Here is a 144,179-nt window from a genome sequence, read left to right as displayed (position 1 = left end):
CCATGGCGACGCGGCGGGGCACCATGTTGTGGTTGGCGCCGTAGTCGACGTTGGCGACGCCCGGGTCGTAGTAGTAGCAGACTCTCCTCTTCCGGCCGTCGCCGCACGACGCCGACGGCAACGAGTGCCCTTCCGTGTCCATCTTCTTGATCGTATTCTCCCTCTGATTCCTACGGCCGGTGAACTATGTGATGTGAATATGTGATGATTCCGTGTAGTTCATCTTTGATATAGAAGCTAGATCGATCGTGTCCGAGTTGGCCTCGCATAGCGATCGTGTCTCGGACTCCAATAGGTATCGCCCTAACAGACTTGTGCCGGGCAGCCCCAAACGGACGACACAATATGTTTCCCACACGACTCTTTTTTTTTTGAAATTAACTCATTTTTTTCTGATTAGATTTTTTTTTGACAATTTTTTCTGAGTTTTTTTTAGCAATGAGAATTTTTTCCGATTAGATGTGATGTGAATCTAATCGATGTTATTAGTCACGTCCGAGTCGACCTCTTGGTCTCGGCCCAAAAAGTCAGTAGGCGGACACAGGCCTTAGCTGGGCTCATTACAACATCAGTGCACATAACTCATTGAGAAAATTCCTTATATAACATTGTTTTAAATATTGTTTCCCTATTTGACACTAGAAATTTCTTTCTTCCCTATCTAACACTGTGTCTAAATTTTATTCCCTTTCCGACACTTTCGTCCATTTTAAGCCTTAATGGTGTTAAATGACATCTGAAAAGTCCTATTTGCCCCTTATAAAGTATGTGACCAAAATTTAACCCCACTAGATGAAGCTTATATGGATGACCGATCCCCAATTTACTAGATTATAAAGTAATCAATTATTAGTCTTTGACAATGATAGAGCAGTAGGATAAAAGACGTACGTGATTGAAGCTAAAACGGAAGAACATAAGTACTCCGTACTTTACCTCCTAGGTGACCGAGTAATTAAACAATGATTAGTTGGTTAGTATGTGCATGGGCTGACCATGGCGGCGCCAGGATTTTGAGGCTGGGTATTCATTGGCACAAAAAATTTATTCTAAATGTATTATAAAGACACCAGTACAACAATAGTAATTTTTTAATGCATCAAACCATACTAATTATACATAAACATAAAGACATCAGTACCTTTTGATTGACAGATTGATGATATCCCATCTTCCAATATAACTTTGCGATCGCCTTTTTGAAAGAGATTAATGACATCCTTATCCTTTACTTGATTGAAGAATTCTCTCTCAACAAATGTAACCAAACAATTGTTCAAGTAATCATCACCCATTTTGCTCCTTAGCTTATTCTTCACATAGTTCATTGAAGAGAACACCCTTTCAACACTAGCAGTAGCTACTGGCAGAATTAATACCAACTTAAGAAGCTTGTAAACAATATAGTATTGTTCATGCTTGTTTGTCTCGCAAGCATAACTGAAAGCTCACACAGATTCTTCAAGTTTTGAAACCTTTCATCTCTACGCACATGAGTAACATACATGTTTAGTTGCCATGGAAGTCTTGCCAGTTCATCACTTGTGAAATCATTAGCATAAAACTTTGTAGCAAGCCTAACCAATTTCGCTTGATCATAAGCAGCAAATAGACGAAGTGGACAAAATGCTGCCATGCAAGAAAGTAGATTTGTGTTTACCTCATCAAATCTGCCATTCAACTCACTAATTTGCCTATCAATGACACTCACATACATATCAACTTTGAAGCGATGGTAATTCGTTGCACCATTAAAGAAACCCCTTCTAGGCCGGCCAGCGGGAAAGTAAGGACCCTCCATATCAACAATTTTGATCTTATGCTTTGTACAAAAAGATGTGACCTTTTTGAGAAAATCATCCCATCCAGGATCAGTCCTCAAACCCTCCAAGTGATACTCTGTGATATCAACAAGCTCAATAGCATGAACAATATCTTGGTCTTGCTTTTGCAAAGCTCTACTCAACTCATCTGTGTATCCAAATATTTCTTGCATCAAGTGTGCCATGAAAACAAACTCAAATGATCGAAATGGTGTCAATATGGTTAGAGCCGCTTGCGCCTCCGCACCATGGTACTCTTTTCCAATCTTGATGAGGACTCGTCGTATTGCACCATACATACAGAAGACATGGTTCACGGTTTTGAAGTGAGAGCCCCAACGTGTATCACATGGACTTCCCAAACCCATTTCCTGATTCAGCCACTCCCCGTTTCTACTTCTTCCAATTCCAATGCATCAATGAGTTCCCCAGCCTGAGCTATACGAAGCATTCTCATCTTTTTACAAGACATGCCAAGAGCATTTAACAAGTGTGCAAGTTGTTGAAAGAACCAAGTACAATCACCACTCTCTTTAGCAACAGCAGCAAGAGTTAACTGTAGTTGATGGGCAAAACAATGAACATAGTAGGCAGAAGGAGACTCATCCATAATAAGTTTTTTAGGCCATTAGCATTACCTTTCATGTTGCTAGCTCCATCATATCCTTGCCCACGAACCATTGCAAAGGTCAAACTGTACTTCATAAGCATTTGCTCAATTGCAGCTTTAAGTGTCAAAGAGGTAGTATCTTGAACATGAGCAAGACCAAGAAATCTTACAACAACCCTTCCTTTCTTATCAACATAACGCAAGCAAATTGCCAACTGTTCATTCTGATACACATCACTAGACTCATCTGCAAGTATTGCAAAGTGGCCACCATCAAGTTCTTCAATGACTAATTTTGTAGTCTCTTGTGCACAACATTTTATTAACTCATGTTGTATATCATGGTGAGTCATCTTGCAGTTCTGTGGAGCATTTTTGAGAACATCCCTATCAACCTCTTCAAAATTTCCAGCTAGCCAATTTAAAAGCCCAAGAAAATTTCCTTTATTTAGTGACTTTTCACTTTCATCATGTCCTCTAAATGCCAAGCCTTGGTGCAATAGAAATCTCAAACATTTGAGTGTCCATGTCAAATGCTGCTTATACAAAGCCTTATATTGTGAGGTGTTTGAAGCAAAAGACTCCCTAATTGATGCTTGTGGTGTAGTGAACATATCATACTTCTCTTGAGCTTCAGCATGAGCACTACTAACCTCACCTTCATGTTTCTTCAATCTCGATTTCGTGTTCCAGTTCCTAAATCCATTCTTCACAAATGCGTCTCCACCGGGATATTTTGTCTTATCCTTAAACAGATAGCAAACAAAGCAGAAAGCACTATCTTTTGTCACACTATACTCAATCCATGGAAATTCTTTAAACCAAGCACGACAAAAGCGACGGTCAACTCCACTTTTATTTGTATACTCAAAGTTATGATTCTTTGGTTGACATGGCTTCATCTCAATATATCTTCTTCTTACTCTATCTTGGTCATTGACAGCATACATTGAGATGGGAATCCGCTTCCCGGGATCAGGTTCGAGTGCCTCCAAATCTGCTTCCATTGGTTCATCATCTGCATCACTTGTTTCAGCATCTTTATCAATTGGGGTTGGGGTTGCTTCTCTGCTCTCCGGTTCACATTCCGCATCCGGTGCTTGCACTAACGCCAATTGCAAATTGCTGTCAAGCTGAACATGAGAGGTACAAGTACCCGATGCACCTGCAGTCTGATTCGGTGTAGATGTTTCATCAATCTTCTTTGCTTTTGAAGCTTTTTCCCACAATGCAAGAATCCTATTGCCACCAACAGTCCCATTCTTCTTCTTCATCTACATTACAACAAAATAAGGAAGAAATTAGCATCTACAAATTAACAAAACAAGGAAGAGTCCTACTCCAGCTGCAAAATCGAATCAACTAAAAAACTGAAACTCTGTTTTCTTTAATACTGTACCTGAACGAGGGCACTGACGCAGGCGGGAGAAAGAAACTGCCGCTGGGCGCTGGACCCTGGGCTGGGCGGCGCCGCGGCGGGCGATGGGCGGCTGGGGCGGGGCGGACGGCGGACAGCGAGCGCCGGGGCGGGGCAGCGTCGCAGCGATGCAGTCTGAGGGGCGGCCGGCGGACGGCGAGCACCGGCGGCGCTGAGCGGCTGAGGGCGGAGCGGGGGCGGGGCGGCGGCCGGTGACTCGATGAGCGGGAGCGGGGGTCGCTCGCGCTGGTCGCTGGGCCTGGACGGCTAGGGCTCGAGCAGGGGAACTGGGGATTGGGGAACGACCGAACGAGGCAACGAGCGGTGGGCCGTGCGCGTTGCAGCTATGTATTAATTATTTTTTTGCGCTCAATAATGGGTATTCATACGAATACACATGAATACCCTCAGCGCCGCCAGTGGGCGGACGGCGAGCGCCGGGGCGGGGCAGCGTCGCAGCGATGCAGTCTGAGGGGCGGCCGGCGGACGGCGAGCACCGGCGGCGCTGAGCGGCTGTGGGCGGAGCGGGGGCGGGGCGGCGGCCGGTGACTCGGTGAGCGGGAGCGGGGGTCGCTCGCGCTGGTCGCTGGGCTTGGACGGTTAGGGCTCGAGCAGGGGAAGTGGGATTGGGGAACGACCGAACGAGGCAACGAGCGGTGGGCCGTGTGCATTGCAGCTATGTATTAATTATTTTTTTGCGCTCAATAATGGGTATTCATACGAATACACATGAATACCCTCAGCGCCGCCAGTGGTGCTAACCGAGTAATGTGTTAGTGTTCACCCGCAGAGGCGGAGACAAGGCTATGGCAGATGGGGCTATAGCCCTAGGCCCAGTGACAATAGTCTTGGTAAATGCTTCTTACAAAATACAAAAAATCACTAATGTGCATCACTCAAGCTAGCTTAGCTCTAGGCGTAGCCCCATGCTAGCTCCGCTTCTGTTCACCCGCAGAAAAAAAGTAATGTGTTAGTGGCCTAGGTTATAGTGCGTGAGTGGCAGAATATTAGGGCCAGCTTGTGGCTCGGCTGTGTGTGTGTGGGTGTTATGTATGGCATTTTAATCATTTTGGTTGTGTTAATGAGAGGAAGTGAAAAATGTAGGATATGTGTTTTCACTCGGAGAGAAGGTAAAGCTAGTTTTTTCCTAGGTGAAATGTACTCCCCCATAAAGAAATATAAGAACGTTGCTTAAAATAATAGTAAAAGCCAACAGCTAAATAGCTGGCTTCGCCACTGTCGGCAAGTACGCTTACGTATTTGAATACCGCGCGCCGGACGGGCCGCGTACACATACATCTATGCATATCTAAATACTCATGTGTACCCAGCTAAAGAAGAGGAGCTCAGTATCCACAAAAAAAAGAAGAAAAAGAGGAGCTCGGAAAGGTAATGGGCGCGCGTCATGTACTTTACCTCCTGGACTCGCATCAACAGAAACTCACACATAAAAAAGCTAAGTACTCGATCGATTTTCCATAGAAATTGGCTCACACGCATAGCAAAACGAGTTGGCTCGATACACATATACACGTAAAATTTTGGTCACATATCACATGAGGGGTAAATAGGTCTTTTCACGTATAATTTAACACCATTAAGGCTTAAAATGGACAAAAGTGTTATAAAGGGCATATAATTTAGACTCGGAGTTAAATAAAGAATGAAATGTTTTTCAGTGTTAAATAAGGGAACAAATTTTAAGACAGTGTTAAATAAGGAATTCTCTCTAACTCATTGGAGGTTGGTATGCCTAGTTAGAGCTCTCCAGCCGTTCGCCCCCCCAGGGTGCTAAAAAAGAGTGGTCTGGGGGCAAACCAGCGCTAGTTCGGCCCCTGGGGCGACCTAGCTCCCAGTCACGCCCCCAGTATACGGAAAATTCGAACTTGGTCGTTCCCGTTCACAAAAGACGCCACAAGTTCGGCGATCGCAAGTCACAATTTGGCGTACAAAAAATAGAGCGGCAGAAGTTCGCGCGCGCAACGCATCACTCGGCGGGCTCTGCCCCAGGCGTCGGCGGAGTTGGCGTCCGCGGGCTTGGCGGTGTCGGAGCTGCTTCTGCGCTGGGGGGTGTTGGCACGGCTTCGGTGATGCTGGGCGTCGTGGAGGCGTCATCACGCAGGCTTGGCGGCGGCGGCGGCGTGGGCGTCGGCGTCGACGGCGCTGTCGAGGGAACCTGGTTCAGGATGAGGCCGCACTCCGCCAAGTACCACGCCTTGACTGCCTCGTCGGTGCTTTGGAGCATGCCCGCCCCGCCAAGCAGGAAAGCCAGGTCGGTGTTTCTCTTCTTCGCGGCGACGTTGGTCCGGAGCAGGTCGAGCTTGACAGCGCTGCTCAACATCAACGCCGACCACCGCTCATCGGTCTTCTCTTCACGAAGGACGGCCCGGGCCTGCGCGTTGGCGAGGCAGTGCTCGATGGACTCCTGCACTCGAGCGATAGCCGCGTCCATAGCGCTGTCGAGGGAACCTGGTTCAGGATGAGGCCGCACTCCGTCAAGTACCACACCTTGACCGCCTCGTCGGTGCTCTGGAGCATGTCCGCCCCGCCAAGCAGGAAAGCCAGGTTGGTGTTTCTCTTCTTCGCGGCGACGTTGGTCCGGAGCAGGTCGAGCTTGACGGCGCTGCTCGACATCAACGCCGACCACCGCGCATCGGTCTTCTCTTCACGAAGGACGGCCCGGGCCTGCGCATCTGCGAGGCAGTGCTTGATGGACTCCTGCACTCGAGCGGTAGCCGCGTCGGCGTATTTCCCCTTCTTGGCACCTTTGTTGCCGTCCGGCCGCCCTTCAGATGCGCCAGGAGTCGGCGCGTCCGGCTTGTAGGTCTCCTTGGACTTGTCGAGGGTGCGCCGGACTTCCGCCCACTTCTCGCACTTGTCAATGCGCTTGTAAACGTGGAGGAACTTGAATTCGGCGTCGCTGTTGCTCTGCCGGTATACGGAGAACATGCGCAGCAACTGCGCGGAGGAACAAACAGTTGGCGGGCGTACACGGCGAAGAGAGGCGGGAGACCGGCATGGCATACCTGATCCTCAACGCTGGCACCGCTCTCCGGGCGAGCCGCGACCTCCTCGACGACCCCATGCCATTTGTTGCACGCCCCTGGATACGCCCCCAATGGTTCGCCATTGCCTTGGAGCCGCGCTGCATGTAGACGCCTTTGAAGTAGGGGTCGACGAGCTTGCGCTCGTCGAACTCGGCCTTGATGCGGTCCCAGTACGTCTCAATGCTCTGGTTCGTGCCGGTGGTCGGGTCAAGGCAAACGACTTTCCATGCTTCGGGGAGGCATTCCTCCTCCTTGGACGCCCACTTGATGCGCGGCTCGCCTGACCTGGCCGCCCGCTTCTTCTTCTTGCGCCCCTTCGCCGGAACAGGCGCCGGCTCCTCCTCCTCCTCCTCGTCCTCCTCCTCCTCCTGCTCCTGCTCCTCCTGCTCGTCCTCGCCGTAGACGTAGCCGAGCTCGCCGTCCATGCTGCCGCTGAGATCCACCGTCTCGTCCTGGGTGACGAACCCGGGAGACGCGGCGGCCGTGGCCGAATCTGCCGCGATGATGTCGTCCATGTCGGTCTCGGTCTCGTCGGTGTCGCCGAGGTGCGAGAAGGGCAGCGGGCTACAGCGGAATGGGGGCGTTGGGGAGGAAGCATAGGCGGGCGGCGAGTAGTTGTATGGAGGGTACTGCACGCCGGCGAAGGCGAGAGAGGGCGTGCGCTGGCCGGGTGTCCATGGGGAAGGTGACGTTTCGGTTGAACCCACCGTGCGCGTCCCCGTCGGCGTAGCCCGGCCAGGGCGATCCCCATGGCTGCGGAGAGCCGGCGCCTTGCTGGCCCCAGGGCGCGTACTGGGCGTGGCTTCCGGGTGGATTTATCATCCCCGCGCGAGTCGCCTCGGCCTCGTCTTGGTCCGCCGATGAGGCAGCCGCAGCCGCGCGCGCCGCTTTGTCGCGGGCCTTCTTGGCGATGGCCCTGTTCCGCCGGTCGGCGGTGACAGCCTCCTGTCGCTGAACTTCCGCCATCCACTCGGCGTTTGACATGCCCGGTGACTTGGTCGGCGGCGCCCTCGGCTTCCTCTGCTTCGGCTGGGCGGCGGAGGCGGTCGCGGTTGCCGCCGCGTGGGGGGCGACGTACTTCTTCGATGGCATGGCGGCCGGCTGGGAGGCGAGCAGGAGGGAGATTGGCGGGAGGAAGGAAGAGAATGGGAGGGGAGTGGGGGAAAAGCGGGAAGAAACGTCAGGAAGAGGAGCTCGACTCGTCGACAGGGCGGGCCCACGTGCCCTTTTCGCTTGTGTCGGCGCCCCAGGCGCCCCCCAGGACGCCGGGTTCGGTCTGGGTCCGCCGGCACCAGTTTCGGCCCAAGCCGACGAAAAACGGGGTTCTGGGGGCACGACTGGGCCGTTTTTTCGATGCGGGCGCTGCAAAAATGCCTGGGGAGGGCCTGTTGGGGGCGCGGCTGGAGATGCTCAGTAACATCCCGGATGTAACTTACCTTATTTATATTCCAACTCTTGCCTTTTCCGACACTAAGTTATGTTATTTCATCGTTGTCGGGTTTTTGTCTCCGTGTGTTTTGTCTTTGTCTTGCATCTCATATCATGCCATCATGTGCATTGCATTTGCATACGTGTTCGTCTCATGCATTCGAGCATCGTCCCTGTTGTCCATTTTGCATTCCGGCGCTCCTATATCCTCCGGTGTCCTTTTCTACCTCTTATCGTGTGTGAGTGTTAAACGTTTTCGGATTGGACCGAGACTTGTCATGTGGCCTTGATTTACTACCGGTAGACCGTCTGTCAAGTTTCGTGCCATTTGAACTTTGTTTGATACTCCAACGGTTAACCGAGGGACCGAAAAGGCCTTGTGTGTGTTGCAGCCCAACACCACTCCAAAGTGGCACAAAACCCACCGAAACCCTCTTCATCATCTAGATCATTCGATCACGATCGTGTGGCCGCAAACCGCACCTCATTTGGAGCTTTCTAACTCTCTCTACCTCTATAAATAGCCCCCCCCCATTCCAAATCCCGGGTCTTCTCCCTCGAAAGCCTAGAAAATCTACCCCACCGCCGCCGGACATGTCCAGCACCGGCCGGACACATCGCCGCCGCCAATAGGAGGCCACCACCTGTCCCGCGTCGGGCCTCCCTCCGCTGCCGGCCCGCGAGGCCCAGGGCGGGCCCTCCTCCACCGCCGCCCGGGCCGAGCTGACTCAGTGCGCCCCGCAGCCTGGCTCATCGCCCGCGCCGCCCTACCGCCCGCCGGCGCCGCCCAGTTCGCCGGCAACGACCGCCGCCTGCTCGCCGGTGCCGACCACCGCGGAGCCCCGTTCCGGCTTCCGCGCGCCGACGCCGCGCCTCCTCGTCGCCCGAGCCGGCGCCCCTCCACTCCGGCCGGCGACCTCTCCGGCCAACTCCAACGTCAAGTCCGACTCCGGCAGCCGTCGTCTATAGTTCCGGCGAACCTCGTAGATCGTGCGATCCAGATTTGGGATTTGAACCTCGGTTGACTTTCCCCCCGAAACCCTAATATTTTGCATACTTTGACGCATCATAACTTCATCACCGTTGCTCTGATTCGTGCGTGTAGCATATCAAAATGTTTGTCTCGACGAGTACATCATTTAATCTCATTGCATCATTTTCATTTGAGCTCATCTTAATGCCTGAAATGCTGTTGGAAGAGGGCTATGTGATGATTGTTTCAGATCTGTTTCAGCAAATGCCCTTTTGTCATTTTTGCCATAATTAATGTATGCATGCTATGATCCTGAGCTCTACATGTGTTTTGAAGAATGCCATGCCATCTTTTCAGGGGTGTATGCGATGTATTTTTGTGATCTTTTTGGTGACTAGCACAAGCATGCAAAGTAGCTTACTCAATGATGCTGATTTCAGGGACTTAGAATTTCACTAAGTCCTTGTCCTGTTATTATTTTTATGCCATATGTTCATGTTGTTTCCTAGTGATCCGTGCCTCTTTTGAGCATGATCAGTAAGGATGTTTTACAGATAATGTTGTGCTCTATCCATCCATGTCTTTGTTTGCAATTATGGAACACCCTAGCTTGAGTCAATCGAGCTCTACTTTTGTTATAAAATGTTCCTGGCAGATTGTTAACATGTTTTGCAATTTTGCCAAGCTTGTTGTTATTGATCCGTGCATGCTATGTTGTTGTTCTTGCCATGTCTAGCTTCTATGTCATGTCTTATTGCTGGGTGTATGCTTAGTTTGTCATGCAATGCCTCGTAGTGAGTGCATCTAGCTCGTAAACATGCCTACTCGATAACTGTTTTGCATACTCCAGTTTTTCACTAAGTCTGAATCTGTTTATGTTTTTACTATTTTCACATGCTTGCAATTGTATTTTATGGTCCCTTTTGGCCCATGGTCACTAAGGGACTTTTGTTATATGCTTTGAGTAGCTTCACGTCATGCCTTGATTTGTCATGATATGTTCCTGTAGCATGTAGTTATCGTGGTCTAAACATTGCTTTCTGATGATAAATTCCTGACTTGCTGTTAATTTCACTAAGTCTGTAACCTGTTATCTTTTGCATTTTTGCCATGCTTGCTTGAACCTGCTATTGAGTGAATTAGCCATAGCTCAGTGTTCATCTTCTGTCAAGCATCATGAGTGGATCCTTGCCATGTATTTTGTTGTCATGTTTGAGTGCAGTAGCTTATTTATTGTGATGCATTTAGAAGGCTACTTGCTGTTTATCGCAGACCGGTGCCATATTTGTTTTGCTTACCATTTCCAAACCGTGCATCCGATTCCGGCGATGTTTATATCGATTTCGACCGAAATCACCTCACCTTTCCAGTGGCACTCTTGGATTTCCAAGTTGAGGCCAGGTTCAATCATTCCTTTCCAAATCATGCATATGCATCACATATCGCATCCCGCATATCATACCATGTTTGCATCATGTTGCTTGAGCATTGCACGTGGTTGATTGTGTTCCTTTTGCTTGTTGTTCTTGTTTGGGTAGAGCCGGAAGACGAGTACGTGAACGGGGAGCCCGTTGAGTTCGCTTACGAGGATCTAGTCGACTCTAAGAACTTTGCAGGCAAGATGACCATACCCTCGAAATCAATTCTATCTTTGCTTGCTAGATGCTCGCTCTTTTGCTATGCCTATGCTACGATACCTACCACTTACTTATCATGCCTCCCATATTGCCATGTCAAACCTCTAACCCACCTTGTCCTAGCAAACCGTTGTTTGGCTATGTTACCGCTTTGCTCAGCCCCTCTTATAGTGTTGCTAATTGCAGGTGAAGATTGGAGATCGTTCCTTTTTGAAACTTGTTTATTGTTGGGATATCATAATATTATCTTGTTTATCTTAATGCACCTATATACTTGGTAAAGGGTGGAAGGCTCGGCCTTATGCCTGGTGTTTTGTTCCACTCTTGCCGCCCTAGTTTCCGTCATATCGGTGTTATGTTCCCGGATTTTGCGTTCCTTACACGGTTGGGTTATAATGGAAACCCCTTGACAGTTCGCCTTAAATAAAACTCCTCCAGCAATGCCCAACATTGGTTTTACCATTCGCCACCTAGCCTCTTTTTCCCTTGGGTTCCACGGACTCAAGGGTTATCTTTATTTAAACCCCCGGGCCAGTGCTCCTCTGAGTGTTGGTCCAACCTGTCAGCTGCCGATGGCCACCAGGGGCAACTCTGGGCTGGCCTACCGGAACCTTGGACAATCTGGTGTGCCCTGAGAACGAGATATGTGCAGCTCCTATCGGGATTTGTCGGCACATTCGGGTGGTGTTGCTGGACTTGTTTTACCATTGTCGAGGATGTCTTGTAACCGGGATGCCGAGTCTGGTCGAATTGTCTTGGGAGAAGGAATATCCTTCATTGACCATGAGAGCTTGTGATGGGCTAAGTTGGGACTCCCCTGCAGGGATTTGAACTTTCGAAAGCCGTGCCCGCGGTTATGGGCAGATGGAAATTTGTTAATGTACGGTTGTAGATAACATGAAACTTATCTTAATTAAAATGCACCAACCGCGTGTGTAACCGTGATGGTCTCTTCTTGGCGGAGTCCGGGAAGCGAACACGGTGTTGGAGTAATGTTTGACGTAGGTTGTTCTAGAATCACTTCTTGATCATAGTTGTTCGACCGTGCTTTTGCCTTCTTTTCTTGCTCTCATTTGCGTATGTTAGCCACCATATGTGCTAGTCGATTGCTGCAGCTCCACATCATACCTTTACCTTACTTATGAGCTTAAATAGTCTTGATCGTGAGGGGTGTGAGATTGCTGAGTCCCCGTGACTCACAGATTCCTTTCAAAACCAGATGCAGGGACTGATGATACCGCTCCAGATGATATGACCGAGCTCAAGTGGGAGTTAGATGAAGACTCTCGTCGTTACTACGTGTATTTCCCAGATGATCAGTAGTGGTGCCCAGTTGGGGCGATCGGGGACTTTGTCGTATTTGGGGGTTGATCTTTATTTTGGTTCCGTAGTCGGACCCTGAGTGTATTGGATGAATGTAATGACTTATTTATGTATTTGTGTGACGTGGCGAGTGTAAGCCAACTATGTACCTTTCCCCTTTATTTATTTACATGGGTTGTTGTGAAGATTACCTCACTTGCGACATTGCTTTCAATGCGGTTATGCCTCTAAGTCGTGCTTCGACATGTGGGAGATATAGCCACATCGAGGACGTTACATGCTCTTAGAGAGAGAGGCTATTTTGCTAAAAAGAAGTGTCAGAGAGAGGCGATGACCGATGAAGATGAAATCACAAATTGAGAGTACCTTTGCATCTTGTCTGATTGTGATGTGCTCACTTATCACAATCAGAGAGTTTTCGTTTGATTTCTTTCCATGCACAAAGTCATGGATTGTTTTGTTTGTATTTTTTTCCTTCACAAATACTCCCTCTGTCTTATATTCTTTACAGAGGAAGTACATTTTTTCAAAACATTTTATCTCTTGAATGCGTTCAAATCACGAATCGTCTTTACCGTTACTTTTCTCACGTCAACATCTTTGAAGCTAGATTTCATATTGATAGGTGTTATCAAACTTTATTTCAGACAAACCTATGCTTTCAACTAATAGTAACTCATGCTTCTAGCCTGTACTAAACCGTGCTTCCAAGTAAACTAACTTGTACTTTTATGGGGAATGTGCTTCATGTGGAAGTACAACTATGCTTTATTTTATTTTGAGGAAGTACGGTTGGGCATGAATGTGAGGAGGACAATTGTGCTTCATAAGAAAAAAAGGGAAACCAAAAAAATGAAAATGAAAACATAAAAAATAGAAACAAAAGATAGGGTACTAAAAAACCAAAAAGCTGGAAAAACCAAAAACAAAAACAAAAAAACCTGAACGAAAAAACCGAAAACTAAGAAAATATAGAAAACCGGGAAAAAGAAACGCAGAAGCACAACCACGCTTCATGCGGAAACACAACATCATGTTTCACTTTTTTAGGAAACACAACTGTACTTTATGTGAAATCATATATGTTGTTCACTTTTCGGAAACACAAAAGTGCAATTATACTTCAGCCTGAAGCACACCAATGCTTTTCACATGGGAAGCACAAATGCACCTTTTTTAACACGGTACAGATACAAACATTCATATACACGTGCATATATTCATCCCTATGAATACACACACGCAGCGACGGAGCCAGCGTATAACTATTGGATTCAACTGAACCCAATGGATTTCGTGAACCCAGTAAAATATCTTGCCTGACCCCAAAACACATCACGTGAAACAAAAAGGTCCAAAAGGCAAAAGTCTCATGAATCCATTCCCATGCTCAGGAGTGTGGGCGTCACGTGAACGTTTCGTGAGAAAACGCACTCAGCTGCACGCGGCACGCCTCGTCGAAGACTCTTTTTTTCATCGTTCGTTTGTACTCTTCTCTGATTCCTATCTCGCCTGTTCGTGTTGCTCGGCGCCTCGGCCGCCACCGCACGCCCGCGGCAAGCCGCGGCTGCTGATCGACATCGGCAATAACTAAAGCCCAAAATTTGAGTTAATTAGATTGCATTGCCGCATCTCCTCTTTCTCATGTGTATGTTCAATCTAGCCTAAAAGTCCAGTATGGTAGTGACTTTTTTGCCCTAGTTTTTTTTTTCTCCATGGACTTTGATTGATCTAGGCTATGGAACGGTATTTGTCGAAGAAAACTCAGCCACCATTGACATAATTATATAGGCACATCAAGGTCACGCATTAGACGTAGGCTAAGTGCATCAAATATCACAACAGTTAGTCTCCCGAAGCCTACTATTCATACAAAAATTAACTTAATGAATTGCCTTATAATCCAGCTGATCGGAAGAGAACTCAGAGTACACAAGAAATCAGAGAAGCAAGGTAAGATTAGCTGCATATATTTAACGAGGGGACAATATAGGCCACCTTCTAATTTTGATTACCCGCAGAGGGAGACTGGAGATATTAACTCAATGGAAATTGAATCCGGATTGATTTGATGAATATGGTCGCTGTGGTGACAAAGTGCATAAGGCCTTCTGTTTGTGCTGCTACCTTTTTAGAGATTACAATCATAGACAACTTGGGAGTGATGCATTTGAAATTAACGGTTGAAACAAGAAAAACAGACTAGATACTCACAAGGGTAATGATAATGTTAATACCTTTCATAACAGTAAAAAGATATGATGCTTTGATGATCAAGATCCGTAAATTAAAGTTGCTCTGGATAAGCAAACTGATCTTACAAAAAAGCAAAATTGAATCTGGCTTAATGCTTCCATGGATTCGGTGAGATACTTGTTGCATCAAGGCTTAGCTTTCCAAGTGTATGAGGAAGCAAAGGAGTCATGGAGTGAACCCAATGGTCAAATTTTCTGGTTCCGCCCCTGCACACACGCAAGCCCTACCCCTATGAGCACTTTCGAAAGACTGAGCCGGCATATCATCTTGAAATTTATGAAGTCATTGTAGGCACCTCGTCGTCGACGGAAACGTCTCCTCCCACTAAATGCGTATCGCCGGAAATCCTGAGGTAAATCCAGAAATGAATGCGAGCATCAGGATTTGAACTCTGATGGGCTGGGGATACCACAGTTCCTCTAACCATCCAACCACAGATTGGTTCACAACACAAATGCGCTTCACGTGAAAGCACAAACTCATCCTAGACGTAAACAACAAAAAAGAGAAAAAAGGAAAAGAAAAGAAAATTTTGAAAACATAGAAAAGAACCAGGCAAAATTCATAAAAGCCTAAAAAAAACACGGTGCTCCCGCGAGTGTGCGAGCACGCGACGTGGTCGACGCCTTAGTCGATGTTGGCGATGCCCTGGTCGTAGTAGTAGCAAACTCTCCTCTTTCGGCCGTCGCCGCACGACGCCGACGGCAGCAAGTGCCCTTCTGTGCAGTCCATATCTTGATCGTCCCATGCCGGCTGGAATAATAATCCTTTTGGGATCCTATGGGAGGGTGAAGTATATGATTCTTGTGCGACATCTGCAACGGTTAACGGCCTGAGTTAGTCTCGCATACGGATCGTGCCTCCACGCAGGACTGCACGCCGGTCTCTTCTATCACGAGCGCGCACGGCTATCATACACGGCGAGGACGTGATGCGGTACTGCACGCAGGAGTTGGGAGTCCCATCCCATGCATGTTACGGTCGAGAAAGCATGACGTATAATAATGTATTTATGTTGTCATCGGTCGTTGCCAAGTTCATTTTCACATAGTTGGCACTTTTTAGCACGCAGATGCTCGTACATACACATATAATCATCTATATGAACACATGCATGCACACTCTACATCTATGAGCATCTTTAAGAGACTGAGCCGGCACATTATTTTGATATTGATGAAGTCGTCACAAACATCTTTGTAGCCAACGGAACGTCTCCTCCTAGTAAGTGCATATCGCCGGAAGACCTAAAATAAATCTAAAAAATGCGAGCACGGTGTCAAGTCTAGTACTTAAGCCTTGATAGGGTGAGAATACCACTGACTTCATAACCATCCAACCACAATATGCATTTCGACGTGCATGCAAAACAGACCGCTGCCTGGATGATTGGCACAGGTTCAAACTATAGTAGCACACTACAAGAAATATGTCAACTTGTGACCTTGACTATTGGTCACTGAAATGTCATTGTTTTTCATTTGCGACATTTTTTTTGACCAAAAACAGAAGGTCAAAAGCTGACAGTCGTAAACTGAAATTAACGACCTTCTCTGTGAGAAGGTCGTGGACGTTTACGACCAAAATATGTCTATTATTTTGTTTTGGTCACTAGTAGCCTCCCCAGGCCACGTAGGCATCCGATGTGGCAATCTGATATGGCACAAGAATCAGCCCGATCCAATTCGGTGTTTATATGGGCCGAGCCCATTAATTCAGCCCATTTATATTTTTTTCCTTATGAATTTTTGTCAGCTTCATGGACCAAGGCCAACATTGCAGCCTTTTTATTTTTGAGCCATGGCCTTTTAGTCTACTGATTTTCTATTTTGATTTTCTATTTTCAACTATTATATATTCAAGCTGGTCCCACTAGTCAGATGGGTCCAACCTGTCATGTTCATCTCTCAAATTGGTCCCACATGTCAGAAATGTACAAATTTAACAAATTATTTTCATAAGTGGCCTCACTGGACAAGTTTCCATTCCACAAGTTTTCAAATCACATACATAATCAATATTTCAAATAGAACAAAGAACGCATAAAATTCATCAAATATACCACTAAATAAATCTATTATAATCTTTACAACACAGATATGCTACAATGAGTTGGACTTCACGGCTTCACACTTGGCTTCACACTTCACGGCTTCACACTTCACGACTTCACACTTAAGCTTTTGTAAAAGAGGAACCACCACAATTTAAGTCTACAATACAACAATTGATACTAATCAAGGATAAAAACAAAAACAATTAATAGACTCAAATGTGAAGGCAGCATGGAACTAATGATACGACAACATGCAGAAAACACTACAATGTAATACTGTTGTAAGTTCGTATCAGCACTGCACAATGAAGCACATAACAATTGGTACCAAGCAAGCCCTCACAGAATAAACAAAGTTGAGTTATCCATACAGCCATCTAGCAATAGACCATCGGACTAACACCACACAAAATAAACGAAAAGAGAAAACTCAAATCTCCACGGAGAAATGGACACCAACTCTCCATTATCACAATAGTATCATGTGGTCTACAGGATTCAACTCTACTCTGAACAAGTTGACCATTAAAGTAAGGATAATGTAGCCTCCAGGAAAATTGGAGCTGCAGACTTCAGATCTAATTCAAATTTTGACACACACCATAAAAGTAATTCACCATAGAGAACATATAAATGGGCATGGGGATCTTAGACTCGAGGATGACAGCAAACTAAAATCTCGGCCTAGTAATTAATGCCAGAGCCAAATGGACAAGCAGAAATTGTGGCAAGTAGGCTGAGAGTGCCCCTAGAAAATTCAATTTTTTGCAGCTTTCCAGAATCCAGGAAGAACCCGTCAATTCTGCGCCGGAGTGGGAGATGTGCAGGCAGATCAAATAGTAGATTCGAGCAAGAAGGATGTACTACCTGAAATAGGAAACGAGGAGGCCGATCCGACGAGTCCCACCCAAACTGTGGAAGGAGCAGCGGCAGCAGCTGCAGAAGGACTCGACGGCCCAGACGCCGTCGTGGAACTGGTAGGTGACGACGATGTGGTAGTGGTGGAAGCCGCCGCCGAGGCCGACGGCGCCTGCCGTGTCCTCGTCGTCCTCGAAGGCGATGACGATGGATGGGTCGGCGTCGAAGCAAGTGCGCTGCAGGCCACATCATCATATTTGAGCATTAATATTTCTGTATTACTACACAGCAACTACAGCACTAGGAGTACACAACAACTAGTAGCAGAACTAGAAGAAATAACCAGATTGAGTGTACACCAATATCATCAGGAACATGAGTATAACAAGCATCTTGCTTTACTGGGATACAGTGACACAACAGAATTACTAGGATAGAGTGACGCAGCAGCAATAAGATAACATATTATGTGCACAGGCTGATATTTCCAAAGTGGCACGTTTGATATGCTAAGGACTTGTTGATCTAATCCAGGTTTTGTTTTACAAATTAGTCTTGTTGTAAATTCAGCTAGTGTTCAAGTTATAAACAGTTTCTTTTTACTTGCCATCTTTGTTTCTTCTCCGTGACATTTAGTAGCACACAGGAGTATATCCTGTTGTGCCTATGCATTGCAAGAGTCAAACCAATACTAAATATTATTGCAAACCTAACATACTTGAACAGCTTGGTCAGGGCAAGAACAGACCTGATGAGCTCTGAAGTTGAACGAATGGTGAACGAGCCCAGCCATGGCCACCTTCTTGGTCTTGTCCAAAAACAGAATAATCCATGATTAGATGATTGAAATAGCTCAAGAAACAAGAACACAGAGCGTGCAGTGTATGGTTAAGAGGAGAAGGGGGCATACTGGGCTGACCTCGTTGGCGTGCTTCTTGCCGCGCACCGAGTCCATGGCGCCGGGGGCGGGGTAACGCTGCTGCCCTGCTCGCCGGCATAGCCGCTGCTGCTGGGGCTGGGCTCTGCACTAAGCTGGGAGTAAACAAAACAACGTCAACAAATGCATCCAGGGAGTTGCCAACATCACGTGTTAAATAAAATGAAGGTGAAGTGCTCCACACCACTGACTTATCTGTAGATGCAGATTTGTACCAGCTGACATGATGCATACAACAAATGTGGGTATTCCAGCAATATATTACAACCATGTCAAGCAAGCAAACATTTTACTTCTGAAGATAGGAAACCCAGATCAGCACCTTCATCGTGACCACAAGCTTGACTTGGGTATGCATACTGCAAAAACAAAGGGCATTTGATTAGGCGAAGGAAAATAGCAGTTTAAATCAGCTAATTATATTCTGTAGCACATAATTCAAGATCATGAAAATGCACTATAGACACTGAAAACAGAAAAAAAATACCCACATTGTCATATATAGTTGTGCTAGGGAATTTTAAAAACATAATCAAATGCAAGGAAGAACACCAAGATTGGTTTCTGTACGAAGATAAACTACAGCCACATTGTCATATGATATGTTTCAAATGGATAAACAGGTGCAGGGAAAGAATCAAACTGGAACTCAAAGATTCAGTGGAGGCAAAATGCATATAGAAAAATACAAAACCATACTCAAAAATTAACATATGTACAGCCTAAGGTTAAACTTAGATAGGATGCTTAGTATCACTAGCACATGCAGAGCACCACAGACCATTGCCAAGGAAGTAGCAGATGTAACATTTAAATGCTCACACCAAGCAGCTAACAAACAACAAAATCACATCTGAACTCTGACGCTCTGTCTCTGGCAATTAACTCCAGTTTCCATCCTATCTCAAGCATCATTCAAAAGTATTTTTTAACGAACACAATTGTTATAAATACCTCTTACAATGGATACCACAAACATGTATCCATATTGTTCGATCCCAGGAGAACTGGCTACGATTGACAACATAAAAAAATGAAACATGCAGGACACAGACACACACACACAAACAGACACATAAATTTGTAATCAGAATCAACTATCCTATACCACTGGATAGTCCAGCCCCTGCCCGCTTCTTAAAAATTGGTTATATCAAGTGCTAAGTTGTCTAGAAACTGTGGATTAAGATGAACAAGACAAAAGACTATCTACCCCAGCATTAGCATCAGGTCCAGAAAACAGCACCCCGCCCCAGCAGGCGCAGAAATTGGTGTTTGCATTATATCTCCAACGGCAACGGGGTGCCGCCCAACCATGCAGCATTGTGCAGATGCAAGTGAGGCCAGACGTAAGCGCGCAAGAGCAGACCCGCCCGCCCCTAAATGAGCCGCTGCTCCGAGCCTTGTTGCAGGGCGAAATATTTCTTAGCTCCCATCAGTCCGAACACATTGAAATGCTACTAATGGCAATTGGTTATAAAAGTTAAAGCATCGTCTACATGACTACTAAGGGTTTGAAGTTTAGCTATTGTTGTTACGGTAAGGCGAGTGATGCGCAACACCAGCAGGATTAACTCACACACAACTCACTGACTCACAACACCATACTACCCAATCTCTATCAAGCGCAGCCGTTCGTTTACCTGGTGCAGAATCATGGGCTTGTTGGCGAAATCAATGAGGGGCTTGGGGAATCTAAGCGTGAGAGGCCGGAGGCGCGGGTCCCGAAGCCGCCGACGAGGATGAGCGCCTTCATGGCGAGCGAGTCCCCCTTCTTCCTCCCCTCTGATCCCTGCAGGCCAGGCGCCGTAAACAGAATTAAAATCACACTCAGTGGCACCGATCTGCGGGGAGCCGGATCAACCGGGAACCAACTGCGAGGGGAAGTGATTGGAGGGAATATGAGGGGGGGTCACCTGGATGAGGAGGAGCCGACGGGGTCAGATTCGGAAGCAGCGCCGAGCGACCCTGCTTCGGCCGGTCGGTCGCCTGTTTCTTGCCCCCTCGCCAAGACCGGGATGAGAATATGCCAGTGGTACCCCGGACTGACGGGAGCGGGCGGGCGAGGATGAGGAGGACGAGAGGGAGCGGGAGCGGGAGCACGAGCGCGAGCAGGAGGAGGAGCCCGACGAGGACCGCGAGCCGGAGCGGCGGCAGCGGTGGGAATCGCGGGAGGGGGCGAGCTCTCGCTCTCTCTCGATATGGACTGGATCGGGATCGTTCAGTGGGTGGTAGCGGCGGGGAGAGGCTGGATCGGGGTCGGGAGGGGAGGGGATCAGGATCGGCGCGTCGCAGAAGGAGGCCGGGGACGGGGAGGAGGTGGCGGCGGCGAGGAGAGGAGGATGAGGGAGGAGGAGTGCCATGGGAGGAGATAGGCGGCGGCGGGGGAGAGGGGGAGAAAGATCTGGATGGAGCGAGGAGAAGGGCTGCTAGGGTTTGGGTTGGGGGAGGGAGAACTGAGAGGTGACTGAGAGCCGTTGGATCCGTTGGATGTGGACGGTTCAGATCGGCTACATTGGAGTGATCCGTGAGAACAGCCCTGATTGGTTGAGAAAGTTTATGCTTTAAAATGGTTTTTAAGTACTAAAACTAGGAGGTTTTGTGAAGCAACTATCAAAAATATTTTGAAAAACTGCACAACTAGATTTATCACTCAACTTAGACCACATTTTATGGATGATCACAAATTTGCATGCATTTTTTATCTTTCTAGCTATTTTTAATCATTTTTTGAGTGCCCAAAAGAAGGTTTTTTTTGTGAAGGACCTACCAAATAATTGTTGCAAAATTGGACCAAATCATTTTTCTAAAATACTAGGCCATATTTAATGCACAGTTGACCAAATGGTTGGGTGTAAAAAGTTTTGATCCACCTCTCATGAAAAAGACAAATTTCCGCCGATTCAGTTGGAAGCGGGTCAAATTTGAACTGTAGCTACCTTGTAGTTTGCTCTTTGTTTTTTCCAAAAATCATTTCTAGGTACATAAGTATCTATTTAATCATAGAAACACCAAAAGAATTCCATGATTCAAGCACTAGCTAGGAATGGTCATTCCCGCCGTTTTGACCGCATTTTGAAACGGTAATAAAAAATTCAAAAAAAATCAAAAAATTGGGAAACCTTCGCATTGTGTCATTATATGTGGACAAGTTCCTAGGAAAAATAACAAACTTGTAATACGGCAATTATTTTAAAAAAGTGTTCTCAGAAACGAGTTATCACGTGTGGAGATCAATGGCTTTCAAGCCAAATGATCAATCTTATGGTCACATTCATGGCATAGTTTGTTCAAATGATCTCATATTATGCACAAGGGTGCATATTGGAATGGCAAACAATGTTGCCTAAGGAAGTTTTCATTTTCTTTGGACGAAAAAACCATTTTCCATTTTTTGAGTGCCCAAAAGAAGGTTTTTTTGTGAAGGACCTATCAAATAATTGTTGCAAAATTGGACCAAATATTTTTTTTTAAATACTAGGCCATATTTAATGCACAGTTGACCAAATGGTTGGGTGTAAAAAGTTTTGATCCACCTCTCATGAAAAAGACAAATTTCCACCGATTCAGATGGAAGCGGGTCAAATTTGAACTGTAGCTACCTTGTAGTTTGCTCTTTATTTTTTTCAAAAATCATTTCTAGGTACATAAGTATCTATTTAATCATAGAAACACCAAAAAAATTCCATGATTCAACCACTGGTTAGGAACGGTCATTCCCGCCGTTTTGACCGCATTTTGAAACGGGCATAAAAAATTCAAAAAAATAAAAATATTGGGAAACCTTCGCATTGTGTCATTATATGTGGCCAAGTTCCTAGGAAAAATAACAAACTTGTAATACGGCAATTATTTTAAAAAAATATTCTCAGAAACGAGCTATCACGTGTGGAGATCAATGGCTTTCAAGCCAAATGATCAATCTTATGGCCACATCCATGGCATAGTTTGTTTAAATGATCTCATATTGTGCACAAGGGTGCATATTGGAATGGCAAACAATGTTGTCTAAGGAAGTTTTCATTTTCTTTAGACGAAAAAACCATTTTCCATTTTTGAGTGCCCAAAAGGAGTTTTTTTTATGAAGGACCTACCAAATAATTGTTGCAAAATTTGACCAAATCATTTTTATAAAATACCAGGCCATATTTAATGCACAGTTGACTAAATGGTTGGGTGTAAAAAGTTTTGATCCACCTCTTATGAAAAAGACAAATTTCCGCCGATTCAGTTGGAAGCGGGTCAAATTTGAACTGTAGCTACCTTGTAGTTTGCTATTTATTTTTTTCAAAAATCATTTCTAGGTACATAAGTATCTATTTAATCATAAATATATGGTTTGGTGGTGATACGTCGAGGTTTGGGCGGTGGCCGAGGACCCCAACTCTAGAGCGTGTAAACTCGCATGCTCGCCGCGTGGTCACCGCGTGACAGTGGCGTTGCCATGTGTTCTGGGCGGCCTAGGCATGTCTAGTGGGTTGGGCACTCCCCAGGTAGGTTCTAGGAAGAAAATTACAACATAAGATTCTCACGAGGAGACCGATCGATGCTCAAATATGAATTAGCAGTCAAGTGTTTGATTAGCGGTACGGGAAATGTACATGGCTAATGGGCGTGAGTTTTGGCTGAGGATGATCAGTTACTAAGAAGACCGTCTTCGCAAATTTTCAGCTCAAAAGGAGGAGCCTAGGTGGTACTTGCTTTGCAAACTACCACACTGGACATAACTACGAATGTTGAAGCTCGGCTCAAAATAATAAATGGATTGAGTTGGCATTTGGTGGAGGATGGTTATTTGGGCATAGGAAAGCACTGTAAAAAATGGATACTATTTGGACATGCCAAAGTGATACTTCCTTCACAAACTGTTGTTCTGAACAGAATAGGAAAATGGATATTTTTGAATTATTTTTGAACTAGGCAAGGAAGGTTTTTACATATTTGACAAAGATATGACCCAAAGAATTTATGAGATTTTTTGGGAATTTTAGGAATGACAGAAATATAGATTGCTTCACAACCTAGGGCAAAAACTGCCACATGGACATGACACATAGGCAAAACTGATGAGGTGGCGCCTAGTCATAGCAACCCACCACAATTTACAAGGCTATGACCATTTATATTGGTCGTTAACAACTAGAAATAAGGCAGCGGACTAGCGCTGTTTGCTTTATGACCATTTCATGTAAGGAAACTACGACCTTTCTGACCAAAATGGTCGCAATGGTTTAGGGTTTGGAGCCCCCCAAACAGCTTTTGACCAATTGGTCTGAAATGGTTATAGATCTATGACCATTTCTTCCAGGGTCACTGACAGAATGTCACTAGTTGACATATTTCTTGTAGTGGCACAACTCATTTTTTCGATAAAGTTGAATTTTATTGACTCAAAACGAAGCACCAAGATAATACAAACTAACATAAGCACACACTCGACCTCTGCATATTTAATGCACATGGTCAACATTAACTCACACACATATGAAAACACGCCGACAACTAGCAAAGCCAAATAAGACTGAAACTATGCATAGGCGAGGAAAAAAACACAAAGCGACCAGATATGCAATCGGCAAACTATAACAATGATCATACCTGCATCAACCATCTCATATTGTAGCACAACTCATTTACCTTCTTCATCTAAAGCGCGCCCAAACTCAGCCACCCGGGACCAAATAGTGCAGCTCCGACTCTGATGAAGAACTACGAAGGACAATACCAAGCACGGCTGGTGGACAGAAGATCGCGGAATGGGCCACCTGCAGCCAGTCCTCGTATACCATAGGGCCCCACTGCTGCAACTTCGACTTCAGAACAGCAAAACAAACCGAGGCAATCCCACGGACACGTCAGAGAAGAGCCGACTACGTCAACCATCGCCACGTTCCCGACAACGCCCCCACCATCAACGTTGCCACAGAAGTCTGGACGCCATAACCGCCGCCAACCATTGGTCCTGCTTGTCGATGCCGAGCTCTGAGACGTAGCCCTCAAGAGGGAAAACCACACCAAGGCGCCGCCATCGTCCGAGCATAAGATCAAGGGTTTCCCTTGGAAAGGCCGAGATGGTCGGATCCGTGCCGGAGGGATGCGGTAGCAAAACAGCGATGCCTCCAGGAAGGTCACGACGGCCACAGCTGCCGCCATCGCTGGTCACAGCACAAGACCGAGATAGGATCTTCACCCAAGCTCGCACACCACCTCGCCGCACATCATCCCGCATCGACGCCGGCAAGCCCACCAACCACCGCCACAACACCAGCCTGTCGATGAAGAGGCCGCCGCCGTAGCCAACCGCACCTCGCGAAGACCACCGATGATCAAATCCAAGAGCTAGGTGACAAACCCAAGAGCCACCAGATGTAACGGACCGCCGAGCCCTACCGAGCACCATGTCGACAAGGAATGGAGTTGCACTGCCCGAGCCGCCAACCACCATGACTGTCGGCTGCAGCCAAGCAACAGACGCGCGCCACCGCTGTCGCCAGAGACCAGATCGGCCACACCTGCAACTTGAAGCAGCTCCTCCGCGCCGCCACAGGGCTCTGAACCGCGCCAACTGCGCCACCTAGGCCCTCGGCGCGCCCTGGACATGTAGCACACCTCATCCGCCAGGGGCACCACCCGACCACCCATGCGACGCCAGATCCGGGTGTCACACGCAGGCGTCACGTCCCTAGTGGCCGAACAACCACCTGCGCCCACCTTGCCAGCGCCCACGCCTCGCCGGCCCCGACAGCCGCCGGGACCCTGCCCATGCAGCCTCGCCGCACGGGCACCGCCATACGAGCCCAAGCGCGCCAGATCCACGCCTCCCACCCACCAGTAGCGCTGCCTCGCTGCGCCGCCCCAGACGCCACGGCGCCCGAGCTCCTTCGAAGCGGCCGCGCCATGCCGCGCCACTCCAAGTGGAAGGAGGAGAGGGCAGGGCCTCGCCGCACGGGCTTTGCCTGGTGACTCCTATCAACGGCGGAGAGGGGAGAGGAGGCGACGGCTAGGGTCCTCTCCTGGCCGCCCGAGGGAGCGCCCATGTTGGGCGTGTGGCTTGGAATGTGGGATGTTGTGTAGAAACTTTTAACCACTGAACCACAGACCACACACACAGCCGACCCACTCGTACGGTAGTGGTATAAGTTACAGCAGGTATTGATTGGTGGGAGGAGGCATATGAAACTGTACGTTTTCATATGTCAAAGAAGAGGAGAAAGAAAAAAAAAGTTGACAGAACCTACAGGGATGCTGCTTCGGAAGTGCACACAATTGGAATGAAGCACACCCAATCCGCCTTCCAAGTGCCAGGCCAATGTTTCTGCGCTCTAGCTGTATGGGAAGCGCACATTTTGAATCGAACTCCAGTCGAAGCGCACCCACGCTGCCAACATGGTGAATACTCCAACGGATGAAGGAGAACGTTTGTTTGCCAACAACCGACTCCGACGAAGAATCAATCTCCTCGAGGATAGGTCCGGTGCCATCGTTGCGTTTTGTTCATCCCCAATATCTCACAGAATGACTAAGTACTTCAAGCTGTGCATGCAGTTCTACGATTATGTATACGTCTATCAGCCATACATTCTAGATCTTCATGTACAAAAGGATATAGCTGTCAAAACAAAATGGAATTCAGCAGAGTTTTTGTAGAGGAAACACGTACGGACGTACACAAGTAGGAGGCAAAGAAGATGATACAGCGTTGGGGGCTATTTATCGCCTTCTCTCTACAGAAATGGAGTTTCCATCAATCCGGCCGGTCTCGCCTCATACAACCTGGATGATCAGTTTAGTCATCCCAAAAAACTGATGACAAAATATCTCTTTAGTACTAGGGGTGTGTGTTTATGCTGGCACCAGTTGTTGCCAAGTTCTTAAAACAACTCTCACCGGGTCTACGCCTCTACTTTCACTAGGAACACGCTGAATGCACGACACTTTAACCATCTTCATCTCAATCACACGCTCGCTTTCTTCTGTTGTTTCTAGAAGCAGCACACAATCTTGGTGCGAGGTCTGATTTCTTTTATGAAGTTCATTTCCTTTTTAATAGATTAAGAGCATCTCCAGCCGCGCCCCAACAGACCTTCCCAGGCCACTTTTTCGGTGCCGACGGAAAAAACGGCCCAGTCGCGCCCCCAGGACGCCGAAAATTGCCGGTTCGGCCCTTTTTCCCGTCCGGCGGTCACAGGCCGAACCCGGCGCACTGGGGAGCAGTTGGGGGCTCGGGCGCAAGGGAAAAGCGTGGCTGGTCCACACCGTCAGGGGAAAAGTCAAGGTTTTCTTCCCCGACTTGCCTCCCACCCCCCGCGCCCTCGGCCACCAGTAGCTATATCCCGGCGCCGCCCGCCGCCCTACACCGCTAGATAGCCATTCCCCGCCGGAAAAATAGCAGCGCTTCGCCGCGACAGCCCCTCCAACAGCAGTTGGGCGTTTCCGGCCACGGAGGCGCAGTTTAGCGGCGGGTACACGCCCACCGAGCGCAAGGTGTTCGGCGATTTGCCTGCCTCGGCGATGGACTCGGATGACGAGGAAGCGCTCGCCGCGCTGCTGGAGGAGGAAGCCGAGGCCGACGTCCAGAAAGAAGAGCATCTCATGGTGCTCGCCGCCCTCGCCCAGCTGTTGGCGAGCAATGAAAAGCCGCGGTGAGGTGGCTCGGCGCCTAGGCGGGTGAAACCAAAGAACCGGCATCGTCTCGAAGGCTACTGCATGCTCTACTCCGACTACTTCGCCGATGCTCCACTTCACGGCGAGAAAACATTTCGGCGCCGTTATCGGATGAGCCGAAAGCTCTTCCTCAGGACTGTGAATTCCATCCGGGAGTTCGACAACTACTTCAAGTGCAAGATGGATTGCACCGACGCTCTTGGATTCACCTCCATCCAGAAGTGCACGACAGCGATGAGGATGCTTGCATACGGAGCTCCCGGTGATTCACTCGACGACTATGGGCGCATGGCCGAGTCCACCAGCATAGAGTGTTTCTACAAGTTCTGTCGGACAGTGGTGGCAGTGTTTGGACCACAATACTTGAGAACACCCAATGCGGAAGACACTGCTCGGATCCTAGCACAGAATGCAGCAAGAGGATTTCCTGGGATGCTTGGAAGCATAGACTGCATGCATTGGAAATGAAAGAATTGCCCATTTGCTTGGCAGGGGATGTACAAAGGCGCCAAAGGCGGTTGCAGTGTGGTGCTTGAGGCGGTGGCCACACATGACCTCTGGATTTGGCACTCCTTCTTTGGTATGCCAGGAACTCACAATGACATCAACGTGCTGCAGTGCTCTCCTGTCTTTGCCAAACTTGTTGAAGGTCATTCTCCTCCGGTGAACTTCGAGATCAATGGGCGGCACTACAACAAGGGGTACTATCTAGCTGATGGCATCTATCCGAGATGGTCGACATTTGTGAAGACGATCTCAAACCCTATGCCAGGAGGCAAGAACGCATGGTTTGCGAAGGTTCAGGAGGCTTGCAGGAAGGATGTCGAGCGGGCATTTGGTGTGCTCCAATCTCGATTTGCTGTTGTCCGGTACCCCGCTCAGACCTGATCGAAAGATCAAATGTGGGAGATTATGACTTGCTGTGTCATCTTGCACAATATGATCATCGAGAGAGAGCAAGAAGACCCAGTGTTTGACACTGAACCATACTACAGGCAGGGTCCTCTAGCCGAAGTTGATCACCAGCTACCGGCAACCTGGACTGCCTATCTCAGTATGCGTCAGGAGATCCGAGACCCACAGGTGCATCACCAACTGCAGCAAGATCTGATAGAGCATCTATGGAGGCTAAAGGGCGACGCCGGGCGCGACGTGTGATGAAATATGAGTTTTTATTTGTTGAACTATATAATTTGTATTGAACTATTTGTTATTGTACTATTTTGTTGAAGTATTTGATATTTTTGTGATGAAATATGTGATAAAAAAATTTTATGTGCATAATTGAACGCCGAACAACGGCGAACCACGCCGAATATGGGCCTATTGTCGCCCATATGAGCCCTTTATTCGCCGAAATGGGGCTGAAAAGTGAGACAATTTCGGCGCCTGGGGGCGACGACTAGGCGCGAAACCGCCCCCAGCGCCGATTGCATCACCGGCTCGCCCCCAGGGGCGCTTTTTATGCGTCCTGGGGGGCCGAACGGCTGGAGATGCTCTTAGATTGCTTACTACACATGTGTCATGTGGTTATAAGGTTGGTTGTAATGCTAGTATCATAGCCAGTATCATGCATACCAACTAGATTGTTTACCGTATGTGTCACGTGGTTATAAAGATCATTTCCATTCAATCGTTATAACACCACACTAAGAGAACGTCCAACCTCTGCATAACAAGACGCGCACAATCAACACGTCAAGATAAAATAAAATAAAAATAGTTTTATAGAAAAAGTAAAAAAGGAATAACCTAAGATGGAGGATGTCTTATCCGAAGACTACACTGTCATCCATAGATGAAGAAAACCTCTCGAGCTGCAAGCTCCAGCCAAGTAGACACCGCTGAAAACAGTAATTTTCATCCGGTCTCTGTCAACCCCCTCCCCCTCCCCCCACCCCCTGAATGGTTTTTTACCAATGCCCCTCTACCAATTACCAAGCATATTATGTGGTACTACTAGGCTGGTAGATGTTTGAAGTTACCTGAACTATAGACAGTTGGATGGGCTTCTTCTCAACTAGCAGCTCTTCATGTGTTATCTTGTTTTGCTGGTTGTAGGTGTAGCGTTGTAAGCTATTCTTGCAGCCCCTTTGTATTGTTTGGTCGATGTTGTGTGGTGGTCTTGTTCTTGTACTCCTGACCGGTTGATGAGCCTTCGTTCTAAAAAAAATGTTGGATGGGCTCCAAACATGTAAGCAAGTCGTTACATGCTGCAAGGCGGTGGGGTGCCCTATGTCTCGCGTTCAGCGAGATGATAAGAACTATCGCTGAAGGGCGCGTGTGTTGGGCCGGCCCAGGCGCTCAGGAACAAGTGCCTAATTTTTTTTGCTTATTTTTTCACATTTTTTATTTTTGTTTTTGCTTTCTTTTTACTTTTATTTATAATTCCAAATATTCAAAATAAATATATATTACAAAAATCACTCTACGAACAATGTTCATCAAGTATTTGAAAAATGTTAAATGTGCTTCATTTCAAATGCTATTTTTTGAATACAAGATCAAGTATTTGAACAATGTTCATCAAGTATTTGAACATCTCTACATATGAAAAAGGTATATAAAAGAATAAAATGTGTATGATACAGTTTGATCATGTATCTAAAAACAATTAATCAAGCATTTGAAAAAATATTGTAGAAATGTTTGGAAAATGTTAATAAAGCATTTCTAAAATGTTAAATATGTAGAGAAAAAATGTTGACCATATATTGAAATTATTTAATCATCTATATAAAAATGTTAATCAAGCATTTATAAATAAGTAATTAGAAAATGTTAATCAACCAAATGAAAATGTTAAATGTGTATTGGAAAAATGTAGACCATGTATTTAAAAATGATAGAAAATATTTGTCATGTATATAAACATGTTAATCAAGCATTTATGAACAAGTGTTTGAAAAATGTTAATCAAGAATTTGAAAAATTTATATGTTTGTAGAAAACTGTTGACCATGTATTCAAAAAATGTTAATCTTGTATTTGAAAAATGTAAATCAAGCATTTGAAAATACTAAATATGTATAGAAACTTCATGACCATATATTAAACAAATGTTAATTTTTTATTTAAATAATTTTAATCTAAAATTTAAAAAATATGTATAGAAAAAAGTTTGATCTTGTATTCAAAAAATGCTAATCTAGCATTTGAAAGATGTTGAATGTGTATAGAAAAGATGTTGACCATGTATTACAAATATGTTAAACTTGTATTTGAAAAAATGTTACTCAAGCATTTAAAAATTATAATGTCTATAGAAAACATGTCGACCATGTATTAAAAAATGTGGGTCTTATATTTGAAAAATATTAAGAAAACATTTAGAAATGTTAAATGTGTATAAAAAATGTTGACCATGTATCCAAAATTTCGTTAGAAAAGTGTATTAGATATATACGAAAAATATGTATTAAAATAGGAAAAACGAGATAAAACAAAAAACTGTGGAAAAAAAAGAAAGAAACCAAAAAAACCAAAGAAAAAACAGTGAAACCGAAGAAGCTGAAGAAATAAACAAAAGAATCACCTAAAAATGAAGAACAATGAAAAACCCGAAGAAAACCATAAAAATCCATGAGGAGATGAAGAGAAACCAAGAAAAGTAGAAAAGAAAATAATAAAACTGGAAAACCCACTACATAAAAAGATAAAGAAAAAATAAACACGGAAAGTTGAAGAAAAACGATAAGGAAATAAAAAAACTGAAGAAAATCGGAAAAAGGAAGAAAAAACCATGTGAAAACCAGGAATTAAAGGAAGAAAACCGATGAGAAACAAAAAGGACCATGAAGAAGCAAAGGAAACCGGTAAGAGTCGTGTAAAAAATTGAAACAAAAATGGATGCAAAAAGAAAGAAAATCGAAGAAAACTATAAAGTAAAATAATAGAAAACAAACCAAACGAAAGAGCAACGAGGATGGTCCGTGCGATCCGAGTGAGAGCAAGTGAGGAGAAGAAAATGGGGTGGTCCAATTCGTACGCGAGAGCAAGCTATTGTCTCGCTTAAAGCGAGAAATAGCTCTCGCGCAAGGTGATGTCCAATAAATCTCAAAGAGAAGAAATATTGGGCTCCATGGCCCAAGACTTGTGTGATTGTTACATATTTATGCCTAACAATTCGGTACGATGGTGGGTATTGCAGTTTAAGGGGATTGGTCCAATCCAGGTATCTTCCTGGAATTAACTTGAGAACCATCCTTGACTGAGAAGGTTCCAAATTAGAAAAAAAAATCCTGCGAACCAACTTGTGGTTGGATGGTTAGAGAGACTGTGATATCCTCGGCCCACCAAGGTTCAAGTCCTGATGCTCGCATTTATTTCTGGATTTATTTTAGGATTTTCGGCAATGCACATTCAGTGGGAGGAGACGTTCCTGTCGACGACGAGATGTCTATGATGACTTCGTAAATTTCAAGATGATATGCCGGCTCAGTCTTTCGGATATGCTCATAGGGGTAGGGTGTGCGTGTGTGCGTTCATAGGGATGAGTGTATGCGCGTGTATATGAGCGCTTGCGTCTGTACTGTGTTAAAAAAATCAACTTTAAAAAGAAAAAGAAATCCTTCTTATCTTCAGTAGATTTAAAAACAGTTTTGCTAAAGCACATCTAGATGTGCTCTAAGTATTGCATATCTAAGTTCTATGTTATTGATCGCTAAGATTTGTGCAAGCATTTTTCTTTTTCTTTTTAGCTTGATTGAGTCACTTAGATGTGCAATAACTAGAGCACATCTAGATGTGCCCTAGACAAACTTATTTAAAAAATGGTGATGGATCCCACATACTTGTTACCAATGATTTTCTACCACACCTCATTCCCAGTAGGGAGTTTGTAAAGCAATTTCGCATTGTGTTCTGGTTTCCGATTATTATCTCAACATCAAAACATGTAAACACAACTTAATTAAATAGAAATTGACCTAGCTTGATGCCAAAGCCAAGCTAAAAGTCCAAAATTACACAGCTTGTTACTGTGTCCACTCTGCTTGCATAGGTGGGAGTGGGAACCATCACACCAGACACGCACCCATTTGCCTTGTTTCGTTTTTTCCTTCAAGATGGTTCGATAGTTTGTTCTTACGCTTTAGGCTAGCTCCACCATGGGCATAGTTCATACATTTATACATCCATGTCACCGATGAGTGTCCCTCTTCAGCGCGTTTAGTGCTACTTCCTCCGTTTTAAATTATTTGTCTTGGATTTGTCTAGATACGGATGTATCTAGACTCATTTTAATGTTAGATACCTCCGTATGTAGACAAATTTAAGACAAGTAATTTCGAACGGATGGAGTACTTGGCGAGCTGGTGCTCACGTGCATTCCTGTGGGCTGCAGACCATTAGGCTGGTCATAGTGGGGAGTAACTTAGACTAGTGTCATGCATATGACATTAGCCTAAGTTACTACCTTCATAATGCAAAGTAATATAATAATAATATCTTAGATGACTTCATTTATAATCTTGTAGATTTATCTTGTCTTGAAAAACGCTATGTTACAGTAACATATTATGTTATCACTTCTCATTAATTACCTGCCACATAAGTAAAAATTTATTGGAATGCGCTATGTTACTAGCTAAGTTACTTCCACTATGACTAGCCTTAAGGGTTGTCGCTCGCTTGCTCGTTTCAAGAAAAAAGGAACCATGACGTTGAGCACATTGATCGTTGCCTGCAAAGACCATTGACCAAGAAGAACATTGACAGCTATGACTGTTGACTTTAAAAAAATAGGAACTACAAAAAAAATTCATGAATTTGATAAAAATGTTCATGAAATTCAAAATGGCAATGCTTTTGAAAACATTTAATGAATTTTTTTTGGAAATGTCCAGCAATCCAATTAAAATTTTGCAAATTCAAGAAAAACTCAAATTTCAAAGAAGTTCAAGAATTTGAAAAATAGTCCAAAATTTGCAAAATTTAAGAAACTTGAAAAAGAAGTTCAAAAATATGAATAAGTTCACTATTAAAAAAATAAAAAGGGGGAAAATAGAAAAAAAAAGCGAACAAAAAACAAGTGCAAACGGCAGGAACAAATGAAAAAGGGGCAACAGAAGCTTCCAGACGCTTTTCGGAACTGGAATAGAAGTCCTGCTAGAGTGCGCTTAAATGGGTGGGCCCATAAAAACAGCCATGTATGTGCCACATACCAATAACTCGTTAAGCGGCGCTAAAAGCGCTAAATAGGAATTTGCTTCACCTACCAGCCTATATAGCTTACCCCCGAAGGAAAGGTACTTAATTTCAACAGGAATTGATCGATGGGGAAAGATGGCGTAAAATTGTATATGAAGATCGCTAAATAGAAACCGTGTAGGAAATATCATAGGCAAACCACTGATATGATGGAAAAAGTGATAGGCACAATGTATCATAAAGGAAAATAGGAAAAGCTAAAGAAATACTCTGTCCGATCAGTTTAAGTGTTAAAGCTGTGACACTTATTATGGATCAACTAAGGGTCAAAGTTGCGACACTTACTATGGATCATAGGAAGTAGAACAGTTCAACCTGACGCGAACTCATCATCTCATGTGTAGATAGGCTCGAGCTAAGGTGGATGCAAATCGCTCCTGAAGTGTCACCATGTGAGAACGAATCTGTTTTGAATTACACTCCAGTTGAAGCGCACCCATTTTACGAGCTGATGAAACGTGTGAATGTGGAGGGCTCATGCCGATTGCAGACTAGGTAAGAGCATCAATCTTCTCGGGCACAAACTTCGTGGCATGGTTGCAGTGGATCTGGTGGATCGTCCACAGGGAGGGGGGGAGTGCTATAGCTTGTTCAAACAAAGTAGGCTGGCCCATCCTTGCTAGTGAGCGTAGAAAGGGCTATCAATTCTGGAGAGCCATCCAGGGGATCAAACATGAGATCCACAATGGCCTCTCCTTTACATTTGGGCCCGTGGAGACTGCTAAGTGGGCCAACTTACGGACTGCCCTCCTGCTGGTGCTCACATACTATCCAGACACCATTTCTCGGTGGCTGACTCCTCGGGGATCTTTTCTATTGGCTCGGCTTATCATGCCTTATACTGTCGGGCATACCTTTCCTGAACATTTCCATTATGGAAAGCGCTTTTGCCACTCAAGATTAAAATCTTTGTTTGGCAGCTTCCGAGGGATCGCCTCCCATTTGGGACCGAGGTGATCAAGCGGCACGACCCCGGGGATGGGATGTGTGTCCCCTTTGTGTTGTTTCCGAGACAAGGACGCACATCTTCTTCTCGTGCACAACAGCAAGAGTTCTTTGGAGCTTTGTGCATGAGGCTCTAAGGCCGGACTGTGAGGACCTGGACCTGTCCGAGTTCCTCCAAACCTGTGCCAACCAGACCGGGAGGGGAGGAAGCGCTTGTTCTGGCTTGTGCTTGCGGTGCTAGCTTGGACCCTGTGGATAACACGTAGCAAGAAGATTATTGAGCGGGTCGTTCTTAGCCGGACCTCTGACTCTATCTTTAAATATCTTACATTTTTACAACACTCACACCCGCTATCTAGGCAGCGGGATCGCGACCGGCTTGGCCACACGGTTGACCCTTGTGTTTGCGGCGGCCCGCCGTCTTGCTTCGCCGCAAATCTCCTTAGTTACTGACCGTCTTTTTGGGTTTTTTGGGCGTGTTTATGTTGATGTCCCAACAGACTATTTTTATTTTTGATGGGACACTTATTGTATCGACGTGATGGTTACTTTATTTATAAAATGAGGGGAAAGCATGATTCAGAGATAGACAATAACATACTCACTCTGCGTTGGAATCATAGTTTGCAGAAAACACCAAATCACGAGCTGTTTTCCTTATTTGGAAAGGCTATAGCGCAAATTTCATTACCAGAAAACACAGACTCACTGCACACATGAGAGTTTGATGAGAAAAAGAAAACAAAAAATGAGCGTGTAATCGCAAAAGAGGGGCAGATGCCGAGGTCATCCCTTTTTTGAAAGTAGGTATGGTCACAAAACATGCAACAACCTAGTTAAAGCTACAGAAAATATGGGCGCATAGGATGTCTCAATCGTCAGCTCTGTGCGCCGGGAGCGATCGGGCTCTCCACCAACTGTGGCCAGCGCTGCGGCACACATCCCCGTCCCTGCGCCGCGCAGGTACTCGCCATCTCCGTTGTTAGTTTATCTCCAATATCTCATAGAATTTGCAGCAAATCTTTCAAACCATGCATACATGTGTGTGATCTGTCAGCTACGTATCCACTATTCCACTTTCGATGTCTACCAAGATGATCGAGAAATTAGGTGCGCGACGAGTGTGTATTTATGCTGGCACCTGTTGTTGCCGAGTTCTCAAAACGGCTCAGTTTGCGTTTGGGTTCATGCTAAACAGATGGGCTGCCTCTTCTTTGACAAGGTGCATGCTGCATACATGGTAGGAAGTGGAACAGGATCAAAGCATGCACGGCTGGTTTAGGTCATGTACAGTGGTTTATAAGACAGTTTTATCTTAATCCAGCCACGTAATAATCTAGATATGACAGAACATGATGTGCAATGGTTTCTCTTTTAATCTTATCTTTAGTAACTAGTTATTCTTAAAAATATGGTGAGAGATTTGTTGCTAAGAGATCATCTATTAAATAAGAGAAGGCAAAACCTTTTTTTCAGGTTTCTCTTTCCTTCATCTCAGCATTTATCATATGTGGCACTGCTAAGATAGAACCATTATACATGCCCTTACGGTCTTCATCTGAAGCACACACTCTTTTCTTCAGGACATTTACGTTTTTGCCCCTAATTTACTGCCACTCTCATATTTATTCCTAGTTTTTAGCTATGCTCAAATTTGCCTTTAAAAAGCATTTTAGGTCACCATAGTGCCCTTTTGTCTGGTCAAAGTCATTAGACCATTACTTTCAAAATTCATATGAACTCAAAAAAATGCTAATAAGACATGAAAATGTTAAGAAAAACATCATCTATACGTGCATGTCATTTACATTCATCACCTATATGTGCATTTATTTGCATTCTCCTTAAACATACTTATTTTTTGCAGGGTACCCTAAACATATTATTAATGTTATTAACCCTAAACAGGTTTAAATAGTGCTTTGTGTCATCAATGTAAATGACATGCACATGTAGATTATTATTTTTTTGAACATTTTGATATCTTAATTACTTGCATTTTTCTTAGTTCATATGAATTTTTGAAGTAACGGTCAAACGGCTTTGACCAGACTGAAGGGCATTTTGGTGACCTAAAATGCTCTTTAGGAGAAAATTTGAGCATAGCAAAAAAATAAGGATAAATATGAGATTGGGCGCAAATTAAGGACAAAAATATATATGTCCCCTTTTCTTTTGTTATTTTTTAAGTAGTACTTGGCACGTGGGTTCATAGCATTGTCATTTTTTTATTTCCAATTAATTTCTCAACACCAAAACATGTAAAAAGTAGCTTAACCTAACAGAAATTACCATAATGGACTTTTTTTTAGAACTACCATAATGGACTTTGATGCCAAAGCCAAGCCAAAAGCCCAAAATTATACAACTTATTGTATCAGTGCATGCATTGCATTTCATGGGTAGGAATAGGAACCAAGGGAGCATGTCGCTTCCCTCTTGGTGGCGTTGTTATGGGTCCCACCATGGTGCCAGGGCTCTCGGGTGAAAACCCTAGTCCATCCTCTTAGACTCGACGACGCGCCATCACCCTCTTTAGGGCTTCGTCGTGGAGCCTCAGGCTCACTCGATTACCGATGACCTACGACGTAGGATTTGCCTTTCCTGGCATGGCGCGTCCTAGACTCGCGCGAGGGGTGGTTTAGATGTTCTCCTATATGATAGACCGGTGGTTTCTCCAGGCGGCTCGGGTCAGGTCTTGTCTATTAGTGGTGGATGTTATGTGTTAGGGGTAGTGTCTCCCGGTTTCATGTGCGGGTTGGGTTAGTGATACTTGTGCCACTAGTTTTCTTTCGACCTGCTCGTAGGAGAGTTTTCTTACCACTTTGTATCGGTTCAACCGTTTGTGCCTTTAGCTATAGAAAGAGGGGCAAAAGGCTGTTTTGAGAATGAGAACCAAGGAACAACCCACACCCATTTGGTGTTCGCGAAAAAAAACATTTGCCTCGTTTCCCACGGGCATAATTCATAGACTTGTACACTTGCATCACCTACTCGTGTACTATATAGCTTAACCTCACATGGCAAGGTATTTAATTTCAACAGAAATTGATCGACGTGGAAATGTGGCATTTGAAATGAAACACGCAAGTTTCACTTGGGGAAGGGCTCAAACCAAGGACGGTGCAGAAAGCTCCCCCTATTACATCCATGGAGAAAGGAGCGAACTTAAATTATACTCTGGTTGAAACGCACCCATTTTACGAGCGTCGACGTCTCCATGTCGATATAGGACCCTGCGTTGGGGTGGAGGTCTTCAATCACAGACCCGGTGCCATCCTTGCGGTTTGTTTATCTCCGGTATCTCACAGAATCATGTAACCGTTTAAAAAGCTGGGCATGTCTACCTCCTGTCTACGATATGTCAGCCATACATTGTCTATCTGGCTGTACAAAAGGAGTACGTTCATATCTAACGGGTAATGGACGGTAAGGATAGAGGGTACACTAGTATAGGGGTACAACCAGAACTTTTGCATTATCTAACCTGTCAAAAATGTATTTGTTGGAAATCAGGATACTTTTTATAGAGAAACACATGTGAGGTCAAGAGCCTTAGCTAGAGAGAGGCGATGAAGATGGTAAGGAGGCGCAGGAGGGTATTTATTTGCCTTTCCCTCCATTGAAGCAGAGTTTCCGTTAATCCGTTGTCGCCTCACACAACCTGGATGATCAGATTAGTCATTCCAAAGAGCTGGAGATTCCAAATGTGCTATACTGTCATGTGTTACTTCAAATATTTTCACAGTTCAAGCGCCAAGTCCGCATGGGAAGTTTCGAAAAAAATAGTTAGTTCATATACAACAGGTACAATCTCAAAAAAAATAATATTTTTTTTCAAAAAGGGGGGTTCGCCCCAGCCTTTGCATCAGAAAAAATAATAATTAAACAGCGGGTACCAATCTGATCCTGATCTGATCCACTATGCAACTCTCTCGCTCTGCTTGCCACTTCTATGGAATTCCGAGGTGGCATGCAAGTGCAATACATTAGTCTAATGAATCTCCTGGTATATTCTCTTTTTCTTTTGGTGACCAAACCAGAATCTTGGTGTCGCGATTTCCTCGCAATTTGGAAGATGAATTGGAGATCCAGTCAGTTTAACATATGATGTGGACTATTTCATATGAGATACGTAATTGATGAGATACGTCAGTGGCTGGCCACCAAATGACGCGGATTAAAGACTCCGCAATGCATGCCCGAAAATCTAAATCCACATAATTGTTAGTCTCATTGTGATTTTGGTACGCGCTCGAGGCGATGACTATACATTTAACATATCCGCTTAAATTACTCTACCCTAGTTGGTTGCCTTTCGGTTCTCTTGATCATTTTAGCAATATCATCAGTGTAATGCTGCATTAATGCGCTAACAAGCTTATAATTCTTTGTTACTTAAGTGCATAATTGAAGCAACTTAGCTATCACTCACACTCACCAAGTCGATCACCAGTCAGCAGTCACCACTGTTTTCTTTCTTTTTGTTATTTTGCACGAGTACCAGTGGCCACCGCTAGTGTGTGAACCACTAATTGGACGTACTGATCTGGAAGGAAGTGCAATTCAAGGAGCTGGTTACGTAGACAAGTTTATCTTGTAAAATATCTAAATTTGTAGCCTTTTTTTTAGGAAGATATCTAAATGCAATTAATCAGGAGATAAAGGATAAGCTCTGCAGATTATGTGAGCTCTCCAATTTTGCATCACTGGAACTAACATCTATTACTCCCTCCGATCCATAGACACTAGAAAAATCTAAGACAAGTAATACGGATTGGAGGGAGTAGTAACTATTTTCTTGCCAAGCAAATGCTGAAATAATAAGCAAATTTTGAACTAATTTAATCCATAGTGGCATCATGAGCTCATTACATGTGTATGTGTGGTGCTAAACTAGACATGCGAGAGATTAACTGGCACCATTTATTTATTTTTGAAACCGGACAAAAGATTCACTACGTATATTAATTAAGAGGGAAAAGAGTTCGGTCGCATCATGAATTTATTACATGTGGACATTCGCAACAGGGTGGTGATTGAGCGGATCTTTCTTTGACGGGCCTCCGACTATCTTCAAATTCCTTGCTTTTTTGGAGCACTGGCACCCGCTCTCAAGATAACAGGATTGTGACCGGCTTGACCACATGGTGGACGTGTTGACTGCTGCCACACTTCGACTAGCTTCGCCGCAGATCACTTGATCTTCTGGCCAATTGATGGTCTCTTTTTCTGCTTTCTTTTATGATTTCTCTTGGGCGTGTTTGTGTTTTTACCCCATCAGACTATTTTATATTCGATGAGGCACTTGACTTGGTTGTGTGAATTTGTTGGTTGTGCTTTATATATAAAACGGACCGAACGCCTGTTTTGATAGAGTTCTCCAGGTATGGAGATGAAGGTGTTGTACTCCAAGTAGTACACAGTCAACTACGTTTGTCATAGCTAAAGTAGTATTAAAAGTATATAAAGCAGGTGGATAAATTTCACTAGAACAGACAAACATCTCCAGAAAATTGATATCGGGCACATGCTTGGAACCAACCATGTACATAATCTTTCACAGTAAACATTGCTGTACATAGATTTTTTTTCCGTAAACACCGCTTTATATATCTATGTACGCCTTCACCATATTCAATCGATGCAGAAGCGGGGGGTTTAACCCTCTTTTTGAAAAACAGCCATGTCATTTTTCACCCCTATAGCTAATATGTCATACCGATTTCAATCGGTCTCACTCAGCATCGATCTACTGTCACTCGGTCAGTGCAAAAGGAAAACAAGCTACTCCCTCCGTTCACTTTTATAAGTCGTTTCAGACAACTGAAAATGGACTGCTTTGCATGCTGTCTGAAAAGTGAAAGAGGGAGTATGATATATAACTATATGCTCCCATTCCTCCGGTTCCAGAACCTCGTGATGAATATGCCGGCGGCCCGGTCAATCTCATCGTCCACGTTGAACTCCAAACCCTCGACCTTCCGGTTGCTCCTGATCACGTCCATGACCGACGGCTCGCTGGCGTCGTGCCCATCGTCGCACACGTCGAGCAGCTCGCTGCCATCATCGTCGTCGCCCTCGTACTCGTCGGCGTAGCAGCAATTCTCATCGTCGAAGATGGAGTGCACCGACCAGTCAGGGCCGTCGCCACCGTCGCCATCCTCTTGATGGAACAACGCCAACTGATCAGAGATGTCAGTGGCGTTACGACGACGGACGAGGACGACCGGCTTCCCGCCGCCGGCCTTCGCCTTGCGCGGCACGAGGGCCTTGTCGAGGTCCTTCCCCGACTCGGTGGCCACCATGAGAGCGTGGATCCTGTGCGAGATGGCGCCGACGGTGGCCATCCTGCGGCGGAGCGAGGCGAGGACGAGGAGCCTGGCCGCGAGCACGCCGGTCTTGCTCTTGCACATGGCCGCCGCCTTCTTGAGGTTGCCCATCTTCATCTTGGACGCAAGGTCGAGGATGATGACCGAGGAGCTGTTGTGCTTCAGGCTAGGCATGAGCAGATCACTGAAATGCCCTGCTGATGGCTAGCTAGAGATGGAACAGTGCTGCACAAGAGGCTTCAGGGTTTGGATTCATGGATCTTGTCCTGGAGCCACAAGGGGCTTATTTATAGCCAGAGGCGTACGTACTGGGCGTGCAAGTGAAGGTCTGTGAGTGTGCAACTTTGCTCATGAAATGATCAAGCTAGCTTTTGGTACGTAGTCCAAAGCACATGAAAGGAACATTTTGGAGAAAACAATTCGGCGTGCGGAGTTGGCACTACGAGAGTGCAGGCGATGGAAGCAAAGGTAAAAGGCAAGGAAAGCCAGCAACGTGATACGCGGGAGGAAAGATATGGGGAAAGTATTAGTCCCAATTAGGTCTAAAGAGCACACGCCCTGATTGGCTCTCTGGGACGATCCAACCAAGTTCACAATACCTCCGTGGGCAAGCAAAATAAATGGGCGACTAATCAAACATGGCTGGTGTAGTGGTATGCTTATGAAGCAGAAGCAACCAAACCGGGGGTGGCTTTTCCTTTGGGGTCTCCTTGCGATCCTGTGTGCGTGTAACGTACTCGATTTTTTGTTTTGGATGCACTCCGCCTTACGGCACTTTATTCAACTGGCGAAGCGAAGGCATATCTGACCCCAAAACGCAGTCGAGAAAGCCAGGGGTTACATCAAAGTTTGTGTAACGTACTCTGAGTTAATTAACCTGTAGTGCTATCCTTGTGCAGCTCCTGCTTGGATCAACTGCGCGCGCTCGCCTCCTCCACCATCGACCAATCGCGAGGTGCACGTACGGGAGCTTCGGCTTCGCCGTGACGACCGAGCGGAGTGGTGTTGGACGGACAGGATGTGCTTCCCTTGCGGGCACTGGGGCAACAGATAGAAGACCACACATACATACCGTGCGCTTTTTCTTTTCAGGTTTGTGTGTGTGTTCAGCGAACCTACGGCAGCCACGTCGTGTCAGCAAACTGTTTGCTGCGTGTGCACGTACGTAGAGGTGGTTTGAACGGTTATTAGTGGCTGGGGCGCGTGATTGTGCGCCTCTCATGAAGGTGTATGCTCATTTCTTCATCTTAAAGAAAAAAACAAAACCCGCACCTTCATCTCACAAAAAAATTAAAAACTTTCTCACCTCTAACCAGCAGATATGACACGTGGCCCTCACATCCATCTCGAAAAAAGCCTCACATTCATGTTCCAAAAAGGAAAAAAAATAACGTTATCACCACAGGGCGGAGGCGTGATTGGGTCAGACCTACCTCAACTGGCTTCACTGTGGCTACGGGGACAGGTGAAAGTGCAATTGTCACTCAATTACGATTTTCGTGTGAATCACAATACGATTGGCAAGAATTAATGTTGGTTGTCAAGTTTATCTCCGGACATTGGTTTTTCTATGTGGTCTATCGACTCTGATAACCCCATTTTTTCAAAAGGGACAAAAGACGGTGTTCTTCGATAGCTTAGAATGTTTTTCGGTTAACTTTTGAGTTGTAGGAACATCCGTACTATTAAGAGGGGTTGCTGAGATTAGGGAGTTGGAGAAATCTATCATTTTTAAAAAGTTGCTCCCCGTTACTCCCTATTCTCTTATCATGCACACTGTCCACATCATCATAGTACCACATTAGTGCTAAGTGCAGCCACGTCACCCCTTTTTCCCCATCGGTTGTTGCCCATGCTACGTATCGTTTAATTCTCCTTTCTGTGCGTGGGCTATGCAAGCGACTTCTCATTCTCGCAAAAGAAAAGGCGACTTCTCATATACTCTAGCCAGGTTTGTGTACGTGGGCTTTAAAGTGGCTACCTGTGGCCCTACACAAATTTACCCCAACGTTTCATTGGACCTCGCCTCTTTTATTCCCTAAAAAACGTCGCATCTTCATTACGGCGAATCAACCAGATGATTTTGTCCCCGCTGACTCTTCCTCTTCGTATTCTCTTCTTTCTGACCTTGGCCCTGTTTGGATACTCTACCATAGTTAGAGTTAGAGTTATTTTCTAATCCACTCTAACCCAAATAAGCACCTCTCCATCGGGATAGTTGGGTTAGATGGAACTAACCCACTCTAACCCTCCATGTTTGAATACTTTTGGGTTATTTGAGCCTCCAACTAACCTAAACTAGCTCTAACCCCATGATCCAAACAGGGCCCTTGAATCCCCTTCCTCTTATCTCTCCTCATTCCAGAACCATCTCAGTTTGATGGTGTTGCTCCAAATCAATCTGATATCCTCCTTTTTCCTTATCTAATTTCGTTATTTGTGACTCTGCAAGTACAATGATCTGATTGTACGTTGCCACTCAAGATTGATGGTGTTTTACTAGCACCACATGAATCGTCGATGGCTCTGTGGATTGTGGATCAGGAGTTTCTACATCGCCATGAACCCATAATATTTGGCTTCGTTCTTTCTCCGGTCATTGGATTCACATGGGATTCTGCCTCCAGACAGTGTTGGTGACCACTTTCTCCGGTCATTGGATTCGCATGGGATTCTGCCTCCAGACTGTGTTGGCTGGTCACCGAAGTATGGGTCTTAGGCTCTCCCTCTCTTTGAATAGGACGGTTCATAATGGTCGATCCTCCTCATCTTGCTCAACCAAACCAAAGCTCCCATGAGGCAATCTTTGTGATAGTCTCCCTTCCCGCGGAGCACGACCATCCCTCCCTCTATCTCCTGGATCGTGGCGCTCTCAAAGGCTACCCATGTTGTCGCCAGCCGAATTGCCAACAGAGGAGAATTGATCTGGGTGAGTAACATGTGTTTGAGGTAACGTGTACTCCATTTATTATGGTCATCATATATATAACTTCAGTTTGCCTTCAACAACACTAGACAAAATATTTTCTATGGGGTAATCTGATCTGGGTGTGTTCTGGTTCTAAAACTTGAAATAATTAAAATTCAGGAGATGCCAGATTGAGCGGCGACTCTATTTGGTCACTAAGCAACCCTCAGTTCGCCTTCAGAACTAGACAAAATATATTATGTTTGTTGTTGAAGCAGGAATTGGAATATACAAAGACACATATTTGGCTTATCGAGGTTATAACTTCATCTGTGGACCAATCCATGGAGTCATAAATCAATCTATTCTCTCTAGCTTTCATCCTTACAGGCCAAGAATGTACTACCATCTTGAAAGAATATTCCCCTGTGTATGGTGCCAATGTTTACTGGTTGATAAATTCATAGTGATTACTAAACTGTTGGCCATGGGTATTTCTTTTGCCAACAGATATATAGATCTTGGCTATCTGAAAAAGAGAAGCTATTCAGCCACAAATTACATTAGGTAAGAACCAAATTCTTAGTATCATTTCTTCAAAAAAATGTTTGTACTGTTAGGTGCCATTGAAAATATTTGTTATGTTTGATAACCACTTCGCTTATTTATAAGGTCATGTAGAGTATGCTTTTGCATAAAAATCTCAATATAGACAATTTGGTCCGTACAATCAGTCACACCCTTTTTCACTTGCACTAAATCCTTGCTATTTCCAAACAAGATATGTTAAAATTTCCTTTAGTCCGTACTGCCCCATGTTCAATTGGTATAATTCTATTTGCTTTGAATTAAGTTGTTTCCACTATTTATTTTGGATTATTACTATTGAACAGTTGAGAACCATGGTTGTATCAAATTTTATTTAAAGTTTGTCTATTCAAAATTCCCGCAGCAATGTGCGGGGTTTCATTTAGTTGATCAAATTCCAATCATTATATTTCTCCACTTGTTTCATGATTATCGGAAGGGCTTTATTAGCGAAGAAGTGACCCCCTCCAAAGGTCAGGGTGCCCGGACTCTCTTTGGTCTGGGTGCCCGGAGGCACCAGAGAATTGGCAATGGCCTTGGCCACGTCCGGGTGCCCGGGGTTGAGTGTGTTCTCTCCGGATGGTCTGGGTACCCGGGGTCTTGGACCTCTGAGTGCCCGGCCCCATGCATGCTTGGCTACGGTTTTTCTCCAGGTGCCTAGGGACTTTGTCCCCCGGGTTCCTGGGGCAGGCCGCCTCTCCTCTTGACGGCCCGGGTGCCCGGAGTTGCAGCTGTGGAACGACTATTTCTCAGGGATGAAAATGGACGGAAATGGACAGAGCGGGATGTGACCGCATTTGTTTTCATTTTTTTTCAATGCGGAAACAAATACAAAGACCCTATAAATGAATACGGAAACATATAATACCGGAAAACAAACATGATGCAAATATGGAGCGAATATGATAACTAAAGCGGGAGTTGATCGAAACTTGAAAAATCCTTGAACCATAGAGAAAAACTAAAGCATACCAACAAACTTAATCAATTTGTAAATGGCTATAAAATAATATGATTAGGTTAGTGACTTAGTGTAATATTGTAATAGTGTTGGCCAATTGTCTAGGTCTAGTTGAGTACATGCATGGCAGAAGAAGTTGGGTCTCACATAGGCCATTCCGCTCACTGTCATTGTACGTTGTTTGATGGTTGGGTTACAAAACATTCATTAGTCCTTAGTGAAAGATCGTGGATGTCGCCTAGAGGGGGGGGTGAATAGGCGTTTTAAAATAATTACGATTTAGGCTTGAACAAATGCGGAATAAACCTAGCGGTTAATTTGTCAAGCACAAAACCTAAAACAACTAGGCTCACCTATGTGCACCAACAACTTATGCTAAGCAAGATAAGCAACTATGTGATAGCAAGATATATGACAAGAAACAATATGGCTATCACAAAGTAAAGTGCATAAGTAAAGAGCTCGGGTAAGAGATAACCGAGGCACGCGGAGACGACGATGTATCCCGAAGTTCACACCCTTGCGGATGCTAATCTCCGTTTGGAGCGGTGTGGAGGCACAATGCTCCCCAAGAAGCCACTAGGGCCACCGTAATCTCCTCACGCCCTCGCACAATGCAAGATGCCGTGATTCCACTAAGGGATCCTTGAGGGCGGTCACCGAACCCGTACAAATGGCAACCCTTGGGGGCGGTCACCAAACCCGTACACTTTGGCAACCCTTGGGGGCGGTCACCGGTACCCGTCAAATTGCTCAGGGCGATCTCCACAACCTAATTGGAGACCCCGACGCTTGCCCGGAGCTTTACACCACAATGATTGAGCTCCGAACAACACCAACCGTCTAGGGCGCCAAGGCACCCAAGAGGAACAAGCTCTAGGGTGCCCAAACACCCAAGAGTAATAAGCTTCTCAAACTTCACTTCCACGTATCACCGTGGAGAACTCAAACCGATGCACCAAATGCAATGGCAAGGGCACACAGAGTGCCCAAGTCCTTCTCTCTCAAATCCCACCGGAGCAACTAATGCTAGGGAGGAAAATGAGAGGAAGAACAAGAAGGAGAACACCAAGAACTCCAAGATCTAGATCCAAGGGGTTCCCCTCACATAGAAGAGAAAGTGATTGGTGGAAATGTGGATCTAAATCTCCTCTCTCTTTTCCCTCAGAAACTAGCAAGAATCCATGGAGGGATTGAGAGTTAGCAAGCTCAAAGAAGGTCAACAATGGGGGCAAAAACGAGCTCAACAGATAGGGATCCATTGGGGAAGAAGACCCCCTTAAATAGGTCCCCACGAATCTGCCCGTTATGTATAGAATAACATAGGAGCGGTACAACCTCTATGAGCACCGGTACAACCGGTAACAGGCAATAAGCGGTACAACCGGCCCACAACCGCCCAACAACCGCACTACAACAGAGACCAGTCCGGTGGTAGAGCGGTACATGACTGGTGCAACCTCCGGACCAATTCTGGAGCGGTACAACCGCTCCAAACACCGGTTGTACCGGTCAAGCGGTACAACCTCTCCATGGGGCGGTACAACCTCTCTGTGTAAACAGGCAATATCAAAAACAGCCACTACTTTCGGCATACGAGCTTCCGAATTCAACGAAACCAAGTTTGTTGGAAAGCCTAATGACAAGGGCTAACACAATCCTTGAGAGAATATCAATAAGAAGCAAATGAAAAGGACCATAATAATGGTGAGAACCTTCCTCGGATAAGATGGTAAACTCCACACCGAAAACATCATGAAAATGCATGCGAACTCCGTTTTCGATGAACTCAAGCTGTCATCAAGATGACCAAAGCCTCTAAGACTCACAAATGGACCAAACAAGAACCAAAGAAACATGATGCAAGATGCAATGGGTTTGAGCTCTCGACTAATGATACGATCAAGCTACTCCTAGAGAGCCCCCCTTGATAGTACGCAATCGATCCTAACAACCCCGGTCTCCCCAACTACCACTATGAGACGGTAAATAGAAAACCTATCAAGGGCAAACCTTTGCCTTGCACATAGTCCACTGAGCTAGATGATGACGATCTTGACTTCCTCAAGTTGGACCACCTTTCTTGATTGTGTTGCTCGATGAAGACTAGTTGATTGCTCCCCCATACTCCACTATGGGTGAGCCACTCTTTGGCACATCTTCAAAATTCCATTGACACCACAATGGACGGCAAGCTTCAAGCTTGATTGCTCCCCCATACTCCATTATGGGTGAGCCACTCTTCGAGTTGCTCCACTTGAACTTGCACACTGCAAACTTGATGACGATCACCACTTGATGTCATCCTCCATGGGTTGTATGAGATTTTCCTCTTGACGCAAGACCATGGAAACATACCTAACCCCACAAAGAACTCTCACGTAGACCATGTGTTAGTACACAAAGCATAATGGACAATGCTTACCATACCATGGGATCACTTGATCCCTCTCGGTACTTCTTCTACGCTTTGTGAGTTCATCAACTTGATTCACTCTTGACTTAGTCTTGATCAACATTGAATCTTTCCAACTCTCTTCATTTGGATGATGTCTTGAAGGTAAACATGAATGATCACACAATCTTCTTCTTCAAGACATGCTTGCAATAAGCTCAACTCACACATGACCAATCTTTGGATAATTCCTTGAAAAGCACTTTGGCCATCTCAACTCACACATGACCAATCTTTGGATAATTCCTTGAAAAGCACTTTGGCCATCTCACTCACACATGCCAATCTTTGGATAATTCCTTGAAAAGCACTTTGGCCATCTCATAAACTCCTTGAACCAACACATGGACTTCAAGACAATCCTATGGACAAATGCTTCAAATATAACTCAAGGCAACCGTTAGTCCATAGAGATTGTCATCAATTACCAAAACCACACATGGGGGCACCGCTGTCCTTTCACTTAGTAAAAGTGAAAAATTCATACTCATGGAAACGAAAAGTTATGTTTCCGTGTTTTTTGCACCATAAAACACTAGTCTAATTTTGTTTCCATTTATGTGTAACAAATTATGTTTTCCTTTTGGTTTTGCAAATTTCCTTTTATCTTTTCATATTTCCTCTCTATTCCCTTTTTTTCCTCCAGAAAAAGCAATTTTTTTCACTCCTTTTTCATCTCTACATACAATATATACGTACAACACATGAAAATATGCACCCGCAAAAAAAGACGTGAAAAAATGAAAAGAAACGTGACCCGTGCCCTCCGCGTTGTGCCTTCCTGGTAATCCCTATTTCACGCGTGTTGCGTTAAATTGTCGGTGTTTCGCATAGGAGCCAGCTAGCCATTCCAATTATGGGCTGGCCCACTTAGTCAGCACATGTTCGGACCTCGGTTTTTATCAGTTTTGAGAACCTTATAGAAGGCTTCACTCTATTTCTCGCTTTAGCTGTACATCAGTTAATTGAAAAAATGAAATAGGGTTACTCGATTTCTTTTCTCTAAATTGTACACACCTACACTACCGCATCCACGCATGCAACTTGCAGCTACTGCGTGCAGGAGGGGTGACGCGGCCGCCGATAGCATTAATGAAACGTGTTAGTGCAGACTAATTTACATCAATCCAACAAGCTTTTGATTTGAATTTAAATATACTTTTATGAATTTTCTCTATCGTGTAAATGGATGAATCCGAATACGTTTCCTATGTCTTTTTTTGCGTCTTCAGTATTGTTTTTCCTTTTTCAGTTTTTCTTTGTGTGTGCGCGTCAGCATGCGTGTTCAATGAGATACCACCATCGATATAAGATGCAAATTGTTTTTAACATGTTGAGAGACGATTAATCTTCGTCATTGGTGTTTTCTTATTTGAACACGTAGTATATCATGAATGTATAACATACAAATTATTTATAATTAGTGCGTAAAATTTTCCAGTTGTTAGGCGAGTACGAATGCCACTAATTAATTAACTCTTAGAAACTTCATTTTTTGAAAGTTAATACAAATGGCAAAAATTAATTGTTCCTTATAAAACTCCATTATTTTGATTTTGATTTTGTTATTATTTTGTTCTCTTTCTTCTTTAAGTGTAATGTCAATGCCATTAGTTCACTACTTCTTAGGAGTTTTGTTTGCGAATATTTCACTATTATATGTTTATTTTTACATATTTTTAGATAAGGTAAGTTTTGTGTATATTGTGTGCAAATTTTGTCACTGTTTCTTTTATATATTTCTTTTTTTCTTTCGTTTTAAAGGGTAACACCAATACCACCAATTTATTCTTCCTTAGAAGATCTCATTATTTTTATTTTTATTTTTAGTTTTTATTTCATTTTCTTTCTTCTTAAATGATAATATCAATGTCATTAATTCATTTTTCTTATTAAACTTCATTGTTTTGATTTTTTAGTTATTATTATTTTTATTTCTCTTTAACAGTAATACCAATGCCATTAATAATTTCTTCTTTGTGAAAATTCCACTATCGTATGCTTATTCTTGCACATTATAGAAAAGCGTAATTTTTATGCATATTATGTGGAAGTTTTGTCATTATATGTTTTAATTTTTGGTAATTTATTTCTTCTTAATGGGTAATACCAGTGCCACTAATTTATTTTTTCTTAGAAAACTTTCTTATTTTGATTTTGATTTAGTTATTATTTTGTTTTCTTTCTTCATTAAGGGTAATGCCAATGTGAGTAATTCATTTTTCCTTAGAAATTTGTATTATTTTGATTTTGTTCTAGTTTTTATTGCATTTTATTTCTTCTTAAAGGGTAATACCAGCGCCACTAATTCATTCTTACTTAGAAACCTTTATTATTATGATTTTGCTTTAGTTTTTTTATTTCATCTTCTTTCTTCTTCAAGGGTTTTTACCAATACCACTAACTCATTCTTCATTAGAAAACTTCATTATTTTCACTATTTTACTTTTTTATTTTCTTTCTTCTTTAAGGGTATTACCAATACCACTAATTCATTCATTCTTAGGAAACCAGTTTTTGTGACAAATCCACGATTATATGCTTATTTTTGCATATTATAAAATATCGCAACTTTTGTGTAAATTTTGTGCAAATTTTATCTTTGTTTGTTTTAGTTTCAAAATTTTCCTTCTTCTTAAAGGGTAATACCAATGTCACTAATCCATTCTTCCTTAGAAAACTCCTTTTTGTTTTGTTTTATTTTTTTAGTATCAGTATAGGGCGAAGAGGAAGACTACAGAAAGAAGAATGCAGTTGAGCCTTTGAATCTTGATCGGGTGGTGGAGACTATTTGACTCAACGCCCAAGAAAATTAGGCGCCTATCCAATAATTGCCCCCATAATACGGATAAACACTCAGTCGATTTTTATGCAATGTGTGTGCGGTTCATACCGTTGTCTAAAAGTTGCGTTACTATATACTTATTTTCTGCATATTATGAAACAATGCAATTTCTATGCCAATCGTGTGCAATTTTCTAAGATTTTTTGTTTTATGTGTTTATACATTTTCTTTCTTCTTTTATGTAATACGAATGTCCTTAATTCATTACTTCTTAGAAAAAATCTGATTTGTTTTTAGTATTGTATTAGCTTTGGTTTTAGTTTTTTGTTTAGTGATTATGGTCAACTTGGTGCAATCTCAGCTGGAAGTATGTATTAGCAATCTTCCTATATGTATGTATAATATCTCGTACCATACACCAATAAGCAGAGGCTGATCTAGGGGTGGGGTGGTGGGGGCCATGGCCCCCCACATACAATTTGCGGAACTTTTTTTACTAGTGTATTCATATGTATATTCACTACTTTATTAATTATTTGCAATGTGTTTTGACAAGAAAAACTACTACCCTTTATAATGTTGCCATCACGCCGGGGCCCATGCCGCCACCACCGTCGTACGAGCCGACGCCAGGTCCATGTCGCCGCCGTACGAGCCGACGCCAAGGCCCACGCCCACGCCGCCGCCGTATGAGCCCACGCCCAAGCTCGGCCCGCTCTAGCCAGGTGGTGAGCCCGAGGCCGGGTCCCGGCCCAGCACCGCGCCAGGCCTCTCCGCGGGGTGGCGGGCCGCGACGCTTGTTGTGATGGTCGTTGGAGCCCTGGCCATGTGATCGATCAGCGCCCAGATGGTGTTGGCTCTTATCCCATTACATGTTCAATTAGCGTGTTAGCATGTTTAGTCGTTACATGTTCAATTAGCCCTCCATCCAGTTTCTTCCAGAATCTTGTATCTTAGTATTGTAAAAAACTAAATGATTCCCCGCGCGTTGTTGGAACATGTTGCCTAAAATTTAGTGTTTTACTCGGCAATTAGGAAATCTATGAACAAATGTTTGTTATATATGACAAAAATAATATATAGTCTACCACCTCCGCTTCTTTTGCAAGGGAGGAAAACTTCCAAGCTACAACTAAAACGTCGTCACAAAGCTATAGCCCACCGGGTTGGCATTGTAGAGGCACTCATGCACCGACAACTTCATCATGTGCCTCACCGCCACCGGGGAGGGTTTCTTCTTGGATACTGGTGTTGGCGGTTACCATGGTGGATGCACTTGTTGCCTGTTGAGCTGTGGCGATCAACATTGCAGAGCCGGAGAAAATCAACCCTGGCACACAACTTTAACAATGATGCAAATATATCTCTCTTTTTGTTGACAATTGGTGCAAACATATCTAGTTCAATCCTAACGGGTATTTAACAATTCTTAGCATATAAAATTCAGAAAAAAAGGGCGACACAACATAAGATATATGACAAATAAGGGACGACCATGTTCTTGCTGAGTTAATACACTCACAACGATGCCATATGAAAAAGAAAGTTGACACTAGCAGAGTAATTCATCCTACCTCGAATCCTGCATAACATCTACAATAACCAGATGTGACATCAAATTATGAGGTGAAAATAATAAAATGAAACCTGGGATTAAACCTTCTATATTCTTCTCGATGGTTACGCAAATTCATAAGCGTGAGGTTGGACTTCTTGTGATGTTTTTTTTTCTCCTGGGAACATATGTGTCCATTTATGATCAACGATGTACCTGTATTTGGCAAGACTAATTAAATAAATCACATTTTCCGCTTTAGGAAAAGTTTGTGAATGAAATTGAAAAATGCTAGAATTTAAACACCTTCAGAAAATAATTTTTAACTAATAATTAACATAGGGTCTGTCTAGGACACATCTAGATGTGACATAACTATGTCACATCTAACCACATGTCCACTATGTTTGTGATCTATTTTTTTTGGCCCAGCGTTTTTTTGTTTCTTGTTGCTGCGTTATTTGTGGAAGTTTAGATGTGACATCTTTACAGAACATTTAGATGTGAATTAGACAAGCTGATTAACATAAGTACGGTGTTTCTTTATGATGCCTTTTGACAAAGATTGTGGGAGGAGCTGACCAGGTCGGTGCTGCACCAATGCCTGACCGCTTGAGGATTGAGGGCATGCTGCAACGTGGGCACGTTGGCCATGTGCTGCCTTACTCGTCGCCTAGGTTATGGGAGCAGAAGCATCAACACAAACACATGCCACTTCATGAGATCGATAATCAATCAATTTTGTTGATACGAACGTGCTACTCTTGCACCAGTTAGCAAGACAGGCGTCCAGTACCGCCGCTGTGACTTCCTAAGGGCATGTTCAATGCTAGGTGCTTGCACATGCGCTTAAGAAAATAAAAGAAAAAGGAAATCCTGTAGCAGCGACGTTAGCGTCCAGTCCTCCAAAGCTAATGGGAAGGTACGGGCGCTTAATAGAGCGCACTTTGAGTCATAGCTTGGAAGGAAAAAAGAACTAGCGTCCGGGCCAGAAGTTGCATCGATGCTAGCATGTATCCTGGGCTTAGCCGGGAATAGGAAAAACGGCTGGGATATTAGGCCTAACTGCTGGGGATTTGATCCTAGCGCCCATGCTAAGCGCCCCTATTGTAGCTGCCCTAATCCAATTAGCCTAGCAGGCCTTCAGCCCCAGAGCGAATCAGCAAAGATGACAATAGCTAAACTCGCCAACGGAAATAGGATGGAAGGTGAGCTTAATTTTGAACCCACGAGGGCAAAAAGAAAGGCCAACTCGGCCTCCTCCCAATTTCCACACGGGCGATGGAAGAACATGGCACCACCGGCGATTTCTCTAGGTAGAGCCTGACTGTTCTTCCAGGATTTGCAATTTCTCGACAATGGTAGGTAGATGGTGCGGCGCGGCACATCGGTAGTTCGTGGGTGATCACTAACCTAGCGGCAAGGTGTAGGCAGGTGGCAGAAGGGGGTGAGGGCAGAGGCATGGTGCACCGTGATGTAATCGAGGGCTTGAGCAGAGGAAGATGGGAGAGATAAGGATGAATGGATCGGGAGAGGAGTGGAGACATGATAAGGATGCGGTGAACCCGATGGCCACATGCGGCCGGTGGTAAACCGCGCCCATGGAAGAAGGAAACTGCTAAGACTGGCTACCGGGGCATGGTGAAGCGGAAGAGAATCCGCCGGTTCGGTTACCAGGGCATCGGTGACTACAAAAAATCAAAAAAAAAATCACATAATTTGTTGATTTTTTCCTTGGTGTGGAGACGTGAATTACTGTCCCTCTGGGAGCCGAGGAAAGCGGAGCCAACTTGCTCTTGGGCTACCTCATGCCTTATCAAACCACTGCGGAATTTTTGGTGACACGGTGGAGGGTAGAGAAAAATGCCATGCATGCAAAAGCGAAAGGATTAGCATAGTGGAGGGTTGATGCTGATGTGGCCATAGGAGAATAGATGATGATGTGGATAGCATGCATGCTTAATTAAATAGATTAGTGGGGATGAACTATTTAGGTATTATAGATATATGGGTTTAAAATTATAGGAAAAGCTAAGTGAAGGGTCGATTCTTAAGACTATAAGAATCGGCCAAAAGAACTGGACCTTAATTAACTTGCAGCCCTATCTTTGTTCAGTTTGTTCTTGGGTCAACTGTGTGCGCTTGCCTCCTCCACCATCGACCAATCACAATTTGTGCACGTACGGGAGGTTCGGCTTCGCCGTGGCAACCCAGCGGAGTGGTGTTGGACGGACAGTATGTGCTTCCCTTGCGGGCACTGGGACAACAGACACAACACCACACATACCGTGCGCTTTTTCTTTTCAGGTGTGTGCGTGTGATCAGCAACCTACGGCAGCCACGTCGTGTCAGCAAACTGTTTCTTCGTGTGTACGTTTTTTTTTTGAACAAAGCAAGCCACCCAGAAGGTGCCCAAATTTCATTTCCAGCATTGATTATAGTACAGGAGATATTACAATGGCCTAAAAATCAGAAGTGGAGAACAACCAGAACAGAGTAGCTGGAGGGGGAAGCATAGGTAGGTTGAATGAAGATCAACCAGATGAACATCATCTAACTCAGCAAGGACAGAAGAAAAGAGAGAGGGCTAAAAGAAAACACAGCAAAAGCCCTTCAGAAGAAATGTTAGCACTTGTATCACCCCTTGACGCATGATCGCCAGAAGAATCTGTGAGACTTCATCCTGTTTAATTTGATGGCATCCTGAGAACATCCTTTGAAATAAAAGAAGAGCCATAGTGCTTGAAATCTGCAACTTAGCACAGGACCTTAGAAACAATACACCTTATGAATATGGAAACCTGAAAGAGCGGTGTTTTGCAAGGATGAAATAACAGGACAAAGAGCATTTCAATGGGGATTATGGGAACATTCCATAGGTGGAGCACAGATGTTCTGATAAATCTGCTTAGCAAGATTATGTGCCACCCCATTGTTATTCCTAGAAATATGAAAAATCTGCGCCTGCATATGAGACGTTAAATTGAGAATAGCAGCTAAATCTTTTCTAGCACTCCAAGGGGCAGCAGGATGCAAGAAGTTTCTAGAAGCAATCACGGAAATTAGCGTAAGACAATCTGTTAAAAAGACAGGACGTTGAATATGAAGAACGCTGGCAAGATGAGCTGCAAATTCCAGCGCAAGAACTTCTGCCTGGAGAGGTGTTGTTGTTGGAAGAGCTGAAGCTTGGACCTGAATGTTTAGTTCACCTTGTAATAAAAGAATACAAAAGAAAACTCCTTTTCATGTCCGAGTCTGACCAAAGTAAAAACCTGGAGCTTTTTTAGTTTTAAAAGCAGCATCCGTGTAGATTTTAGGACCCTTTAGGAGCGTAACAGAATTAATAGAATTACCTTGAGGGGGCAAAATCTGCAACTCATGTTGGTTGTTCAGGTTATTAGAATTGTTCAAATTTAACAGGGAGTCATTTTGCAAGGAATGATCCATGGCAGCAGCTAAAATATTAACCTGATAAGGTTGATGCTTCTTACGCTGAAATAGGAAGTCGTTCCTAATTTTCCACATGCACCATAAGAAATCGAGGATATTCTTTAAAGAAGCATGTGGGTGATTAGAAGAAAGAAGTCGAATAATAGCCAAATGCACAGAATTGAGACCTTGAACTAAATCATGATATCTAATAAACCAGGGTTTCGAGAACCAGGCCGCTCTGGCAAAGTCACAAAGGAAAAAAAGATGCATTTCATCCTCCTGCATGTCACATCTTGAGCAAATCTGAGAGATATGTACGGAAAACCTACCCGCTCTCATACCTGTTGGCAAAGCTCTTCTCAACAGCCTCCAAGCGAAAGTTTGAACCTTTGGCAATAAATCTTTATCACGCCAAACTATCTTAAGCAATTTTTTGAGATCTGAAGAAACCTGCATTGGAGCTGCAATAGGATTGTTGTGTATCTCCTGCAGACATATGCCATTAGTGGCCAAAGGCCAGCATAGAAGATCATTTATGTCATCATCAATAATGTCTACAGTAACCACTTGAGAAGCAAAAGTTTGATGAAACAGATTGAAAATTAAGTGATGGTTCCAAGTTTTGTGCCCTGGGAGCCACAAATCACTAACCAAAGAAGGATAGATAAATCCTGCATTTTGAGGAATAAGAAAATCATGGATAGACTTCCAAAGAGGGCACCAAGGCATACTCCATAAAAAAATGTTACCAGTAGTAAGTTGATAGAAAGCATGTTCAGAAAGCCTGGGAAGCATTTTTAGAATTGAAGCCCAGAAACCAGACTTAGGAGGAGAAGAAGTTGCCCTCCAAATTGTAGTACTAGGAAAGTACTTAGCACGAAGTATACATGAGAGGTAAGAAGTGGGATTATTTGCCAACCTCCAAGCTGCCGCCATGATGAGACTTTCATTAATTGCTTTAAGATTTCTAATCCCAAGGCCTCCTTCTTCCTTTGAATTTGCTATATGCTTCCAAGCTCTGAGACAAAGTCCCTTTCTTGAACCATCTTCTCTAATACCTGTCCACCAAAAAGTTCTGATGATAGCTGTTAGCTTAGCAATGAGCTTTTTGGAGAACAAAATGTTGGCCATGTAGTAGACCGGAATAGCAGAAAAAACAGACCGAATGAGTTCCAGACGAGCTGCATGAGAAAGCATATTAGCTTTGTAAGAGGGCAGCTTATTTGAGAACTTGTCAATCACAAAGTTATAAGCCGAAGCTCTATTCTTAGGAGGTAAAATTAAAGGATGACCAAGGTGAGTGAATCTGTCATCAAGATTAGCAACAGGGAAAATATGTTTAATATCAGTAATGATGTTTTGAGGAACATGGGTGCTAAAAAGAACATCAGATTTGTCCTAATTAGGTGTTTGACCAGAGAGGGAACAAAAATGTTGAATCAAACAAGACATATTCTGGGCCTCCTGAGCAGTAGCCTGTCCACAAACCAAAAGATCATCTGCAAAAAGGAGAGAGTGAATAGCAGGGAAATTTGGTCCTAGCATGATGCCTTGCAAATGATTGGCCTGCGCAGCTTCATTAAGCATGATGTAAAGCTCATTGATAGCAAGAACAAAAAGATAAGGAGACATAGGACAACCCTGTCTGACACCTCTGCGAGACTTAAATTTGGGCGAAGGTTGAACATTAATAAGGACAGAGAAAGTAGGTGAGGAAATGCAAGCATGCACAAGATTGATGAAATGACCATGCAACCCTTTACGAGAAAGAGCTGAGACAATAAAATTCCATTCCAAGCGATCAAAAGCTTTAGCCAGGTCTATTTTAAGCATGAAGGCATTGTGTTTCCAAGACCTAAGAGTAAATGAGTGAGCAATTTCTTGAGCAATAATAATATTGTCAGTAATACGTCTACCCTCAATAAAGCTTGTTGAGCTGGATCTACATAATCAGGAAGATGAGACTTAAGTCTATTAGCCAAAGATTTAGCAATTATTTTATAGATGACATTGCAAAGACTAATGGGTCTATAATCCATAGGAACAAGGGAGACTAACTTCTTGGGAATGAGAGCAATATTAGTGTCATTAATGTGTGGAGGGAGAATACTTGTGACATAGAATGAAGACACCAACTGAGTTACGTCATCACCAATCCAGTCCCAAGTTGCTAGATAAAACTCAACATTGAAGCTATCAGGACCTGGTGAAGCATTCAGTTTCATATCCTTAAGAATCTGAAAATTTTCAGCTTTGTCAGGTCTGAATAAGTGAAGTCATCATTATTACCAAAGGAGTTAAGCTCAGGAAAAGGCCTGCAAGTTGCATCATTAGGAGATGAGAAAATGAATCTGAAATAATTAACAAAGGTTTGCATGATAGCAGATGGTTTATAATGGAGAACATTATTTTCATCTTTAACAGAACAGATTGTATTTCTTTTCCTGCGCTTAAGAACAGTCTGATGGAAGAACTTGGTGTTTCTATCACCTCTGGACACCCAATTCTTTTTGCTGCGTTGTCTGTAGTACTGATTCAATTGATTGAGAGTAAATTCATACCTAGCAATAAGAGATTGTTCCAAGTCTTGGTTATGATGCTGAATAGGCAGCTTTTGCAAATCATTGATTTTGGTCTCCAACATGCTCAGAGTCTGCTGGAGGGGCTTCTTGTTTTTACACCAGGCCTTGAGAGTGTTCGCCAAGGAAGTTGATTTAGCTGTAAAAGAGTTAAGCGTGCTAGCTTCCCAAGAACTCTTGGCAAAAGAATTAAAGTCATCTTCAGTGAGCCACCAGTTTTCAAATTTAAAAGATTGTTTGGGTTTAACAAAGTGACTATCAGTGGAAATCAAAATAGGAGCATGGTCACTAAGAATAATGGGAAGATTGAGGACCTTAGTGTTAGGGAAATGAGCACACCAATCAGAGTTAACTAAACAACGGTCAAGGCGACGATGGATATGTTTGGATGTATTTTGTCTACCTCGCTAAGTGTAAGCAGGACCACTATAACCAATATCAAAGAGGCCACAGTTCTTGACAAGAGAACGAAAGGCATGCATACGGTAGTAGTTGATATTGCCATTACAACCGTCGACCTCATACAGGATATCATTCAAGTCTCCCATACAAACCATGGGCTTTCCTATATTATCATAAACAAAAGAAGCTACTTGGTCCCAGATGACATTAGTCTGCTTATGATAAGGGTCTCCATATATACAGATGAGACAAAAGCTGACCCCAGATGCGATATGAACTACATTAGCTAAGATATAGTGAAAAGCAGCAGTATGAACAGAAACTTTGAGCTCATTGGTCCACATAAGCCAAAGGCCCCCTGAAGAACCTCTAGAAGGAACAACACAAGCATCAGTAACGTCAAACCTATTAACAAGATCAGTAGAAGTAACCTTAGAAGATTTAATTTCAGAAACAAAAGTTACCTGAGCTCTAGTGGACCGCATAAGATTTGCAAGGTAAAGCATCCTTTCACTGCCAAGGCCCATGCCTATACCTCGGCAGTTCCAGGCAATAGCCTTCATGGCGGAGGAGGCACATTGGGGCCTTGCGCCGCTGCCGGGCAAAGGGGATCTGGGTAGGAGGAGGCGACAATGAATCCAACCTAGAAGATCGACGTAACCCAGGATTCGGGCGATAGAGGTGAAGATTAGGCAAAACAGAGAGAGGGCAAGAGGGGAAGCAGATAGGAGATGAGGAGGAGGGGAAGAAGGGGATCTAGAGGAGAATGGGCCGATAGACGAGAGAGGAGATGAAAGAGGGAAAGGGAGGAGAAGATACGGCAGCACGCCAGCCGCCGGACAATCGCCGGAATACGCCTCAGATCAGGAGGAGACCGGATCCAGCAAAGAAGATTGCCGCCGGCTTGAATCTGGCTGGAACAAAGAAAATGAGATCTGGGAGGGAAGAGATGGAAGAAAAATAGCGACGGGGAGGGGAAAGAGCGAATCAGCCAGGGGCCAAGGATGGATAGAGGAGAGGAAGGGGAAGAAGAGGGGAAGAAGGGGATCGACATCACGCCAGTCGCCGGCAATCACCGGAAGTCCAGTAAGTCACGGCTCTCTCCGCCATTGTTGTGGCGTTAGGCACTTCTAGTAGGTGCCTTGAAGGTGTATGCTCGTTTCTTTTCCTTTTCTTCATAAAATTTCTAGTCTATTTCAGTAAAAAAACTTTAATCTATTCATCATCAATTATGATAGTATACAAACAAATATCAGAAATAATAAAAATTACATCCAGATCCATAAGGACGAAGCCCTCCAACCGGCAAGGGCTGGGATCCACCACGCTTCCATGATGCTAAGGCCACAAGAGGCGAGGCAGACCGGCACCGGCATGAGGTAGAAAAACCCTAGCGGCGACTGGGTACGAGGCCCTTTTGCTGGCGGCTGGTACCCCGACAATCAAGAGAACATTGATTTGGGCAAGACAATCAAGAGAACATTGTATTCTCATTTCTTCAACTTAAACAAAAACCAAAACCCTCACCTTCATCTCACAAAAAGGAAACTCTCTCTCCTCCACTTAGCAGATGACACGTGGGCCTCACATCTATCTCCAAAAAAAGAGCCTCACTTTTATGTTCCAAAAAAGAAAAGAAAAAAACGTTCTCACTGCATCCAACCAGCAGGTGCCATTTGGCATAGCTGGTTGCTCACCCTTTCATTAATGGTTTTAATTTAATGCTTGGTTGAAAGTTTTGAGGTGGTCGGTATATACACTTTCTCGTGGACGGCTGACATCAGAGGGATCATTAGCAAATCAAGGAAGAGCATTGTCGCTTCTGGGACCACCACCGTAACCATCACCAAATCCAATGGCGGAGGCAGGATTGGGTCAGACCTCAACGTATCCATTTCACTGTAGCTACGGGGACAAGTGAAAGTGCAGTTGTCACTCAGCTACAATTTTGGTGTTGATCATAATACGATTTGCGAGAGCTAATGTCGGTTGTCAAGTTTATCACAGGACATTGGTTTCTCTGTTTGATCTACGGACTTCGGTAACCCCATCTTTTCAAAAAGGGCAAAAGATAGTGTTCTCCTTTGGTGGCTCGGAAAGTTTTTCGGTTAATTTTTAGTCATAGGAACATCCATACTATTAAGAAGGGTTGCAGAGATTAGGGTGTTGAGGAGATCGGTAAATTCCACTTATCATATTTCTCCACTTGTTTCATGATTGTCGAAAGAACTTTATTGCCGAAGAAGTGACCCCCTCCAAAGGTCAGGGTGTCCGGACTCTTTTTGGTCTGGGTGGCCGGAGGCACCAGAGAATGGGCAATGGCCTCGGTCACGTCTGGGTGCCTCGAGTTGAGCATGTTCTCTCTCGATGGTTCAGGTACCCGGGGTCTTGGACCTCCGAGTGACCGCCCCATGCATGCTTGGCAATTGTTCTGTCCAAGTGCCCCGTGACTTTGTCCCCCGGATGCCCGGGGCAGGCTGCCACCCTCTGAATGGTCCGGGTGCCCGGAGTTGTGGCTGTGCAACGGTTATTTCTCCCCCGAGGGATATATATACCCCTTCTTCTACCTCCCGACCTAAATCTTCTAAAAAATCTTTCCGCACCATTGCCAAAAATAAAAAGCTTGAGATCTCCATCCCCGTCCACCCAAACTCCCCAATACTTTGGGGATTGGAGGAGATTCACCCGATCTACAGTCGCACCAAAACTGATTCGTGTTCCCACGACTCGTTAATCTTCATCAACTTACTCTTCGGTGCTTGGGCACCCTAGACGAAAAGAGGTCACCGCGAAGCCACATTCCATTGTGGTGGTGGTGGGATCCTCCAATTGAGTTGTGGAGAAAGACCCAACTTTCTTTTTAAAGGTCCCAGTTGCCACCTTCAAGAGCATCGCTAGTGGATTCATGGCAACTTGCATCGTGCAAGGGCGTGACGAGAATAGGATGAGCCATAGTGGCTATTTGGGGAGCATCGTACTTCCACACCCCTCCAACAGAGATAAACCTCCCCCGAAGGAGGGAAAAGACATCCCCGTCTTCACTTGCGGTTACTTCTTATCTTTACTTTGTGAAAACTCTTTATGTTCTTCTTGTTGTGTGTGTCATATAGGTTGTCCATCTAGTTGCATATCTAGACAACATATTTTATTGTTGAACCTAAAATTTGCAAACAAAGTTAAAAAACGGTTAGTCACCAATTCAAACCCCCTCTAGTCGACCAAACCAATCATTTTAACATGGATATATACATAAAAGGTAAATCCAAATGCAGATGTATGTATAAGGCAAGAATGTTTGGAATAAATTTCTTTTGTGAAATAAATTAATCACTTTGTCAAAATATGAGATATTTCTAAAACAATATTTAATTAGGATGTATATGAAATAATTGAAATCACTTATGTGCACAAGTGTAATAGTTTTTTGAAACAATGAAATAATTAAAATCATTATTCGGAAAAAATGAATACCCTCTTTTGAAATAAATGAAATAGTTCTTTGAAATATTGAACCATGTTTTTTTTTAAAAAGAAGTGAAATCACTATTTTTTAGATGATTGAAACTTTTATACCTTGAGTGGAAGGAATGGTGGTGTGTGTTATGACATGCGCGGCATGCGGCCTCCCTCCTCGATGGCATGCAGTGTCAGGGCAGAGCTAGCACAATGTAAGGGTATTTGACCCATATAAATAGGGATGAAAATGGACAAAGCGCGGTGTTACCACATTTGTTTCCGTGTTTTTGCGAAAGCGGAAACAAATACAGAAGCCCTGAAAATGGATATGGAAACAGATAATACCCGAAACGAACATGGTGCATGAATATGGAGCAAACATGACAACTAAATGGGCTATTGATCGAAACTTGAAAACTCTTTGAACCATAGAGAAAAACTCAAGCATACCAACAAATTTAATCAATTTTTAACATGGCTATAAAATGAGATGATTAGGTTAGTGGCTTAGCATATTATTGTAGTAGTGTTGAACAATTGTCTGAGTCTAGCTGAGTACATGCATGAGTCTAGCTGAGTACATGCATGGCACAAGAAGTTGAGTCTCACATAGGCCATTCCGCTCACTCCATCATTTTGCGTTGTTTGATGGTCGGACTGCAAAGTATCTATTAGTCCTTAGTACAGACGAAAAATGTCATACTCACGTAAACGAAAAGTTTCGTTTTCGTGTTTGTTGCCTGGAAAAACAGCAGTCCAATTTTGTATCCATTTCTGTGTAACAAATTCCGTTTTCGTTTCGGTTTTTTCCGTTTATGTTTTCGTATTTCCTATATATTCCCTTTTTTCTCCAAAAAAGTGACTTTTTAAAAACAAAAGCGACTCGTGCCCTCCGTGTTGTGCCCTCCTGGTAATTCCTATTTCACGTGTGTTGCATTTAATTGTCGGTATTTTGCGTAGGAGCCAGCTTGCGATTCCATTTATGGGCTGGCCCATTTAGTCACCAATTTTTAGAAAGTGTTCTTTGAGCTGAACCATAAAGAAAAGTGATTCGATTTATAGGTTGAACCATAGAGAAAATTGAATCCATATTTTTAGAAGATGTTCGGACCCTGGTTATTATCGGTTTTGAGAACCTTATAGAAGCTTTCGGTTTATTTTTCTTTGTGTTGTTTGCTTTTTGCATTTTTAGATTTGTGTTATTTTTTATTTGTTTCCATTTCCCTTTCCAACTTTTTTACCTAAATATTTGAAATTTTCACCTTTCATAAAACGTTCCAATTTTTATGAAAATGTTCATAATATTGGGAGAAGTTCAAAAATTCCAAAAGAATTTCAAAAAATGTTCATTTTTAATAAAAATGTTTGAGTTTATAAAAAAATTCAAAAATTATGGATGTTATTTCCAGTTTTATTCACAAATATTTGGAAAAAGGTTCATTTTTAAAATTCTTATTTGTTTTCAAATAATGATTGTACTTTTTTCCAACAATAATCATTTTTTCAAAAATTGGTCATGTTTTTAGAAACTTTGTATATTTTGTTTAAAAAACCAGCTGAAAAAGAAAACACTCACTACAGTGCGCTGGCACACTTTAGTTCATCGCCGATGGGTCGCTTAAGTCTGGGGCACGCCTGTGCGAAGCACCGACTGTTTGACGCAACACACGTCATATTTGAGGTTCCTAGAGGAGCACCTATAGGACGCTGGATACATAGTTTTGCCACTCCAGCGTCGCAGAGTCGTAGGTAGCGGTCGCTATAGCGAGTGAAACTAGCGACTTTTATCAAGAGTTATTTCCCAATAAACAGGGCAAACATTTATTTGAAAAAATAAAAATTTCTAAAAGCAAATGAATGATTTTTTTTATTTTTTAAACATTTTCTATATTTTTTGGAAGAATCTTCAAAAAATGATCATCTTTCAAATAAGGATATTTTCGAAAAACGCATGTGTTTTTCGAAATTTTAAAAATAAAATAAATAATAATAACACTTTTCTCATTTTTCTGTAAAATTCCTAATATTTTTTCATAAACAGGAACTTTTTTTGAAAATGTGAACATATTTTTAGTTCCAGGAATTTCAATTTGTTGGAACATTCTTTAAACACATGAAGATTTCTTTATAAAATCCCAAACATTTTTTGAGAACGCAGACATTTTTGGAAGTCCAAACATTTTCTTTAAATCTAGGAAAATTTCCAAAACATGTTTTGAAATAGTTTTTTTAAAAAACTTTTTAAATTTTACTATAACCGGGATTCTTTAAAGCATGTAAGGGGGAGGGTGGGGTGCGCCAAGCCGACATCCGATATGGTGAGGTACACCTGGGCCATAACACCGTCACACATCTCAGTCCAACTTCTCTCATTACGATCAGAGTTATTTCCGAGCATTCTTCTTGCCAGGATTCATGCCGAAACTTTGTTTAGACTAACATACGACAAGCTGAGCGCACTAAGAACAAGCCATTCTTCTCAAAGTTCCATGACCAAAAACCTTCCATTTTTCCTTGTGCACAAAGGAATCAAGAGAACTGAGTCGACATACGTAGCGACGAAATGCCATGTGACCTTCTCTCCCAAGATGGCATGTTCGGAAGAATTAATTCGCTGACAAACCTGGGTGGGGTTTTCAGCGATAGCAACAATTGATCTCATTTTGTCATCCCTAGGCAATCAATTGTTGTGGTTCGGTGGTTCCAGATCTTCGTAGTTTTTCCATCACAATTTCTTTGGATCAGGCCATGCCCATTTGGTGACCCGTGTTGGAGTTTGCCCTAAGGCTATATTTTTAGGGCTGAGCCCATAAGGCTAGTAGAGGGAATGTATCACCGGTGCACCGGACACGTAGTGCATTTTAAAATGTTTCAAAAAATAAAAAGTCTAGCAGATTGACTCAACATCGAGGGATGTTGTCAGAAAATTGCATATCAAAATTCGAAACATTGCACGAGATGCAAAAATGAAAATTTTGACATCAATGTGATAATGGGCCAGATTTAAAGCCAACTTATGGTATGTACTATTCAGTGTAAATTTTTTCTTTTTGTACCTCAAGCAATATTTTAAATTTTGATTTGAAATTTTACGGCAACATAGACCGAAGTTGTGTGAATGTGCTATTTTTTCTTTTTTAAAATAAAAAATTTGTAAATGCGCTACGATAGCACCACAAGCACCGGTGCGGCAGATACATCATCCCCGGCTACTAGAAGCCCATAATACACAGGGCGGCTAAGCCCATCTCAGAGTCAAGACCTGCTGTCCGGTTGTCGGAACGCGCGGCGGCGTTCCCCTTTCTCCTATGGCGTCGGCGGCGGCGATGGATCCCGGAGAGGCGTCGGCGGCGTAATGCGAGGCGGGCAGGCAGGTAATGCCGATTCCTGAACCAACCAACCCGTCCCCCTCCCCCCCTCCCCCCCTCCCCCCCTTCTCATTCGAACTGTGTTCGATGAGAGCCGCGCCGTGCAAATCCCATCGATCCCGTGCTGCCTCTCGGTTTAGCTGCACCGCATTGCAAGCTCTCTTCCATCTCCCGCAGCAGCGGCTGATTTTACATGCGAAAAGCGCCTTTCAAGTTTTAACCCATTGAATTGATCAACATACACATTGCTTCATGCGGTCATTGGATCCTGAGATGTTTGGACTGCGCTTTATCTATTGTTTACCACCGCATTGACATGGTAAAAAAAGTTTGCAATGGGAGGGGCGCACTGTTCTGTCCTATCGTACATTATGTTCTAACTAGTTTAAGAATGTACTCCCTCCGTTCCATATTACTCGTCGCTGATTTAGTACAGTAATATGGAACGGAGGGAGTACATTCACAAGAGAAATGCTATGGCATCACAAACTAAACGCAAATGCAGTTTAGATTCACAGACTAAACCCATTATGTTCTGTTGGCATTTCGCTGATGCGCTGGCATGGTTCTTCAGTTTGCATGACTCCATTTCCGGGATTTACTTGCAGTTGCCATGGTCCGCAGGATGTCCAGCGATCGCCACTCGGCGTTGGAGGTGGCAGCTGGCCGCCGGTTCCGCTCCAGGTTGCAGCACCTCAGCGCCAGCCGCATGAGCCGCTCCGCCTGCACCTCTGGCCAGGTGCCGAGACGCGTCCAGCAGGCCGTGTGCGGCGTCCATCTTCATCGCTTCCTGCACCTGCTCGACGATGTTGAGGTCAAGCAGCCCTGTGAGGACCTGCAGGATCACCACGCCGAACGCGTAGACGTCCGACTCTGCGGTGAGCTCGCCTGTCGTGAAGAAGACGGGGTCCATGTACCCCATCGTGCCCATCGGGTTCGTCCGCCGGCAGATGGTGTCCTCCTCCAGCGGCTTCATCTGCACGACGCGCGCCGTCCCGAAGTCTCCTAGCCGGCTCACGTTCCCGGCGTCGAGGAGGATGTTCGTCAACTTCAGGTCCGCATGGATGATGGCGTTGGGCCGGCTGGAGTGTAGGTGCGCCAGCGCGGAACGCTGTTCGGCGAGGATCCTGATACGGTCCTTCCATGGAAGCCCCTTGGAGAGCCCATCCATGAGTGTGCCGTTGGGGAGGTACTCGTAGACGAGGCCGCATGATTCCGGGCACACGCCGATCAGCTTCACGATGTGTGGGTGCTTGACTCTGCTCAGCACAACGACCTGGGGAATTCCAAACATGATCGACATTTCCTCCGGTTACTATATGTAGCGCAGCTCAGAGGATTCTTCTCCAAGTAGTAAGGTATGCGAGCTTGTTACTCTGCCCATCTACTTATCTACTTTGTGGAGTTGTTTGAGATAAGCAAGGAGGAGGGGTGATTATCCATCAATGTGGTGTTAAATGTGTAAAAAAAGTTCTCTTAAAGAACTGCAGGAAAACAAGGGTCCTATCAAAATTATGGTACAGTTCAGATGGAAATACTTGCATCTTACTCTGTATGAAATGAGTGTTTGCTTCCTCTTGTAATTATTGTTAGGCTATGTTGTGTGCATGCTCAGACAGTTAAAAGGATGACTGGATAGAGTTCATTATATTACCTCCTGCTGATACTCTGGAAAACCTTGTCTACCATGGGGTTTACCATGGGGTCTCAACAGCTTGATAGCCACTGGCACGCCACCTAGTTTTCCTTTGTACACTAGGCCATAGCCTCCTTCCCCTATGAGGTTTCTTGAGTAGAAGTTATTGGTCGCTTTCCCAATACGCGACATGGAGTACTGCACAATATGTTCTGGGATTTGCAGCTCTGGGTATCTTTGTTTTGGTAACGTTTTCTCCATCAACAATACATTCTTTCTTCTTGGCGACAAGATGCTTTCTTCATGATTATGCCCCTCGTCTTGCAGCTCTTTCAATCTCCTTTGTAGTTTTTCCATTTCCTCCTGAACAAAACCAAACGGGGTGTATTGAAGTAGTTAAGGGATTCAACGCTGTACCGATGTTCTGTGACATACACCGTGTTCCATATGATTTCTGTCATCTATTTTTTCTCTTCCTGACTGGTGATGTCTCCAACCTATCTTTGTTACTATTATTTCTATTTTGAGTAAATTATCATCATCATAAGTTGGAACCTTCATCTAGCCATGTTTTAAACGAAATAGGCATTGACAAAGGTAGTATTGTGTGACATTTACCATCAATTTTTCAGACTCTTCACTCATATTTCTGGAACTCCGTATGTCATCACCAGAAATTTTGCCCACTTCCTCAGAAGCATTTATTTCCTCAATGTCTTGTTCAGCTTCCTGCACATCATACTGGAATGGAGCAATCAGTTTATTTTATCAACACAAGCTGCACTTTTAGAAGTCATAAGTAACACCTGTTTTTTGACACATAGTTAATCAACATGCATCTGAGGCAACGGTGGTAAATCTAAAATTGTCAAACATGCTTGAGCATGGAGTAAACTCAATCAAATGTAATTTTGTTTCTGTGTGTGTCGTCAAACTTAAAGAGTAAGCAGACATTTTAATGCACATGTTGTGGTAGTTGTCTTGAAAAAAAAGGCAAGTTATACCTTTTCCAATTGTTCATCACCATCCATTGGAATCACCCCATCCTCGTCCATGACATCGTCTTCCTGAAATGATACATACTGGAATACACCACGGGCATGTATCAAAACTCTGAACCATGGTCTTAAACTTGTGAACTAAAACTGTTATTGTTTGCATGTGTGTAATGCTTTGCTAAGAAGTCTGCTCACAAAATCACTTGATGGTGTTGCATAGCCATCAGATTCGTCGCTCAGCTCATGCATAGATGGCAAAAACTCAGAGCTCCCTCCATATGCAGTGCCTCCAGTATGCTCCAGATGATCATTGCTGCACTTAAGAACGATCTCATCCATCAAGTAATTTCTAGATATGATTCATAGATTACCGGGAGTGCAGTTATGGTCTTTGGAGAAACTATACCTAGTGGACAGATATTTGCCATTAATCACCACCCAAACCTGAGAGCATTTACGAAGAACTGCTTTCTTTGACATGTTCCTGCATAACTTACTATATTGTTATGCTGTTTTATGGGCTAAGGCAATGTCCATTTGTACAGGTTACATTCAATAACATATACAAAGAGGCATTTGCTTCCTTATGCGTATTAGTTCATGCTATGATCTCACCTTGACCCGATGACAATTCTCTTGATTTTGAGCTTCTTTACCAGGTTTACAACACCAGTAAGAATGTCATCATGTGTAAGGTAATGTGCCCTAACCTGCAAGGACACAGGCCCATTTAGGAAACATATTTCTGTGAAATAATTATGTTAGTGTTGTATTGATTTGATCCCTCTCCACATGGTTTGTTTGCTTAACTTTCATCATCAGATAAATAATTATTTAAATTATAGTGTTTTTACACTTAATTCATCATGATTGCGAACAAATATCACATGACTAGAGTGCTTTTTGGATGAACTCTAGTAAGCACCGCTCTGACCTTATTTATATTAATCTGAATCTAAATCGTAGGATACCTCTCTTGTATCATCACATAGGCTTTTATATTGTGATAGCATCTTGACCATTGCTTCCGTTTCTCTACCTCTATGCATCTCCTTCTCCTTTTCGTCTGCAAACTTGTATAGCAGCTTTCCACCCACTGCAGTTGTTGGTTAGAAACAAACAATTATTTATACAGCTAATAAAACACAAGGTTATACTTTATCCTGTTAATACTGAAAAGAACTTACTGAAGGGCATCTAACCATTAGAGCTTTACAAAGCATGGAAAATATTTGGCTGAAAAAACTTACTGAAGGGCATCCACTTGGATGGCCAATGAACGTGGACAAGAACTATGGTAGCCCTTGGGAAATTTGCAGCAGCCCATAGTATGTTAGCTTTCTCCTTTCTGAAGTTCTTCCCGATCGCGATATGAACCTCTTCTTCATCCATCTTTCTTACTCCCTACACAGACCCTGAGAAATCAAGAATTGGTATCATATCTATATTCTGGTTTTGCTATCTGGCTCAGCAGAGCTGAAGACACACAACCTAAGACTACAAAAGGTGAAGATCTCTGAAAATGCTCTAAAAGTTTTGGGGAAGTACCTAAATGTGCTGGACCACTTTTCTTCAGCTCTGTGGCGTCGATATGATTGTCATCCTAGTCCTTGTTCTGCCTTGGTCTTTCCCAGGTAGTGTCAGTTTTAGAAGGCCCAAATGGGAGAGTAGACTGGTGATGGTTTTAAAGAGTGGCCTTGGATTTGGTTATTGTCTGATTGTATCTAGCAGCAGTGAGTGCATCATCAAGTCAATGTCTGACTTCGGGTCCCAAGTGTTGCCCAATTAAAAAAAAATCCTGTTCCATTTAGGAAACATCGGTTAACCCCCTTGTAGTAGCCATTCCAGTTTATAAAAAAGGAAAACCAGACTGATAATAACTTTATTGTATTTTGGTGGCAGAAAATTGAGTCCTGCGTACTTCAAAAGGCGTGGAAAGACCAACTGGTTGGTTAAAAAGCAAATAAGACATGTTGCATGAATGTTTGCTGGCGTGGAGATAATACCAATACATTCTATATTTTGTCATTGATTATTTAGAACTTAATTAATCGTCTTATTATCTTCTCTAGTCAGGGATTTTTCTATAAGAAATGATAACTGCATCAGCTTCCGCTCATTTTTTAGCAAGTATAACTGTGAGTTATCAACAAAACACGTAATCCTGATAGGAACCCTGGCATTTCCGCGAAGTTTCTACTACTTCCAAGTCGCTTCTAAACATGAATGTCCTCCCTGACTGACTTTTGATGCTTAGCAATGAAGTTGTCCCGTTAGGTGACGATCATTACAGGCCATCCCATCTCACTTGGCCGGCAGTTCCAAATAGACGGCTACTTTCACGATGCGAAAAAATTGTCCAGAATAGATCATGTATAATTAGATACTTGGCACTTGGTAGCATTGTTCATTCCCAGGAGGTACTCTCACATAATTCTTGCTGTCAAGCTGTCAATAAGTTAATGCATCTCACATAATCCTTCCTGTCAAGCTGTTAATATGTTAATATGCACATCAAGACATCTCCTGTCAAGCTGTCAACAGCATATACCAGCATGATAACTAGAATATGCGAAGATTGGGGTTGCAGCTTGCATGCATTGGAGGCTCCATTTGACTCATTTGGAGGGAAGTGCTTGTCGAGACGAATTTGCTGAGCTATCTGCATAGGTAAGAAACTTTGGCAACTTTGTGCACACAACACATCTTGTTGAGAATAACTTGCTGAGTGATCTGCATAGGTAAGAAACTTTGGCAAATTTGCGCACACCACACATCTTTCAAGGATGGTTTTCTCCATCTCAATGTATTTTTGGTATTAACAAGACAACAACAGAAGCAGGCGTACTGATGAAGTTATTATTATCTGATTGCTACATCATTTACCTTCTGAGCAGTTATTGTTGATTGTTCTAGACATTCAGAATAAACAGGTTGGATGGGAATTAGACTTATGGACATATAAACACATATAAGATGACAACGTAAAATGAATAGTTGTAATTAGCGACATTTGAACTGTATGCTTCCGTACTTTCCATGCTCGACCAGCATTCAGATGCTAGTACCACAACACACCGATTGTTGATCAAGCAGTGAAAAAAAACATAGTGCAGTATCCATGTAGCATGTAACAGCAATATTATCACGAAGACAGTTTTGACTGTACAGATCCATGTACAAATACTGGCATGCCGCTGATGGAGCTCCAAGTCTTACATTTTAGATACAAATTTTTGCTGAAAAGCAAAACAAAAATGATGTGTATATCTTATGCGTAAGGTATGCACCTATTATTGTGCGTAAAGAAGTTAAGGACATAGTATTAGTTCATTTGTAAGTTCCATGATGATAAAAATAACATTTATTATGCATCTGTCTGCAGCCATTCTTGGATTGCAGAACGGAGGGCATGGTTCGGCAAAAGATCACGGTGGAGTAGCTCAAGATTTGTCATGGGTGATGTATGGTGGCCACTGTCAATCCACTCCCTTATAGCTTCAGCTTCGTAGGTAAAGCCATCTGCAGCAATTAGAGGCTCCCTCATGACATCCTGCACCGTAGAAATGTGAAGGTGAAACAACCTGAAACGACAAATGCTTTCTATGCAAGAAATCGACTTGTCTAAGATTACTAAGAATGATAACTGGAAAGAACAATTCAGAGGGCATTTAAGGCTAATCAAACATGCTTAGAATATTTTAAAGATATCCCTCCATGCTTTAAAATATTAAAATAGACAGCAGAAGAAAATGATATTCACCAAGCAAAATGTATGACTCACCTGTAGTATTGGACAGATGAAGTAGGGCGGCACACCACCAAGGTCTTCTGATACTGATTTGAATGACAAGGAACACAACATAATGGAAGCAGGCTTCAACATTGGTTCAAGTACAGTCCAAACCTCCTTTTGCAGGTCTGGGCGGTTTTTTCTTCTGATCTCGCAACATTTCAGACCCACCCGAGCCAATTGCTCAGCCTGCATAGCTGGCCAGCCCCCAGCAGATGAATCCAGTATTGCTCCCAAGCAACCCTTTTCCACAGCCCGTTGCACATCTCTCAACAGCCCGAATCCTGGTCTTCCAGTCAAGAGGCGCAGGAGCACGATTCCGAAAGAGTATACGTCAGATAGTGGTGTTAGATCACCAGTCATAACATATTCAGGATCAATGTACACAAAAGATCCCTTTGGGTGGGTATGCCTATATAGAGTGGTTGTGTCCCTGAACTCATCAGTGACCATTCGGCACACGCCAAAACCACTGAGCTTTGCTACATTATTTCCGTCTAGAAGAATGTTCGATGCTTTCAGGTCACTGTGGACAATGCTATGGGGTTTATTCGAATGGAGGAAGATGAGTGCCGAGCAAACATGGGAAATGATGCGGGTGCGCAGCTGCCAACTAAGAGGTTTAGAATTGTCCTTGCAAGCCAGACGGTCATCCAAGCTTCCATTCGGCATGTATTCGTAGACAAGAGCTTGAGCATCCTTGCAAGCTCCAATAAGAGTGACCAGGTTTGGATGTCGCACCCTACTGAGTATCTCTATCTGCAAAGGAGGCATCATGAACAACTTAACTGTCTGCAACACAGTACTTTATTTGAACCAGCAAAATACCAGTTTAGTTGAGATGAAAGAAAGCAAATAATTAACTTAAAGCAAGAATTCAACCTCTTGATTGAACTGTGACTGTGACTGTGACTGTGGCTGTGTGCTTTCGAGATTCAACTTCTTTATGGCTACATTTGTGTGCCGAAGAAATCCCTTGTACACGCTTCCATAAACACTTTCTCCAATCTTCAGTGAGTGATCAAAGTTGTTGGTTGCATCCTTAATCTCTGAGCTGGACAACTCCGTGATGTGCATCGTCCCCTCCGCGGTTGCACTGGACTCTCCTTTCTTTGCATGTAGTGCTTCTACCTCTCTTACAGCCTTGTCGCGCTGCAACAGCAAATCCTTGATGATACGGTCAGAATGGGCAGTTCTTTTCTCCAGGGCCGATCTTTTCTTGCGTTCCTCTTGAAGCTTTGCACAAAGTCCATCAGTTGTTTCTGTGAGACTCTCAACTTCCTCCATTACTGTTGCCAACTTTTCCTCGATTTCATTCTTTTGCTTCACTTCTCCTAAGTACATATTCTCGGAGACTCGTGCCTGTTAGACAAGCTAAATGTGAGAAAGTATTAGTTAAAAAAATTAGCTGGCAGCTATCAGAACCATTGCTCCAAATTGTTTACAAATTTATTATTGATGGTAAAGTTTCTGAAAGTGCTTCACAAGCACAGTAGCAAGAGCTTCTTCCAAATAATGCTCTCACTGGCATATATCCATAAAATTGAAACAATTATCAACATCAGTATACTCGATAAAGACAGACCGAGTGCTAGAAGCTCCCACACCAGGTGGGGTCTGGGAAAGGATTGTACGAGGCAAGCCTTACCCCCTGCACAGTGCAATGCAGAGAGGCCGCATCGAACCCAGGACCTCTTGGCACAAGTGGGGAGTACTTCACTACTGTGCCATGCCTATCCTTCCATCAGCATACTCGATATTACTGAAAAATGCAAATTAAGATACTCTTACTCTTTGGAAAGCCTCAAATAAATCCTGTTCTGCTTTCTCACGACCGTGTTTTTCTTCATAAGCTTGCTTTCTTACACTCTCCAACTCCCTGAGCATATGCTGGAATTTTATGTCAGCCTCGTCAAATTCTTTGACAATTTCCTGGTTTAGATAAGGTAAAAACTTCAGTCAAGATATTCTTGAATGTTTAACCATCTTCAACCTACTGCTGTTAAGACACAATGTGAGTTCTAGAAGTTGGAGTAAAATTAGATTTCAAGTACAAACTGGTGGCCTGCTAGATAAAATAGCATGATGTACTGTTCATCTATTGTTGTCATGGATTGTGTTTACCTTTCCATTATCGTCTGATCCGCGTGGACTTGTCCTTTCCATCTGCAGCCTGGCATGTGGTTTGTGTAGCCATGTGCTTGAAACACACCACGTCTCCGACAAGCTAGTCGACCTATCCACTGAAAACTGTTGAGCAGCAGACTCTTGCGAACCTTCTGGCATTGCTTCATGGCCAAGGGGCACGGCATTCCTATTGTAGAGAAAGCAGAGAGGGAGGGAAACATGTCAAATGCAGGCTGGAGTTCAGCTACAATGTAATCAATCATATGAACAAAAGTGAAGATTATCCGCAGTCGACCAACCGAACCATACCTACGGTAAACGAGCGTTCCTTTGCAAATGTACCATATTTTGCAGGAAGGCTCTGCCCGCTGTTCCACAGCCCGCGCTTTCTTGGACTTGAGAGCTCTCATTTCCCTGAACTCTTGAACAAGGAATCAGTTTTTTGTGTGTGTGTGGCAACATGGCATTCACGAACAATCGTGAAGTGTTTAATTAATTATAGATGGTGATCATCCATACATGTTCTGAAAGGATTAGTCAGAAGTTTGCCCACATACATACTTTGTGTAATGCTTATCAGCTGCTGCCCCCATGACAAGAGCAGTGATATGATGCGCAGTGATGAGCTGCACCAGTCCCTCTGCTACATCCTCTGATTCCACCACCAGCTTCTCAGCTTGTACCTGCGCAGCAGATACATGTGTCAATGTCGACGTGTTTGAAGCTGATTGCATAGACTAGTTTTCTTGGCATTCTTGGAGCTGGCAATGGCATGTCTGAACCTTTTCCTGTGCACATAATAGCAGGTGTTGATCCAGAGTGTTGCTGATTGTTTGTAGCTCCATCTTCTTGTACGCAGTCAGCTCCTGCTCCTGCACCTGGCTAGCAGGGATCCTGGCACCCACTGTGAACAGCATCGCACACATAAATTTTTGCATCCATAGTTTACTACTCTCCCTTGCGAAGTTAATATAGAGCGTATTTTGATTTGTCAAGAGAAGACTTTGATTGATCATCACTATATCAATATGTGCCTAGCTTGTGTTATACAAAGTCACAATCATAAGTAGATATTTTTGTGATACCAAGCTGAATGACACTGATTTTTACGCCCCATAAATTGCATGATGACAATTGGAAAAATGCTAGCCAAATATTTACCGCAGTGAGTTATCAGTATGATTTACAGAAAGAAACGGAGGGACCAAAAATCACCAGGTTGATTTAATGATTTTGTTGCACAAAGGGAACATATATTTTTTTGACGGTAGAGACAGTAGTTGTGATTCCAGTAAAAAGGGGGGAAAGGAAAAGAGACTCCAGGGGCAGGGGAGATGCTCGTACTGATGGGGATGAGCTTGGGTTGGGGGTAGACATGGAGCAGCACCAAGGAGGTGGCGGTGGGGTCTCTGGGGAACTTGTGCAGCGCCCACAGCACCATCGCCTTGGAGTCGGACCCGGCCCCCACCGCCACGTACACCTTCTTCATCTTCTCGCCAGACTCGGAGGAGGACTGCTCCGGCTCCGGCGAGTCGCAGGCCGCGTCCATGGCAGATAGATAGGTAGCTGGTCTCTCGTTTCTCTCTTGGCTTTCTCAGCCAGGCCAGCTTTGGACTTGTCCCCTGCGCTTGGCTAGCTCCTCTGCATTTTTATACTTGCTTCTTACATCCACACCATTCTATACTATAGTAATTCTCTCATCTTTCTCCGACTCATTCCATGCTAATTGTGCATAGTGTATGTACTAGGCCAGTAGCTGTACGCACTCACACCTGCTGCCAGGCCAGGCCGGCTTGACTTGTTGCTCCTTGTTTTGTAGGAGTAGTTTTGTATTGTATTGGTTGCTCCTTGTTTAATCTGTTTTCTAGTTTTGTATTGACGTGACTGATGGTGATTTATTTGCGCAGAGCAAGGAATTGCCCAACAGTGCCACTGCAATTTCCATGGCATGGCAGGAGCTAGCTGTGCTGTGCTGTGCTGTGCTTGCCTTTCTCATGGATGACTGACTGACTAGTGACTAGTACAAGTCCTCTCTGCTTCACTTCACCTCCCTCCTCTGTAAGCCTTCTTCTCTGCTCCTCTTCTCTGCTTTCATGGTCAGCTTCTGGTTGCGCACCACCTGTTTGTTCAAATGCCCAGCCCATGTTCTCGCTCAACTCAAGGAAGATAGATAGGTATCTTGGAGGAGTAGGCCCTTAATTGGTTGTTTGGCATGCAAGTGCCTAATCCTGTCTTGTAAGCCGTTTGTTTGGGAATGTGAAAGCGATACACCTTTACTTTGAAGTTAGCGGTAGTGGATTGGGGCTAAATTGTAGGTGAGTCAGAGCAGCTAAATGATTTTGCCTATGCAGTTTCCGCTGACCTGGCAGACGTAGTACAGATAATAGTGTGCTCATTATCTCCTGAAAAATGGCAGCCTACCATGAATTATCAAGTCATGCCTGTATCTGCAGTAAGAATCGAATGTGCATAGCTAATTCATGAGTAATCACATTATTATAAACCGTCTGTGCTCTGATCTATCTGATTGCTCATTTACTGTAGTTTTTTTGGGGACCACGCTGATTTGACTCTAACTCTCAACTTTGCATAACTGAGAGGGAATTAAAATGTCCATACACCATCACTTTTCAATGAACCTGAATACCCACTCTCTCTTGGAGAGTTACATGCCATGTCAGTTCATCCCAAGAACATGTGACCGAAAACATGTACATCACTTCTCGTTTGTGGGCCCAAACATTGAGAAAGCGCTAACTGCTAAAGTGGGGGAAAATGAATTCTCTACAGACTATACAAACTTGCAAACCATTTGCTTCACTTCCTAACACGACTGCGCAGATCAAATGGAAGGTTAAAAATCACGGTTGCTGTTGCATTTGCCATTCTTGAATTGCAAAACGAAGGGCATTGTTCGGCATTAATTCATGGTGTGTGAAGCTGAGGTAGGTCATGGGGGACATTTTATGCCCCCTTTGAAGCCAGTCCTTGATGGCCTCACCTTCATATGTGAATCCATCGGCAGCAATGTGTGGATCCCTCATGATCTCCTGAAAATGTTACAAAGATGCAAGATTATCAAACTAAAGGTGACGATGCTGACCACCTTACTTCAAAGCAAATAAACCATCATTATATCAGAGTTGATATTAACTACTGTAACGACTGAATTGTAAACATAAGAAAGCTGTTAACTGACCTGTGTCATTGGACAGATGAAAAACGTTGGTGGCTTGCATTTATCATCTGGACAGTTCATCATAGCTTGCAGGATACCCCAGGCTTCATTTGCAAGATTAGGCCGCTCCTTCCGTTCATACCGGCAACATCTCAGTGCTAGTCTTGCCAACTCTTCAGTGTACTCAGGTGGCCATTCCCCTCCAGAAGTATCAATTATATCTTGCAACATGTCATTGCTCAAGGCTGCCTCCACCTCATTCGGAAGGCCTAGGGGGTTCTTGCCAGTCAGCAACCGCATCAGAACTACACCAAAGGAGTAGACATCATACTGAGCTGTGATCTCCCCTGAGGCGATGTATCCTGGATCCATGTATCCCATTGTGCCTTTAATTTGGTTTGTTCGGTGGTAAGGGGTGACGGTGGTGTTTGTCAGATCCAAGGGACGAGAGATTCCAAAGTCTGCCAGTTTGCAAACAAAGCTAGTGTCAAGAAGGACATTGTCAGGCTTCAGATCGCCATGGGCAATGCCTTTTGGTTTGTTAGAGTGGAGGAAGATAAGTCCCGTGCAGATGTCGGCAGCGATTTTGATGCGCATTCGCCATGAGAGTGGCTCTCTTTGGTGCTCGCACTGCAGGCAGTCCTCTAGGCTTCCGTTCGACAGGAATTCGAAGACCAACGCTTTGGCCTCCCTGCACACTCCTATCAGAGTGACAAGGTTTGGATGCCTCATCCTAGAAAGTGTTTCTACCTGTAATATATTGGAAAATCACATATTTGGATGCACCGTTTTACCTGTTTTACTTATTCTCATCTGACAGCACGTTTTACTCTTAATGATGAAAATTACCTCGTCATTGAACTCTTTATCTCCTGTTGTGCCTTCACGGTTGAATTTCTTTATGGCTACGGTAGTATGACGGAGAAATCCCTTGTAGACGGTTCCACACCCACCACTGCCAATCTTTTTGGAGTCATCAAAGTTGTCCGTTGCCTCTTCTATCTCTGTGTAGCTGAATTCTGTTAGGGCAACAGCACTAGTAGAGCCAAATACACTGTTACCATTTGTTTGGCGCATTTCTTCAGCTTCTTTAACAGCATGGTCTTTCTCACGCTGCAGCTCTGCTTGCAACTGTTGGAGCTCTTCCATTAGGGCATTTGTCTGGAGAAGCTTGCTCTCCAATTCTGCTCTTTGCTCATTTACCTTCTGCAGCTCGTTGCATACATGGAAGTGCTCTTTTTCAAGGTCAGCCTTTTCTCTTGTTAGCCTTTCCTCTACCTCCTTTTTTTCTTTGCAGAGTGAACTCTCCCGTGCTTTGAACTACAGGAAAACAGTTCACTTACTTAAGAGATACATGTAATATAAATTCCATGTATTCAGAGAAGAAAGGTTGGGAAAATACAGTAGATTAAACAACAATAGTGGGTAACTAAAGGTATCTGTCAATAACAAATAACATACCATCATAGAAGATTCAAACAAGTTCTTCTCGGCTTTCTGCCGGCCCTCAGACGCTTCCTTTTTCGAGCGCTCTAGCTGATTGCGGACTCGGTGCAGTTGCTCAAACATTTCACGTATTTCCACCTGTAAAACATTATGTTTGCTTTGAATTCAGTAAGCATGACAACGTTATCTAATAAGTATTACAACTGAGACCTTGGTTGATCAACCAAAATTTAGATGATAGAGCAATAGAAGTAAGATTTTATTTAACAACGTGGATTTTTTCCATAGTGCCAGTGGCAAACAGTAGAGACACTACTGGTTGAGAGTTACTACAGCCATGAAGACATTCTATTGTCAACCATTTCCCTCTACACTTGTGCTAGGACCAAAGCCTCTTTAAACGTAGTTCTAACATTACATAGTACTTGGTTTATGTCTAATAAGTTTGTTTGTTTAAATAATGGAGGGATAGTTCTCCGGGCCTCTGCACCCATAGGGTACACACAGCCGTAAAATTATTGTAATTCAAAAAAAAAGGTGTGGCTATGGTTAGAGAACTCAGCTCAGTCCAATATAGCTTACCGTAGAGTGCTGATGTTCTTCTTCAGAGCTTGCAACTGAAACAGGCACTGGTGAACCATCCATACTGTCCAAATCCCTCAGACCCAATGAGGACCCACCAGTGCTTTGCTGGCTGGAACTCGGAGAGGAACCTGTTGGTGTCATATCAATCGACTGCCGCCTTGCAGGTGACATGATTTCTACACTGCCCGCTATCGATCCAGACAAGGAATAACTAACTGAGTTGGACCGTCGTGGCAGGGCCTTTTGTTCTGTAGAGCCTAAGAGACTATCAATTGACTGCCGCCTTGCAGGTGACATGTTTTCTACACTGTCTGCTATCATTCCAGACAAGGGATAACTGACTGAGTTGGACCGTCGTGGAAGGGGTTGTTGGCCTGTAGAGCCTAAAAGACCTGGATGTCCTGGTGGCAGTGATAGGGATCTTGGAGTTAACTCAGGTTGATCTGAGATAGTGCTTGCGCAGCTACTTCGGGGTGACTCTACTTTTGCACAAAGCTGAGTGGCCTCCCTGAAAATTGATAAGAAACATGGCACCATTTTGTTTGTCAGGCTAGATATAATTTTGAGTAGTTGCTCGAGCTGAAATTTGCAAATTCTGTGTAGTATTTGCTTTATGTTGACTTAGGGATGCATGACACTCGTACCTAGAGCAAGCAAGAGTCTCTTTGCAAATATAGAAGATCTGGCAGTATGGTTTGGCCTGTGCATGCACACCGGCTGCAACTTTTGATTTTGGTACTTTCCTCTTCCTGTTCATGAAAGATTCGTAATCAACATAAACAACTTGGATCATTTCTAGTTTAGACTTTAGACGGAGGGAGAGATGATAATTAGTAAAGCCGTAGTTATTTGTTACTGGGAGTTTTAAGCAAAGTATTGACTAAATGGTTCTGCTGCCTTCCTTACTGCCACTTGTTAGAACAGCAGACCCATAAAAAAGAAATATGAAATTTACATATATATAGCAGTCGAGCATCTAATTACATTACTCATGGTGCTTTGCTCTACGAAAATAGTGCAGTTGGAAATAATTGCAATGTATTTTTTCATGAAACCTCATTACAAAGTTGGAATATGCATCTGCACATACACTGAGAAGGAAGATGTTCCCATAACAAGCTTTGTAATGCGATTCTGATCAATGAGCTCAATAATCCCATTTGCAGAACTGTTCTTCTCGATCACCAGCGTTTTAGCTTGCATCTGTAAATTTGCTACTTTTTATTTCATACAGATGACATATAACAAGAAATCGCAAGTGAATATGATTTCAGAATCCATGTAGCCTTTCCTGAATTAGTTTAACTGACCTTGAGAGAAACTCTGCAGAAATTGAGGTACTGGTTTAAAAGTGTGTTCATCTCCTCCTTCTCAATCTTTCTGTATGCTTTGAGCTCCTTTTCTTCGACCTGGCTTGCTGGAACCTTGCATAATCCTGCGCCGGCAACATTAGAGTTGAATCAGCATAGATTACTGAACAAGTATTTGCAATGCCTACTGAAAACAGGGGAGTGCTTTCTGAAACTGTCTGACAGCAACATCGAACAAAAGAGGACTACTTCTGCTTGCTGCTAATTTCATTTGTATCGTTTCAGCATATTCTCTTGCGAAACAGGGGATGGAAAAGGAAAATGGAGATGGGGATCAAATCCAGTAAGATCAAGGTTTGTTTTTTCCCCATAGATACGCAAACTACTTCTGAAACGACTGAAGTGCTGACAGAAATAACAAGAAAATCAGACTACTAGCCACAATCCTTTCTTCTCCATGGTCAAGTTGATGCAGATGAGATGAAAAAAGTCATACTGAAGCTAAGCCGGACCCTTTTACCTATCATGATTCTGTCGGCAGGCTGGTGGACGTGCAGCAGGACAAGCTTGGGATCACCGGCGAGGAGGTTCCGAGCTGCCCAGATGAGGTTGGACCTGCTGTCCTTGATGTCCTTCCCGACGGCGACATACAGCTTCCCTCCACCGTCATCATCATCAGCATCATGCAAGATGGTGGCCTCTTCGTCGATCTCTCTGAGGCTGGCGCTCCTGTTAGCCCCGCTGGCACTGGACGACGACGACCGGCCGCTCCCTCCACGCGTGAACATCCTCTCCGCCACCTCGGGCTGCGGCGACCGAGGGGAGAAGGCCGGCAACGGCGACGATGACGGTGAAGGGAGAGAAGCCCGGGCTCTGCTGACTACGGCCATGTGGAACCACCAAATGTTAGCTACCACCAGAGAAGAACCAGCTAGCAACCTCTCAGAGTGCAGAGGAGAGAAGTGAAAAAGTGCATATGTTATCTAGCTACCACGAGAGAAAGCGGCAAGCAATCTCCCAAGAGAAGAGGAAACAAAAGTGAAAAAGTGCATACCCTTACCCTTTGAGTTTGTTGTTGTTGTTGGTAGCCAAGGCGACAAGGCAGATAGGAGCAAGGAGGAGCAAACAAATGGCTGCTTTCCCTTGCTCTCTCAGCCCGGGGGTCAATATTTCTGTGAACGTGATGCAGAAACAAACAAGAAGTTGGTCCCAGAGCTTGAAGGTCGTTCTCCAACCGGCAAATTCAGTCGACGTCCATCGTAGATGTCATTCAGAATTTCCGGCGGAGAAGATATCCAACCCTTCAACGTGAGGCCGGAGATCGGCGACAGCTGCTTCTGAGAAGCTTCCTGGCCTGCTTAGCCACGGGCCATCTCTTTCAGTAGCTCTGTTATCTCCTTCAGTCAACAGAGAGCAATCAATGGCAGGGAATGCATTGCTTGTTCTTGCACAGCTGGCCAGCTGGAATATGCCAACGGTATCTTTGTGCCCGGTCAACGGTCAACGTACTCGCTTCTCATCTTTGAAGTAATGATCCCAGCCAGTGATCTCAAGACTTTGCTGGGCGCGGCGGGGTCAACGATTCCGATCGGTCAGCTCAGCTGTAACCTTAACTGCTGCTAACCAGAAAATGCAATGGAATGACCTTGGGCCTGACTTGCAAGTAATAATGCTTGTGAACTGATTACATAATGTGTTCTTGAGATGGTGGACGGAATGGAATCGGGATCGGAAGAATATCCGGTGAGTGATGCCTCCCTGTTTGGTAATTAACCTATATAACTGTGCTGTCAGCATAGGTTAGGGTATACATTGGAACCGAAGCACTCTGTTTTAAATTTGGCGCCGCTTGGCATCTTCTTGTTTGTTTAGTTGCGTGTGGTCACCCGATCCAGGCCGAGGTTTGTTACATAACATAGTCGATATGAGTTCGACCACGCACGCATGATGCAGCTGCGCGTTGCTGTTATCTCTTGCAGTCAACACGGGCGATTGATCAGTGGCGAGGAATTCATGGTTGGTTCTTGCACAGCTAGCAGATGGAGACTTGGAATGTACTGCCTGTACCTTGCTGCATGCTGGTCATGGTCCTTGGCTTTCAGATGGATGGGGTGATCCAAGACTGAACTTTGAGGACTTGCTGACCCAGACCAGGTCACACACACCCTGCTGCAAGCCATTTTTTATTTTTTTGAAAGATCCAGCATGCTGCTGGCATTCATTGATTAGGAGAGAGCGGAAAGCAAGGTTTGATCAAGCGATCATATTTTTTTTGAGCCGAGCATAACCCCTTTCCATTACTTTGACATATGATCAAGCGATCATATGGATGAAGAAAAACAGAAAATAGAACAAGCCCTAGGGTCACTACCCAAGGGGCCCTCAAAACATTTCGTCATCCTAGGGCCAGGCTCGAATTATAACTGTGCAGCTGCTCCTTTCCTGCCCATATTTCCCAAGTGATTAGGATGATTATTGATTTTATGGCTTTTCTCTCCTGGCCTGGGGCTGCCTGTTCTCTCTCTCTCAAAAAAAAGGTTGTACTGTCAGCATTGTCCCAGTTGGTCGGGTTCAGCGCTCTGCATCCCTGCCATGTCGCAGCCTCCTTCCAAATTTCCAAACACACTCCCTGAGCAAGTGATAGGCTGCAGGCCATTATTAACCTTAACTATTGGTAAACTAATCAGGACCGCAATGGAACGACTTGTAATGTACTCCCTCCGTCGCTATTATATTATGGGACGGAGTATGTGTGTACTTATCAAATGAGTGGATTGTTTGGTTGCATATCTTGGTCATATGTTGGAGACGAAGTAAGTTAATTGTTTGGTTGTTGATCATATCTTGGTTGCATATAGTCAACTACCGGCTATATGGAGTTGCCATGTCACATATAGCAAGTATAATAATGTGACATAAGCAGGCTATAATGATTTAAATATTATATATTTGCTTAGTTGAAGAAGAGAGAATGAAAGTGGGGTATAGAATAAAAGCCGGCTATAGCATGAGCCCCAAGACACTTTGTGAGATTGTAAGGTGGGTCAACCATTAATAAAGCAGTACATATTTAAAAAATATTATTGTACATGCCGGCTATTAAGTTGGCTCTAGATGACATGACAACTGCTTATAGCCGATTGCTGGCTATATTATTAACCATGCCCTAATACCTAGTTGGTAAGAAAAACTATTTTATTAATGCATGATCCACCTTACACTCTGACAATGTTTCTTGGAGCACATGCTACAGCATGCCTTCCTCTTCTCTCATCATCTTTTCATCCAACTCAGCAAAAAATATATTTGTTTAATCCTTATTAGACTCTACTTAGCTGAAAAAAACAACAACCGTTATTGAGCCAAAGAAGAAGCTGCCGGGGCATAGGAAATTGGCTGCCATGCCAGTGAAAATGCTCTGCCATGGCAACGGGACGGGGTAGTACAAGTTTAAGTCATCATTTACTCCCTTAACCTTGTGCGCCCTGTTGATCTCGATCATCCTGATCTTTACTTGTTGTTCCCGAAGTTTGAAACGCCCAAGCACCTTGGTGAGCATGTCGGCGAGCTGCTCCTTCGATCTGATGAACCTGATCTGGATCTTCCCGTTCTCCACGCACTCCCGAATAAAATGATAGCGAACCTCAATGTATTTGGTTAGGTCATGGAAAACAGGGTTCTTACTCAGGGATATGGCAGATTTGTTGTAGACTTGGAGCACCCCTGCATTTTGTTCTTCATCTTTAATTTCCCTGAGTAGCCGTGTGAGCCAAATTCCTTGGCACGCCGCCGTGGTTACAGACACGTACTCAGATTCACAAGACGAGAGGCCACCACTCCGTTTATGTGATTGCTAGCTGACCAAGTTGTTGCCGAGGAAGAACATGGCTCCTGTGGTGCTTCTCCTGCTGTCAACGTCGCCTCCCAGATCACTGTCACTGTAGCCGACCAGAGGCTCACCATGGTGGCCATTGGAGTAGTGCACTCCCTAGTGCAAAGTTCCAAGACGCAGCGCAGGATATGCTTCACTACCGCCATGTGCTCGTTGTTGGCTCTTGCATGAACCTTGACATGTAGCCGACGGACAAGAAGAGATCCGGCTTGGTGTGGATGAGGCCGAATTTGGTGTTTCTGATTCTTTGCCCGAAGTTTAGCAGGATTTGACCCCGGTTCAAAAGAAAATTCAAGATATGACCCTTTTTTCTACCGTCGTAGTTTTTGACGGTAGGGTTATACAGTCTATCGTCAAAATTAGTGGTGGTATAGTTAACTGTGCCGTCACGATCAGTTCGACGTGAAAAATGACAAAGGCATGGAGTACTAGATGCATGTGTGTGGTCTAGATTAGAATATGGTATGGTTTGGCCATTCCTCACGCAAAAATAGGCCAAGTATGGCGCAGAGACAGAGCAGTGCTCGCATGCATACTGCAACAATGAATAGGCCTACCGCCAAGAAGCATGATGGTAGGGTTACACAGCCTACTGTCAAAGGTTGTGGCGGTAGGGTATTTTACACGTTTAAACGGCCGTGACGATACAGTTAAGTCCTACCGCCAAGGATTATGGTGGTAAGCTGTGTTACCCTACCGCCAAGGATTATGGTGGTAGGCTGTGTTACCCTACCGTCAAGGACTACGGCGATAGAAAAAAAAGTTCAGATCCAGAAGTGTTTTGAGACAAGGGTCAAATCCTGCTAAACTTCGGGCAAAGGGTCAAAACACCAAATTTGGCCTGTGGATGAGGTAGCGCATCATGTCGACGATGCTCCAGTACTTTGTGGTGTCCATCTGCTGCGCTGAGCTCACCCTGCTTTATAAATAGGCTTTCGTCCCGCCTTATAAATAAAGCAATCACCATATGTACAACACAATCAAGACAAGAGTCTGCTGGGGCAACAACACAAGCACAACCAAAGAAAACATGAGAATGAGAAAAAACACCACCAAGTGGCCACATTAAGTAGGGGCCCGCAACGAGGAGAGGCGTCGAGCGGTGACATGAAGCACATTCAACATCTGCCCCAGACAGTCATAGTCCCGCTACCTAGCCAACGGGTGCCATTGCTGAAAGAACGCACAAAATTCGAAGGAGTCAGAGGCCTGCCTAAGGAACACCCGCTCCATAACCATCTTATTCCGCGTCGTCGAAAGCGTCCAAGCTAATGGTGCAAAAACTAGCCAGAAGATCCGTCTCTTCCTACCGGTCTGGACCACTCTGCCTGAAGGAATCCAGCGAAGTCCATAGCCTCCCAATTAGGCCTGAGGGCCTCCCGTGTAAAACTCCACAGCGCCCGGGCCACAGTGCAAGAGAAGAGGATGTGGGTGCCCATCTCAGGCACACCACAAGGGACATAACCCATTACCTGTGCCATTCCGCTTGAGCACCTCCCTCCCCGATGGGAGACGATCTCTCGACAATTGCCACACAAATTTTTTGATCTTCAGGGGCAGGGGCGCCTTCCAGAGGGACCCGATCCACCCAATAACAGGGCCTACGACATAAAGCGTGATATGCCGTGGCGATAGAGAAATATCCCGAGGGAGAGAGGTTGCAAGAAGTGGTGTCCGGATAATCCGCAAGCACCGGAGGTCGGGCCGCCCGCATATTAGCCCACTCTAACACCTCCGCTGGCCCAAAAGAGCGATGAAACAAGATGTTCCAGTGACCATTTTGGTCCGCCTTGGAGACCAATAGCAGCGGGTCAACACAAATGGCAATCAGGTTTGGAAACCTCATACATAATGGGGCTCCACCCACCCAAGAATCAAGCCAAAACATCACTCCCTTGCCATTGACAACAAAGAATGAAAGCCCCAGGTGGATCTCATGTTTGATCTTCTGGATGGACTTTCAAAACTGGAACCCCCCAAGCGTGAGCACGCAAGGAGTGGCAAGCCCCGAAAATATTTTGCCTCTATAAGCTGTAGCCAAAAGGCCCCCCTCCCCTCAAATGATCCGCCATACCCACCTAAGCATGAGTGCTATACTCATGCGACGGGAAGCAAGGATGCCTAGCCCCCCAGGTCCTTTGGCAAGCTGATGTCTGCCCACTTCATCATGTGGTATTTTTGTTGGTCGTTCATCGCTTGCCAAAAGAACCGAGAGGGTACTCCATTGTGTCCAAGGATTTCACCAGTTAGGGCTTCATTGCTCCAATTTTAAGATCCTTTTGGAAGAGGAGCAGATCAGCTCACCCCCTCAGTAAGAATGCAAGACAGAATCTGGGACATTGCAAATATTTAGCAATAACTATGCAGGTGGAGCCAAACAAAGTAGATCTGCAATCTTCAGCAGGTTGAGGTCCCCGAAGATGTTACATTATTTATGCATATACAAGTTTTTCGTTGTACTACAATGTTTTCAATGTCAATGAGCACATGGGCAAGATGTTGAGATGCAAACGTACGCAGCTACCAAGGCGTTACCCCAACTCAACTTGCAAAACAGCATCTCTAGCCTCATTGTTTTGTTTTAAAAGGACGAGCTTCTTGGTTAGCTGACAACATCACGAATACATTACATTTTGGAGCTAGAGGTTGCTTTCTGCATCGGATTTATATCTTGAAGACTTCATGTAACAAACCTGCATGCTTTTGTAGAGGCTCACCTGCAAAAAGGAGGGGGGGGGGGGGGATTGGCGAAGCAATTAATTTATCGAAAAAGGCTTTCGCCCCGCTTTATAAATAAAGCAAACCGCCACAGAGCACACATACAAGGACTAGGTCACACGCACCCAAGTCTCACAAACACGAAGAAGGTTCTGCTGAGGGCACAGCTCAACAAGCCCAAAAAAAGAAACAAAACGAGAAGGGCGGGGGCGCCCAACAACCGACTAGTCAGGTTCCGGCGGGGGCGGCGGAGACAGGCGGACAGCCATCGAGCGAAGGTCGGCGATGAAGGCTGAGATGGCGTCGCGGTCCTGGGGGCGGCTAAGCGGCCGCCAAATCTGCAAGAAATCAGACAGTTTGAAGATAGCGTCAGTAGCTCATCGAAGAGGAACGCGCTGGATCACAAGCTTATTGCGGATCGTCCAGAGGGTCCAAGCGAGGACACCGATCTCAAGCCACCTAATGTGGCGAGAAGACAAGAGGGAGGACTAGAGCTCGTCAAATAAGTCGGGGAAGTTGGTGTGACACCAATTTCCGCCCACCACGTCACGGAAACAACTCCATACGAATCGCGCGGAGACGCAAGAGAAGAATATGTGATTCGAGTCCTCGGGAACGCCGCAGAGGGGGCAGATGCCGGATCCTGGGCCATTGCGCTTGCGGACCTCAACACCAGACGGGAGTCGGCCGTGAATCCACTGCCACATGAAGATCCGGATTTTCAGGGGCAGGCGGATGGACCACACCATCACAAGGGGGGGAGGGGCGGAGGAGGGAGCGATGGCCTGGTATAGAGACTTGGTGGAGAATTGTCCCGAAGGTTCGAGGCGCCATCTCACCCGGTCAAGGTCAGTATCCACCACCGGTTCGTGGAGAGCCACGTAGTCCAGCAACGCACGCTAGGCGACGGATTCCGGGGGGCCAAAGGGCCTCCGAAAGGCAAGGTGCCCTAGGTCAATAAGGGCCCTCTCAACCGAGATCAGGGGCTCAACCGCGATGGAGAAGAGGTCGGGGAAGCGCGCAACGAGGGGGGAATCTCCAGCCCATCTGTCAAACCAGAACAAAGTCGCCGATCCGGAGCCCACCGAGATGGAAGTCCCGATGCGAAGGACCGGGAGCAGCTGGATGATCGACTGCCAGAACTGAGAGCCACCAGATCTCTGAAAGAATGCGAGGGGTTGGCCTCTCAAATATTTGTTCCGAATGATGTCAAGCCAGAGACCCCCCTGGCCCTGCGAAATCCGCCAGAGCCAATGGGAAAGGAGGGCGATATTCATGCGTTTGGAGCACATGATCCCGAGGCCTCCTTGATCCCTAGGCTTGCAGATGTCAGGCCAGCTCACCATGTGGTATTTCTGTTTATTATGATCACCGACCCAGTAGAAGCGGGACTGAATTTTGGCAAATCTCATGGTGCAGGGTCTCGTGGAGGCTGTGAAAGCTCATGAGGAACAGGAGGAGGCTGGAGAGGGATGAGTTAATGAGAATGGTCCGAGCCGCCTTTGACAACCATCTACCCTACCAAGGTTCTATGCACGTCTACAGCTTGGTCACGGTCGGGCGCAGGTCCGCGACGGTAAGCCGAGAGTCGCTAATGGGCATTCCCAGGTAGGTTGTGGGAAAGGCACCGAGGCGGCAGTTAAGACGGTTGGCAATGGCAAGCGACTCGGTCGGAGAGTAGCCCATCACCATCACATCACTCTTGTCGAAGTTAATCTTAAGGCCAGACATTTGTTGGAAGCATAGGAGGAGGAACTTAAGGTTGGCGATATCTGACTCCGAGCCTGTGACCATGATAATGGTGTCGTCGGCATACTGGAGGAGGGAGATCCCGGAGCCGCCAGCCAGGTGGGGAGTGATTCCCTGAATGTGGCCAGCAGCCTTAGCCTTATCTAGAATGGCGGCAAGTGCGTCCACCACCATATTGAACAAGAATGGGGAGAAGGGATCACCTTGCCTTACCCCACAGGAAGTGGGGAAGTAAGGCCCGATCTCCCCATTGATGTTCACGGCAGTGCGACCGCAAGATACCAACTGCATAACCCTGGAGATCCAACGGTCGTCAAAGCCCTTACGAAGCAATACTTCCCGAAGGAAGGGCCAACAGACCGTGTCGTAGGCCTTATGGAAATCAATCTTCAAGAAGACCGCCTTAAGGTGTTTAGCGCGCACCTCATGGAGGACTTCGTGAAGGACTAGCACCCCATCCAGAATGTATCACCCTTGAATGAAGGCGGACTGGTTGGGGTGGGTAATCAGGTCAGCGAGGAGGGTCACCCTATTGGCGTACCCTTTAGCCAGAATCCGAAAAATCACGTTGATGACCGTGATTGGACGAAACTGACGGATGTCCGAGGCTCCCGGGACCTTTGGGATGAGCGAGATGATCCCATAGTTGAGGCGTCCGAGGTCGATAGACCCAACATAAAACTCTTCGAAGATGGCCATGATCTCCGGTTTGATCACATTCCAGAAAAACTGGAAGAATTTCACCGGTAGGCCATCTGGACCCGGGGCCGAGGTAGGGTTCATGCCGCGGATGGCATCCCAAATCTCGTCCTCGGAGAAGGGGGCCGTAAGGGCCGCGTTTTCCTCAGCGGAGACAAGCTGGCGTCCGGACCAGCAGTCGGGGGCCAAAGATAAGCCTCCTCGAGGGGGGGGGGGGGGAAAAGGGGTGCTATAGAATCCATCGACATGAGCCCTGATGTCACGGGGGCTCTGAAGCAGCAACTCGCCATCCCAGAGAAGGGGAATGGTATTGCGTCTACGTCGACCATTCGGGATGGCCTGGAAGTAGGCCGTGTTCGCGTCACCTTTCAGGACCCATTTCTGGGACCCGCGAAGGCGCCAGTAGGCCTCCTCGTCGGTGTAAATGACCGCGAGCTGCTCTTCCAAGTCGTACCTAGAGAGCCAATCCTCAGGCGAGAGGCCAACCGTATCAGCGCGCAGGTCAAGGGCCTGGATAGCGGACAGCAAGGTCTTCTTGCGCTCGCGCAGGTCACGTCCCAGATTGGCACCCCAACCCTTCATAAATTGTCGGCCCCGCTTGGCACAGAATTGCCAGGAATCAATGGCCGATGGGGGACGAGGGTGCGGGTGGACGCGAGCCTTAACCCACCGAGCACGGACCGCCTCCACGAAGCCGGTCTGGGACAGCCAGAAAGTCTCAAACCGGAATCGTGGGGGTATCGGGGGGCGCTCATCGGCAGAGGAGAGAAGAAGGGGGACGTGGTCGGAGCCAATCCTAGTGATAGCACGGAGGGAGGCAAGGGAGCAGCGGAGGTCCCATTCCGGGGAAACTAGGACCCGGTCCAGAACGGACTGGGTCGGCGAGGCTTGGCGGTTGGTCAACAGTCCCATTGGCAAAGCTAACATAACGTCTTTGTCCTGCTAGCTATCCGTTTGCTTTCGAGCATCCACTTTACATATTGCTACCATACAAGGATCCAACTCCTTTATACTCATATGGCTAAGACAATAAAAGGCTACCCAACAAATAACAATTGACTGCGAGGTTTTTGATTGGCAGCCTCAATGTGTCCTTGGCACTAATCTGTGCCCATGTGACTTCTTATCATTAACAAAAGGGGGCAAAAAGGACAGTTCAACCATCCTGATGCACAAGGATAAAAAATAAATTTGTTGTTTTGTAGGACAATAAGACCTCGTGTTGGGCATTGCGTTGAGTAACTGAGTCCTATAAGGACAAGCCGAGGATCTCCTGAAGGAGCCAAGCAAGCAATGCAGATGCAGCTGGTGTGGTAGAGTGGAAGCATTCAGATCCAGGTACTGCTGGCCTTCTCCCTTGGTTAGTCCTCTACCTCTGTATGGTTTCTTGCATTGGCGCTTGAAAGTTGGATGCAGGAAGACATGAGTTTTAGTGCCGGGATATTTCTGCAACTGAATCTAGCAATGACTGTGTTTTTCCACATCTTTATTCGTTTTTCTTTCTGAAATAAAGGGCTATGAAACTTGCATTGATGATTTGCACAAGGGGTGGATACAGTGGTCATCATCTGTTCCATAATGATGTTCCAATAAACATGTCACATTAAACAAACATGTGATGTCCCTAGAAAAGCTTATTTAGGGTAAAGAGAGGGACAGCAATAATGCGGATGATGGAGACAAAAGGAGTAGCAAGGAAAATGGAATTTTTCCAGGAAACATGGGGTCCGTCCAACCCATAGATTTTTGCGTTGCGTCGCCAGCGCTTCGTTTTCATTTTCTTTTCTGTCTTATAAGTGGAGATCGTTATACTCGATCGCGACTCAGCTCCTTTTTCCAAGAACTGTTTGTGGCTCTCTCCTTATAAGTTCTAACCATGCATATGTCTGTTGCCTACACATCCAAATAGCTGATCTGCTTCAACCCAAACGGTGTCTGTACTGTAACCAAGATGGGAAGTGCAGGTTTAGAGCAAACAAAGGTGAGGGCAAGCTTTTTTGGATCAAGGCTTTTTTCTAGAAATGCTTCTGTCCGTACTGTCTGTGCCTTTATCAGCAAACTAAACTGGCACTAATGGGTTCTGTATTTTTTTCCACTTTAGGCACGCTTGCACATCAATTGTGCACAACCAGCGACAAGAACCTGGCAGAGGAAATTTGATGATGAAGGCAAGAAGATCGAACAGTTTAGCATGACCATGAATGACATGATATCAATCGTACGTATTTGAACATACTTTATAGCTCCGAGGTTTCTGTTTTGAGCATATTCTGAAGAATATGAAAGGTTCAAAATTATCAAAATGGTAGAGTATTTTAAACATGACTAGCTCATTCGTTTCAAAAGAAGGCGATGCAAAAAAAAAGGTTCAAAATTATCAAATACAATACTCTGTTTTGAGAACTCTCCCATACTGTTCACTTTGCAAGACCTGATGGCATTTGGCAATGATACATGCTGCATATGGCTTGCTCAGCCATGCCAGTAAGCAACTGACGACAGATGAAACAACACTGTTGTTTGCTTTGAGCAACGGGTACTACATATGTTATTCCTCTGTGAACTTAATACTAAACAAATTCTTGTTGGTGGTCTTTCAGATACCTCTGATTCTCAAGGGACTGATGGTAAATGCCGATCAAATGGGAAAAGGCCGGGTGAGTGCTGAACATATATAAATATACCATTGACTAAATTTAATCTGCCTTGTCATGGAACTTAACGAAAATTTCTTCATTTTTGCGAAGGATATACAATATGACCCATTCAGGAAATGGATGGACAACTGCTACCGTGGCCTACCCATTGGTGGCCTTGGGTAAGTTTCTGCCTTTTCTTTGCAGAATCTGAATTAGCTAAGTTCACTGCCAATCAGGTACATATAGGCTTTTTTATGACCTTGAAACTTGCCATGGTGGTTTTTTTTCTTCTTTTTTTTCCGAAAAGGAGGAATACCCCCGACCTCTGCATCAAGCGATGCACACAGCCATTTATTTAATCAAATGTAGTGTCAAAATACGAGTACCATCTCAAGTACGAAAACAAAAGCGAAAAAAGTAGAAAAGTCGCCACAACCGGCAAAAATAGGACACAATGACTAAACACCTATCCTATTGCTGGACCGCCATCCAAGCCGGCAAAAGTCTAGGCTTTTTTATCACCTTCAAACTCGCCATGGCGGTTTTTAACCCAAACATGTTCTCTATATCTGATTGACTCTAGATGCTACATGCCTGTTCTCAAAACACATCCTAGCACTACTTGTAAATGATTGCTAGTGTCACTCTTATAATAAGTCTTAACTGTAAAGAACTTGTAAATGATTGCCACTACTCACTTGTCTAGGCGTTCGTCTCGCGTCCCAACGGAAAGAGCTACTCGACGGTGTTGTCTGCGCCGACTGCTGATGCCCTCAAGTAAGCTGTGGATCTCGACAAGGTTATTTCTGCCCATTCAGATAGAGCAGAGATATCATTCATTGTGCATACTTGCAGGGGAGTCGATAAGGCCACTATTGGATCTTGGGACTGGAAGCTTAAGGAGAAAAACTGTACTTATCATGCCTTGTTTCCAAGATCTTGGACAGTTTATGATGGTAAATTCCAAGATTTTGTATGCTCTCTTACGTTTTACTTTACCTGATAGATACATGTACTAACTGAAGATTTCTGTGGTACACCATGTATACTAATTGCCATGTAGGTGAGCCTGACCCTGAAATCAAGATCACCTGCCGTCAGATATCGCCGATCATCCCTCACAACTACAAGGAGAGCAGCTTCCCTGTTGCAGTTTTCACTTTTACGGTACATTTTCTTCTTCAGCAACTTAATCCAATAACACCACATGTACTTTCCATGTTGCAGCTCAGCACTTAGTTATGATTGATTTGTCTTGCTGCAGGTGCAAAATTCTGGGAGAACACCTGCAGATGTAACATTGCTCTTCACATGGGCTGTAAGTGCAATAAGCCAACACGTTGCCATTTTATCACGAAGATTAGAAAAAAAAACACCTTATCAGTGAGTGAAGACCTAATATCTATTTGTTCATCCTCTAGAATTCAGTTGGTGGGAGATCAGAGCTGACTGGAAATCACACCAACTCCAAGATGATGTAATGAGCGTCAAATTATTTTTGATTTTCCGCACACTTTGTGTTTCATGCCATGCATGCAGCAGCAATCTAATCTCTCTGACTGACGACCTTAATTATTGGTTGTTGCCATTCTGTTTTTTGTTCTTGCACAGAGAGCGTGATGGTGTGCGCGGCGTTCTTCTCCATCACAGGTGTGTTAAACATTTCGTCTTGCAAAACCTGAAATGATACAGATGAACTGCAAGCGTAACAGGAAACTTGGGATGGCTGGCACCAAATGATGTAGGACTGCGGATGGGCACCCGCCGGTGACGTTCGCCATTGCGTCTCAAGAAACGGAGGACGTTCGCGTCACGGACTGCCCTTTCTTCACGATGGGATCGTCGGAGTCAAGCGACTTCACGGCCAAGGACATGTGGCAGGAGATCAAACAACATGGTTCCTTCAGCGAAACCCGCACCGGCAAAGAGCCGAGGGTGTCGAAGCCCGGATCATCCATCGGAGCGGCCGTCGCTGCGGCCACGACGGTGCCGGCAGGGGGGAGCCGCGTGGTGTCGTTTGCTCTGTCGTGGTCGTGCCCCGAGGTGAAGTTCACAGACGGGAAAACGTATCACAGGTGATCTAAACGATCTTATATTTCTTTACAGAGGTAGTAGCTGTTTGTTTTTCATTGTGATAACTGACAAGCTTTTTGGAGCAGGAGGTACACCAAGTTCTGTGGCTTGGATCGAGATGCTGCTGCAGAGAGCTTGGCTCATGATGCTCTTCTTGGTAAGCTAGCCCCGGTGATTGTTTTGTTGGACACACAGGGGCCGGGGAAACGAAACGACATTGGTTTTGATTCTGATGATGCTCATTTGATATTCCTTCCTTCCTTGTGTGAGTGTAGAACACATGGAGTGGGAGTCGAAAATCCAAGAGTGGCAGACGCCTATTCTGCAGGACAAAAGGCTGCCCGAATGGTATCCGGTTGCATTGTTCAACGAACTCTACTATCTGATCGCTGGAGGCACCATATGGACAGGTATCTCCATCACCATCAGCAAGTATATTATGATCTGCATGCCGTGCAGAATAGAATTCGATCGTACCACGGAGCTGAGAACAAATCTCTGGCAAATGTCGTCACAGATGGACGGCCTCCCAGGGGATGAGCGTTGCCTCATCAGGGACGGGCACCCAAGACCCATTCTCCCTCGACGTGTTCCGCCGCACAGACCTGCAAGGCAGTGGCACCCCGGTCCCGGTGGTGGACGGCGTCCTGGGCGAGATGACGTCCGTGACGGAGCGCCTGCGGTCGGCGGCGGCGTTCGGGGCGACGCTGCTCGGCGACGGCGAGGAGAACGTGGGGCAGTTCTTGTACCTGGAGTCGATGGAGTACCACATGTGGAACACCTACGACGTGCACTTCTACGCCTCCTTCGCGCTGCTCTCCCTCTTTCCGGAGATCGAGCTGAGCCTCCAGCGCGACTTCGCCCGCGCCGTCCTCCTCCACGACCCTCGTCCCATGCGCACCCTCAACGACGGCAAGACCGTGCCGCGCAAGGTCCTCGGCTCGGTGCCGCACGACGTCGGGCTCAACGACCCGTGGTTCGAGCTCAACGCCTACATGCTCCACGACCCGTCGCGCTGGAAGGACCTCAACCCCAAGTTCGTGATGCAGGTCTACCGGGCCGTCGTCGCCACGGGCAACGTCGCCTTCGCCAGGGCGGCGTGGCCGGCGGTGTACCTGGCCATGGCATACATGGACCAGTTCGACCGGGACCGGGACGGCATGGTCGAGAACGAGGGCCGCCCCGACCAGACCTACGACCTGTGGTCCGTGCCCGGGGTCAGCGCCTACACCGGCGGGATCTGGGTCGCGGCGCTGCAGGCCGCCGCTGCCATGGCGCGCATCGTCGGCGACGGCGACGCCGAGCTCTACTTCCGTGCGCGGTACCGCATGGCGAGGCGCGTGTACGACGAGGAGCTCTGGAACGGCGCCTACTTCAGCTACGACAACAGCGGCGGCAAGACGAGCTCCTCCATCATGGCCGACCAGCTCGCCGGGCAGTGGTACGCTCGCGCGTGCGGCCTGGAGCCGGTGGTGGAGGAGGAGAAGGCCCGGAGCGCGCTGGGGACGGTGCTGGACTACAACGTCATGCGGGTGAAGGGCGGGACGGTCGGTGCGGTGAACGGGATGCGGCCGGACGGCGGCATCGACATGTCGTCGACGCAGTCCAAGGAGATATGGCCCGGCACGACCTACGCGGTGGCGGCCGCCATGATCCACGAGGGCATGCTGGAGGCCGGCTTCCGGACGGCCAAGGGCGCCCACGACGCCAGCTGGTCCAAGGACGGCTTCGGCTACGCGTTCCAGACGCCGGAGGCTTGGACGGCAGAGGGCGGCTACCGCGGGCTGCACTACATGCGGCCCCTCTCCATCTGGGCGATGCAATGGGCGCTGTCGCCGCCGGAGCTCCACAAGGACCTGGGGGTCGGGCCGGTGCCCTCGCCGGGGGACGCCTCAGTTGGACATGACAAGTTCGATAAGGTGGCGAGCATGCTGAGGTTGCCTGAGGAAGAGCAACACAAGGGATTCCTCCGGGCTCTCTACCAGATTCTCCGGCAGGTGGTGCTCCCGGCATCGGCATGACACCTCCAGCTCTGACATGCATGATGCTGGATTAATATTTTTTAAAATTAAAGACACTAGGGCGTCCGGCTTTAATAAATTAATAAACGTAACAACCATAATCAACACACACGAGCACGAAGGCTCTGGCCACAGACACGAAATCTAAAGGGTTCAGTGGTTAGAGGATTAATAAATTAGTTCGTTGATTGATAGAAGTCCGTGCAAGACTGGCAGTGCTGTTGGATGCTCCTAAATATATAAGAGCATCTCCAACAGCCGCGTCAAACTAGCGCCGCGACGTAAAATTGCCCGTTTTAGCGAGCGCGCAATCGATATAGTTGCTTCAGCGCGCGCGCAAAAACAGCGCGCGCGGCATATGTAGTTCAGCGCGCGGGCCGAAACTCAATCGCGCGCCACTTATTTGCTGCGCCCGCTTCCGCGCGCTGGACTCTCGCGTGCTCGTTCGCAACTCTCACCCCCCATCCAGCCACGCCGCCGCCGCCGACCACGCCACCCGACGACCATTTTGAATGCTTCCCCGACCTATCCCCGCCCCGCGGCGGCTTCTCCGGCCCCTCCTCTAGTCCCGCCGCCCCTCGCGCGCGTCCGTCCTCCGACGAACAGCGCCCGCGCGCTCGCTGCCGCTCGGCGCCCGCAAGGTGTTCGACAAAACGCCTAGAAGGTATGTATTGCTCAAAAGCCATGAATTTCGTGCATGTTGATTGTAGTTTTTATAGCATAGTATTGAACATTGTAGATGAGTTCGTCGTATGATTCTTCTGAAAAAGAATTTGATATGGAAGAGGAGGAGGATCTTGCAATGATCCTAGCTATGCATATCAATAAAAAACCGAAGCACTGTGGTTCGGTTATGGGTCGGCAGGAAATTTGGAGGGATAGGATCGATGCCCACAACAGATTGATCAGGCATTATTTTACGGAGAATCCCACATACCCCGAGTCGTATTTTCGTCGTCGGTTTAGGATGAGCACCGAGTTGTTCAGGCGCATTGCAGAGAAACTAGCGAGCCATGACCGCTTTTTTCAGCAAAGAAGGAATGCAGCCGGAGAGCTCGGGCATAACACTTTTCAGAAGGTGACAGCCGCTTTGCGTATGTTGGCATACGGTATACCGGCTGATCTAGTTGATGATCACTTGGCTATGGGTGAGAGCCAAGCCATCATGTGTGTCAAGCGCTTCGCAGTCGGAATTGTGCAAGTGTTTGGCGAGGAGTATTTGAGATCTCCCAATGCTGAAGACGCCGCAAGGCTATTGGCGATGAACAAAGCTCGCGGCTTTCCTGGCATGCTTGGCTCAATAGATTGCATGCATTAGAGTTGGAAGAATTGTCCAAAGACATGGCATGGGCAATTCCATGGTCAAAAAAAGGGTTCTACTATAATCCTTGAAGCAGTGGCCGATCAAGAGACTTGGATTTGGCATGCATTCTTTGGAATGCCTGAATCTTTGAATGACATCAATGTTGTCAACCGGTCACCACTGATGAATAAGATTGCAAATGGTGAGTTGCCACCGGTGCAGTTTGTAGCAAATGGCCGTACATACAACTATGGCTATTATCTAGCAGATGGCATCTATCCAAAGTGGCATACCTTTGTCAAGCCGTTGAAAAAGCAAGAAGGTAAAAAAAATCTTGATTTCCATAATGCTCACGCGGCGGCTAGAAAAGATGTGGAGAGAGCTTTTGGGATTTTGCAAGCCCAATTTGCTATTGTAAAAGGACCGGCTAGATTTTGGGACTAGAAAATGCTTTGGTACATCATGCACGCTTGTGTGATCATGCATAACATGATCATCGAGAATGAGCGTGGCCAAGATGTAGATTACTCTCAGTATGAGCTCTTGGGACACCCCGTGCGAGTGCGACGGAGGGCTGAAAGGGTGGCCCGTTTTGTTGCCTCCTATCATGCCATTCGACGTCCCGCAGCGCATAATGATCTTCAGAAGGATCTCATTGAGGAGTGATGGGCATGGAATGGACGACAAAGAGCATCATGATTTGTGCTTTCGATATTGTATTGTTGAACTATTTGTTGTGTTTATTGCACTATTTTTTGTATTGAACGATAAACTATTTGTTTGAGTTGTAATAACAAAATTGAACTATTTATTTTGATTTATTTTTGTTTGTGTTTGATCTTTTTGCTTCTGTTCTGGAATGCATATGTTGTTTGTGCGAGAGTTGCGCGCGCTGCTGGAGCGGCGCGCGCTGATGGAGCGGCGCGCGCTGCTTTTTAGCGCGGCTGCTGGAGCCAGCGCTGCGTGTCGCGTCAAATCAGGCGATGGGTGCGCAGCAAAGCAGTTTTTTGCGCGCGGCCGTTCGGCGCATCTCCAACAGGCGTGCTAAACAAGTGCCGCGGCGCAAATTTAGCCAGTTTAGCGAGCGCGCAACCTGGCGGGTGGCTCCAGCGGGCGCACAATAATCGCGCGCGCGGTATAAGGAGTTGGGCGTGCGGTCGGTTTCGCTATCTCGCGCGGTGTATTTGGGGCGCCCGCTTCCGCGCAGGGCACACTCGAGCGCTCGCACTGCACTCTCTCTTCTCCGCCTCGTACGCCCCGCGCGCGCCGGCCCCGGCGAACTGCACCCCATGGACGCACGCGCCGACATGGGTGCACCTCCGGCCGCCATGGGCGAAATGTCTTTCGATGTGCCTCCTCGCACACATTCCCATGAAGATGCCGTTGAAGATCTTGCCAACACCGTTGGAGTTTCACGTGATGCAGTGCGCGATGAGGAGAGGGATGAAGATTCATCTTCGGAGGCGGAAGAATCGTCTTCCGAAGATGAGGACGAGGACGAAGACGAGGATGAGGAATGATGTGTCTTCCATTTGTGTATTGAACTTGATTTGCATTTTGAACTTGGTTGGATGAACTTGTGGGCATGATTTTGAACTTGTGGGCATGAACTTTTCTTCATCAACTTGTTTGTGTGAAATTTTATATGTCATGTTCATTGCATTTTGAATGTTTCAACTTCATTTTGTGTTTAAAATGTCATATATGCAATGTCCCGGCGAGTTGCGCGCGCTGCATTTAGCACGGCTGCTGGAGCCAGCGCTGCGCCGCGCCAAACCAGACGATGGGCGCGCGGCAAAGCAATTTTTTACGCGCAGCGCGTTCGGCGTTTGTTGGAGATGCTCTAAGGGCAACATATATACGGCTTCGCCACACGTGCCTCCTTTTACTTTGGACATACAACCTTTTTTTCCTACTCCACTTCAGCTAAGAGCATCTCTAACAGGCACCCAAAAACAGAACCGCGCGCTAAAATTTGGGTTTTTTGAGCGCCGGACAGCTCCAGTGAAAGCTGTAAAATAGTGCACGTGCAAAAAATGATTAGACGCGCGCTGAAAAACGCTATCAAAAGCTGCAAATTCAAGGCGCCGAATTGCGCGCGCTTCATAATTTACACTGCATATTCTTTTGAGCGCGTGTTTTTTGGCATCTGTTAAAGCAACGTTGGGTCTGGCGTACTAAAAATGCTATAGTGACATAATAAAATTATTTTAGGGCACGATATTTTTGTGCACCCGTTGAAGATGCTCTAATGCAAGTCGCCTGAAATTTACATTTGTGTATTCCGGAGGGAAGGAAGCAGCAGTAGCCGGAGCAGCATCCTCTGGATCGTGCGGGGGAGTAGGCTAGCTCTCTTATTTGAGAGTTAGAGATACTAGTCGCCATGGCAGCGGCATACTTAGAAGATGCAACTTATGTAAATTGTGAAATTTTTTGGTAAAATCTTTAGGGACTTGAAGGCCTCTTTTGGTTCATAGGATAGGATTATTATAGAAATAGGAATTTTGTAGGAAATGAGATGGCATGTATCTCAAATCCTATGAATAAGAATAGGAAACGAGATGTCATTTGGTTGACACCAAAAGAATTTTTTCATTAAGTCTAGGCCCATTTTTACTTTCCTATGAAATGTGGAGGATAGGATCAATCCTAAGTAGGAATAGGAATCTATTCCTATGAACCAAAGGGCTCTAAAGGAAAAAAATCATATAAAAATCCTATCATCTAAAATTCCTATGAAATTCCTCCAAACCAAAGGAGGCCGAAGAGAAAGAAAAAGAGAAAGAAAACACAAAAATTCCTATGAAATTCCTCCAAACCAAAGAAGGCCGAAGAGAATTAAAGAAAACACAAGGGTGCAATGAAAATGCCCCCATTTGTAGAAGTGATGCATATGTACCGTGGGTTTTCTAAGGCGCGGGGTGGTTGGGCGTAATGGGAGAGGGAGCTGGGGAGTGGTAGGCGAGGCCGAGGGATCTTGGATGTTGACAAAATTATTAAAATAATAAATGATAAAGAGGATCATTGTTTGTCAAGCCTCAACTCCTACCTGTTCATATTGATTTCTACAAAATTTTCTAATTTGTGGGCACCTAAAAAGAAGACAACTCGCTAGACCGAGGTACATGCATGTGCAAACAAGACCCTAAAATCCCTCGTTCAACCGCTGCCGGAACCTCCTAATGAACATATCGGCGGCCTGATCAATCTCCTCCTCCATATTGAACTCCAGCCCCTCAACTTCTCGGTTATTCCTGATCACATCCATGACTGAAGGCTCATCATCATCGTCTTGATCACATGAATAAAGTGGCACATCACCATCGTAAGCGTAACGACAGTTCTTGTGGTCGTCGTTGAAGAGGGGATGCAGTGTCCTGTCAGTATGGCAGCCACCATGACCGTTCTCTTGGTTGAACACCGCCAAGTGATGAGAGAAATTGGCCGCCAAATCATCCTCATGGACGACGACCAGTCTCTTCTCGACCGTGCGGAGAGTGAGATCCTTGTGGCAGTCAACTCTCTCCCAGTCGGCCATAATGAGCGCGTCGATCTTGTGAGAGACCACTGGTGCCGTGGCCATCCTGCGGCGCTGGAGCGAGGCGGGGATGAGGAGCCTGGCGGCGAGCACGCCGGTCTTGCTCTTGCACATCGCTGCTGCCTTCTTCACGAGCTCAGAAGCCTTCCCGATCTTCATCTTTGTTTGAGGTGGTCGAGCTGCTTAACGCGTAAGAAGGTGTGGTGCCTCAGGCTTGGAATGGGTTAGGTTACTGGGATACAGAGATGAGAGAAGCTTGCTTGAAATGAGGCATGGGCTTTGTCCCGAGGCTCCAATGGTGTATTTATAGTCGGAAGCTGAGCATGCAATTAACATTGCGACTAGCCTTGCTCATGTCCCGATCAAATTTTTGGTACCTCGCCTAATAAAGCATGTGAAAGCATTAGAGAGGAAAAAATGACATGTGGAGTGAGCACTAAAAGGATGTTGACAGTGGACAATGGGAAAATATATATTCCATTAAGTCACAAAAGGCATCTGTCCCAGACTGCCAATATATCTCCTTTAATCAGGTGGTAAAGCTAGCTGATTGATGGCTTAGAATAGTTTTGCCCAAAGCAAGCAGACCGGGCAGCTTTCCTTGCCGGTCTACGGCCGTGTGGTTCATGCTCAGAATTCCAAAGGTTGCAACTATAGCGCGTCTCTGTTTTTCCCTTCTGTTCTCCGCTGCTTTGTGTGGGCGTGAGGCTATACGTGGGATCTGCTTAATTAGCTTTCCTTCTCCTCCGTGTGCTTTGCTACTCGCTCGTAGTACAAAGTAGAAGCAATCTCCGTGATAGATCGATGGGAGTTTTTTCTTCATTAAGTCAAAAGTCACAATACCATTATGGAGATGAAGACTTGGGACTTGGAAGTACGCAGTCTCAGTTTCACACGGCACGTGCTTGCCGTGAGAGTGAGCGCACGGCACGTACGTAGCCTCGGTTTCTTTTCTTCAAACATGCATGCATATATAGAGCTTGGCGGGCGTGTTTGCTGTTCCCCCAACATGCGTCGTATACTTATTTGTTTTGTCGTTTTTCGTTAGCTGTGAATCTCTATTGTATTCTGTAGACCTCCATTTTCGGTTGGGTGTTGCTTTTATCCGGGGGTTGCTTTGTTTATAAAGCGGCGCACGAAGCCTTCTTGGGTAATAAAATAGAGTTTTTTGTTTTTGAATAAACCGTGTGTATCATTACTCAACAATCTGAATACCTGCACAAACAAATATGATGACTGCTAGAGAAACTAGGGAGTTGACAGATGTCCTGAAAATTATGCACAAGGACCCCAAGACAGAAAAGTACAAGGTCCATAGGGATCCCTGCATACACCCAAACTAATTGTAGAGAGATGATTTGGCAATACAATATTCATTGTATTGATTGGGTGCTGGTGCACGTATATATAAATACAGGTAGGCCTCGACCTGAACTATAGACAACCAGGAGGTGGGCTACAATATACGTAATACATGCAACACATATATACTCACCCCCCCTCCCCTCGCGCAGTCGAAGCGTCACCAGAGATACAGAGACTGGACCAAAACTCCTCAAAGACGGAAGTAGGCAATCCCTTAGTCATCACATCAGCAAACTGTTGCATAGTCGGAACATGGAGAACCCGAACATGGCCAAGGGCAACCTGCTCTCGCGCGAAGTGAATATCGAACTCAATATGCTTCGTATGTCGATGGTGCACCGGGTTGACGAAGAGGTAGATCGCGCTGACGTTATCGCAGTAGACAAGAGTGGCCTTGTGAACAACACAAAGCAAGTCCTGGAGCAGCTGACAGATCCAAGAGCATTCGGCCATGGTGTTAGCCACGGCCCGATACTCTGCCTCGGCGCTGGAGCGGGAGACCGTGGGCTGTCACTTTGATGACCAAGAGATCAACGATGGCCCAAGGTAGACGCAATAGCCGGACATAGAGCGTCGGGTGTCGGGGCAGCCTGCCCAGTCGGCGTCCGAGTAGGCGACGAGGTCGGTGGAGGCGGAGGCCGTCAGGGTGAGTCCCAAGGACGTGGTGCCGCGTATGTAATGGAGAATACACTTCACCAAGGTCCAATGAGAGTCACACGGTGAGTGCATGTCACTAGTAGAAAAAGGGTCAAATGTTCAGCCCATTAGTCCCGGTTTGTATTTGAGCCGACACTAATGTGATCATTAGTGCCGGTTCCAACGGCTAGCTGGGCCGCTCTCATTAATACCGGTTCGTGGCGAACCTTTAGCACCGGTTCGTGCCACGAACTGGTATTAAAGAGAGTGGTGGCAGGATGTTGTCAGTCTGGGGCTCCTCCAGCACCATTAGTACTGGTTCATGGCACGAACCGGTGCTAAAGTTCGTCCTATATCAATTCTTCGTCCACCCGCGATTGAGCTCTCTCTGTTTTTCCCCTTTCCCCTCTCCTCTCTGTTCTTCCCCTCTACCTCGAGCTCATCTCACATTTTGCTCAAATTTTTTGAAGATTTGAAGGCCCCCATCCATTCAAGTGATCACAAAAGTAAGCAACTTTGTCCTTTCATCTCTCATTGCTAGATTAGATTTTGCAATGCTTTATATAGTCATTAATTTGTGGGTTTTAGTAATTTGGGAGGAATTATATGTGGTAGTTTATTTGATTTATATGCAATTTGAGCTCAAAATAACTCTTAGTTTGCATATGTAGGTGTGGTTTACTTATTGCCTTCCGATCTCCGTCCTAACCACCATCGATCGTCCGCACCGTCCTGTCGCCGACACCATCTTGTGGGGTGAGCCTCTTGTTCTTATTTTTTTATATATAAAAAATCACGTTTGTGTGATTTAGATATATAGTTACTTGTATAATTATCTTACCCGTATGTTGTTTGTTATTCATAGTGCCATGGTTTTGATATCCGTCCCCGTCGGCCTTCGTCCGGGTTAGGATTCAGATGTGGTATATTTTCTTTATAACTATTTTGTTGCATTTCGTGTTTATGACAAATTATGCCCATCAAGTTGACATAGATATTTTTATCTAGGAGGTATGTGAACCGGAAATTCCAACCGACCCTATTGTCGAGAGGTTAAATTTAGTTGAAAGAGAAAATGAGTATTTAAAAGAAAAATTGAAAAGAATTGAGGGGGAGAAGATGGAATTGGAGTTGCATGTTGCGGATGTCATCGATGATCACAAGATCAAGATGGAGAAAATGTGCTTGAAGATTAGAAAGATTAGAAAATATGTCATTGATAGTGAGGCTTGGTATCATTATGTTGTTGGATCAATTGTTACCTTAGTTGCGATGTTGATCGCATTTGTTGTTGCATTTAAATTCTTTAGCTAGAGAGTTATTTATATGTTTGCTTTATGAGAATAAATATTGTATGAACTTGTATTAATTTGGTCTATTTGGTGTTGTGTAATGAAGATGAGGCATCAATGGATGTACGATGACCAATGCTCTCCCCAGTTCGTTGAGCGCGTGCATACTTTTCTAATTGCAGCTTAGCCAAACAAGCAGGCAGATGGTTTTGTGCCTTGTCCATGTGTTGGCTATAAGAACGATCACAATTACTCTAACTCAAGAACCATTCACGTCCACTTGTTTGAGTCCGGTTTCATGCCCCACTATTTGTTTGGACCAAGCACGGAGAAAAAGGGGTTATGATGGAAGAAGATGAAGAAGAATAGGACGATAGCTATTCTGGCCATGGGTTCCCTGAATACGATGATACAACAATGTGGGAAGAAGCTGAGCCGGCAATGCGGGAAGAAGCTGAACAAGAGGCATCAGATGAGCCAACTGATGATCTAGGTCGGGCCATTACCGATGCAGAGAGAAACTGCACAAGTGAAAAGGAGAAAAAGAAGTTGCAGCGCATGTTATAGGATCACAAAAAATTATTGTACCCGAATTGCGAAAGTGACAATAAAAAGATGGGCACCATACTGGAATTACTGCAATGGATGGCATAGAATGGTGTATCTGACAAGGCATTTGGAAAGTTGCTGATAAAGTTAAAGAAGATGCTTTCAAAGGACAACGAATTGCCCGAGAGTACGTACGAAGCAAAGAAGACTGTCTGCCCTCTAGGGTTAGAGGTGTAGAAGATACATGCATGCCCTAATGACTGCATCCTCAACCGCGGTGAGTACGCGGATTTGAACGCGTGCCTGGTATGCGGTGCATTGCACTATAAGATCAGCTGCGATGACCCTGGTGATGTCGAGGGCGAGCGCCCCAGGAAGAAGATTCCTGCCAATGTGACGTGGTATGCTCCTATAATACCACGGTTGAAATGTTTGTTCCTAAACAAAGAGCATGCCAAGGCGATGCGATGTCACAGAGAAGACCGTAAGAAAGACGGAAAGTTAATAGTACCCCCTGACGGGTTGCAGTGGAGAAAAATAGAGAGAAAGTACAGGAAGGAGTTTGCAGGTGACGCAAGGAACGTATGGTTTGATCTAAGCGCAGATGTCATTAATCCTTTTAGGGAGCAGTGCAGCAACCATAGCACCTGACCTGTGACTCTATGTTTGTATAACCTTCCTCCTTGGTTGTGCATGAAGCGGAAGTTCATTATGATTCAACCACAAGACTAGGCAATACATTTATACGTCAAGACTCCCCCCATGTGTGACTCCCTCAGGCCTAAACGGGGACCGAACGTGGGCCGCACTTTAATTGCGTCAGCCGGGTCTTGAACTCAAGACCTCTTGGTTTCGATACCATATAGAAGTGCATGCTCTAACTAATGCAACCAAAAGATCGATCTAATGAAAGAGACTAGTCAATACATTTATACGTCAATATAAGATCTGGCGGGCTTGTTGGTGGTGACGCGGGTCTAATCGGTTAGGTGGCGGTTGCTGCAGATTGTGCTGGAACGACCACTTGTGGCTCCACGACAACGGTTGTCACCAAGAGATCTTTAAGTAGTTCATCTCTCCAGATCCGATGGTTGACTTCGGCGGTAAGATGCAAACTACAGAAGACAACTTGACACACAGGGATGGTTGCGCAGCGGTGGCGGTCACATATCGCATTTAGCTGCTGGGGTTGTGGAAAAGTGGTGGTGACAACACAAGTGACTGCGACGGTGGTGCTACTCATGCACCTCGTTGTCGAGCTCCGAGGTGAAAGCCCATATCTGAACCGAGTTGGTTATACCTGGCAATGACGATATTTTTTTAGGTCGTTACCTTGTTGAATCATTACTCGGATATGTTCAGACTATTTCTTCAGAGTGAAAACTTATATTCTGGCCTTGGTCGTTGGATCTGGCGAGGGTGGCGCTTGAGCGCCACTCCTTTCGTGAAAGTTTTGCTGTTGAACAATCTCTCCATTTGGTGTGATAAGATGGATGTGATTGCTTTGGGGCTATTTTCTTTTTTCCTCGTCTACATATAGCATAGTTTTTATCTTATATAACTTTCCTAGTTGTTGGCATGTTTTTGCGTGTGTGTTGGTGTTGGTTGTCTGCATTCTAGCTATGCAGAGGCCAAGTGTGTGCTCATCTTGTTTTGTATTCTCTTGATGTTTTATTTTGAGCCAATAATATCTACTCTTTGTCGGATAAAAGATTTGTAATCCAAACAATTTAGTTAAGCGTTTTTCTTTCCTTCAATGTGCGCCCGCACACACCAAATACACAATTTAGCATGTAGCTAAATATGTGTCAAAACTTCCAACTTGTGTTCATGAACTTAGGGAACCTTCCGATGAACATTTCGGCAGCCTGGTTGATATCCTTGTCCATGTTGAATCCCAACTCCTCAGCCCCCTGGCTTCTACTCATCACATCAATCACCAAGGACTCGTCTCCTCCGTCAAAATTTTCATCGCTGTTGTACTTGTCAGTGTAATAGCAACTAACTCCGTCGCTGAAAATGGGTTGGAATGTCCAGTTAGGGCAGCCACGAGCACCACCCTCCCCATCAATCAGTGCTAAATGGAGAGATAGATCCTCAACCATCCCAATACCCCTGGCTCTCGACCTTATGGACCAAAGTCTTGTGGTTGTCCAGCTTGGCACTCTTCTCCAGGCCGGCCACAATAAGGGCGTCGATCCATTGAGAGATGGCGCAAACCGTGGCCATCCTGCGATGGAGCGAGGCAAGGACGAGGAGCCAGGCATTGGATATCGGGTACTCACGAAATGATCACTGCACTTTAAAAAGTAAATTCAAAAAAAATATAAGCCAAGTGTTCTCCATAGGGTACTCGGCAAATGGTCACACCATTAAGAAAAAGACATGTGAAAAGATAAGCCGAGTGTCCGTGGACAGTCGGCAAACAACGCCTGATGTAACGGGACCGTCAAACACATGGGTTAGCACATGTTTTCCTCCCAGAGATTTTTTTTCTTTGCCAAGTGTCTTTTGCTTCCTTTCTCGGGCTTTTTCTCTATGCTGAGTGTTCTTTTTGGGGAGAAACTCGCGAAGACCGAATATTACCAAGTACCTTCTATTTGCCAAGTTTAATTTACACGATACTCGGCAAACATGTTGTATGTATGCCAAGTGCCTGTGGATTTACACCGCGACCCGCCAAGTACTCGGTGTAGATGGTTTTTCCTATAGAGGTGGGTACGGCTGAGGGATCTTGGATGTTAACAAAAGATTTCAAAAACAAATGATGATAAGGATAACTGTTTGTCAAGCCTCAACTCCCACTCATATTGATTTCTACAAAATTTTCTAATTTTTGGGCACCTAAAAAGAAGACAACACCCTAAGCCAAGGTACATGCATGTACAAACAAGACCCTAAAATCCCTCGTTCAGACGCTGCCGAAACCTCCTAATGAACATATCAGCAGCCTGGTCAATATCCTCCTCCATGTCGAACTCCAACCCCTCAGCTTCTTGGTTGCTCCTGATCACATCCACGACAGATGGCTCATCATCGTTGTCTTGATCACATGAATCAATTAGCACATCATCATCCTTAGTGTAACGGCAGTTGTCGTGGTCGTTGTTGAAGAGGGGATGCAGTGTCCACTCAGCTGGGCAGCCACCATGACCATTCTCTTGGTTGAACACCGCCAAGTGATGAGAGAAATTGGCCTCAAAGTCACTCTCATGGACGATGATTGGTCTCTTCTCCATTGTGCGCAGCGCGAGAGCCTTGTGGCGGTCCACTCTCTCCCAGTCGGCCACAATAAGCGCGTCGATCTTGCGAGAGACCACGGCTGTTCTAGCCATCCCACGGCGCTGGAGCGAGGCAAGGATGAGGAGCCTTGCGGTCTTGCTCTTGCACATTGCTGCCGCCTTCTTCAAGAGCTCAGGAGCCTTCCCGATCTTCATCTTTGGTTCTGAGAGATGGTCGAGCTGGTTATGAAGGGAAATAAGTAGGATGCTAAGCTATGGTGCCTCAGGCTTGGAATCGGGTAGGTCACTGGGATACAGAGATGAGAGAAGCTGTCTTGAAATGAGGCATGGGCTTTGTCCTGAGGCTCCAATGGTGCATTTATAGTCGGAAGCTGAGCATGCAATTAACATTGCAACCACCATAGGTCATGTCAGGATCAAACTTTTGGTTCCTCGCGTGATAAAGCATGTGAAAGCAGCTAGCAATAGCATATACCAGAGAGAAAAAATAGGCATGTGGAGTGAGCACTTTAAGAATGTTGACAGTGGAACTAAGCAAGGAACTTATGGGGAAGTATGTATTAATAAGTCACGAAAGGCACCTGTCCCAGGGCTAGGATTGGCCCTTTTGGGTTGGGGTACCAAACTGCCAATATCTCTCCTTTAATCAAGTGGTAAAGCTAGCTGATAGATGGCTTAGAATAATTTTTCCCAAAGCAAGCAGACCGGACAGCTTTCCTTGCCGGGTCTCCGGTCGTGTGATTCACGCTCGGAATTCCAAAGGTTGCAGCTACGCGTCTCTGATTTTTCTTCGTTTTCCCCGCTGCTTTGCGTTGCTGTACGTGAGATCTGCGTAGCTTTGCCTCTCCTCCGGCCGCTTTCCTGCTCGCTCGTCAACTAGCAGAAAGTAGAAGGGAGCAATCTCCGTGATAGATCTATATGGGAGCTTCCGTGTTTTTTCATGCTTTCGCAAGTCTCCAAACACCTTTATGGAGTTTTTGACTTGGCGTCCTGTGACAACAACCACATCAATTCTCATTTATACATGGCGTGGCCGCGTGGGTGTATATTTCCGGATTTTAACCGTGGGAAGATATTTTTGTTCTGCCGGGTGATCCGTCTTGAGTGTTTGAAATGGTGATGCTTGGCGCGCAAGGGGTGCTAATTATCTCAACCTTTAGACTCGGGTGATTTATCCTTGGTCCACAATTTGATTATCACCCGATAACCACATTTCTGAAACCGCGTCGCTCTCCAGGAGGGCGGTCGGGTGACCTAACCCCGCCGCCGCCGCCACCCCCACCTGCTCTCTCCCCCCTCGCCGCCGTCGGGCGTCCCCGCCGGGCAAAGCCCGTGCGGCTGCCGCCGGCGGCGGGCCTTTCTCTCTGGTCGCGCGCGAAGGCCGACCCTGGACGACGAGGCGTGCATCGCGGAGCTACGCGCCAGTGCGGATATGGCCCTCCGGCCTCTTCTGCGGCGCGATGGCACTGGATGCTGGGGCGGCAGCCCCAGGGAGCGGCGGCCTCCTCCTCTCTGTCTCCCTCGCGATGGAGGAGCGGCGCCTGACTGTTTTGGCGATGAATCGGGGCTCTTTGCTCGGATCTGGTGGGCGCGCACCGTCGGCGAGATGCGGCGGTGCTGGCCGTCCTGGGCCGTGTGGGTGGCACAGTGGCTGCGCGTGGTGGAGGCCCCGGCGGCTCTGGTTCGGCGGGTCGGCGGCAAGGGCCTGCCAGCGGCGCGCGGGGGCTGATGCGCCCGTCGTCGTCGGCAAGGCACGGTGGCGGCGGTGGTGTTGTGTGCCGGCCGGATTTCGCCTTTTGCCGGCCGGCGGCGCGGGTTTGGGGCCCGGCCCGGCATGCCTGCGGTCCCAGCTGTGGGTGGCGGCGGCGAGGTGGCTTCGCCGTGCCGGCTCCACGGCAACTCGGTGGGTTGACTGGGGCGGCGACTAGCTTTCCGGTGTCGGCTTGTCTGTAGGCGGCCCGTTGCGACCGTGGGCTCTCGCCTCGCCGTCTGGTTGCTACCTTCGTCGAAGGTTCGGCCCTTCTCCGACTACAGTCCATCGCTCGTCTCACGCTCGGCAGCAGGCCCGAGCTCATCTCGTGCCCGGTAGCAGGACTGACCAAGTCTCGCGCCCGGCAGCAAGACCGACCTCGTCTCACGCCCGGCAGCAGGATCATGCTCGTCTTGCGCCCGGCAGCAGGACCGTGCTCATCTCGCGCCTGGCAGCAGGACGGGTCGATGGAGGCCAATTTTGGCCGGCCTTTAGGTTTCGGCGTTGGGGGAAGCCCAAGGGTGCGAAAGGCAGTTCCTTTCCGCTCGTATCTTTGGTTAGGGTAGCGATGGATCTCGAGTGAGGTGGTGTCCAGGTCTTGGATGCCAGGACGGCGGCCCTGGTGGTGGCTCCGTGGTGCTCTTGGGCAAAGCCCGTGGCTAGGTGCTGCCCGGTGGCCATGGCCATGTGGACGGCGTGGTCAATGGGATGTGGCGTCCGATGATGGTGAGTGTTGGCCGGGGTGAAAACCTGATCTATCTTCGGACGGACTGGCGGCGGTGAAGCTCGCTCCCTTTTTGAAGGCGTCGTCGCGGCTCTCATTGCCCGTCGTGTTGCTCCAGGGGAAATTCTGATCCTCGGGTCGGGTAGTGACGGCGCTCTGGTGACGTAACCTTCCTGAAGGCGCCGCCTTGGAGCACACGGTTCGTCATATGCGGCTTCTTCTCTTCGCGTTGGCGTGTCCGCGGTTGAGGACTCCGGTTGCTTTTGTAGTACTAGGGGTAGTGTTGCTGCGCTCAGCGCCTATGTATCCAGCCTTGGGTGTGTGCGTGTGTTGTGGTGCTGTGCGTTTGTATCTGAGATGTGGTCGGTCATTGCTTTATATATAAAGCGGGGCGAAAGTCTTTTTCGGTAACCACGTCTCTGACCGCCCCTGGGTAAATGCAAGTATTGGACAAAAAATAGCAAACATTTTAAATATTTTGAATTTAAACATTCGCATACATAAATTGAGCGTGGCTTTTTTGAATCTAAACGTTTGCGTACATAAATTAGCATCATCTGAATTTTGTGGTTACAATGGTAACCGGGAAATCCGCTGTCCTAGAGAAAAAAATGGCATCAGGTAGCCGAAATCTTGGTCGGGAGAGAAGGTATCTAGTGCAAGGGGCGAATCTATGTATCAGTTGCATCCATGCATCTCTAGCCGTTGGATGGAGAAGAGATGGGCACAACCTCTTGACTGCCGCCATATTTACAAAAAGAATCTTGTATTTCATCAAAATCAAGCCATACTTTCAGCTTTGTCTGGATTTCCCCATGGGCATTAGTACGGCGTTTGTGTTTTTTCCTTCTTATTTGAGCGTACAAATCTAATTTTTCCACGAATACGCAAAAAATTTGCGTATTACACTGATAGGTAGAAAAAGTAGCATAGAGTAGCTACAGGGGACCTCTAACAACATGAAGACGTGACGTGGCAGTCAGAGTTAAGTGCGCACAAACACAGTGTGAAGGTGTGTGCTCCCCAGGCAGCAAGGCTACGTCTCTGGTATGATGATGTGTTAGTCCTAGAGCACCCACACGAGCCCAGCTGCTAGCCTCATCCTTGATCATGGAGGTGAGGTGTGAGATGGATGGCCGCTCCGCGTTAAAGACGTGGGTGTTAGAGCATCTCTAACAGTCGCGCTAAGCGCCGCGCGTAAAAAACCTATTTACTGCGCACGCTGCGGCTGGTTTTGCGCACCCGCCTGTGCTGGCTCCAACAGCCGCGCTATAATGCAGCGCGCGCCGCTCCAGCAGAGCGCAAAAATACAGCACGCGCGACTCGTCGGGCATTTTGCATATATGATATTTTGAAAAAAATGAACATGTGAAATTTGACACAAACAAGTTGATGAATAAAAGTTCATGCCCACATAAAATCATGCCCACAAGTTCATCCAACCAAGTTCAAATGCAAACTAAAGTTCAAGGCCTAAAGACACATCAATCTTCATCTTCTTCGTCTTCGTCTTCGTCCTCATCTTCCAAAGACGGCTCTTCCGCCTCCGAAGATGAATCTTCCTCCCTCTCCTCATCACGCACCGCATCACGCACCGCATCATGTGAAGCTCCGACGGTGTTGGCAAGATCTTCAACGGCATCTTCATGGGAATGTGTGTGAGAAGGCACATCGAAAGACATTGCACCCATGGCGGCCGGAGGTGCATCCATGCCTCCCATGAGAGAAGCAAAACTCATGCCTCCCATGGCGGCCATAGCGTCGGAGGGTGCTCCAAAGCCACCCATGCCTCCCATGGCGGCCGGAGGTACACCCATGCCTCCCATGGCGGCCGTATGTGCACCCATGCCTCCCATGGCTCCGAAGCCACCCATGCCTCCCATGGCGCCGAGGCCACCGCCACCCATGGCGCCGAAGCCACCGCCACCCATGGCGCCGAGGCCATCGCCACCCATGGCGCCGAGGCCACCGCCACCCATTGCACGAACCAAGGCTCTTTTTTGGATCAAGACTTCTTGTTGGGCAAGATTTGTTGGAAATATGCCCTAGAGGCAATAATAAATTGGTTATTATTATATTTCCTTGTTCATGATAATCGTTTATTATCCATGCTAAAATTGTATTGATAGGAAACTCAGATACATGTGTGGATACATAGACAACACCATGTCCCTAGTAAGCCTCTAGTTGACTAGCTCGTTGATCAATAGATGGTTACGGTTTCCTGACCATGGACATTGGATGTCGTTGATAACGGGATCACATCATTAGGAGAATGATGTGATGGACAAGACCCAATCCTAAGCATAGCACTAGATCGTGTAGTTTGTATGCTAAAACTTTTCTAATGTCAAGTATCATTTCCTTAGACCATGAGATTGTGCAACTCCCGGATACCGTAGGAGTGCTTTGGGTGTGCCAAACGTCACAACGTAACTGGGTGACTATAAAGGTGCACTACGGGTATCTCCGAAAGTGTCTGTTGGGTTGGCACGAATCGAGACTGGGATTTGTCACTCCGTGTGACGGAGAGGTATCTCTGGGCCCACTCGGTAGGACATCATCATAATGTGCACAATGTGATCAAGTAGTTGATCATGGGATGATGTGTTACGGAACGAGTAAAGAGACTTGTCGGTAACGAGATTGAACAAGGTATCGAGATACCGACGATCGAATCTCGGGCAAGTATCGTACCGCTAGACAAAGGGAATTGTATACGGGATTGATCGAATCCTCGACATCGTGGTTCATCCGATGAGATCATCGTGGAACATGTGGGAACCAACATGGGTATCCAGATCCCGCTGTTGGTTGTTGACCGGAGAACGTCTCGGTCATGTCTGCATGCTTCCCGAACCCGTAGGGTCTACACACTTAAGGTTCGGTGACGCTAGGGTTATAGAGATATTAGTATGTGGTAACCCGAAAGTTGTTCGGAGTCCCGGATGAGATCCCGGACGTCACGAGGAGTTCCACGTCACAGGAGTTCCGGAATGGTCCGGAGGTAAAGAATTATATATAGGAAGTGCTATTTCGGCCATCGGGACAAGTTTCGGGGTCACGTATTGTACCGGGACCACCGGAAGGGTCCCGGGGGTCCACCGGGTGGGGCCACCTGCCCCGGGGGCCACATGGGCTGTAGGGGGTGCGCCTTGGCCTATATGGGCCAAGGGCACCAGCCCCAAGAGGCCCATGCGCCAAGAGATGAGGGAAAGGAAGAGTCCTAAAGGGGGAAGGCACCTCCGAGGTGCCTTGGGGAGGAGGGACTCCTCCCTGCCGCACCCTTCCTTGGAGGAAGGGCCAAGGCTGCGCCCCCCTCTCCCTTGGCCCTATATATAGTGGGGGGAAGGGAGGGCAGCAACACCTAAGCCCTGGCGCCTCCCTCTCCCTCCCATGACACATCTCCCTCCTCCCACAGCGCTTGGCGAAGCCCTGTTGGAATCCCGCTACTTCCACCACCACGCCGTCGTGCTGCTGGATCTCCATCAACCTCTCCTCCCCCTGCTGGATCAAGAAGGAGGAGACGTCGCTGCTCCGTACGTGTGTTGAACGCGGAGGTGCCGTCCGTTCGGCGCTAGGATCATCGGTGATTTGGATCACGACGAGTACGACTCCATCAACCCCGTTCTCTTGAACGCTTCCGCGCGCGATCTACAAGGGTATGTAGATCCACTCCTCCCTCGTTGCTAGATGACTCCATAGATAGATCTTGGTGACACGTAGAAATTTTTGAATTTATGCTACGTTTCCCCAACAGTGGCATCATGAGCTAGGTCTATGCGTAGTTTCTATGCACGAGTAGAACACAAAGTAGTTGTGGGCGTTGATTTTGTTCAATATGCTTACCGTTACTAGTCCAATCTTGATTCGTGGCATTGTGGGATGAAGCGGCCCGGACCGACCTTACACGTACTCTTACGTGAGACTGGTTCCACCGACTGACATGCACTAGTTGCATAAGGTGGCTAGCGGGTGTCTGTCTCTCCCACTTTAATCGGATCGGATTCGATGAAAAGGGTCCTTATGAAGGGTAAATAGCAATTGGCATATCACGTTGTGGTTTTTGCGTAGGTAAGAAACGTTCTTGCTAGAAACCCATAGCAGCCACGTAAAACATGCAAACAACAATTAGAGAACGTCTAACTTGTTTTTGCAGGGTATGCTATGTGATGTGATATGGCCAAAGGATGTGATGAATGATATATGTGATGTATGAGATGATCATGTTCTTGTAATAGGAATCACGACTTGCATGTCGATGAGTATGACAACCGGCAGGAGCCATAGGAGTTGTCTTAATTTATTTATGACCTGCGTGTCAACATAAACGTCATGTAATTACTTTACTTTATTGCTAACCGTTAGCTGTAGTAGTAGAAGTAATAGTTGGCGAGACAACTTCATGAAGACACGATGATGGAGATCATGATGATGGAGATCATGGTGTCATGCCGGTGACAATGATGATCATGGAGCCCCGAAGATGGAGATCAAAAGGAGCAAAGTGATATTGGCCATATCATGTCACTATTTGATTGCATGTGATGTTTATCATGTTTATACATCTTATTTGCTTAGAACAACGGTAGTAAATAAGATGATCCCTCTTTAAAATTTCAAGAAAGTGTTCTCCCTAACTGTGCACCGTTGCGACAGTTCGTTCATTTCTAAGCACCACGTGATGATCGGGTGTGATAGATTCCAACGTTCACGTACAACGGGTGTAAGACAGATTTACACACGCGAAACACTTAGGTTGACTTGACGAGCCTATCATGTACAGACATGACCTCGGAACACAGAAGACCGAAAGGTCGAGCATGAGTCGTATAGAAGATACGATCAACATGAAGATGTTCACCGACGTTGACTAGTCCGTCTCACGTGATGATCGGACACGGCCTAGTTGACTCGGATCATGTAATCACTTAGATGACTAGAGGGATGTCTATCTGAGTGGGAGTTCATAAGATGAATTTAATTATCCTGAACATAGTCAAAAGGTCTTCGCAAATTATGTCGTAGCTCACGCTTTAGTTCTACTGTTTAGATATGTTCCTAGAGAAAATTTAGTTGAAAGTTGATAGTAGTAATTTTGCGGACTAGGTCCGTAAACTGAGGTTTGTCCTCATTGCTTCATAGAAGGCTTATGTCCTTAATGCACCGCTCAGTGTGCTGAACCTCGAACATCGTCTGTGGATGTTGCGAACATCTGACATACACATTTTGATAACTACATGATAGTTCAGTTAAACGGCTTAGAGTTGAGGCACCGAAAATGTTTTGAAACGTCGTGAAACATATGAGATGTTTCGAGGGCTGAAATTGGAATTTCAGGCTCGTGCCCACGTCAAGAGGTATAAGACCTTCGACGATTTTCTTAGCCTACAAACTAAGGAGAAAAGCTCAATTGTTGTGCTTGTGCTCAGATTGTCTGAGTACAACAATCACTTGAATCGAGTGGGAGTTGATCTTCCAGATGAAATAGTGATGGTTCTCCGAAGTCATTACCACCAAGCTGCTAGAGCTTCGTGATGAACTATGATATATCAGGGACATATATGATGATCCTTGAGATATTCGCGATGTTTGACACCGCGAAAGTAGAAATCAAGAAGGAGCATCAATTGTTGATGGTTGGTGAAACCACTAGTTTCAAGAAGGGCAAGGGAACAAAGGGATACTTCATGAAACGGCAATTCAGCTGCTGCTCTAGTGAAGAAACCCAAGGTTGAACCCAAACCCGAGACTGAGTGCTTCTGTAATAAGGGGAACAACCACTGGAGTAGAATTACCCTAGATACTTGGTAGATGAGAAGGCTGGCAAGGTCAATAGAAGTATATTGGATATACATTGTGTTGATGTGTACTTTACTAGTACTCCTAGTAGCACCAGGGTATTAGATACCGGTTCGGTTGCTAAGTGTTAGTAACTCGAAACAAAAGGCTACGAAATAAACGGAGACTAGCTAAAGGTGAGCTGACGATATGTGTTGGAAGTGTTTCCAGGGTTGATATGATCAAGCATCGCACGCTCCCTCTACCATCGATATTGGTATTAAAACCTAAATAATTGTTATTTGGTGTTTGCGTTGAGCATAGACATGATTGGATTATGTCTATCGCGATACGGTTATTCATTTAAGTAGAATAATGGTTACTCTGTTTATTTGAATAATACCTTCAATGGTCTTACACCTAAAATGAATGGTTTATTGAATCTCGATCGTAGTGATACACATGTTCATGCCAAAAGATAGTAATGATAGTACCACCTACTTGTGGCACTGCCACTTAAGTCATATCAGTATAAAACGCATGAAGAAGCTCCATGTTGATGGATCTTTGGACTCACTCATTTTTGAAAGGATTGAGACATGCGAACCATGTTTGTTGGTAGATATGCATGAAGAAACTCTATGCAAATGGACCGTTTGGACTCACTTGATTTTGAATCACTTGAGACATGCAAATCATACCACATGGGCAAGATGACTGAAAGCCTCGTTTTCAGTAAAATGGAACTAGAAAGCAACTTGTTGGAAGTAATACATTTTGATGTATGCAATCGAATGAGTGCTGAGGCATGTAGTGGATATCGTTATGTTCTTACTTCACAGATGATTTGAGTAGATGTTGAGTATATTTGCTTGATGAATCATGAGTCTGAATTATTGAAAGGTTCAAGTAATTTCAGGGTGAAGTTGAAAGATCGTCGTGACAAGAGGATAAAATATCTATGATATGATCATAGAGATGAATATCTGAATTACGAGTTTGGCATAGAATTAAGACATTGTGAAAATTGTTTCACAACTAATACAGCCTGGAACACCATAGTGTGATGGTGTGTCCGAACATCATAACTGCACCCTATTGGATATGATGCATACCATGATGTCTTTTATCGAATTACCACAATAGTTTATGGGTTAGGCATTAGAGACAACCACATTCACTTTAAATAGGGCACCACGTAATTCCGATGAGATGACACCGTATGAACTATGGTTTAGAGAAACCTAAGCTGTCATTTCTTAAAAGTTTGGGGCTGTGACGCTTATGCGAAAAAGTTTCAGGCTGATAAGCTCGAACCCAAAGCGGATAAATGCATCTTCATAGGACACCCAAAACAGTTGGGTATACCTCCTGTCTCAGATTCGAAAGCAATAAGGGATTGTTTCTAGAATTGGGTCCTTTCTCGAGGAAAAGTTTCTCTCGAAAGAATTGAGTGGGAGGATGGTGGAGACTTGATGAGGTTATTTCTCTTCAACTAGTGTGTGGCAGGGTACAGGAAGTTGTTCCTGTGGCACCTACACCAATTGAAGTGGAAGCTTATGATAGTGATCATGAAACTTCAGATCAAGTCACTACCAAACCTCGTGGGATGACAAGGATGCGTACTACTTCAGAGTGGTACGTGATCCTGTCTTGGAAGTCATGTTGCTAGACAACAATGAACCTATGAGCTATGGAGAAGCGATGGTGGGCCCGGATTCCGATAAATGGCTCGAGGCCATAAAATCCGAGAGAGGATCCATGTATGGAAACAAAGTGTAGACTTTGACAGAACAACTCGATGGTCATAAGACTGTTGAGTGTAGATGGATTTTAAAAGGAAGACGGACAATGATGGTAAATGTCACCATTAAGAAAGCTCGACTTGTCGTTAAGATGTTTTCCGATAAGTTCAAAGAGTTGACTACGATGAGACTTTCTCACTCGTAGCGATGCTAAGAGTCTGTTGGAATTATATTAGCGATTACTGCATTATTTATGAAATCTTGCAGATAGGACGTCAAAACATTGTTTCCTCGACGATTTTCTTGAGGAAGGGTTGTATGTGATACAACCGGAAGGTTTTGTCAATCCTGAAAGATGCTAATAAGTATGCAAAGCTCCAGCAATCCTTCTAGGGACTGGAGTAAGCATCTCGGAGTTGGAATGTATGCTTTGATGATGATCAAAGATTTTGTGTTTATACAAAGTTTATGAGAAACTTATATTTCCAAAGAAGTGAGTGGGAGCACTATATAATTTCTGATAAATATATGTTGTTGACATATTGTTGATCAGAAATGACATAGAATTTCTGGAAAGTATATAGGGTTATTTGGAAAGTGTTTTTCAATGGAAAGCCTGGATTAAGCTACTTGAACATTGAGCATCAAGATCTATAAGGATAGATCAAAACGCTTAATAGTACTTTCAAATGAGCACATTCCTTGACATGATCTTGAAGGTGTTCAAGATGGATCAGTCAAAGAAGGAGTTCTTGCCTGAGTTGTAAGGTATGAAGTTAAGACTTATAGCTCGACCACGGCAGAATAGAGAGAAAGGACGAAGGTCGTCCCCTATGCTTAAAACATAGGCTCTACAGTATGCTATGCTATGTACCGCACCTGAAGTGTGCCTTGCCATGAGTCAGTCAAGGGGTACAAGAGTGATCCAAGAATGGATCACAGGACAGCGGTCAAAGTTATCCTTAGTAACTAGTGGACTAAGGAATTTTTCTCGATTATGGAGGTGGTAAAAGAGTTTGTCGTAAACGGTTACGCCGATGCAAACTTTGACACTACTCCAGATTATTCTGAGTAGTAAACTGGATTCGTATAGTAGAACAGTTATTTGCAATAGTTCCAAATAGAGCGTGGTAGCTGCATCTAGGAGATGACATAGAGATTTGTAAAGCACACACGGATCTGAAAGGTTCAGACCCGTTGACTAAAACCTCTCTCACAAGCAAAACATGATCAAACCCCCGAACTCATTGAGTCTTAATCACATGATGATGTGAACTAGTTTAGCGACACTTGTAAACTCTTTGGATGTTGGTCACATGGCGATGTGACCTGTGAGTGTTAATCACATGGCGATGTGAACTAGATTATTGACTCTAGTGCAAGTGGGAGACTGTTGGAAATATGCTCTAGAGGCAATAATAAATTGGTTATTATTATATTTCTTTGTTCATGATAATCGTTTATTATCCATGCTAGAATTGTATTGATAGGAAACTCAGATACATGTGTGGATACATAGACAACACCATGTCTCTAGTAAGCCTCTAGTTGACTAGCTCGTTGATCAATAGATGGTTACGGTTTCCTGACCATGGACATTGGATGTCGTTGATAACGGGATCACATCATTAGGAGAATGATGTGATGACAAGACCCAATCTAAGCCATAGCACAAAGATCGTGTAGTTCGTATGCTAAAACTTTTCTAATGTCAAGTATCATTTCTTAGACCATGAGATTGTGCAACTCCCGGATACTGTAGGAATGCTTTGGGTGTGCCAAACGTCACAACGTAACTGGTGGCTATAAAGTGCACTACGGATATCTCCGAAGGTGTTCTGTTGGGGTTGGCACGAATCGAGACTGGGATTTGTCACTCCGTGTGTGGAGAGGTATCTCTGGGCCCACTCGGTAGGACATCATCATATGCGCAATGTGACCAAGGAGTTGATCACGGGATGATGTGTTACAGAACGAGTAAAGAGACTTGCCGGTAACGAGATTGAACAAGGTATCGGGATACCGACGATCGAATCTCGGGCAAGTACAATACCGCTAGACAAAGGGAATTGTATACGGGATTGATCGAATCCTCGACATCGTGGTTCATCCGATGAGATCATCGTGGAACATGTGGGAACCACATGGGTATCCAGATCCCGCTGTTGGTTATTGACCGGAGAACGTCTCGGTCATGTCTGCATGGTTCCCGAACCCGTAGGGTCTACACACTTAAGGTTCGGTGACGCTAGGGTTGTAGAGATATTAGTATGCGGTAACCCGAAAGTTGTTCGGAGTCCCGGATGAGATCCCGGACGTCACGAGGAGTTCCGGAATGGTCCGGAGGTAAAGAATTATATATAGGAAGTGCTATTTCGGCATGGGACAAAGTTCGGGGTCACCGGTTATTGTACCGGGACCACCGGAAGGGTCCCGGGGGTCCACCGGGTGGGGCCACCTGCCCCGGGGGGGCCACATGGGCTGTAGGGGGTGCGCCTTGGCCTATATGGGCCAAGGGCACCAGCCCCTAGAGGCCCATGCGCCAAGAGAAGAGGAAAAGGAGGAGAGTCCTAAAAGGGGAAGGCACCTCCGAGGTGCCTTGGGGAGGATGGACTCCTCCCCCCCTTGGCCGCACCCTTCCTTGGAGGAAGGGGCAAGGGCTGCGCCTCCCCCCTCTCCCTTGGCCCTATATATAGTGGGGGAAAGGAGGCAAACATACCTAAGCCCTGGCGCCTCCCTCTCCCTCCCATGACACATCTCCCTCCTCCCGCAGCGCTTAGCGAAGCCCTGTTGGAATCCCGCTACTTCCACCACACGCCGTCGTGCTGCTGGATCTCCATCAACCTCTCCTCCCCCCTTGCTGGATCAAGAGGAGGAGACGTCGCTGCTCCGTACGTGTGTTGAACGCGGAGGTGCCGTCCGTTCGCGCTAGGATCATCGGTGATTTGAATCACGACGAGTACGACTCCATCAACCCCGTTCTCTTGAACGCTTCCGCGCGCGATCTACAAGGGTATGTAGATCCACTCCTCCCTCGTTGCTAGATGACTCCATAGATTGATCTTGGTGACACGTAGGAAAATTTTGAATTTATGCTACGTTCCCCAACAAGATTACATACTCTTTTGCGCCGTATTGAGGTTAGATGTGTCCAAGAAGAATAAGTGCTTCTCCCATTCCAACAACTTAGCTCGCTCCTCGTTGCTCACTTTCCTCTCCTCCAAAGCCACCTTTCTCTCCTCGGCCGCCACCCTTCTCTCCTCGGCCGCCAACCTCCTCTCCTCGGCCACGGCATCTTGGTTCCTTGCCATTTTCCTCACCTCATTGGCTTCGACCCTTGCCTTCACAATAGCTTCCATAGCATTTTTGAGCTCATCATCTCCTTTCCTCTTCTTCTTTTCGGTTTTGTCTTTCTTGCACCCATCCGGTCGTTTTGGCTTCGAGTATGAAACCGAGTTGGGTGTGGGGCTTCTCTTGCCGTCATCACTTGATGCATCATCCTCCTCCTCATCATCATTCATCTCAATTGCTCGCTTCCGTTTGTTGCTCAAATGCAAATCCTCCAAACCGTCACGCTTCTTCCATTTCTCATCATCCTTTAACACTTCATAGCAATGAGGCAAGGTAAAGACCCTGCCTTTCTTGATCTTCCCCTTCTTGGTTGTCCTTGTCTCTTCTTTGAACAAGTTTTGTGCAATGTTGTACTACAAGAAAAACAAAACAAGTTAGCACTTCGGTCACCAAAAACAAGTATGATGAACATATATGAGATGCCACTTACTCGATCATCCTCATTTGTGCCACTTGGGTTAATCTTGTCAACTGCCTTTTGTACGGCCGCCCACTTTTGACAATCCGAGTTGATTGTCGACCATCGGGACCGAAGTGATCTCTCGGAGCGGTCAATTCCACTCAAGTTGTGAGCATCAAAGTGTTCTTTCATTCGCCCCCAATACGCGTCTCTACTTTGATCACCTCCAATGGATGGATCCCTCGACACTTGCAAATAAGTATGCATAGTAACTTGTCATCGTTGGTTGAGTAATTGCCCGCTCTTCCTTTCGGCGCCTCGACAATTCCCTCACCCTCCTCGTCCACCTCAAACTCATGGTCTTCGAAATGGATGTCATTGGTTTGAGACCAATGCGAATTGTTGGACCCAACACCCATAGTGGACATGTATGCATCATCGTTGAGACTACAAAGTTTTTTGAACAATGCAAATAAGCTATCTATATGTGATGATGATGCATTGAAAAAATAAGAAGAAAAGAAAAGTTGGAAATTTTTTCACCTTGGGGGCATTTCGTCGAACACGTGGTGCGCGTCGGCGGCCGGCTCAACGAGTGAGCTCGCCGGCGCTTCGGTAGCCGCCGCGGCCGTCGAACGCCCTGCAAGCTTCTTTCCCCTCGCCTTCGTGGTGCCGGAGCCGTCCGCCGCCTTGTTTTTCTTCGCGGATGTTTTGCCCTTCTTCGTCCGCGCCGCATTGGGGACCTTCTTCGACGGTGCGGCGGCGGCACGGGACGGCGCCGGCGCGACGCCACCCGGCGTCGTGGTCATCCGCGGCGGCAAGAAGAGGCTGCGCGCGAGGTCTACGCTCGGCGGAGCTCCGGCGGTGGCGACGCCAGCGCTTCCCACGCTAGGGTTTCCGGCGGCGGCGGCGGCGGGGGGGGGGGGGGGGGGGGGGGGGGGGGGGGGGGGGGGGGGGGGTTCGCGGCTGTACAGCGGGATGAGCGGGGCGCCGGTGTGCGTGTCCATGGGTGGGTGGCAGGGCGCCGGTGCCGGCGCGCACGGGGCGTAGGACGAGGAGAGGAGAGAGTGCGGCGTGAGCGCTCAAGTGTGCCGCGCGCTGTAGCTGGCGCCCGAAATACGCTGCGCGGGTAAGTGTTTTCAACCGCGCGCCCAACCCGTTATAGCGCGCGCACCGTTTTTACGCGCCCGCTGGAACGACCCGCCGCGTTGCGCGCGCGCTAAAACGGCCTAATTTGCGGCGCGGCGCTAATTTAGCGCGGCTGTTGGAGATGCTCTTACATTGCTTCCATATGCACCAAGCAGTGAGGAGAGCCAAAGAGGTAAGCCGCGGCGCATACATGGTGTGGCGCCGGTGGCTAAAGATGCGAGCTAGTCTAGAAATAGGGCGTCCTTGGAGGGGATAGTCACCATCAAACAACATGAAGCCATGATTTCATGCCATACCTACCGGAACGAACACCCAGGGAGCAGGCACGTCATGGTCTCTGGCTCCTGTGCGTGCACACTGGGCCATGCGGAAGTCTAGGGCGAGTTGCTCAGCAGTCCAGCATCGATTTCTAAAGGCGAGCCATAAGAAGATCTTGATGCGAAGGGGCGCCCAAGTTCTCCAGGTCAAGTCCCGTAACCTATCTTTACTATACAGCTAAGCGAGACACAAACTTTTTTTGCGGGTGTTCAATCTATATATTTTTATCACTATGAAGCTTTCTACTCAAACTCGCTCTACTTGTCCGACTTTAACATGGGCAACTAATTAATTTATTCTTATGTTTTTTTTGCGGGTAAATATTCTTATGATTCTTGGTTCAGAAGAGATAATAAGGGGGTTGGGAGCCAAAGCTTACTAGTTTCCTTCAATGTGGCGGGCCATACCCTCCAAGACTGGTGAGCAACGGAGGTGTGGAATTTCGGGAGGGCGTAGCGGCCAAGTGGTCGAGGTTTGGTGGAAGCCGGCTAGATAAGTAACAGTTGGAGCTATTTCAAACAATTTAGAAAAAAGATTTGCAATCTAAAAAAATTATATAATGTTTTTTCTTTCCTTTGAGACACCTACAAGTACAGACTTTGGCAGGAAGGTATGTATCAAAAACTTCTAACTAGGACATGTTCAGAATCTTGTATCCTGGGGAATGGACACAAATGTTCATGGCCTATCTACGATATCGTCTCACTCTCACCACTTCTATAGTCACTTTGTTATAGCAGTAGCACTATGTGCGCTACCGGGCATGGTATACATGGAAGACAACATCAAGAAAAACTCGCGTTCATCTGCTCACGGAACTTTCTGACGAACATTTCGGCAGCCTGGTCAATATCGTCGTCCATGTTGAATTCCAAGCCCTCAGCCTCCAGGTTGCTCCTCATTGCATTCATCACCGAGGGCTCGTCTCCCTCATCACCATTAGTGTCGTACTCGTCAGTGTAATAGAAATCGTCACCATTGCTGAAGCTGGGGTGCAGTGTCTAGTCAGGGAAGCCACCAAAACCATCCTCTTGACAAAACAGTGCTAAATAGTGGGAGGCATCAACCATCTCACCGCCATGGCACGTCGGCTTCGCGATCTTGCAGAGCATGAGAGCCTTGTGGTAATCCACTTTTGAACACTTTTCCCGGCCGGCCAGAATGAATGCATGGATCCTGTGAGAAATGGCACCAACCGTGGCCATCCTGCTCTTGCTCTTCCACATAGCTGCTGCCTTCTTCAGGAGCGGTTGGGCCTTCTTGATCTTCATCTTTGTTGCTTATAGGTGGTCAAACAGCTGCCTATCAATGGCAACAACTAGTTAAGGAATCGTACTCTCTCAGGCTTTGCATGAGTAGACCACTAAGGCATCTCCAGCCGTTGCCCCCACAGGACGCATAAAAATCGCCCCTATGGGCGAGCCGGCGATACAATCGGCGTGGGCGGTTTTGCGCCCAGTCGTCGCCCCCAGGCGCCGAAATTGGCCCACTTTGCAGCCCAATTTCGGCGAATAAGGCCCATATGGGCGAGAATAGGCCCATATTCGGCGTGGTTTCGCCGTGTCTCGGCGTTCAATTATCAACACAATTATTTCTTATCACATATTTCATCACAGAAAAATCAAATACTTCAACAAAATAGTACAACAACAAATAGTTCAATACAAATTATATAGTTCAACAAATAAAAACTCGTATTTCATCACACGGCGTCCCCCTTGAGCCTCCATAGGTGCTCAATCAGATCTTTCTGCAGTTGATGATGCACCTGTGGGTCTCGGATCTCCTGACGCATACTGAGATAGGCAGTCCAAGTTGCCGGTAGATGGTGATCAACTTCGGCTAGAGGACCCTGCCTGTAGTATGGTTCAGTGTCAAACACTGGGTCTTCTTGCTCGCTCTCGATGATCATGTTGTGCAAGATGACACAGCAAGTCATAATCTCCCACATTTGATCTTTGGACCAGGTCTGAGCGGGGTACCGAACAACAGCGAATCGAGATTGGAGCACACCAAATGCCCGCTCGACATCCTTCCTGCAAGCCTCCTGAACTTTCGCAAACCAGGCGTTCTTGCCTCCTGCCGCAGGGTTTGAGATCGTCTTCACAAATGTCGACCATCTCGGATAGATGTCATCTGCTAGGTAGTACCCCTTGTTGTATTGGTGCCCATTGATCTCGAAGTTCACCGGAGGAGAATGGCCCTCAACGAGCTTGGCAAAAACAGGAGAGCACTGCAGCACGTTGATGTCATTGTGAGTTCCTGGCATACCAAAGGAGTGCCAAATCCAGAGGTCCTGTGTGGCTACCGCCTCAAGCACCACACTGCAACCGCCTTTGGCGCCTTTGTACATCCCCTGCCAACCAAATGGGCAATTCTTCCATTTCAATGCATGAGTCGATGCTTCCAAGCATCCCAGGAAATCCTCTTGCTGCATTCTGGGCTAGGATCCGAGCAGTGTCTCCGCATTGGGTGTTCTCAAGTATTGTGGCCCAAACACTGCCACCACTGCCCGACAGAACTTGTAGAAACACTCTATGCTGGTGGACTCGGCCATGCGCCCATAGTCGTCGAGTGAATCATTAGGAGCTCCATATGCAAGCATCCTCATCGCTGTCGTGCACTTCCGGATGGAGGTGAATCCAAGAGCGCCAGTGCAATCCATCTTGCACTTGAAGTAGTTGTCGAACTCCCGGATGGAATTCACAATCCTGAGGAAGAGCTTTCGGCTCATCCAATAACGCGCCCGAAATGTTTTCTCGCCATGAAGTGGAGCATCGGCGAAGTAGTCGGAGTAGAGCATGCAGTAGCCTTCGAGACGATGCCGGTTCTTTGCTTTCACCCACCCCGGCGCCGCAGCCACCTCGCCGCGGCTTTTCATTGCTCGCCAGCAGCTGGGCGAGGGCGGCGAGCACCATGAGATGCTTCTTCTTCCTGGACGTCGGCCACGGCTTCCTCCTCCAGCAGCGCGGCGAGCTCTTCCTCCTCATCCGAGTCCATCGCCGAGACAGGCAAAATGTCGAACACCGTGCACTCGGTGGGCGTGTACCCGCTGCTAAACCGCGGCTCCGTGGCCGGAAACGGTGGCCGGAAACGCCCAGCTTCTGTGGGAGGGGCTGCCACGGCCAAGCGCTGCTATTTTCCAGCGGGGAATGGCTATCTAGCAGAGTAGGGCGGCGGCCGTCGCCGGGATATAGCTAGTGGTGGCCGAGGGCGCGGGGGGTGCGAGGCGAGTCGGGGGAAGAAAACCTTGACTTTTCCCCTGTCGGTGTGGGCCAGGCTGCTTTTCCCTAGCGCGGAGCCCCAACTGCTCCCCAGCGTGCCGGGTTTGGCCTGTGACCGCCGGGCGGAAAAAAGGTCCGAACCGGCGATTTTCGGCGTCCTGGGGGCGCGACTGGGACGTTTTTTCGGCGCCGGCACCGAAAAAGTGGCCTGGGGGGGCCTGTTGGGGGCGCGGCTGGAGATGCTCTAAGCTCCAGGGGTCAGCCAAGCTGGTTTGAGAATTGAGAGGGTGATTGACCATGGGCCTCATGAGGCTCAAGGGTGTATATATACTTTTATATAGACCTCTCTCCCCCGAGGCCGCGGCACCGCGCCGCTCCCGGGGAGTCTCGTTCCACACCGCCCTCAGCCCTCCCCCTTCATCGCCTCCCACTATCGCCGCCATCACTGAGGACGCCGCAGGGCGAAGCCCTTGTGGTGAGGTGGCAGCGACGGCGCAGTCCTCGGCCGGCGGTAACGCATGGGGGCAGCGGCGTCCATCTCCCTCCTTCTCCAATGGCAGGTGCGCAGTGGGTTGGCGGTGGCCAGGAGATTTTCGGCGGCCGTTGGCGGATTAGATTTTGGCTGCGATGAGATCTGATCTGGGCCCAAGGGGTTTAGATTGAGATCCACTGCGGCTGCTCCTCGTCTCGACAACAACAAGAGGAGACCCCCCCACGTAATCTTCACGTCACGAGGACGTCCGGATCTCTTGGCCCGGGCATGGTGGTGGTGGCTACCTTCTCCACCGAAGGCAGTTGGCCAGGCTGGTAGTGACGGATCTTCTGAAGGAAATATGCCCTAGAGGCAATAATAAAGTTATTATTTATTTCCTTATATCATGATAAATGTTTATTATTCATGCTAGAATTGTATTAACCGGAAACATGATACATGTGTGAATACATAGACAAACAGAGTGTCACTAGTATGCCTCTACTTGGCTAGCTCGTTGATCAAAGATGGTTATGTTTCCTAGCCATAGACATGAGTTGTCATTTGATTAACGAGATCACATCATTAGGAGAACGATGTGATTGACTTGACCCATTTCGTTAGCTTAGCACTTGATCGTTTAGTATAGTTTATTGCTTTCTTCATGACTTATACATATTCCTATGACTATGAGATTACGTAACTCCCGTTTACAGGAGGAACACTTTGTGTGCTACCAAACGTCACAACGTAACTGGGTGATTATAAAGGTTCTCTACAGGTGTCTCCGAAGGTACTTGTTGAGTTGGCGTATTTCGAGATTAGGATTTGTCACTCCGATTGTCGGAGAGGTATCTCTGGGCCCTCTCGGTAATGCACATCACTATAAGCCATGCAAGCAATGTGACTAATGAGTTAGTTGCGGGATGATGCATTACGGAACGAGTAAAGAGACTTGCCGGTAACGAGATTGAACTAGGTATTGAGATACCGACGATCAAATCTCGGGCAAGTAACATACCGATGACAAAGGGAACAATGTATGTTGTTATGCGGTTTGACCGATAAAGATCTTCGTTGAACATGTAGGAGCCAATATGAGCATCCAGGTTCCGCTATTGGTTATTGACCAAAGACGTGTCTCGGTCATGTCTACATAGTTCTCGAACCCGTAAGGTCCGCACGCTTAAAGTTTGGTGACGATCGGTATTATGAGTTTTTGTGTTTTGTTGTACCGAAGGTAGTTCGGAATCTCGGATATGTTCACAGACATAACGAGGAGTCTCGAAATGGTCGAGACGTAAAGATCGATATATTGGAGAACTGTATTCGGACACCGGAAGTGTTCCGAGTGGTTTCGGATAAAAACCGGAGTACCGGGGGGTTACCGGAACCCCCCGGGGAGTTAATTGGGCCTCATGGGCCTTATTGGGAGAAGAGGAGGGGCGGCCAGGGCAGCCGCGTCCCCCTCCCCCTCTAGTCTGAATTGGACAAGGAGGGGGGGCGCCCCCCTTTTTCCTTCTCCTCCTCTCTCCCTTTCTTCCCTCTCCTACTCCAACAAGGAAAAGGAGGAGTCCTACTCCCGGTGGGAGTAGGACTCCCTCCCTGGCGTGCCCTCCTCCTGGCCGGCCGCCTCCACCCTTGCTCCTTTATATACGGTGGCAGGGGGGCACCCTAGAACACACAAGTTGATCAGTTGATCTATTCCAGCCGTGTGCGGTGTCCCCCTCCACCATATTCCACCTCGGTTATATCGTAGCGGTGCTTAGGCGAAGCCCTGCGTCTATAGCATCATCATCACCGTCACCACGCCGTCGTGTTGACGAAACTCTCCTGTGAAACTTTGCTGGATTGGAGCTCGCAGGTCGTCATCGAGTTGAACGTGTGCAGAACTCGGAGGTGCCGTGCGTTCGGTACTTGGATCGGTCGGATCGTGAAGACGTACGACTACATCAACCGCGTTGTGCTAACGCTTCCGCATTCAGTCTACGAGGGTACGTGGACATACTCTCCCCTCTCGTTGCTATGCATCACCATGATTCTGTGTGTGCGTAGGAATTTTTTTTGAAATTACTACGTTTCCCAACATCTTGGATCCCACTATTAGCACCGGCGGCGAATTGGGGAGACATAGTCGCCGGTGAAAACCGAGCCGACTCCGGTCATGGCGGGCGATGGCGGCGTCTACGTCGTTACCTTGATGAAGGCATCGTCAAGGAACTATCATCAACCTGCTCGTGCCGCTCCGGAAGAAATCCTAAGATCACCGGATCGAACCATGGCGGCGCTGCGGTGTCGTGTTCCCTATTGGGGGCATCGTTTGTGGAGTGGCGCTGGATGAAAGAGGCGTGAGGTGGTGCGGCATGCCTTCTCTCGCGTCGACGACGGCGAGTCTAGGTGGCATGGAGCAGCAGGGTCTCGTCGGTGGGCATGTGATGATGGACGAGCGCAGGATGGTGGTGTTGTCTGGCGTCGTGGTGGCGTCCACGGCAGCTAGACTGGGCAAAGTAGATGCAACAGTACATCATCGAAGATGGATTAGTGGCAGGTGGCTGCGGCGGCCTCATACCCGGCAGGCATCCTGGTTGAGGAGTGTGCCTAACTGGTGGGTGCCCCATACCCGGCAGGCGTCCTGGTTGGGACCTCAGGTCTTAGATATTAGGTTTGGTTGCGAGGTCTGTTTGGTATTAGGCCAAGACTATCAACATCCCTACATCAACTGGATAGGAGTAGCGACAGAGGTTGCTTAGATGGTGGCTTTAGTCTTACTGCTGTATGCCTTTGTAAGGTCTTGTGTGAATAATTAATAAAGTGGTTGCATGCATTGTCCAGATGCAGTGGTCGGGGGTCCTTCTTCTTTTTAAAAAAAATATGAACCGAGCTTAATTTGCTAATGCCATAATCAAACTTTATTAGGTTGTCCAAAGCGTGTTAAATGAAGATAGCATTTGGAGAAAGCAATTTGAGCATATGCTTGTGCAGTAAGCACTATAAGAATGTCGAGAGTGGAACTGAACTAAAGAAGCAAAGGAAAGGTATAGCAATCTAATATGTTCGCCGAGTAACATGGAGAAAAAAAATTCCAATTAGGCCATAAAGGACATCCCCAAAAGTATGTATGCGCGACTATCAATCATCCCGCTCCCTGGCTTTTCCATTGCTTTGGCGCCCCTTTGCCTTTGCTTCTCGATGCTCCCTATATGCTTTGCTTTCCAGCATGACGGTTGATCACTGATAGGCCTGTAGCAATATAGGCATTCAGGAGGTTGTCACTCAAACCATGTTGGAGTCAGAGACTTTGAGTGGCCTCAGAGAGCACGTGCTCTCCGTGCGCTTCACTGTGGCGACAACAACCACTTCAACAATGGGAGCACTCTCAGCTTTCTAAGATTTGTAGCCTGTGGAAAGGAAACAACCACTGGTTGTGCAACGTCCTTTCTCAAAAGAGGAACAAGAATAGGGGCCCTCTCTGATTTGAAGGAAAAATATAGGAGCTAGCTAATCTCACTTCTACAAGAATCAAAAGTGATGATGCACGTTCTTTTGACTCAAAGTATTAAAAAAATTCCTTGTCAAGTGATTAGGTGGCACCGTCCAGCGGGTGACCAGATTTTGAAATGTAATGGTAACGCGGTCACCGCCCGTTCTCTTTGTGGGGAGATTGAGGACACTGATGCCAGAGCATAATTTATTTAGGCGCATCCTCGCCAAATTCCTTTGCAGTTTTGTTCCGTCGCGGTTAAAATTGCTTGGGATTGTTTGGGTGTCAGGTGGGTACTTTACCTATGAGATACCTGGGTGCCCCGATCACATACTCCACTTTGAAAAATATAGAGTTGGACATTTTGGATGTTAAGATGATAAAAAAACTTGATGTTTGGATTGTATATTCAGCATCATCTGGGGCTAGATTTACTCTGTTGAACTCTAGTCTGGATGGAATCCCATCATATCTTATGTAAAATGGATAAACACCGTAGAAGATTTTTTTGGAGGAGAAAAAATAAGAAGCGTGCTTATCATATGGTGAAAGGCTAGGGTTTGCCGATCCAAAAGTATTGGGGGATTGGGGATCAAAGATCTCCATAAGCAAAATATTAGTCTCTTAACAAAATGGTGGTGGAAGCTCGAGACTAGTGATGGGCTGTGGCAACGTATTATTCGTGCCAAGTACTTTAAAAACAAGACTGTAGCTAATATTCGTAGCCGCTTTTCAGATTCTCCTTGCTGGAAAGCAATAATGAAAGTCAAAGAGACATATATGGCTGGAAGGGCTGTCCAGATCAATAGTGGTAATCTGGCTAGGGTGTGGCACGACCCATGGCTGGATGAAAACCCTTTGCGAGATAAGCTGCCTGTCTTATATATGTCAAGATCAGGATGGGACTATTGCTGAGTTTGTGGCAAAAGACTACAAACTGGGGTTCAAACGTAGACTGTTTGGAGAGGTTAATGATCAGTGGGATTGGGTGGTTTCTGAGGCTAAGAAATTTACCCTGAACACCTCCCCTGATGTAGTTTCATGGAGCCTTAATAAGAAGAAGAGATTCTCCACTAAATCAGTTTATGAGTGGCTAGAGAGGGATTTAGCTGGTCCGAATTACAAATGGATTTGGAAAGCTAATATTCCTTTAAAAATTAAAATCTTCTTGTGACAATTGTTTCAAAATGCTGTGCTTACACGGGATAACTTGCGGAAAAGGAACTGTCCTAGGAATCCTGCCTGTTCCTTCTGCAACAACATGGAAGATGCTAATCATCTGTTCTTTACGTGTCCGCTTGCCCGAACTATTTGGGGGGGTCTTGGGTGCAATGGTTGGGGCTTTATGTTGTCCCCGGTCATTATGGCAATGTTGGGCGTGGCTATATAAATTTTTCCCAGGCGAAAAGAAATTCTATATGATGATTATTGCTGCTATTTGCTGGGGGATCTGGTGCCTCCGAAATAAAGTTACTTTTGATAAATACAATGCTCGTACTCCGCTGGAGGCTGTTTTCAGTGCTTGTTCTTTTATGTTGTACTGGGCAGGATTGCTGAAAGAAGATGACAGGGCGAGGTTCCAGGCTGGGGTGAAAAGACTGGCGTTTGCGGCAGCAGCTCTGGCAGACAGGTCATACACACAAGGAAGGATGCTTCTGAGGGATGGAGATGGAGTTCAGATCGGTTAGCTTGGTCCTCTTACCAGCTTCGCGAGTTTCCACTGGGGTTTGATGCCCGTTCTGGTGCCTGTCAGAAGTTGACTCATAGCTGCTTTATGCCCCCTGGGTGGTTGCGTAGTTTCATCCTTATATTTTGCTATCTAGGATAGTAGCTTGTTAGTGTCGCCAGATTTTCGCCCCATGGCAGATGATCCGTTTCAGGGTCTTCTTGTTGTGGGTTTCCTGGAGGTGCTCCAGCTCGCTTTCCTCCTTTCAGTCCTATTTTGGTTCTGATGGTCATTTTATTTTGGACGTGGTTCCTAGAGACCTACTGAACTAAACTTCTGTATTTCCATTGATTGCAGAGTTAATGGAAAGGGGTGTGAGCCCGGTTGGAGAAAAAAATCACTTGGGATGCTAATAATTTTACAGAACTTTATTTTTGCCATAACAACAAATCTCTCGGGTGCTTCATCCATGTTTTCTCGTTTGCGTTTGCCGCGCAAGTTTGGTCGTGTGGACCACCCACAACAAGTTTACCATCAAGCTTAAATTCCCTAACTATCCTTCTGATGTTATTTTCCGAATGAATGCTCTCATGTTATATTGGAAGGCGCTGGCGAAAGGTGTCAATGCCAATGATGGCTTGATGATCAAGATCCCGTGACGGCATTATCTATAAAGTCAGGCATGTGTCATTTTCTCTGAAAGAAATAATCACTATAGATACTTTTTTGTTTATTGCATTTAGATTAGCACCGAAAATTGCAGTGAAAATTGTCCTAAAGTTCACTGCATTGTGGGTTCGATGGTCAGGTCAAGAGGACCCATTTCTCAATGACATGAACAGGGGCGAACCCTAGGAAGCGCCGCCGCTAGCCCCCTTCTCACCTCCCCCCTCCTCGCTGCCGCCGGCGCATGCCGCCAGGAAAAGCCAGGTCGGCATAGGCGGCAGCGTGGCTGTCTTCCTCCCAGGCGATCCCCTGCAGCGCGGGATGCGGAGGCCCCTCGGGGTGTGACGTTTGCGCAGGGCGAGGGGGCGGCATCACGGTCGACTGGGCCGGCTGTGCGGGCGACCGTGATGGCGGCGGTGGCTGCGAGGCCTCGCCTGGTCATGGAGCGGCGGGGGCGGCGAACGTCTGGTGTGGGCGTTCATGGCGGTGGGCGAATCTGGCAGTGGTGGCTGTCACGGCGAGAAGGGCGTCGATGATGAGGTCCGCCATGGTCAGGGCCGGGTCCTGGCTTGGCGCAGTGGGTGTTGTCGGTCGCGAGCAACAGGATCTGCGGGCGGCCGCTTCTGCCTCGACTTCGGGCTGGTGGGGGTGGTGGCTCGCTGGGCATGCTGGTCATGTTCGTGTCGGATCTTCCTAGTCCGGCGCTTGGACGTCGGCGGGCGACGCGAGGTGGAATCTCCGGTGAGCTCCCTTTTCAGCGGTTGTTGCGGGCCAATTTGGTATCCCTCGTCGGCGGGCGCGCAATTGCTGGTGGCCTCACGGGGATGTGTGTCGGATGCCATGGTGGGGCGATATGAGGGTGTGCTTGATGGGTGGCTCGGTAGGAGGGACGGGTGACCTCGATGCGGTCGCGTCACCTGTCACCGACACAAGGGTGTGCCGGTCCGGATGTGTCCGCTCCTTCTTCTCCCCCTTTCCTCATGTTCGGTGTGGAGCTCGATAGGAGGGATGGGTAGCCTTGATGCGGCCGCGTCACCTATCGCCGGCACATGGGTGTGCCAGTCCGGATGCGTCCGTTCTTCCTTCTCCCCTTTCCTCACCGCTGGTGGGTTGACGCAGGTATGCCAATGTCCGGGGCGAAGCATCTGTTGTGGATCCGTCGGTTGGGAGCTGCCGGTTAGGCCAAATCCGAGGCCTTTGTTTGGTCGTGGAGTTGTCTGGTTGCAGGGTGGCTGCTTTGGCGGTGGGAGGCGCGGCATTTGGGGGCGGAGCGTGCGTCTCTGGTGCAGGAGGGTAATCCACGCGGGTGGCGTGGTTGCGGGTGGTTGACGGAGTTAGGGTGCGACGAAGGGGTGTGAGCGCCAGGGTACACCACTTGCCAAGTCCTTTGATTGGCCGACGGTGGTGGTGGCAGTTGATGTCGTACCCTTCCTGAATGCTCCCACGTGGCGTTCCCACTCCCGTCGTTTTGCTCCGGGTGAAAACCTGATCTTCGGGATCGGGCGGATGCGGCTATCCATGGCCGTACCCTTCTGGGAGGCACCGGTTTGGAGTCCTGTCTTCGTCGTTCTCCGGCTCACCTCTCTATTTGGCTTTGGTCGAGGTCTTCGTCGGCTCCAAGTGGTCTCCCTCACTCATCTATAGTTTGCTTGGTTGTCGGTGCCTAGCACCTTTGTATCTTTCCTTGTATGTGTGCGTTGTGTGCGGTGGTGGTGTGCGTTTGTATCGGTCTCTCGGTTGTAATCGGTGATGGTTACTTTATAATATAAAGTAGGGGGAGCCTTTTTCGGTAACACTATGACCGCAACCATATTTACAAAAAAAACCTTGTATTGCATCATAATAAACTGGCACTCTAGCTTTATTCGGATTCTACCACAGGCACGGGTCCAGATCTACATTATTTCTTTTCTTACCTTTGCTTACCAAATCATGATTGCTAAATGAGACACAAACATTTGGGGGTGGGGGTGGGGGGGGGGGGGTTATCACGCAGAAGTCGTCTTCTCCAGCTCGCTCCATTCTACCATAGTGGACAACTAATTAATTTTGTGCTACGATTATGTATTGACGAGAGCCCCCAAGTTTACCAAGGGACGGGTGAACCGAGCCTTCTCACATACCCGGAAAAATGCACCAGGTCAGACCCTCCAAGAATGGCGAGAAACGGAGGTGGCCTGGTCAAAAAAGGGAACTCTGGAAGATAGATATTGCGAAGCTTTGGTTGTGTGTGGCAGAGGGTTAGGGGTAGCGGGCTTGGTAAGCGAAGTACGAATGTAGGGGTGGAGGGTGATAGGACTTTGCTAGAGACATATATCCTATCAGTGACAATTTTATTTAGTAGGTGGGGAAGTTAAGATCTGTTGAATCCATATTGAAGCATTTACAAAAAAAGATTTTTAATCAAAGCAATTAATTTAAGTGTTTTTCTTTCCTTCAAGTCAGACACACCAAATACACAATTTAGCACGTAGCTAGACATGTGTCAAAACTTCCAACTTGTGTTCATCTGCTCAGGGAATCTTTTGATGAACATTTCGGCAGACTGGTCGATATCGCTGTCCACGTTGAATCCCAACTCATCAGCCTCATGGTTGCTCCTCATCACATCCATCACTGAGGAGTGAGGACTCGTCTCTGCATCATAATTGGCATCGCTGTCGTACCTGTCAGTGTAATAGGAACTAACTCTGACGCTGAAGATGGGTGCAGTGTCCAGTTAGGGCAACCACTAGCACCATCTTCCTCATCAAACAATGCTAAATGGTGAGACAGATCCGTTGACACACGAACACGTCACGTGTACTCTCGACGCTGGGGGTGATGCACCGCAGCTCACGTCGAAGGAGACCCGACCGACACGCGATACGCAAGACAGTCGGCGGGCGCTTTTGCAGACCCGAAACCCCGCGCACCCGGGAGGGACCCCGTCAGGGATTGCGGCGGCTATGGGCTGCCCTAGGTCGATTCGCTCGCCCCTAGAGCCTCGGGATTCGCAGCTCTCAAACACGAAGAACAGCGAAGAACGAGAGAGAAAAACGGTGGAGAGATAAAACGTAGATGAAAAAGTAGTATATTGATTTGTTCGATTGTGTGTTGTTCAATCGGCCGTCACCCCCAACATATATAAGAGGCGGCTGGACTTCCCGTACAAGTAAAGGATTCATCTAGGCTTTCCTTACAAGAAAAATTACATCAATTCACGTCCTAGAGTCCTAATTCTATTCCAACTCGGATTCAGTCTGAATCTGGCCCAAACTCTGTCTTCCTTCTTGCGCGGGCCGCCGGGCTTGCATATGATCTCCGATCGAGACGGCCCAAATATCAAACTTGTGCGCCTCGACGATACGAACAACTCTCATGTTGATCACTTTTTCAAATAAGGCCATCTTGAATACTTTTCGAGGTCATCTTTATCTTCCAGTCGGACTCGGTTTTGCAGTAGACTGGATTATCCGAGTCTCGTAGTGAATTTGTAGGCTATATATTATCTCTGATGATGATGACTCCAAAATCAAAATTTACCGTCTTGATGATACGCACAACTTCTGTATTGAACACTTCTTCATCCAAGGTCATTTTGATAAACTTTCGAGCACATGTTCAATTTCACTCGGACTTGAGCTCATCCACTCGGATATTAGATACTTTCACTCGGATCGTCCGATTGGACTTTTTCACTCGGAAGACAATCTTTCACTCGGATGACTATATTTCCACTCGGATGACTATATTTCCACTCGGAAGGCACTATCTTATTCACTCGGATGACTATATTTCCACTCGGAAGGCACTATCTTATTCAATCGGCAAGTTTTCGTCCCGATGGTAATCTTTTCACTCGGAATATTTTCACCTGGACGACAATTTCACTCGGATGATCACATTTTCACTCGGATGACTATATTTCCACTTGGATAATAATAAGTTCATCCGGTCAGCAAACCTCGACCGTAAACTTTCACTCGACCGTAAACTTTCACTCGGATGGTAAACTTTTCACTCGGATTTCCGACTGAAAACATAGCCCGATCTTGATTTGTCTCTCCAGGCCTCATATGATCTCGGATTGAGACGAATTATATATGAAAATCGATCGGCTCGACGAGACGAAACTTTTCCATGTTGAAGGTTTTTCGATTCAAGGCCGTATTGATGGCCGAATTACTCGCGCAACCTATCAGACAAGTGTCTGGCACCTCGCGCCATATTTCCGTTGAGGTTCAGTCTGCAGTATATTGCCTCTAACTTTTGCATATGAACTCGGATTGAGATGATTTATATATCAAAATCGATTGCCTCGACGAGACGAAGACAATTCCTTAAGAGTGCTCCTTCATCCGAGGTCATCTTGAAGACGTGATTGGCCAAAAACCACTCGGAACATTGAACTATGCCACTCGGAGTATAGTTTCGGTCCGTAAGATAAAGTCGAATGAATATAACCGAAACATCAAAGTGGTTCCACTCGGTGACGTGAATATTTTTATGCTGAAAACTCATTCACTCGAGACCATCTTCATTGCAATCTGTATCTTGCCAAAATCAGGTGTCAACACATGCCCCCCTGTTTTTCGGCAAAGCTTGCACGCCGAAAAATAATATGCATAGTGTTTGTTCTAAGGACGATATCAACACTCCATCGGCCATTTATTTTTCTCAGGGCGATAATTATGTATCGGCCATGTTTGTGCTAAGGGCGATAATCGTATATCGGCCATTGCCCACTTAGGCTTCCTGCCACACACTCGGGTGGTACTTCTTCAAATATTTGCCATTGAGAGCTCGAGGTAACAATGCCCCTTGTATTGATTCCACCAAATATGAATTTCCGGGAACAACTCTTGTAATCTAAAAGGACCTTCCCAACTTGGAGACCACTTCCCGAATTTTCTATCTCTTGAACCAATCAGAATCACTTTCCAAACGAGATCACCAACTTGAAAATTCTTCAACTTGACTTTCTTATTGTAAGCCCTTGCCACCCTCAACTTATCTCTCTCTATGGCATTCAAAGCAGCCAAACGTTTATCAGCAACCTCATCAATGTTGTCCATCATCAAGTTATAGAAGTCTATTGCCGATAAATCATTTTGTTTGGCTATTCTCAAAGCATTCAAATTTACTTCCACCGGTAAAACAGCCTCCTGACCATATACTAGCTCATATGGAGTCACTTTCGTAGCACCATGCCTTGAGATTCTATGTGCCCATAATGCCTCAGACAACAAGTCATGCCATCTCCTTGGATTATCCTCAATCTTCTTCTTGATGAGCTTGATTAAAATTTTATTGCTAGACTCAGCTTGTCCATTAGCTTGGGCATAATATGGAGAGGAATTGAGCAACTTTATGTTATAAGATTCGGCAAACTCTCTGACTTGGTGTGACATGAAAGATGAACCTTGATCTGTAGTTAACGTTTGAGGAATACCGAATCTATGAATAATGTGCTCGGTTATGAATTGAATTACCTCGTATGCGTCATGTTCTTGAGAGGTACTGCTTCAGACCATTTAGTGAAATAATCAGTTGCCACCAATACGAACCGATGCCCTTTTGAGGAAGACGGATGGATTTGTCCAATGAAATCTAAACCCCAACCTCTGAAAGGCCACGGTTTGATAATAGGATGTAACATAGCAGCAGGAGCCAATTGAATATCACCAAACTTTTGACAAGCTTCACACCCCTTATAATATCTGAAGCAATCATTAATCATAGTCGGCCAATAAAACCCAGCACGTCGCAATAACCATTTCATCTTGGGAGCCGACTGGTGAGTGCCACAAATACCTTCATGTACTTCTCCCATAGCAACTCTTGCCTGGTCCTCGTCCAAACACTTTAGAAGAACATCATCGACGGTTCGGCGATAAAGACCATCATCTCTCATTGTATACTTGAAAGCCATACGCCGAACATCCCTGTCCACCCTTTCACTCGGATTGCACAAGTAATCAACAATGGGCTTCCTCCAGTCGGGATTGTCACCTGCACTAGACTTTTTGTTAATGGCCGAATCAGTGGGTTCAGGTTCGGCCTCTCCCATATTGGCAAGACAAGACATCGGTCTTTGAGAGATATGAAACATGCCATGATCAACATGATATCCGGATGCTTGTTGTGCCAATTCATTTGCTTTCCAATTGTCATGTCTAGATATATGAGCAATGCTAAAGCAATCCAAAGTAGAAATTATATCTAGACATCTATCAAGATAAACATTAAGTGATTCGTCCAAACACTGAAAGACTTTGGATATTTGCTGCACCACTAGTAACGAATCACCATAAGCCTCAATATGTGTAGCACCTATAGCAAGTAACATCTCTAGGCCGAATAACAATGCTTCATATTCGGCTTGATTGTTTGTGCAAAAATATTCTAAGCGGCATGAGGCTTCAAAAACAGCACCATGAGGAGATATATAAACAATACCAACACCTTGGCCATTGCTACAAACTGAACCATCAAAGTATAATCTCCATGGTACTAATGAAACAAGGTTCATATCAACATCATGCTTGTTATTAATCCGATGTTCAACAATGAAATTAGCAACAATTTGGCCTTTCATGGATTTTAGAGATTCATAAGCCAAATCATATTCAATCAAAGCATAAGCCCACTTGCCAATTCTACCACTAAGAATTGGCCTATGCAACATGTATTTAATGACATCGGTTTGACAAGCTACTACACAAACACTCGGCACTAAATAATGTCTCAGTTTTGTGCAAGCATAATATAAGCATAGACATAATTTCTCAATAAATGTATACCTTGTCTCTGCGTCCAATAAGCGGCGGCTCAAATAAGTGATGGCATGCTCTTTTCCTTCGGTCTCTTGAGTTAGAACAGCACCAATAACTCCTTCCTCTGCTGCAATGTAAAGTCTGAAGGGTTCCCTATGCTTGGGTGCTTTCATCACCGGAGGAGTGCACAAATAATTCTTGATCATATCAAATGCTTCTTGCTGTTTTGCCCCCCAAGTGAAATCAGCATCATTCTTTAACCGAAGGATAGGAGTAAATGCATCAACTTTCCCTGATAGATTAGCTATGAACCTTCTCAAATAATTGACCTTGCCAAGGAACTTTTGCATATCTCTCTTGCATGTTGGAGCCTCCACTTTCTGTATAGCCTCTATCTTTTTGGGATCAATCTCTATACCATCTTCATGAATAATGAAACCCAAAAACTTGCCAGCTGACACGCCGAAAGCACACTTCAAAGGATTCATTTTCAATCCATACTTTTTCATTCTTTCAAAAGCTAAACGCAAATCGCCAAGTGAGATTCAAAAGCATCCGATTTGACAACAATATCATCAATATAAACTTCAAGTATGACACCGAGTAAATCATGAAAAATCAAATTCATAGCCCTTTGATATGTGGCGCCAGCATTTTTTAATCCGAATGTCATCACTGTCCACTCGAATAAACCAAGGAAACCAGGGCATCGAAAAGCTGTCTTGTACATGTCCTCTTCGGCCATAAAAATTTGATTGTATCCGGCATTACCATCTAGAAAGCTAATAACCTTATGTCCAGAAGCATCATTAATAAGCATATCGGCTATTGGCATAGGATACTCATCTTTGGGTGTAGCCCTATTCAAATCTCTGAAATCAATGCACACCCTCAACTTGCCAGATCCTTTCTTCTCTACTGGGACAATGTTAGAAATCCACTCGGCATACCTGCAAGGTCGAATGAAATTAGCTTCAAGCAGTCGACCGATCTCTTCCTTGATCCGGTCATATGTTTTCGGATTAAATTTTCTGGCCGACTGTTTATAAGGTCTAAAACCGGCCTTTATAGGCAACCGATGCTCACTAGCTCTCGGCTTAACCCTGGCATCTCATGATATTCCCATGCAAAGCAACAAACATATTCTTTCAATAGCTCGATTAACTTAGCCTTACAATCGGCTTTCAAATTTTTGTTTATAAATGTCGGTCGAGTGACTGAACCATCTCCAATATCTACCTCTTCTAACGGATCGGCTGATGTAAAACCTTGTCCAAGTTTATCCATGTCATCCAACTCCTCTATAGACTCATACATATCGTTCTCATTGGACCGATACTTTACAAGACGTTTTTGTAACCACTCGGAATTAGGATCCATTTAAACATATCATACCTTGGAGCCGATTGCATTCACTCGGCTTTAAAGAGACGGGCACAAAACCATTCTTGGTTGCGCTGAGAAAATCAAATTCTGATAAGTCACGTCCCGTCAAGCAAGTAGCATTGGGATGTTGCCAATCCACCGATGCATCGGCCAAAGCAACACAGGCCGAGTTATCCGCATGAATAACTTCCACTTCATCATCAACCCACTGAATCAAAAACTGGTGCATAGTGGATGGCACGCACTGGTTTGCATGAACCCAATCACGGCCTAGTATGACGTTGTAGTTACCTTGCACCTCAGCGACAAAGAATGCAGTAGCCAAAGTTTTGCTTCCGACTGTAAGCTCCACATACATCACACCTTTGGCTTCAGTTTTCTCTTTGCCTTCAAATCCGTTGAGCACCATATTGGTCTTGATCAATTCTTCATCAGGCAAACCCAATTCTTGAAGACCGAATAGGGCATAAGATTTACCACAGCACCACCATCAACAAGCATCCGAGTGAGCGGCGACCCATTGATATGACCTCTGAGATATAATGGTTTAAGATGCGTTACTGGTTCTTTTGGCTTCTCGAATATTGCGTTTTTAGGGCCAAAATCCAGCTGAGCCACCTCCCCTTCTTCATCTACAGCACGAAACTCAGCAGGTAAGTATACACCATATTGATATCCATACCTTCATGAACCGGCGTAGACTCATAGTCCAACATATCAGCCTCCTCCTCGAGTGCATCCACCGATTCTGAAATTTGTCCGAGTGAAGGATAAGTAAGAAGTGTCGCAGACGATGTCATATCTGTTGCATCGTCCTCCTTTGGTGATGTAGGTATTGCTGTGATAGATGTAGAAGTTGCTGTATCTTGTATTTGTTTAGGCCTCCACACTTGTTTTGGTGGAACCATGGGTCGAGTGTCATTGAACAACTTATCCCTTTGTTTCTCGGCCTCCTGTTCTGCCATCTTCTGACTCCTTAACCTCTGTAGTTTCCTCTTTTGTGTCTTTGTTAGCCCTGGAGGACACCACTTTGGCTGAGTGTATTTAGGATCTCTCGTTTTTACTCGGCTGGTGCTTGCTTCATGGTCATTAGCCGAGTGCTTTGGCGCGATAGCAAGTATCGGCTCAGTCGGATTGCTATGCACAATCGGCTGCTGTATGGCGAATGTTTCGGTGCCCAAGATAAGTGAGTCGCATCCATTTTCTCCTTGCCTTTTCCCGACTCAACTGCTGCAACACTTGGTGATTTAACACGCCATTCTTTTCGACTTTCCAGATGCATGAAATTTCCACTCGGGCGCACCTTTTTACTCTGATGGAATCCACTCGGATGGATATCACTCGGATGGAATTCAGTCGGATGGAATCTACTCGGCCACATTTTTTCACTCGGATAGCTTCCACCTGGGTGCATTCTTACACTCGGATAATTTCCATCCGGTCGCATGTTTTGACCAGCCGACCGATAGTTACCGATGTTCAGTCGGCCTCTATATGAATAGTCAAGTCGATCCCAAACAGATTGCGTATGCTCTTCTGGAAACACCCTTGGTCCACTCGGTTTCATATACTGACTGAACATATCAGCTGATGGTGACCTTGGTCGCTTCAGTATGATGGCCGGTTAGAGCTGGGACCAGCCGACTGATTAGCATATTTGGATAGCAACATATCAAAAGTTGGCTTGATCCGCTTGCGTTGCACTTTAGCTTCATTCCTCTTCCACTTGCCAACTTCTGGACTCTTGGGTTTGACAAATTTAACTCGAGTATTTTCTTGCACTTGCGCCCCCGAGTGTAGGATTCTTGATGGTGATTTTGAATTACTTCCTTGCCATCGGGTTGCTTACCAAGCACAACCTGTCTCCCCAAGACCTTGTTGTCCTCCTTGTCTTTCCTGGGCTCACCAACAATGACATTAGCTTTATTAGCAGATTCGGCTACCTCCGGCCGAATGAGTAGCTTCTTCCCCTCCAAATCCATGGTATTCATTGGAAAAGGGTTTATCAACTTGCATCTCAGAAAAGTTCAATCGTCCATCATTAATGGCCGATTGTATCTGTCGTCGAAAAACATTGCAATCGTTAGTAGCATGAGAAAAAGAATTATGATACTTGCAATAAGCACGCCGTTTTAGCTCTTCAAACGGCGGTAAAGTATGAGATATTCTAATAATCTTAGCCTGCAGCAAAGCATCAAATATTCTATCACACTTAGCAATGTTAAAAGTAAACTTCATCTCTTCATCACGATTCTTATGAATCGGTTTCAGATCATTGCAAGTAAAGGGTTTGGCCTTAGATGGCCAAACAAATTCAGTAGCAAAAACATCACCCTCATCGTCCGAGTGATCACTATCATATTCCCACCATATTCATCTTTGGACGATCGGCTTTGTATCTATGCACTTCTTTGAGATCTCTGCTTCTGCTTTCTTGAGCCAAAGCCCTTTGTAAGACTTGGTTGATATTTAAGAACTCATAACCTTCTAGCTTTTCTCTAATGGGAGTTCTCAAACCACTCAACACTAGGTCTGCCAAGTCTCTCTCTGTTATCACCAAACTAAAACACCGGTTTTTTGTTTCTCTGAATCTCTTGACGTAATCGGAGACCGATTCATCATGCTTCTGTTTAACCGATGTTAGATGTGATAACTTGAGTTCATTGTCGCCTCTATAAAAGTGATCATGAAATTTCTGCTCTAGCTGCGACCAAACCGAATGGAACCATGGGGTAAAGAAGAAAACCATGAAAATGCGGTACCAGTTAATGATAAAGGAAATAAACGCACTTTCAATTCATTCAATGAGCCTGCCTCACCCAATTATGCTAAATATTTACTAACATGCTCCCATGTGGTTTTTGTGCCCTCTCCATTGAACTTAACAAAATCTGGAATCTTATATCCCGGAGTGCACTGGATGGCATCAAAGTACTCGGGGTATGGCTTTTGGTAAATCCGATTCCGAGGTAACTCAACTCCAAAATTTTCTCGAAGCATCTTAGCCATCTCCTCTCTAAGATTAGCTAGACCATCATCCATAGTGGACGATGCAGTTTGTGGCAGTGGCATAGAAGGAGTAGGGTTGCTAGTTGTGGGTAGGAATTGTGGCATGTATGTCGACCCATAATTTGGTAGTGGTCGAGTGGTTGTAGCTGTAGGTAGAGTTTGGTTCGGCGTTGCCACCAAACCTGTCATGCTCATAATAGGATTAATGGGTGTAACCACAATCTGATTTGTTTGGGTAGGATAATAAGTCATCGGCACGGGAGGCGCCGATGCAATAGGTAAAGCCAGATTAGGGTTTTGCACACTAGCAGCTACACCATTATTACCACTAGACGACTGAGATATATTCTTCTGAGCATTAGTATTTTCTATAAAAGTTTGATAGACTAGATTGTTACCATCAGCAATACGACTTTCAATCTCAGCCCACTGCTCAGGAGAAAAGGCAGTACTTACAGAGGGTTTAACCTGCTCGGCTTGAAGAGGAGGGAACTTGATTTCTTCA

At 45.9% G+C, this 144,179-nt stretch overlaps 5 protein-coding genes and 2 pseudogenes across 7 annotated transcripts in view; 1 reads left to right on the top strand and 6 right to left on the bottom strand.

Moving 5' to 3' along the window:
• Positions 1 to 142, bottom strand: part of LOC125556380 (histone deacetylase 19-like) — a 1,464-nt gene extending 1,322 nt beyond the window's left edge. The window contains exon 1 of the mRNA XM_048719129.1: positions 1 to 142. This exon is cut by the window's left edge and continues 1,322 nt beyond it. Within this exon, the coding sequence (XP_048575086.1) occupies positions 1 to 142 (142 nt within the window).
• A 64,894-nt stretch (positions 143 to 65,036) lies between these two features.
• Positions 65,037 to 70,675, bottom strand: LOC125509998 (annotated as a pseudogene).
• Positions 70,676 to 70,805: 130 nt separating this feature from the next.
• LOC125509997 (U-box domain-containing protein 33-like) lies at positions 70,806 to 75,434 on the bottom strand. Its single transcript, XM_048675080.1, has 9 exons — positions 74,904 to 75,434; positions 74,342 to 74,463; positions 74,121 to 74,242; positions 73,869 to 73,973; positions 73,557 to 73,746; positions 73,224 to 73,364; positions 72,315 to 72,794; positions 71,424 to 72,191; positions 70,806 to 71,192 (listed from the first exon to the last, which is right to left on the bottom strand). The coding sequence occupies exons 1-9, from the start codon at positions 75,106 to 75,108 to the stop codon at positions 71,007 to 71,009; spliced, it is 2,319 nt and encodes a 772-aa protein (XP_048531037.1). The 5' UTR covers positions 75,109 to 75,434; the 3' UTR covers positions 70,806 to 71,006.
• A 719-nt stretch (positions 75,435 to 76,153) lies between these two features.
• LOC125509996 (U-box domain-containing protein 33-like) lies at positions 76,154 to 81,633 on the bottom strand. 3 transcript variants are annotated; one of them, XM_048675079.1, is made up of 10 exons: positions 81,133 to 81,633; positions 80,599 to 80,958; positions 80,079 to 80,203; positions 79,859 to 79,971; positions 79,413 to 79,517; positions 78,766 to 79,276; positions 78,199 to 78,321; positions 77,587 to 78,057; positions 76,759 to 77,487; positions 76,154 to 76,609 (listed from the first exon to the last, which is right to left on the bottom strand). In XM_048675079.1, exons 2-10 carry the CDS (start codon positions 80,864 to 80,866, stop codon positions 76,421 to 76,423), a joined length of 2,634 nt encoding a protein of 877 aa, XP_048531036.1. In that variant the 5' UTR covers positions 80,867 to 80,958; positions 81,133 to 81,633; the 3' UTR covers positions 76,154 to 76,420. The 3 variants fall into 3 exon arrangements, with proteins under 3 accessions (XP_048531036.1, XP_048531035.1, XP_048531034.1); XM_048675078.1 differs by having other exon boundaries at positions 81,139 to 81,632; XM_048675077.1 differs by lacking the exon at positions 81,133 to 81,633 and having other exon boundaries at positions 80,599 to 81,123.
• Positions 81,634 to 91,271: 9,638 nt separating this feature from the next.
• LOC125509995 lies at positions 91,272 to 96,059 on the top strand (annotated as a pseudogene).
• Positions 96,060 to 100,269: 4,210 nt separating this feature from the next.
• On the bottom strand, positions 100,270 to 100,974 carry LOC125556379. The gene has a single exon (XM_048719128.1). It carries the CDS (start codon positions 100,867 to 100,869, stop codon positions 100,318 to 100,320), a length of 552 nt encoding a protein of 183 aa, XP_048575085.1. The 5' UTR covers positions 100,870 to 100,974; the 3' UTR covers positions 100,270 to 100,317.
• Positions 100,975 to 107,193: 6,219 nt separating this feature from the next.
• LOC125556378 lies at positions 107,194 to 108,112 on the bottom strand. The gene has a single exon (XM_048719127.1). The coding sequence runs from the start codon at positions 107,987 to 107,989 to the stop codon at positions 107,450 to 107,452; it is 540 nt and encodes a 179-aa protein (XP_048575084.1). The 5' UTR covers positions 107,990 to 108,112; the 3' UTR covers positions 107,194 to 107,449.
• Between the last annotated feature and the right edge of the window lie 36,067 nt (positions 108,113 to 144,179).

The sequence above is a fragment of the Triticum urartu genome, chromosome 5, assembly GCF_003073215.2.
Source record: "Triticum urartu cultivar G1812 chromosome 5, Tu2.1, whole genome shotgun sequence".
In the NCBI taxonomy this organism is placed as follows: domain Eukaryota; kingdom Viridiplantae; phylum Streptophyta; class Magnoliopsida; order Poales; family Poaceae; genus Triticum; species Triticum urartu.
The sequence above is the reverse complement of the archived record's forward strand: the minus strand, read 5'-3'. Positions and strand labels throughout refer to the sequence as shown.

Bases quoted from the DNA above. Each gene is read 5' to 3' on its own strand.
- LOC125509997 (XM_048675080.1), bottom strand. From the start codon at position 75,108: ATGGACGCGGCCTGCGACTCGCCGGAGCCGGAGCAGTCCTCCTCCGAG. The intron at 73,365-73,556 runs GTAAACACAATC...TATCTAAACCAG, and splicing joins GATCAGACGATAATGGAAAG to GAAATTGTCAAAGAATTTGA. The intron at 71,193-71,423 runs GTGAGTCATACA...TCTACGGTGCAG, and splicing joins TCATCTGTCCAATACTACAG to GATGTCATGAGGGAGCCTCT.
- LOC125509996 (XM_048675077.1), bottom strand. From the start codon at position 80,968: ATGGCCGTAGTCAGCAGAGCCCGGGCTTCTCTCCCTTCACCGTCATCG. The intron at 80,204-80,598 runs GTAAAAGGGTCC...TTGCCGGCGCAG, and splicing joins TGCCGACAGAATCATGATAG to GATTATGCAAGGTTCCAGCA. The intron at 79,972-80,078 runs GTCAGTTAAACT...GCAAATTTACAG, and splicing joins TCTGCAGAGTTTCTCTCAAG to ATGCAAGCTAAAACGCTGGT.
- LOC125556378 (XM_048719127.1), bottom strand. From the start codon at position 107,989: ATGAAGATCGGGAAGGCTCCTGAGCTCTTGAAGAAGGCGGCAGCAATG.
- LOC125556379 (XM_048719128.1), bottom strand. From the start codon at position 100,869: ATGAAGATCGGGAAGGCTTCTGAGCTCGTGAAGAAGGCAGCAGCGATG.